The following is a 109,678-nucleotide window of genomic DNA, read 5'->3' on the forward strand; positions in this document are numbered from 1 at the left end:
CAAGCCATGATCATTCAGGGGCGGGGCCACAAAGTGGGAACGTGGGCGGGGCTACAGGGCCAGCTGGCCTGGCGACATTGTGGTGGCGGCAGCAGCGGCAGCGGCCACCTTGTGCTTCTGGGGCTGGCAACGGCGGCGGCTACCCTGCTTGGCTGGAGAGGACGGGAGGGTCGGGCAGGCAAGAGGGGGTGACAGGGTGGGCGAGGGCAAGGCAAGGCACGGCCGCAGTCACGACGGCTCCGAGGCGTTGCTGCATATCAGCATAATATTTCAACCATGTTGTGGGTTCAAGCCCCACCTTAGGAAAAAATTCCTGCATTGCAGGGGGTTGGACTAGATGACCCTTGTGGTCCCTTCCGACTACAATTCTATGATTCCATTGATATATTACCATAGCATATGCATCATTCTGCTTTCTTGAATTGTCCTACTCCTAGGCATAGCAGCCAAATCCTAGAGGCCTAGGTGCCTCACCCCCCCCCCAATTACTGGTAAATACCGTATTTGAAAGAGTCAACCCCCCCCCCCCATTTTGATGGGCTTTCTATGTGGGGCTTATCTGCCCCCCCCCAGTATTTTATTAAGGATGGAAGAGGGAGGGAAGGAAGGAATAATAGAGAGAGGGATACCTCATATTTGTGGGTGCCTCTGGGTGATGCTGTGAAGCTGGAACTCTGCAGCAAGAGGATGGGAGGGTCGGGCAGGGGAGAGGGGGTGGCAGGGCAGGCGAGGGCGAGGCAAGACAGGGCCGCAGTCTCGATGGCTCCGAGGCGTTGCTGCATATCAGCATAATATTTCAACCATGTTGTGGGTTCAAGCCCCACATTGGGGAAAAATTCCTGCATTGCAGGGGGTTGGACTAGATGACCCTTGTGGTCCCTTCCGACTACAATTCCATGATTCTATTGATATATTACCATAGCATATGCATGATTCTGCTTTCTTGAATTGTCCTAGGCATAGCAGCCAACTCCTAGAGGCCTAGGTGCCTCCCCCCCCAAAAGAAATTACTGGTAAATACTGTATTTTAAAGAGTCCTCCCCCCCCCATGTTGATGGGCTTTCTATGTGGGGCTTATCTGCCCCCCCCCCAGTATTTTATTGAGGATGGAAGAGGGAGGAAAGGAAGAGAGAAATAGAGAGAGGGATAACTCACATTTGTGGGTGCCTCTGGGTGACGCTGTGATGCTAGAACTCTGCAGCAAGAGGAAGATACCGGTACACCTGTACAGGAGCCTTGTAAGCAGCTTTCTCTCTGCTTGATTTACAGCAGGCACGTCCAACAGGTAGATTGTGATCTACCAGTAGATCACTGGATGTCTGTGGTAGATCACTGCTAGATCACTGGCACCCCTAAAAAAAGCTCACCCAAATTTTTCCTCCTCCCTAAAAAAAGCTGAACTATGACCTGAAGCCCTAAACAAAAATGGGCCTCCCTCCCTCCTAAAAGAAGCTCAACAAGTTTGACCTAAACCCCCCAAAACAGGCCTTCCCTTCCTTAAAAAAACTCAACAGCTTTTACCTGAACCCCCCAAAAGGGGGTAGATCACTCCCAGTTTTTAACTCTGTGAGTAGATCAGAGTCTCTTGGGAGGTGGCCACCCCTGATTTACAGTATACAGATGCAGGAGGAGGGGCAGACTGGAACACCAATGCTTTTTATAAACATCACTGTGTCTATCAAAGCTACAGCCCCCCCCTTCTTATTCACTTCCTTTTAGCCTTGCAGGGCCACCTTAGTCAAATTGAATCCTCTGCACCCTCATTAAATCGCCAATAGAACTGTTAATGCGATCCCTGAATGCCCATTAACAACTCCCACTGAATAACAATAGGGTGAATAGGGTGGACCTTGCCTGAAGGGATATTCTGCTCCATTGTCTTAACTGCTTAAGTACTGGTAGCCACTTTGCTTTATTTATTTGATGTGTTTTTGTTACAGCTGTGTTCCCGCCCCCAGCAAGTGGAGAGCTGCTCTTGCTAAAGCAAAGCCCTTTCCACTTCAGTTTTTGGAGGGGCAAAGTATTGGTTATGGTCTGTAAAATACAATAATTTTTTGCTTCTAGGGGGGGGCAGCTGCCCCCTCCTGCCCCCCCTGTCTACACCCATGATAAGGAGCCTCCTTGCAAATTCTGCAGAGCAAACATCTCTGCCTGGGGAACCGCAAGCCTGTGTCTGACTTAGCTAGATTTTCCACCCACTCGTTTTTGAGATTTAGTAAATCATAGATTTGTTTTCTTCCTCTCTCAACCTGTGTTGTATAAGTGAAACACACATAGGCATTGGGATGGTTGCTGTAACTGCCTCTGGAGCTCACTTTTTCTTCTCTCTGCAGTTCTCATGGAAACGTATCAGCTGCAGGAGGAAATGAGAGAACCGCAAATGAAAGGAATTCCTAGGGCATTTCCATATGAAATTGTTACCTTCAAGCAAGCTATGCTTGCTGTTGTCTATAAAAAGAATCAACAAACAGGAAGCAGTTCCCTGAGCATTCCAAGCCCAGTTTTTGATCCACCAAGTAATAGGTATATTGAGCTTATCCTTTTCCTTTTAGTAAGAAGTGTGCATTTCAGTGCTTATTAGTAATGATGAGATATCTGTTAAGCCATCTTTGCCCTGTCCACCTCTTGTGCTTTCTCTCACTTTGGAGCGTAGGTAGGTGGCTTGAGTTGCTGCGCTTAATAACAACAACTGTTCTTTATGGAAGAATGTCTAAGGACTGTACTATCAACACATTAGGAGTCTGTCTTATACCAAATCAGACTACCTAGTTCAGTGTTGTTTACAGCAGAGGTAACCAATCTGGTGCCCTCCATATATTGTTGCCCTCTCAATACCCTGCTGCCTTCCTCTGCTTCCCCACAGCATCTGTTGCCTGAGGCAGCTGCCTCACTCTGTCTAATGGAGCCAGTCCTGAGTAAGTCCAGAGTTCAGTGAAGCTTACACTGCAGCAGGTGTGTCAAAGGTTTGCAACTTTCTCTCCTGGCTCCTTTATGTAGAGCTCCACATTGTCTGGCTTTCCTAATTGCTCTTCTTTTTGGCCTGTGTAAGTGAAAGCTCCACATTGTCCTAATTACCTAATGAATATTTCCGCTTACCTATATGGTTTCTAGAAATGCAGAAGAAACTGACTCATTCAGACATATTGACTAATGCTTCTTGGGTCAAGAGAGACTCAAAATAGGCAATTATTTCTCTCAGCATATGTTCCCAAGGAAGAGATTGTCGCCTCTCTTTCCATTTCTAGCTCCACGTTTTCCAATGTTTTATAGTAGGCAAGTATGTCACAGCATATGGTTGCTAAACCGAGCACACACCAGCCAACTTGCCGGCTCTATAAATGCATCCCTTTTTTTGTTCTGTGTGGGTAGTTGTGTAGCATGATTTCCCCCCCCCTAATGTGATGAAAATATACCTGATTCTGTTTGTTCATAAGGTAATGGCTATTTTGAATGCTTTCCTTATTTTAAACAATGGCAATCCTTGTCATCTTTAAAACATTTTCTGAAACTCACTTTAGGAAAGTGGGTGAGTAATTAAAGTTATCAATCTAAATCAGGCATCCCCAAACTTGACCCTCCAGATGTTTTGAGACTACAACTCCCAGCATCCCTAGCTAATAGGACCAGTGGCCAGGGATGATGGGAATTGTAGTACCAAAACATCTGGAGGGCCGAGTTTGGGGATGCCTGACTTAAACTTTACAAGTTGTAGCTGAAGTAAGGTTGCCAGGTCAGATCTTCTGAGTTCTGAGATTACACACTCCCACTGATATATCTTATACCTCAGGAGTGGAGAACTGGGTCTGGTGAAAGGGTCCCGCCAGGTGTTGCTGGACTTCAACTCCTTTCATAAGCTGGGGCTGATGGGAGTTCAGCGACATCTGGGGGGCCATAGTTCCCCCACCTGTGCTTTAAAATCTGGTTTTGTTTGTACAGTGGTTCTATCCGCAAAGGTTTGAGAAGATTTTGGCCATATTAATAGGCAGTGTTTTTTTAAAATATATATATTTATTGATTTTATAAAACTGAAAAAACATATAAAACACAAAAATACAGAAATACAAGAATACAAAGCATCACATAAAACAAAACAAAAAACAAAAAGAAAGAGCAAACCAGATTTATCATTCATTTGTCCTAACATTGTTGACTTCCTCATGTCCCTCCTAACTGCGTTTCATTGTATATCATCCTTAGTAATTTCTATATCATACTTCAAATCATCTTATTTTTACCTTAACTAACATATTTCACCTCTTTATTACTTCCTTAACAAACATTTCAGTTCATATTTAACAATTATATCTAAATCTTAAAAGCTGGCTTTGTTTGTACAGTGGTTCTATCCGCAAAGGTTTGAGAAGATCTTGGCCATATTAAAAGGCAGTGTTACTTCCCTAGTGTTGTGAAAGTTTCAGTGCTGGTTGGGTTCGTTGTGACTGTTCCTTGCTTGTTAAATGCTCTAAGAGCACCTGGCCATAGGAGTGCATCAACAGATCTCTAATTTCATGAGGGAGTTTGGGTTTCATTACCGGTATATGCAGTGTGTGTGTGTGTGTGTGTGTAAGAGAGAGAGAGAGAGAGAGAGAGAGAGAGAGAGAGAGAGAGAGAGAGAGAGAGATGGCACTGGCAGAAAGTGTAGGAGATCAAAAGTGTAATGCTGTTGTTTTTAATAATTTTTATTAATTTTCCATTAATAACATCAAATCATACTAAATCAAAACACAAATAATAAAGCCAATTATACATTCCAAATTAAATAATTTAAAAAGGACTTCCCATGTTCTGGCCAGAAGGAGAAAGTTTTTTATTCTTGTTTCTTCTCCTGTTAGATTCACAAAATTTTTAGGGGTATGTGTATCCCTCCGTACCCCCAGAAAAAAGCACTGGGTACATTTAAACAAGGCTTGGATCAACTCCCCAGATGTTCAGTGTCCAGTGGTTCAGTGCCTGGCACCCAGAAACTCATGACAAAGGGGAGTCTGGCACCCACAAACTCATAACATTTCACTTCCTTGCAGCCTAAGGAAAGCTGTTTATTGGTAGAACACAGTGGGAAGAAATGGAAAGAAATGGGGATGAAGAGGTCTAAGGGTGAAGTCTTGCTCCTGTCCATCAAAATACTGGACAGATTACTACAGGATGTTGAGAAGGGTTATTTTTAACTATTAAGTGAGAAACAGCCGCCATAGTCTAGGCCAGAAGTGTTTTCCCTTGGTGAACCCGTCATGTTGAAAAGTGTGCTTATCCTACTAATATATATATATATATATTAAAATGAATATTAAGGGGAGCCATGCCCCTTGTAAAGCAAGGTAGCTAATGGTGTCATGTCCTCCGTTGTGACACGTCCCCCTGCTGAGTGACTTGGCTGAGGACTTTGGGAAGAGCAACTATTTGAGAATAGTGATTCCAGGAGCTACCTAGTTGTGAGAAAGGAAAGATGCTTTCTGGCGCAATGAAGAGACTTTCTTCATCTAAAGTGTAAGTAAGATTCCTAATTCTTTCTGCAGTCTGCTTCTTTTGCTATCAAGATTTAGAAACATAGGGAACCATGTCATGGTTAGATTAGTTTTTAAAGATTGTCCTCAGGACAACCTCCCCCCTTAAATGCTTTGAGGGAAATGATTTGCCTTCTCCTCTGGTGTGTGAGGAGGAGGAGAATGGTTATGGTAATGAAGGAAAGGAAAGTGAAGGTGAAAACGATCTATGTGCGACCAAGAGACCAGGGGATGGATGCCTCCAGTGCTGATACAGGTGGTGAGTGTTGATCTTTGTTCATGAGGAACAGGGAGGCCAGAGAGAATCTGGCTCACTGGGGGGCGGGGGGCAGCTCCCTGATTCAAGAAGAGTTTGGGGATGGGATGGAAGAGAGAATAATGTAAGCCACCTGGAGATCTTTGCAGAAAAGATGGGTTAAATAAATGAAAAAGGTAAGAATCTCTTTTCCATGTAGTCCAGTATTGTCTGCTCTCCCAATTGGCAATGACCCTCCAGAGTTTCATAGGAACATAGGAATCTGCCTTATAGAACTGTCGGGTTGGAAGGGACCCTGAGAATCATCATCCAACCTCCTGCAATGCAGGAATATGCAGCTGTCCCATACAGGGATCGAACCTGCAGCCTTGGTATTACTAGCGGTACACTCTAACCAACTTATACTTAGACCAGGGGTCCCCAGACTACGGCCCCCAGGCCGGATGCGGCCCAATTGGCCTCCCAATCCGGCCCGCGACGACCGCCGCCGCCCGCTCTTACGGCGCGCGGCGCGGCGGCGATCTTCAAAATCGGGAAAAAATCGCCGAGAATCCTTTGTGCGCATGCGTATGGGCCTCTCCCGACTCAGAAGAGGTCATTTCCGGTGCACTTCCGGGTCGGGGGAGGCCCATACGCATGCGCACAAGCGATTTTCGGCGATTTTTTCCCCGACCGTGTGCGTGTGCGCATGCGCACGGGCGCGCACTCCCCCGCCCTCCGGCCCGCTGCGCGCGGTCGGCACGGCGGGCACCGGCCCGAAGCCCGGTAAGTCTGGGGACCCCTGACTTAGACCATTGGCCCAACTATCTCAATAAAGGCTATACTTACTGGCAGCACCTCTCGAGGATTTCAGATGGTTGTCTCTCCCAGCCCTACCTCAAGTTGCTGGGGGTAGAACCCGGGACCTTCCACTGGGTTGTGACCCTTGGTAATTCACATCACCTGCTACCTGATCATCTTGGGCATGGGTAGGCAAACTAAGGCCCAAGGGCCGGATCCGGCCCAATCACCTTCTCAATCCAGCCCGCGGACGGTCCAGGAATCAGCATGTTTTTACATGAGTAAAATGTGTGCTTTATTTAAAGTGCATAACTGGGTTATTTGTGGGGCATAGGAATTCGTTCATTATTTCCCCCAAAAAATATAGTCCAGCCCCCCCCCCACAAGATCTGAGGCACAGTGGACCAGCCCCCCTGCTGAAAAAGTTTGCTGACCCCTGATCTTGGGGATGGAAATGCTAGGGATTGAACCTTGGCTCATCCATGCTTTCAATAGGCTGACCACTGTGAGAACAGGATGCTGGACTAGATAGGACATAAACTTGATCCATCAGGGGTCTTCGTGTGTTCTTGTGTCACCATGAGCCATCGTGCCTCACCTGCTGTATAGCTGAGAGGATGGTGCCACCCCCTTCTGTCTTTTCACATGAGCAATGGGAGCGACTGACACATTTGCAGGATGTCATGGGGATTTTTCCACCATGAATGAACAGTAAGAAAGAACTAGGTGTCCCTCTTTTAAATGAAGTGCTTTTGCTTAAGGCTTCCCGTTACTTTGATGATATACAGTGTAATCCATAAGAATAAATCTGGGAAATCCTTCCACTCCCATTTGAGAGCCAGTAGAGAAAAATGCTGGTAAAATAGTGAGCTTTAAATGCACAGCTGTGTGCTAATAGACCTTGGGATTTTAAAATTGCTTATAGCTCCCATAGTCACTATATCTTGTTGCACATAAAGATAGGTTTAATTTATAGAGCTGAGATTTGCCTCTGTGAATCTTCTAGCACAGCTAGAAAACTCAAAAGTGATTTTTATATTATTATTAAGCAGTGGCCTTACTTAGAATTAAAGCACTATAAATATTTAAATGTGTGAATTATTAAGGCAGCCAGACTAGCCCAGTTTGCTGAGAATATTAAATGGGAAATGGGCAGATAAATCACTACCTGTAGTCCACGGCCAAATATAGCAAATGAACTGTTCCATCACTAGGAAAGAATGGTATGTTTTAAAATACAGTATTCTCTCTAAAGAGGGAGGGCTTAACCCCGACTGAATTCTTGCAATGGCATGCAAGGCAATAAAGCTCTTAGTATAAATGCAATGGTTAAAGTTGCAATCCTATAGAGATTGAACATTGAATTTACTTCTGAAGAGAAATTGGATTGCCTCTACATGTGCATAAATGTTCGTGCTTCCATGTGCACTTAAAAAGGGGGGCTCTTTCTCCCTTCTCGCTCCACTTGCCAATCACCCATTCCCCCCAGACTCAGTGGTTTAGATCACAGCACCACCTGTGTCCCTAAAACACCTGGTAGCGGTCATGTGTGTGTGCACTGTGTGTGAGGTACTGTGAAATATTTCAGGGCTCCACCTCCATAATCTGTTTCTTATGATGAAGATGAGGAGTGGAAGAAGTAGAAGTTTGAGTACAACAAGAAGCGAGGGACACTGAAGTATTCCCTGCATTTCTCCCAGTGCTCCCTCTTGCTCCTCCATAGCACGACAGAGGCCCCCTTTAGCCCCATCCACATCTAGCTGGCCCTTCCCCAGTTCCTCTCCACCTTTCCACTCTATCACTAAAGGCCTAAAAGTTCCTCCCTCTGTCACACCCACCTTTCTCCCTACCTCCCATCTTTCTCCCACCCCATTCCTGCATCCTTGAATAAGGTTGCAAAAAAGCACTCTGAAAATTGAGTTTGCTTACAGGATCTTCCTCCCCATTTCCCATGCATTATAATGGTTTGCTGTTGTTTCCTCTCTCCCCTTTCTGCATGTGTTTTTCTGTGTAAGTAATGTTTTAAAACTCAATACCAAAAAAACCCCAACCCTATACATAAAACAAGCAAATCCCAATGTACCCGTAATCTCCTTCTTTGGAGTCTCCTTCTTTGGAGGTCTTTAAGCGGGGGTTTGACAGCCATCTGTCAGGAATGCTTTGATGGTGTTTCTTGCTTGACAGGGGGTTGGACTGGATGGCCCTTGTGGTCTCTTCCAACTCTATGATTCTATGATTCTAATCTGAGTTTTTCTGATCTATGGCTGACTGTTGAATCCCATGGGGAACATACTTACATTTAGTCAGACCTTTGGGTTCATCTAGCTCCGTATTATCTAAACTGACAGCCTCCCCAGGTTTTCAGACTGGACTCTTTCCCTGCCCTACTTGGAGAAGCTGGGGATTGAACCTGGGACATTCTGCATGCAAAGCATGTCTCCTGCCACTGAGCCATGGCCCTTGCCTGAATTTTAGAATGCAAGGGATTTTCTTGACTGCTTTCTACAGCAGCTGTATCCACCGAGAGGAGCAGCATAGAGAGGCAGCAGCCACAGAAGCCTGGAGTAGAGAAGAGGAGAGGCTCACAAAAGAATGCATTCACACCTTTTCAGTAAAGCTTTCATCCTTCAGAAAAAGACCCCCTGGTTCCCCACCGGGCTCCATAGCTCTTTAACAATCCCTTCACAGCAAGGGTTTGCACAATTGTTAGGAGATGTGCCTCTTTCTCCAGAATATTTCTGAGCCCTTGTTAAATTCAAGCTGTTATCTGTGGCTGTTTGAATGCACTCTTCTGCTCACTTTCCATGGCAGGTTATGATCAGTTTTCATCTTCTTTTGAAAACAGATCACCTGATCTGTCACTTTCAGAGTTGCAAATGGGGAAAATTTGCATTGATTGATCCCATAAATGACAACCCCAGATGTGGACTCTCTTGATCAGATCAAGCTGTCATCAGGCTACAATAAAAATAATTTTAAAAATGTTTTAAAGCAGGCAGAACCCCTTTCAGAACTTGCAATGTTGTATTTGATGAGAGAAATTTACTACCTCAGACCTCACTGAGCGGGGTCACATGAGCATAATTATAAGAGAAATGCTACAGTTATTGCCTGAAGCAAACCAAGCTCAGTTGAGGACCTGACACTGCAGTGTTGCTCAGAGCCCAAACATATTGGGTATACAATATGGTGATATTGTCCTTAGTTCAGTGACTCTGTGCCATTCCAACCACGCTTGGGGACCTGGGCAGCAATGGGTCTAGGGCCCAAACCCCCAGATCCTGGGCATGCCTGGACATGGACAACCCCAGAGTTATGTATACAGTGCAAGAGGGTTGGCTGTAGTGAAAACAGCAGTCCAGAGACACCTGGTGTTCAGCAATCCCTGAAACCTAGTGGGCATGTCCCCATGATGGAGAAGCCCGCTACACACTTCTAGGACAGCCTGAGAGGGCTCTGAACAAGCCTGCCATCATGGATGCTTCCTGGCGAGGTTATAACTCCAGTATGGGACCCAGGTGGCGCTGTGGTTAAACCACTGAGCCTAGGGCTTGCTGATCAGAAGGTCGGCGGTTCGAATCCCTGCGACGGGATGAGCTCCCGTTGCTTGGTCCCAGCTCCTGCCAACCTAGCAGTTCGAAAGCACGTCAAAATGCAAGTAGATAAATAGGAACCGCTACAGCAGGAAGGTAAACGGCGTTTCCATGTGCTGCTCTGGTTCGCCAGAAGCGGCTTTGTCATGCTGGCCACATGACCTGGAAGCTATACGCCGGCTCCCTCGGCCAATAATGCGAGATGAGCGCGCAACCCCAGAGTCGGTCACAACTGGACCTAATGGTCAGGGGTCCCTTTACCTTTTATGTACCTGGCAACGGGAAGAGGGTGTCATCATTTGCCATCATGCCCCAGAGACTGTAGGATCTCCTATCAGGCTGGCGGTCCACAGTGCGCACCTCATGACCATAGTTTAGTAGTAGAACCACTGCTTCGCAGGCAGAAGGTTCTAGGTTCAATCTCCACCACTTCCAGATAGGCTTGGGGAAGGCTTCTGTCTGGAACTTTGGAAAGCCATTGCCAGTCAGTGTAGATTATATTGAGCTAGACTCTAGAGGCACCAGTGGTCTTACTGAGTATAAGGTAGCTGCCTATGCAAAATGTCTCTTGAACCTGCTGAGGAGATCCAGAGGAGGAGTGTAGATGCTGGGGAGAAGGTTTGAGCCAGTATGGCTTGGAAGTGCCATGAGAGCATCACTGTTCAACTTTGCAGAAATTGACTTGCCTATGGGAGCATAAGCCCAGGGCTCGTTATGGGGCACTGTCCATGACCCACCCACCCCCTGACTCCATGCTCAGGGACTTAGACTATTCGGGGGAGGAGAGGGTAGACATAATTTGGCATTGCTGGCTCCATCCCACAGTGGTGTTATGGCCAGTTGACGGGTGCCTCTTCACCCTTGCCTGAGATTCCATGACACCTGGAGCTGCATGGTCCATCTCTTCCCATCCTATCCCTGTCATCCTCAGAGTCTGTGCCACACAGACTCCCTTCCCCAGCAGCAACACCACATCTGGGTGGAGGCAGCTTGGAGGGAGAGGAGTCAAACGTGAAGGAAGAGGAGCTGTGCCAGCCCATGCCACCAACTCCAGCACCATTGCAGCAAACAGCCACCTGGGTGCTCATGCTTCAGCCTCCCCACCCCCATGTGTGTGAGAAAGGTACTGCCAAGCCTTTGCAGTCCACCTTCGACCCCTTAGTTGATGTAGTGTTGTGTGTTGCCCTCTAGGCATCTGGACTGTGATTCTGGCAAGATGGAAGTGCCCATGAGGGTTTGGGCTGCAGAGCCAACAGATTGGAGTGCTTCTCCTGTGTGTGAGAGACGTTGCCCACTGCTGTTGGGGGGGGGATAGGAGTGTTAGGGCAAGACAGTTCTGACAAGATCCAGCATTCACATCTTGCAAAGGGATTTGGAGAGAGTGGGGTATAAGAAATGGGAGACCATTGCAGTGGTTGTCCATATGTTCTCCCCTTCCCTTGCTTGTTTGGGGTGCGCTATCCTGGCACCCCCAGTAGTTGAAGTGGAGTTTGTTGTTATGGGCAGGCTTCACCCATTGAACCCTGTCAGTGGAAGTCCTGAGATTCTGATGGAAGTTTGGCAGTTTGCTTTTTAAAGAAAAGCATGAAAACATGGCACATACCATGCACTCATTTTTTTTCTGCTGAATTTGCCATTGACCGGAAGGAAGAGCTGTAAGGGGGCTAGTAGGGTGGCTTGTTAGCCCCCTTGGGTCATAATTAATAGAGGGATGCTTGGTGTAATTACCAGACTGCCAAATAATGAATGGACTTCGTTCTCTTTATTCATTTTATGAAACTAGATTTTACCTTTAAGTATTTCTTGGCTTTGCTTCATCGGCTTACAATGTATGATTTCAGCAACTAATGGACAGGGAATATTTTCAGTCCATAAAAATAATTAGCATCGTTTATAATGGAGCGATTTGTGCAACTACATCGTTTGCGCTGATCAGTGGAGAACAATAGCCATGTTCCACTGAGATGGGCTAAAACGCAATGGTTCAGAAGCAGGCACCGGGTGCTTCCATGACTGGCTAAATGGGCCTTTGGCCTGATCCAGCAGGGCTCTACTTACGTTCAGGCAGAGAAAAGATTTATCCTGCGAGCAACTCGGTCACAGGCTCTGGTCACTACCAGACAAGTATTAATAGCCAGGACTCAACTATTCCCAGCTTTTCTCTCTGCTCTATCCCAACTCTGCAACTGACCAAGCTCCCACTCAACAGTTTCCCTCACTGACAGGGTTGAGGGGCTTGCCTGGGGGTGGAGGGGTGTATCTGCTTTTTTGTCTTGTTTTGGAGTATGTGCGGGTATTTTGCCTGTTCGAGGGAAGGGTCTGAAAAAAGCCATATTTTCTTTTCTGAAATAGATATTCTGTGACACTCATAGGAGTTGCATAGATTTCCACATGTACCCTTGGGCCTGAAACATTTAGGGACCTCTGGTACACGTTACAGGTAGGTAGCTGTGTTGGTCTGATGCAGTCAAAACAAAATGAAAAAATCATTCCAGTAGCACCTTAGAGACCAACTAAGTTTGTCATAGGTATGAACTTTCGTGTGCATGCACACTTCTTCAGATATCTTCTTCAGATATCTTCAGATATCTGAAGAAGTGTGCATGCACACGAAAGTTCATACCTATGACAAACTTAGTTGGTCTCTAAGGTGCTACTGGAAGGATTTTTTTATTTTGTTTTGTCTGGTACACATGACGGTCTTATATGCAAAACTACAACTAGTAGAAACAGTAGTAACAATAAATACATGTAGTGGTCTAAATTTCCTAGTCCTGCCTTGCTTTAGTAATACCAGCTATGACTACATATTTTGCTTTGTGTGAGCTCAATACCTCTGCTGGTTATATGGCTGCCTCCACCTCACATTCAGCACTGTAAAGAGTTTATAGAAAGATGGATTGAGGCATACTGCAAGATCGGTATGTATGGGGTTTTTCAGAGTTAGGTAGGCAATATAGGCAAATCTCTGTTCCCAAGGAACTGACAGTCTCCAACAGGCAGCTGGGAAGCAACAGAAGGTAGAAAGGCAAAGGGGTGAAGGATGTGGGCAGATTTCTCTAACCCATAGTGGTGTGTCGAGACAATGGGAAGGAGTGCGGGGTCCATTCATTCTGCTCAGGGAGAATCAAACACCCCCAACCCGGGGAACTCTTTGGATAAATTCTTACGTCAAGGGTCACCCCCCCCCCCGGGTTTGTTCCATTTCCCTGAAATCATTACAAGCACTTCAATAAAGAGGATGTTGCTGTGGAACATTTATCATTTAGCATCTCTCGATGTGTTGTGAGTTTCTATCGGCTCATTAGATAAATCTGCAGTGGGATGAGACAAGGTGAGGAAACTTAATTGCTGAAATAGGGCTCATTTGACAGGGATGTCTCTGCGGTGGGGAGGGGGAGAGAGAGAGAGCGAAGGAGTGTGTGTGGGCGTGAGTGAATGCGGGCGCATTTGCCTGTGAGTGACGCTGGAGGAGGGAATATTATTTTACAGAGAGGAGCTGGAAATCCCTTAGCATCGAAGCCCTCAAATAAGAACGGTGGCTTTTCCCCCTGCAGGTTCAAGTCAGTTCTGCACTTAGTTACCCCGCCACCGCACCCACCTTTTACAGTCATGGAGGGCAGTGGGGACGATGATCTTCTTGCAGGCATCTTGTTGGGTCCGTGTGTATAATATGAGGTAGGGGATCCCTGTGCTCTGACGCGGGATAGGAGTCTTCAGTTGTCATAATGGGAGGGGGTGGAGGTGGGCATGGAAACGATCTTTCTCTGGGGGCGCTGGGCGCTGCAGAGAATCGTAAGATAAAACTGCTTTGACAGTGAAAAAAGGATTGAAGATGGAAGTGAGGCTCTCTCTTCTACCCATAGCAGGGAAGGGACATTATCCAGGTGGTCTTCTGGGAAGGAGCATATCAAGCTGCCTTCTACTGACTCAGACCATTGCACCCCACGAGCTCAGTATTGCCTACCCTGACTGGCAGCGGTTCTCCAGGAGCTGGGTTGGACACTGGGGCCTTCTGTATGCCATGCAGATGCTCTAGCACCGAGCCATGGTGTGCTAGGAGGAGCGAAGGGGCGTCGGGGGCGAGAGCGGGCTTGGCAGGCTAATGAGAGGAGTTTTGTCTGGGGGTGGCTTTGCGCGGTGGTAAGGAAGCGTTGTGGGCGGCTGCCAGCGGGGGAGAGAAAGTCTCGCTGTCTTCGGCAGCTTCTGGAGCAGGATCTTTCTGGCGATCCCAGGGACTCTCCGCCCCGATCCCCCGGGAGCCATCTCTGACGCAAACCCCTTTCCCCGCCTGGCTCCGGCGCCCCCTCCTCCTCTGTATTCCCCACCCTCCCTTAAATAGCGTGGAGCTGCGGCCAGGAGGCGAGCTGGTAGCCAAGCAGCTTCAGCTTTTGCAAGCAAGTCTGTCCGTCCTGCTTGCTTGCCTGCCTGTCGGCCGGCCGGCCATGGTACCTTCCGTGGCGCTGCTCAGTCTCCTCGGAGCCGCAGCTCTGGCAGGTGAGTGAGGGCGCTGGGGGCCGCGCGGGTTGGGTCAGCACCACGGAGAGCTGCGCGGGGTCCGATCAGCACTGTGGATAGCGGCACGGCTCGGATCAGCACCACGGAGAGCGACGCGGGCGCGGCAGACCGCAGGGGACAGTGGAGGGGAAGGCGGGACAGGGATGCGGAGCTCGGTGGTGCTTCTCTAACCCTCGCCCACCTACGGCTGAGTCAATGCACCATAGCCAAGAACCGGGTGGCAGGCACCTCGCCTGGGCAGGGGAAAGCCCCCTCTCAGTCTGCCAAGGGATCCATCCCCTGTATTTCGTGAGGCTTCCATTCATCCATCCACATACCCACCCCAATTCAGTTACGCACCTAAAAGAGAGGAATCGTGTGTTTGGCTTGAACGCAGATAGGGTGTATTCATTCAACAGCTTCCAGCTCCAGTTATGCTCACTTCAGGGAGCGAGAGCCAGTCTGCACTAGCATCTCTTCAAAGGCAACAACATCTCCTACAATGCATGGGAGACTGAACCAAAAGATGGGCTCCTTGCCCATGTCAGAAGTGCATTGGGTTTCAAGTGCGCATAACCTGAATCAGGGTCCCCATGAGAGCAGGAGGAGAAAAGCTCATTAAAAGGGAAATATATATAAACTAGACCTTCTCGGTGTGTGTTTTCTTCTCACCCACCCATGTGTGTAAGGGAAGGAGGAGCAAAGGAGTAATATATACATGCTCAGTATTTGTGTGTAGTTACCAAGGGCATGTATCAAATCCACTGTGGGTGAACAAGCACTCCCACATGCTGGTTGTTCATTCAGTTTTTTGCCTGAATGGAACCAGACAGCTGAAATTAAGCACGTTAAAATGCTGGAGACACATTTCTAAAAACAGGCATTTTATAGGTATAAAACTGAAAGATAAAGTGACAGCCAGGATTTTTCACACATTTCACACATGTCCATTTCTTAAAAGTATATATGCCACTTGACTGTAAAAAGACAAATGAAAGAAACATCAAAGCAGTTGCTTTGGTTTGTATTTCAGTGTCTCGCAAGATCAGGACGCAAAGATAATTGAAAATTCCATATCAATTTTATCAATTTTAATAACATACTGGATGTTTTAAGAAATCCTTGCTTTAAAACTTGCCTTATTAACATAAATGCTGTTGGGGTGAACTTGACTTGCCTGTAAAAGAGAACAATTTCATTGTGGAATGAGGCACCCACTGCTGAAGTTTTGTTGCTCTTTTCCTCCACTCTGGCAACTGGGGTGAGTCACTTACATGCGAGGGCTTTCCGAGTCTTGGAGCTGTAAGAAGGGTAGGACAAGCCCATTAATTCTCAAAACGTTTATTTCTGTCAAAAGCAATGTGTTGTGTTTTATGTGGGCATGTGGGTCTCTAATACTGCTCATGAAGAAAAACCTGAACACTCAACCAGTGGTTTTAAGTGCCATGGACCAGCTGATGTGTACTATTTTAAAAAGTGATAGCTATATATTATTGATTTCTATAAAATCAACTGCAATACTGCACTGCCATGATGGATAATTAAGGCTGCAATCCTAGGTGGATAATTAAGGCTGCAAGTTGCACGGAGACAATATAGTGCAGTTGTTAGAGACTAGGAACTGGGAGACTAGGGCCACCCAGCAATTCCTTCCTTTTACAGCACAGATGGGGAACCATTTTCAACTTTTCTGGGCAACCTTCTGAGGACCACATGCCTCTAATGGGCCAAAGACAAGAAATGGAAGAGGAATGAATGTGAATTTTACTTTTGTAGAGTAGTCTAGTTTCTACACGCACACTCCCACACCACTTCTACCCTCCTTCCAGGCAAGCAGGAAGCATTATCGCTGTTCAAGGAAGCATTCCAGAGAGGCAAAAGCAAGGTCAGTGGGGAGAGGCAGGTGGCTGGGGAGAATCCTGAGGTCCAGATAGAGAGGGCTGCATTTCATCCTTCAGACCTGAGGATCCCCATCCCTGTTTTACCGAAAAACACATTTTGAATGCTAAATATAGTAAACCAATTGAGTTATTTTGGGGGGTGGCATACATCCCATCCAGGGTTCAGTGGTGGGTGAAACAAAACCTACTGTCATTTTGCGTGTTGTCATAAATGCATGTATTAAAGCTCTTAAACCCCTTTGGCAGAAGGTTGTCTAAGACATTATTGCCCCAGCCAATCGCACGAACAGTTGCCCACATCGTTGGAGATTGTGCTCTCCAGTAGTGATCCATTTGGTGCAATTCAGCCTGTGCTGTTGTAATGGACGGGTGCTCCTTTTTGTGCAATATGGCTCTACAGCCAACTTGTGGTATAATACCTTATCCCAAATGGAACTCCTGTATCTAATTGAAACATGCCTTTGATGCTGTAACATCACAACAGACAACACAAACTATATTTAATGTTGCTTGCTTAATTTAGTCAGTGAGTGTTCCCTTCATTCAGGGCAGGCAAGTATTGCCTTTGTTTTGAAATAATAATAATAATAATAATAATAATAATAATAATAATAATACAATATGGCTTTATTATCTCAGTAACACTTTACCCATTCCCACTCCCCGCCCCCCATTTACTTGTTAATCTGCTGCTCTTGGGCTCCTTCTAGTTTCTTGATATAAAAATCCAAAATTCTAAGAGGGCCACGTGTTCCCCACCACTGTTTTCAATAAAAGGGTCAGTTTCCCCATTCCACCTTTTTTTGAGATGTGATTCTATCTCAGGAGTAACCTCCCCACCCTGGTCAGCTCATTCTAACAAAATGAATTTCAGCAGGGACAAATGTAAGGGTTTGCACTTAGGCAGGAAGTGTTGGGAGATTCATTCCCCGTGTGCAGTCATGGGTTTATTGTGTATCATATGACTGTATGTGTTTTCATTCCACAGAGTGGAAGTGACGTAGACAGGATGTTTGTCTTACATGTTCCTGAAGTGGAACTATTGTTCCTTTGTTTTTTCTCTCTGCTGGATGATGCTAGAGAGAGAGGGAGCCATGTTCCATGCTCCATGTCTGTTTATGTGTAAATAAACTAGCTTAGCCAGAATGCTGAGTTGCTGGGGTCTGTTACGCAACTGTGCAAGTATCTGCAGATGCTAAGAGTGTGTTGATGTACTCCTGCATCAATCACTGAAAGTCCGGGGGCTGAGGAAGGCTCGGAAGCTCCCGAATGATTGCCCAGGAAACAGGGAACATGCCAGTCGGGCATGTGTCTCTGTCAGGGGTCTCCTTGTGAGTAGGACCTTTTCCTGACAGGAAGAACCAGCTGCACAAATGGAGCACCTGGATTGCCAATAGTACATGTGAAAAGAATCTGGAGGTCTTAGTAGACCACAAGCTTAACATGAGTCAACAGTATAATGCAGCGACAACTTAGGCTAATGCTGTTCTAGGCAGCATCAACAGAAGTATCATGTCCTGATCAAGGGAAGTCATAGTCCCACTCTATTCTGCCTTGGTCAGGCCACACTTGGGAGTACTGTGTGAAGTTCTGGGTGTCACAGTTTAAGAAGGATATTGACAAGCTGGAACGTGCAAAGGAGGGTGACCAAGATGATCAAGGGTCTGGAAACCAAGCCTTATGAGGAACAGTTGAGGGAGCTGGGTGTGTTTAGCTGGGATAAGAGGAGACTGAGAGGAGATATGATAGCCATCTTCAAATATCTAAAGGGCTGTCATGTGGAGGATGGAGCAAGCTTGTTTTCTTCTGCTCCGGATGCTAGGAGCTGAACAAATGGCTTCAAGATACAAGAAAGGAGATTAAGACTCAACATCAGGAATAACTCTTTGACAGTAAGAGTTGTTTGACAGTGGAGCGGTCTCGGGAGGTTGTGGACTCTCCTTCCTTGGAGGTTTTTAAGCAGAGATTGGATAGCCATCTGCCATTGATGCTTTAGCTGTGATTCATGCATCACTGTGGGTTGGACTAGGGTCTCTTCCAACTGTATGATTCTATGATTCTTTGTGCTGACAAATTATTGTTATATGCAAAAGTATGAAGCATGCATGTCAAAGGCACAAATCCTTTTGCTTAAACAAGCTGCGTGTGTGTGTGTCTGTTTTTCTGAACATATGAAGCTGCCATACAGATTCAGACCACTGATGCATCTAGCCAAGTTTTTACTCTGACTGGCTCTCCAGTATATCAGACTGAGGGGCCACCCAGATCAGCATTTTGTTTTCAACAATAGCAAGCCAGATGCCTTGGGGTGTTCACACAATAGTGATGGCTATCTCTTCCCCCCACTTCTGAACATGTGGCACACATAGGAAAACTGCCACTGAACACTGATTTGGCTCTCATCCTTAATAGTGATTGGCAGACCTAAATTTTTAGCTCTTCTATAAAGCCTTCAAAACTGCTGTCAGTCACTGCATCTTCTGGTACATCATCCCACAAATCAGTCGTGTGATCTGTGATTAAGGCAGCAATCATAATCATGTCTACTCAGAAGTAAGTCTCATTGAGTTTAATGGGACTTGCTCCCATATATGTGGGGATGGCAGGCTAAACACTTAGCCTGTCCTAAACCCATGGCCTAGTCACAGTTGTTATGTTCAGTGCTTTTTTTTCTTTAAAAAAAGTGTTTAGGGGTACTCTCATTTTCCTACTCATATTGAAATACTACCCCTCAATGATGCCAAACTTAGATTCACAAAATGTTTGCGTACCCCTGCCCCCCCCCCCCCAGAAAAAAGCACTGGTTATATTCTATCTCAAGGGAACAAGAAGGGGAGAATGCTATTGCCCTCCTGCCCTTCCAGGATTCCTAGAGGCACCTGTTTGGCCACTGTGGAAAACAGGATGTCTGGCTTTATAGGCCTTTGGTACAACCCAGCAGGGCTCTTTCTAAGTTTTTACAGTCAATTAATCTCACGGGAATCCCAAGTTGTAAAATGTTGATAGAAGAGTGGAAGAATTGCTATCTATTTGCTGTCTCTAGACCACACATTACGATAAAAAGCTATTATCATTTTCCTTGCCTCAAGTCAGTTGCATTCCCACCCTAAACTAAAAAGTCCTGAACAATTCTGCTTTTCTAAAGGTCCCCCACCCCTTGGTCATTTTGGTTACATTTTTCTGTACCTTTCCCATCTCTTCGATCCCCAGTCTGAGAAGGGATGACCGGAACTGTACTTGGCATTCTGTGCAGCTGCACCATAGATTTATATGATGAATTGAACTAGAACTCTGTGGCATTCCATTTGATGCTGCTGGACTCCAACTCCCATCATCCCTGTGCATTGACCATTCCAGCTGGAACTGCTGGGAGCTGGAGTCCAGCAGCATCTAGAGAGCCACATAATCTCCCCAACCCTGATCTAGAAGGTGGAACTCAGAAATTCAGTGCTCTGCTCTGGCTCTGAAGAAGAGATTCAGAAGGTGCTGACAGCATCACCCAGGATAGAGAAGCAACATAAGGTAATGGCTGTTATGCAACTCCCACTACAGTTTTGATGCAGAGTTCATGTGAGGGGAGGAGTGTGGCTAGAATAAGCAGCCCTCCAGGAATACCATGCAGGCAGATGGTCCTCTTTGGTCCTCTGCCAGCTCACTGATGGCTGCTTTCAACATTTAAATTTATGTTAGGCAGAACTGGCGGTGCTGCAACTGGCTTAAGTACATTCTCTGTCTCCTTAGGCTAGGGAATCGGGAACATTTTTTTCAGTCTGAGGGCCACATGAATTTCTGAGTAACCTTCCAGGGGCCATGTGACAGCAGTGGATGCGGCCAGAGGCAAAAGTAGGCAGGGCAATGAATGAAAGATTTGTTGTAATATACAGTTACTGACTCACAATTGCAGGCATGAAAGAGTTAACCTGAGCCCAGAGCTCAGGTTGCAGGTGGGTGTGGCTTAGCAAGCGCTCAGCAGCCTCTGCTTCCCTCCCTTTCTCAATCTTCATGCTTCCTGGAGCAAGTGAAGAAGGAACCCTGTGCAGGGAAAGTGCCCACACAAATCCAGAGCTGATTATGAGAGCTGGTGTCCAGCAATATTTGGACATACTACTTTTCCTGATGTATACTCAAGGGATTAGCTCAGGCATCCCCACACTTTGGCCCTCCAGATGTTTGGACTACAATTCCCATCTTCCCTGAACACTGGTCCTGTTAGCTAGGCATCATGGGAGTTGTAGGCCAAAACATCTGGAGGGCCGCAGTTTGGGAATGCCTGGATTAGCTGAAGTATACAGTTAATTATGGCTGAAAGGGTGTATGCTGGTGCAGAGCTGTGCATGTTTTGGTCCAGACCATGAGTTCCTTGATTCACAAAACCAGAAAAAGGTCTCCCTGTATCTCCTTTAGGCTGCTGCTAGATGTAATAATTTAAGGTATGCAAAAATCTATCAAAGGGTAGCTGCATCTGTCACTAGTATAATGTGGTGATGGATGTTGGACATTTTGGGGGTTAAACTAATTATCCTCAATGAGAAATGCTGCAGAAATTGAATGTGGCCTAAAGTACTAAGGGGGTTATTTCATTGTTTTATTCAGTGAACTTCCCTTCTGCTCTGGCATAGCTGCTACTGCCTTCATTCGGTATTGGAGATCATATATCCTCATCACAGCATTATTGTTTAATAAGCACACTTGGTTTTGAGGAATTTGGAACTGTGGAATTATGAAAACAGGCAGTAAATTCACGTTGCATTTCCTGACTGAAAGTACATTTGGGGCCCTGGTGGCACCAAAGCTCAGTCTTGGCTAGCTCACTTTGAATTATGGCATCTAATAGGTTGAGCTTATTCTGCACCGGTGGGCGGTTGTTGCTGTTTTTGCACTAGTGTCGTGTTGGATGGATTGCTGCATACTCGAGTTATTCATTCATTATTAAAAACTGCGTTAGCAAAAACAGTTTGCTTCCAATGGTGCAGCAACAGAGGCCTGCGCTCTACTGGTTTTGGACTGTCTGCGTTTTGCAGAATAAGTCAGGCACATTCATGGAAGTGACCGGGGTCGGGGAATATTGTGAGTCGGATGATGGGGCATTTTCACAGAGACACAAAATGTGATCTAGCTGACTCATGGGGGCAGGCAAACACCTATTCCCATTGCTAGCACATGACTCGCTCTCGTGAATATATTCATTTTATTACTGCCATAACTCACACAGAAAGCAAGCATTTAAAAAATGATATCGCTGCTTAACGTTCATGCTTCCGTATCTTTTTATTATCATTTGAATCTAGGGAATGTAAAAAACAAAAACAAAAAAAGCCCCACTCACTTTGAGCAAGCTATATCCAAGAGCTAAACAAGTAATAGTTTTTAATGACGACGAAAGATCATGGGATTAAATTCATATTTCACACTGGATATAAATCTTTCCAGAAAGGGGCTGGGGAAGAGGCTGTAAACCATTTTCCCACCCATGTACAGTAAGAGAACCATACAAGGGGGCAGGGGAATCAAAATACCTAAAGAATGAAACAGAATGAGTAGCAAGCATAGGAAACCAATATGTGGAAGGATTTCATTCATTGGAAGTTTGTCCGGGCTTTTTTGCAGATTCCTTTTCAAAAGCACTCAGAGCAGCAGGCACAACAGAGGCCTGCTGTTCTGACTCTGCAAACAACTTGCAGACTGTAAAGGAGGGATAACCAATATGGTTCACCACCCTGATGTCTAGCATCCTAGTAAAGAGGTGTCTCCACTTCTCACTGACTTTCATCAAGGATAAAGAAAGAAATGGGGACTGGGAATCTGAATGAAGAGTTAAACCAGGGAAGTACTGCAAGCAACAAGACCCTGCATTTGGAAGTGACTTGTTCAGCATTCCTGGTATGTGCTCCAGTGGTTGACATTATATATTCAGGGTACCAGGAAAGACTGGACAATTATGTTATTATTGAAGAACGAAGGCTGTAATATACAAAGCACATAGTTAGGATTCCAGGAGTCAAGCATCACACAAAACACCATTTTTAATTCTGGTGCAAAGGTTGGAATCGGCGAGTGAAACAAAGACAATGGGTTAGTGTTGAACTATGTTGGGGCTCATGCAGACTTGCCCTGGCCCCACCACTTTCCCTTGGAAAAACCCAATCTCAAAATGCTGAATCGGAGCAAACACCAATTGGGTTTTCTCCAGATTGATGTTTGCTCCAATTTATTGGTAAAGAGTGGGTTTTCCAGGGGAAAGAGGTGGTGCAAGGGCAAAACTGCTTGAAGCTATGCCTAGGAAGCATGGGACAAGCAGAAAACTGCCCAAACACATGCTTTCTAGGTGCAGGACAAGTGCAAGTGTGGGATCCACTGAAATCGAGTTAGTCATGCCTTAAATCCCATTGATTTCAATGGGAACTAAGTGCAACCAATTTAGTCTGTTCTGCTTATGGGTGCCATGATTTAGAAGGTTTGGCAACCACTTTCTAAGGGAAGATACATTTGCTGGTCTGGAGACAAATGTCTTGCAATGCAGCAATTATCTGTTGAAATCAAACCAATTTTTGCTGCAGTTTATAATGTTGGTTTGTTTTCACTTGTCACAATGTGCCATTGGGGTTCCCATGTTTCTGACATTGGAAATGTTTTTATTCAAAGGTGTTCATTCAGCACCGGTGGAAAAAGATGATCATGTTGAAGAAATGGTGAGTAGGAAAACGCTTTATTACACTAAAATATCTTTTTAAAAGATAATTTTTATTAAATTTTCCAAATCAACAAAAAGCAACACACACAAAAAAACTAATTACAATTTATCTTAAATTTCCCCGTCAATCTTTCGCTCCGCTGAGCTGTGACTTCCTTCCCTCCCATCATTTGGCTTTATTTCTCACTCTTGTCTCGCTGTTCCTTTTTATAAATATAGATAAGTTCATTTATTTCAGTCCTGCAAGTGTCTTTAAACTTCTACAGTTCTTCTCCATATAATCAATAAATTTACTCCATTCCCTCTGGGCTGCTACCAAAAGAAATATGAAATAAAATAATCTATTAAACATTAAAAACCTCCCTAAACTGGGCTGCCTTCAGACATCTTCTAAAAATCTGGTACTGGTAGCTGTTTTTCTCTTTGACATCTAATCGGAGGGCGTCCCACAGGGCAGGCGCCACCACCGAGAAGGCTCTCTGCCTTGTTTCCTTGCAACTTGGCTTCTCGCAACGAGGGAACCGCCAGAAGGCCCTCGGCACTGGACCTCAGTGTCCGGGCAGAACGATGGGGGTGGAGGCGCTCCTTCAGGTATACTGGACCGAGGCCATTTAGGGCTTTAAAGGTCAGCACCAACACTTTGAACAGTGCTCGGAAACGTACACGTTCCACTTTAAGGGCCTAAGAGTATTAAACACTGGGTGGAGGAGTGGGTAAGAATATGTCATGCAAATGTTGTCTTCTATCCCGAAAATGCCTCTGGCCCACAATGATGTTTGGCAGCGTTCCATCTGGAATTAGGGAAAAGCTTTGGCTTAATAGTTCTTTAATGCTATGCCAAGCAGATCATCCAATTACATCTGATTCAGGGGTGGATATGTATTGTATGGTACAGGCTGCCCTCCTGAGCACACTTACTTGGGAGTAAGCCTGTTGGAGCTCAGTGAGATTTTTCTTCTGAGTAAATATTCATAGAAGTGCATGGGTCAACAATTCCATCTGCATTAGAAGACAAAAGATTAATGACATCAAATACCACTTCAAATGACTGTTTGTTTTCAAATTAGTGTAATGGCCTGGGCACAGAGTACATCAATCTTGTACCCACTACGTTTAAAGGAAGCACCCTTTCTCACTCTGGAATATTTGGATCTCCTCTTCCTTTAAGGTGACAAATGAATATGCTTCTTGTTTAGTTGGGTGTTTATTTATAGAGCATTCTCTCTCCCTCTCTCTCTCAAAAAAAAAATCAACAGCAAACCTGTAAATTAGGCTTCTGTGTGCTTTATTTTTTAAAAAAATTATGTGTCTTAATTCACTTTTGCATTTTTTAAAAAACAAACACTTGTATTCCGATCCTATTCTGACTGTCTTGAAGGTCTCAGTTGGAGTAGAGTATTTTTTTAAAAACGGATAATCAAACATATTGATCTCCCTTTCCTGTCTTGGCTCTAGGTGACGCGGTGCATTGTTGAAGTCCTTTTGAACGGTTTGTCGAAAGCTAATGTTCCACCTATCAATCCACTGTGCAAAGAACTTCTGAAGAAAAGTAAGTGCTCAGGTCTTAAGGGAATCCGACCCAACTCAACTATTCCCATTTCTACACTAAGAAAATAATATGGTAGATGATACAATTTCACAAGCAAAGCTATCATGACTGCCCAAGAAACCATTAATATTAAAGTGGCCCTTAATCAAGTGTGGCAAACTTGCCGTGAGTATGGGAAACTCAAGGAAGATTTAAGACAGGGGTTGGCAAACTAAGGTCCGCGGGCCTGATCAGGCCCAGTTGCCCTCTGGTTCCGGTCCACGAACAGTTCTGCAATTGCCGCTTTTATCAGTGTGACTGCTATTTTTTCCTATTTTTTTCGGGTGCCATTTTTTGGTGATTCCCCCCCCCCTCACCGTGGCGGCCTTGAACTACTTGGAAGAAAAGGTGGCATAAACATGTAATACATAAAGTCATGCCGTACTTATGTATTGCTTACCTGCTGCCTTGTGTGACATCTTCAGGAGAAGAAAAGGCTAAGGCACGGGTAGGCAAACTAAGTCCTGGGGGCCGGATCCAGCCCAATTGCCTTCTAAATCCAGCCTGCGGATGGTCCGGGAATCAGCATGTTTTTACATGAGTAGAATGTGTCCTTTTATTTAAAATGCTTCTCTGGGTTATTTGTGGGGCCTGCCTGGTGTTTTCACATGAGCAGAATGTGTGCTTTTATTTAAAATGCATCTTTGGAGCAAATGATTTCCCCCAAAGAATCTCGGGAGCCGCAGTTTGTTAAGGGTGCTGGGAATTATAGCTCTGTGAGGGGGTAAACTACAGTTCCCAAGATTATGCTGCGGGTGTCACATGCTTTAAATGTGTAGTATATATTCAACCTATGCCTGTCACTAAAATAGTGTGAACTCTTGTGCATGAATGATGCTGTTTTGCCAACATGAGGAATAGCATTCCGGCCTGAATTGGGAGAATCGCTGATCCTCTTTTTTCTGGTCCTCAGTCTTCCGGATGAGCTGTAAGAAGTGAACAGGAATGGGAGGCAGGCAGGGATGGAAAACAGGGCAGGCAGAGAGTGCAAATATGATGGCATCCTCCTAAAGAATCCACAACTTGTTTTGTTTTGTTTTTAGCCAATCGACAAAAGCAAGGAGAAGAAAATATAGGCAAAGATGCAGAACGTGAGCTGAGGCATTTATCAGAATCAGAGGAGTTAGAGAAGCCACCAGAAGGAACTGTGAGAAGAGAAGAAGAACAGAATGAAGAAGAATTGAAAAGACAGGCAGAAGGAAGTGAGAAGTGGCATCCTGAGGAGAAAATCCACAGGGGAAATGTCAACCCACAAGTCATCTCCCAAGGGAGCCCTTATTCTTTTGATGAAGCCCAGAAGGAAGAAAAAAAGGATGATGCCGAGAAAAGAACTGAGGAAGAAGGTAGCTATAAAAGAAATCACCAGAGTGAAGAAGAAAGCAATGAGAAAAAACACAGCGAGGAGCTGGAGCGTGAGCTTCCAGACAAAAACTCTCCTCCTACAGCAGGAAGGGTGATTGAGGGTGACCTCAAACGTTCTGGAGGCCAAAGGTACTTGGAGGAAAACACGCATAGTCAAGAAGAGGGGAATCCAGAAAGCAAGGAAGAGGAAGATGCTGAGGAAGAAGAAGAGGAGAGCACCGAAAAATATCACCACAGCTTTCATCAAGAATACGAAGACTCTTCTGAGAGGAGAGAACCTGATGCAGAGAAGCGAGGCCGCAGACCAAGACATTATCACAGGAAATCAAGGCTGGGCAACTCCTCTGAATACAAGAGGCATCATAATGGTGAGAAGAGGGACTCGCCCGAAGAGTCTAGTGAGGAAGAAAGCGAATTCTGGGATAAAAGGAGCCACTACCCCAGACATTATTATGAGGCAGGGCACCATTTTGAGGAGAAGAGAAACTCTGACGAGGTGCATGGCTCTGAGGAGATGGGGGGAAAGAGCATGGACATGAGGCACCGCAGCCGGGAAAATGAAGAGAAACAGCACCACTACGAGAGAAGACTCCATGATGAACCACAAAATGAGTTGAGGCGCCACTATGAGGAAAAGACTCTTCACAGCAAGGCGAGTGAGGAAGATATAGGCAAGCAACATAGCTATGGCATCCGGGATGAGAAACGGCACCAACACGACAAAGAACGGCAGCGCTTGGAATGGGAGGAGCTGTCAAAACCACAAAACCTAGAAAAGGGAGATGAGGAGCAGAGGTTTTATGGTCCAGAAGAAAGGCACAACCCCAGTGAGGGAGAGCCAGAGAAGAGGCGCCACAGCGAGGGTGGGAGGCATGAGGGCAACAAAAGGGCCCTCCTGATGGAGGAGGGCTATCCAAGAAGCCACTACCTTGTGGAAACTGTGAAAAGAGCTGCGCCTCCACACATCCCTTACTACCAGCAGCTCAGGTGGAAGGGCAGACACGCTGAAAAGAAGGACAGCATCACCGATCCGTTTCTGGAGAGTGAAGAAGAAGAAGAAGAGGAGGAGCCCAGGTTCTTTCCCGAGTATAACGATTATGACTCGCCATGGGAGAAGAAGCAGCTGATGGATGGCGTGAGCCGCAAGCATAACAGCAACGACCCCAGATTTGAGGTGAAAAGGCAATACAACCGGATGGATGAACTTGCCCATCTTCTGAGCAACCGGAAGAAATCTGCAGAGTTCCCAGAGTTATACAGCTCCAAGGAAGACGTGAAAAGGGGGCACGTCGTGAGAAGCAGCAAGGGCAAACTCAGTCAGCGGCCTCTCACGCTGGAAGAGGTATTGCTTTATGATTTTGTATGAAATGCTCGTTTTGGTTTGGGGGTGGGGGGGGGAAGAGGCGAACTTTAATTTCAGCAACATGACTAGAGCAAAAGCTTATCACTGCCATCATTTCCAAAGCCTTATAGTGGTGGCCTGATAGCGAGATCAGCAAGTCCTATCCATGGGGTTGTGCCCCACATCGGGCAAAAGATTCCTGCATTTCAGGGGGTTGGACTTAGAGGAGTCTTGTGTTCCCCTCCAACTCTATGATTCTGTGATTCCCTAATCTAAACGACCTCTACATTTCGCAGTAGAGGTTTTCACTACAGAACCAGGCAAATTTTATTATGCACATTTGTTTTGAAACTGCTGATTCTAATTATGTTTTGTTAAATTTTATGGTGACTTGTTTTTAGAGTTTGATTTTATCAGTATTTTTTAATGAGTATTTAATATTATGTAAACAGCTTATAGGTTTTTGTGGATTAAGTGGTACAGTGGTATCTCTGGTTAAGAGCTTAATTCGTTCTGGAGGTCCATTCTTAACCTGAAACTGTTCTTAACCTGAGGTACCGCTTTAGCCACGCGATTTCTGTTCTCATCTTGAAGCAAAGTTCTTAACCTGAGGTACTATTTCTGGGTTAGCAGAATCTGTAACCTGAAGCATCTGTAACCCGAGGTACCACTGTATATCTATCTATCTTGTTGATACTTGTTTCCCATACACCAGGCATTCCAACAGGTAGATCGTGATCTACTGGTAGATCACTGGATTTCTGCAGTAGATCACTGGTAAATCATTGGCTCCCCACAAAACTCAACAACTTTGACCTGCACCCCCCCAATGGGCCTTCCTCCTTCCTAAAAAAGATCACTGCCAGTTTTTAACTCTGTGAGTAGACCGCAGTCTCTTGGAAGTTGGCCACCCCTGCCATACACCTTACAATGCAATCCTATATATTTTCACTACAAACTAAGTCCCATTTGGAATGGAACTTACTCCCAGGTAAGTGGACATAGGATTGCAACTTCAATTATAGTTTTTCCTTAGTTGCCCTTGGGAACTTCTCCTAAGGTGCTAACTGTATCCTGCTGTGCTATAATTGGCTCTACTGTAATCTGAATCTAGGCCAACCTATTGCGGGTAGGGTGCATATTTTGGGTTCCTGCCAGCTACATGATCTTAGGATTCACTCAGGAGTAATGAAGATTTATATGTAGTGCATGATATCCAATCCCTTTTTTTCTGAGAGCAACCGGATATTTAAACAGAAGCACATTTCTTAATAAACTCTAGATTTTCAGAGAGCTGTTAATTCAGAACTGGGACTCTCATTTTAGTATATGGGGCAGAATACTTTGCGTTTTGCGATGTTTGCCCTTGCAGAACTGACCACAGAGCCTTCTGCAAGGCTGCAAATATTTCTCATGAGTGGCACATTCCGACTCTCGGTACTTCATGATACAGCACAGTATGCTTCTCTGAAATTACCGACCGAGGGACTGTAAGGGCAGTGACAGAGTCACAGCACCAAAATGGCTATCCTGAGAAAACCCACAAGCTAAATTACTTGACCTAATTGGTGGGAAGGTGCCAGGCATTCCTGAAATGTAATATGTTGTTGCAGATTTGAAATGAGCATGATCAGTTGCAAATGAACTCTGATGATTGGGCAAAACAAACAAACAAACAAACAAACAAACAAACAAACACCAATACCTTGGTACCCCAATGTAACAGGCTGGTCCTTAGGTTTAATGTAGCTCCACATCTGTGTGGAGGACAAACTCACAAACATGAACTTGCATAGACATTGTGGTGTCCTACATTGCATTCCTATGGTGGTCTTCATGGGAAGAAGTTAGCTTTGATGCCTGGGAGCAACCAGCGTGCTCATTGGAGAGTGAATATGAGAGAGAGAGCTGGACTGGAGATTCCAAAAAAGGTCTGGGATCTAGCTGGTCACCAGTAACACCTCCACAAATGAGAGAATCCCTTGGAGGATGTTCTCTGCCACCATTAATCCACATAAGATGAAATATGGGAAGAGCTGCTCCTTCAGGAACCCTCGATCCAGGCAATTTGAGGCTTTAAAGATCAGAATCAGCACTTCAGATAGCCCAGAAACAAACTTCGTAGCGGATGCAGATGTTGATGAATGGGAGTAATCAGATCTTGGCAGCCAGTGTCTGACCCAAACCTATTAGTGTTGTTTTTTATTAGAGAACGTTTGATTACAAATCAAGGTTCGTGCAGTGAAGCAGCATATACAATTCCTGTGGAAATTGCATGCAAAGAAAGTTTTAGTATGTATCTGTAGGAAGTATATCATAAGGCATGGAAGTCCTTCATGGACAAGGTAGGTGGCAGATCGAAGTCAACATCTGACTAATGGATATTGGGACAGGAAGATCAGGACAGAGCTGGTCTGGACTGTGGTAGTTCCCAAGCACTTTTCAAAGGCAGATGCATGTAAACACATTATAGTTCAATGGGATGTATCATTGTGGAACGCCCTCCCTTCAGATGTCAAGGAGATAAAGAACTACATAACCTTTAGAAGACATCTGAAGGCAGCCCTGTACCAGGAAGTTTAAATGTTTGATGTTTTACTATGTCTTACATATGTTGTAAGCTGCCCAGAGTGGCTGCGGAAACCCAGCCGGATGGGTAGGGTCTAAATATTATTATTATTATTATTATTATTATTATTATTATTATTATTATTATTATTACCCAATAAATAATGCAGTTCTTAGCAGCCCCTTGAAGATCCAGTAGCAAAGTTGGGTTCAGGAGGACTCAGGTTGCAGGCCTGCTGTTTCAGGGGGAACACAACTCAATCCAGAACAGGCCAAACACCACCTCCTAGGTCAGAGAAAGAAAACCCCTACAGCCATTGGATGGATGGAGTCCAATTCCCAAATGGAATTCAACATCTAGCAGGTCACACCTTTCCCATCCCTAAACCACTGAGCCCCTTGGGCTTGCCAATCGGGAGGTTGGCAGTTCGAATCCGTGCAACGGGGTGAGCTCCTATTGCTCTGTCCCAGCTTCTACCAACCTAGTAGTTCGAAAGCACACCAGTGCAAGTAGATAAATAGGTACCGCTGTGGTGGGAAGGTAAATGGTGCTTTCATGCGCTCTGGCTTCTGTTATGGTGTTCTGTTGCTCCAGTAGTGCTTTAGTTCTGCTGGCCACATGACCTGGAAAGCTGTCTGTGGACAAACGCCAGCTCCCTTGGCCTGAAAAGCGGGATGAGCGCCGCAACCCCATAGTTGCCTTTGACTGCACTTAACTGTACAAAGTTCCTTTACCTTGACCTTTACTTATAGCAACTGGACCCTACCATTTATATTTCTGTTTTCTCTGGGCTGAGTTTGTTTGCTATTCTTCCTCCAACCCATAACCACCTTCAGCTGTATGTAGAGACGCACAGTCCTCCTCCTGCCATGTCACAAGGACCCGAAAAGCTGAGATACAATGACACCCAACTCTGCACAGCCCCTCCTGGTGGCTCCATGCAGCTGTTGAATAGCAGAGGCTGGATCCTAACTATCCTGAGGGAAAACTCCTATGGGGCAGCATAAAGGTAAAGGGTAAAGGGACCCCTGACCGTTAGGTCCAGTCATGGACAACTCGGGTTGCGATGCTCATCTTGCTTTACTGGCCGAGGGAGCCGGCGTACAGCTTCTGGGTCATGTGGCCAGCATGACTAAGCCGCTTCTGGCAAACCAGTCACATGGAAACACCGTTTACCTTCCCGCTGGAGTGGTACCTATTTATCTACTTGCACTTTGACGTGCTTTCGAACTGCTAGGTTGGCAGGAGCTGGAACAGAGCAACGGGAGCTCACTCTGTCGTGGGGATTCGAACCGCCAACCTTCTGATCGGCAAGCCCTAGGCTCTGTGGTTTAGACCACAGCGCCACCCGTGTCCCATATAGGGCAGCATAGCTGTCCCCAATCACCACCATCTCTTCAGCTTCCCTGACAGGTAGGAACAGAACCACTTCAGGCAGTGCCATCAGGCCCGTTCTGCAACAAGAAAGGGTGCTATTGAAGGCAGCTGAGAGATCCTGGAAAAAATAACGGTGTCACACTGCGAGTAAATAAATATGTGCAAACGAGCCATGGCCGGGTGTAGTTTTCTTCCACCTTGAGGGGTGACAACACGCCTTTGATGTAAGTGATGATTGCTAAAGAACGAAGGAATATTTGTACCACGATCCGGTGTTCCTAATAAAGAGTAATCTAAACCTGTGATATCTTGGCCTACAAGGATTTGCATTGTTTCCATTCTTCACAGGAAAAGGAACTGGAAAATCTGGCTGCTATGGATTTGGAGTTGCAGAAGATAGCAGAGAAGTTCAACAGTAACAGGAGGGGATGAATCTGGCCTGGCCTAATGTGGGTATGGTAAAGTGCGGCTTTGTTTAACAGTACACTATATTTACTGGTAAAGTCACTGCCACAAGTGTTACTCTCCTTTCCTTCCTAATAAAGAAGTAAATGCAGTTTACTGCCCACTAGTTACCTAAGTGATGGTTTGCACAGGCCCAAGTATCTTTATTCCAAATACGCTAGGAAGACCAGCATGAATTTTCAGCATCTAGACCTGTGTGCAAGGCAGACGTTTTAAAATGCGTGTGGAAATAATTGTGTGTGTGTGTTCTTCAGAACTATGTTGTCTCTTAGTTTGAAACAATAAAAAGTATGTTGTTCACATTATCGCATGCTTGCCTTCTCTGTTAGTCTCATAATGATTTGCAAAGTGTTGCATCGATCAGGGGGATGGGGGGGGGGGGGGCAGCAACACTTAAAACAACCAAGTCTGAAGTTCAGCCATTATTGCCCAACGTATGTTAAGTCACACCAGCAAACAGTGATGCCACAGTCACCCCCCACACCATACATTTAAAGTACATTTAACACAGAGGGCTTTTCCCAAGGAATTCTGGAAACTGTAGCTAAGGACACTGGGGATTGTACCTCTGTGAGGTGCAAACTACAGTTTCCAGGATTCTTTGGGGAAAATCATGTGCTTCATAGGCAGGCTTCCTCAAACTCGGCCCTCCAGATGTTTTGGCCTACAATTCCCATCATCCCTGACCACTGGTCCTGTTAGCTAGGGATCATGGGAGTTGTAGGCCAAAACATCTGGAGGGCCGCCGTTTGGGGATGCCTGTTCATAGGTATGTTGTGGATGTGACCTCAGAGTAAGGCTCTTTGGGTGATGGCACCCATATTACAATGGGGCAATGGCAAATACTCATCCCTTGGAACCCTTTTTTGAGCCTGTTGAATCTCAAACTGGGTCTGTTTTTGAAGCACAAACATACCCAAAGGAAGCATGGTGTTGACATAACCCTGAAGGAGCGTCTCCACCCCCATCGTTCTGCCCAGACACTGAGGTCCAGCTCTGAGGGCCTTCTGGTGGTCCCCTCGCTGCGAGAAGCAAAGTTACAGGGAACCAGGCAGAGGGCCTTCTCAGTAGTGGTGCCCTCCATCAGATGCCAAGGAGATAACCATGCAACTTTTAGAAGACATCTGAAGGCAGCCCTCTATAGGCTTTTAATGTTTGATGTTTTCTTACTGCCAAGAGTGCCTGGGGCAACCCACCCAGATGGATTGGGAATAATAATAATAATAATAATAATAATAATAATAATAATAATAATAAAATAAAAAATAAAATAGGTTCTGTTTTGGTGCTTATCATTCTAAATTCTTTATTGTACATCAATTAAACAAAATAAAATTCCCTTTATCATTCTAAATTATGCAAGTATTGCTAAGAATCTTACCCCCCTCCCCCAATATATATAAACACTATGCTTATATATATGGGCCGTTTTCATTCTTTCTCAGCATACACTTTTCAGAATCGTGGCCAATAAGTCCGGTGTAAATATTTGTAATGTGGCTTTGGCTGTGCAATTTTCTGGTTTGGGTCAAATTTTGAGGGATGCCTACTGCATAACGCCAACAGTCTGGAGGCGCTCTAGCGTGGCACGGAATTGGATGTGGATATGGAAGCATATATTTCTTTAAAATACTCTGAAAATGGAGAGGAGAGTGAAAAAGACAAAAAAGCAGGCAGGTCCACAAGTGATTTCTGACAGTTCACAAAAGGATGCCCAGATGTTTCCCACAGCTGTCGACACGTTTATCAGCAGGCTTGCCACCATCCTGACTCCATGACTGCCACCTACTGTACATCAGGAATGCTGCTCCACTTAAGACTCATTCTGTGTTCTGAGCAGCAGTCAAGTGGTCAGTTGTATTCCGACAAGATCTGGAGGGCCTTATGCTACCCCATTTCTGGCATGCACATTGCGTAATGGGGCTCAGGAGCCAACCTTCGTCAAGCGTGATTTGCTTTGTGTAACTGGGCTATACAACATCTTGCTTGCTACATACCATGCCTAACTGGGGTCTGTGCGGAAAGCCAGGACGCTATGCACAATGGAAATATACCATCAAGGAGAAGGGGATTCGCTGTGGAAAATGGCGCCATTTCACACACTACCTGGCTTCACGCGAAGCAAGTTTTTCACTTTGGCCGCTGAGCGGATACGGAGAGCTGTCATATTCCTTTAAGTATCAATTCATTGAGTTGGCAAAGTACTGGATGAGAGGCTCCTCCAAAATAGGTACAGCTGGCTAAACATGTTTCCACCTTACCTATGTTTTCATGCTCAGAAGAAAAACAACACATTCTTGCGTAGGAAAAAAACCCTTAGAATTTATTGAAATGCAGGTTTACAGATCATAGACTCTACATAACAATATACAGTTATCACACGTTAAAAAGGCAAAGAGGGAAACCAGCTTTCATTTATTTTAAACGTTACTTAGTAAGTGAAAATGAACTATTGAGTTGTTTCCAAGCAAGCTCTACTCAGAGGAGAACCATTGAAATTAACAGACCTCAGTTAGCCATGCCCATTAATTTCAATGGGTTTACTCAGTGTATGACTAACACTGGATAGGTAAAAATGGTAAAAACCCACTGTTATTCTAAAATGCATGAACATGATGATCCTTAGTTCTTGTATCCAAAACAGATATAAAAAATAAAATTTTCTAGCTTCAATCCTGTTTCACCCATCCGTAATGAAACTGCATGATTTTGTTATATCCATTTCACTTATTAGTAATGACAACTTGATTTCAAGGGCTTGAAATGAAAAAAATAAATTATGGATTTTTAACCAACAGCATAATATGCCGTGAGATTACAAATGAGGTGGTGGTATAAATAATAGATTCAAATTCAAACAAAACTTTGAAGGAGAACAAGACTAGAGTTTCGGTCAATTTTTGCATCAGCTCAGCAAGAGCGATTCTTCTATCCTGAAGTCTTTCACTGTGTGAACATTGTAATACATTTTTTTAAAGCTATGGCACTATCCGTGTACGAGTTGGATAGGATTCGAATGCGGTCCCTTCTCTGGATAACCTTTCTGCAACAGCTGGCAAATGCAAGACAAAGTATATTTCTCTGTGCTCTTAAGCACAGGTAGTGATGGAACACGAGGTGCCCTAAGAAAAACAAGTGTTTCTTCAAGTGTCAACGCTGCTCTTGAAGTTTACGTTTTTTAGATGTCGGCTCTTCATCTGTCTGTTCTGAGCAGTCCCCAGATTTTATATTCTCATTTATAACAGTGATGCCTGTCAGAAGGTACCCACCGGCACCACTCATCATCAATTTGGGGTGACTCCGATCTGGCAAGACCTTTACAAAGAGCAAGAAATGGCATGCAGTCATGATTACAGGGAATAGTTTTAAGTAGCCGCACGGTTTATTTTTTTCTGCAAGGTTTAAGTTCTAACTGAATTCAGATGGATATTTATACTATCTCAGGCATGTCCAACAGGTCAATTGTGATCTACCAGTTGGTCTCGAAGGTGCTCTAGGTTGATTGCGAAGGTGTTCTCCCCCCCCCAAAAAAGCTCAACAACTGTGGGTCCTCCATCCCCCCCCAAAAAAACTCAACAACTCTTGGGAATGACAATGGGTAGATCACTGACAGTTTTATTATACTGGGAATAGATCACAGTCTCTGGGGAGTTGCATGTGCCTGTACTATATCACCTACAAAGAAACAGATCTGCCACAGTATTCCCACCACAACACTTACGTTTCCCAAAATGGTCAGTGCCATGCGTAATGCTAGTTCATGCGTAATGCTAAGCCGTGGTTTAGTGCTACTCAGAAGAGTCTCAGTGAGCACTGCCTTGTGTTTACGCCACTTCAAAATATCTCAGCGTAGCGTTGTGTGGTAATCAGGAACTCTAGTTTAAAATCAAATAGCGGCCATTCTTTAAACAAGTTAGCTTGGGAAGCTGCGTCATTTAACCACTGCTTATTTTTAAACTAGGATCCCTGGTTTGCATACTATGAAATATTTTGCCCATTTCTTGAAAGTGAAAGTAAACACAGCCAAAGTTCTTATCTATTGTGCTCTTGGTCCCACACTGTAAAACTCAGAGATGCCAGTGACCATCTGATATTTATTTAGCAGAAAACTGTTGACTTAAGCAGGGATTTGTGTTTCTGCTCATACTCCCAATTACTCAAGAACTGAAGGAAGCCTTGCATTATCATGGCTACTTAGGCTAAAACAAACACTGAATTTTTGAGAGTGGTGCTAAGATAAACATTAGAATGCTTTATTTCTCTATTTCACCCATTTGGGGGCTGAGATTTTCCACCATACATATATATGTGCAATTCTTACCTGATAATTTCGTAACCACGTTTCAGAGACTTTCAGATTAATGACACCCCCCTTTTCTCTCAGTTTCGTGTAGCATTCCAGTAACGGCTAAGAGAAGAAAAACTGGTTAAACGAACTTGCTGAAAACTCAGAGGGATAATAAAAATAAAAGGTATTGGATTCACCTCTTTATATTGGCAGTAGACAACAAAAGGCCTTGAGGGAGCAACAAATTCTAATAAGGAGAGTAATAAAGGCGCTGGATGAAATCGACTGGCAACAATCAAACTGCAACAGAAAGTTGTACACAGGTTAGATCAAAAGATTGTTCATATTTGCTTGGGCAAACCAAGCGGAAATAAGGAAAGGCAATCTCTGGCAAAGCATATTGTCCCTTTATTAATGTTGTTGTAGATGCAGGCTTTAGTGCCATGTTGAGTCAATATATTTCACTTTCAGGAGCATTTTGCCTACATGTGGAAATCTGCAAGTCACTCATACAGCCTGGAAGGAGCCGATAAAACTCAGGTACTTAGGTCTACTTCACTAAATTTTCAGAGTTGCATTTTTACAGTAATAAAATGTAGCAATTTTTAAAAAATGTTTTACAAAGGAACATTTCTCCCCAAGCAAAACACATTTAATGCTCTGGTCCGGAGATCTCAAATATAAATTCTGTGAGTCAATATTTAATGACAGCCTTCAATAAATCATCCCATTTCATCCCCATTTTCCATAATTTTCAGCAAACATTAGCAATAATTATGCTGGAACAGAAGAGGAGCAAAATAATTTAGAAATGGGTTGTTTTAAAGTCATTTATGCATACATGATTTAGGTAGAACTGAATTAAAGGAAAATAAAAAAATTCCTTCAGTAGCACCTTAAAGACCAACTAAGTTTTTATTTTGGTATGAGCTTTCGTGTGCATGCACACTTCTTCAGATACAGTGAAATGGAAGTTTCCAGGCACTTATGTAGAGAAGGGGTGGGGAGGGGTGGGGATGGGGAGGGGGGATCACTCAGAAGGGTGGTGGAAATGGGTGATTGACTGACTGATAGCTGTTGATGACCGCAAACGACTGCAAATGGTTTTGCATGAAAAAGCAAGGGTTGAGATGGCTGAAGATCGCTTATCATGTATAATGAGATAAGAACCCGATATCTCTGTTCAAACCAGGTCCCTCCATGGTTTTGAGCTTGGTGATAAGTTGCAATTCAGCAACTTCTCTTTCCAGTCTATTTCTGAAATTCTTTTGTAGTAAGACAGCTACTTTGAGATCTTGTATAGAATGTCCTGGGAGATTGAAGTGTTCTCCTACTGGTTTTTCTGTCTTCTGGTTCCTGATGTCAGATTTATGTCCATTTATCCTTTGGCGTAGGGTTTGGCCTGTTTGTCCAATATAGAGAGCTGAAGGGCACTGTTGGCATTTGATGGCATACACAATGTTAGAGGATGAGCAATTAAATAGTCCTGAGATGGTATGTTGGATGTTGTTGGGGCCAGTAATGGTGTTGTCTGGGTGTATGTGGCAGCAAAGTTGGCATCTGGGTTTATTGCAGGCTCTGGTACCAGTGTCCATGTTAAGTCTGGTGGTTGTATTATTGTGGGTGAGGAGTTGTTTAAGATTGGGTGGCTGTCTGTAGGCAATGAAAGGTCTTCCTCCCAGAGCTTGAGAAAGGGAGCGGTCATTGTCCAGGAGAGGCTGTAGATCTCTGATGATGCGTTGTACTGTTTTAGCTTGGGAGCTGTATGTGATGACTAGTGGTGTTCTGTTATTTTCTTTTTTGGGTCTGTCTTGCAGCAGGTTCTCTCTAGGTATCTGTCTGGCTCTGTTGATCTGTTGTTTAACTTCATCAGGTGGATATTTTAGTTCTAAAAAGGTTTGCTGTAGATCTCTTAGGTGAGATTCTCTGTCTGTAGAGTTGGAACAGATGCGGTTGTAACGTAAGGCCTGGCTGTATACGATGGATTGTTTGGTATGTTTGGGATGGTAGCTAGAAGCATGTAGATATGTTTGTCGGTCAGTTGGTTTTCTGTATAAGGTGGTGTCTATACGTCCATCCTGTATTTTTATAGTAGTGTCCAAAAAATGTATTTCTTGCATAGATTGGTTCATTGTTAGGTTGATGGTGGGGTGAAAGTCATTGAATGTCTGGTGGAAGGTTTCCAGGGTCTGTTGTCCATGTGTCCAGATAATAAAAATATCGTCAATGTATCGCAGGTACAGGAGAGGTTTGAGTGGGTAGGAGTTAAGGAAACGTTGTTCTAAATCTGCCATGAAGATGTTGGCATACTGTGGGGCCATGCGGGTGCCCATGGCTGTGCCGCTGATCTGGAGGAACAGGTCATCACCAAATTTGAAGTGGTTGTGGGTAAGGACAAAGTGGCAGAGTTTGGTAGCAAAGTCCGCTGTGGTTTTATCTGAAATGGTGTTCCTTATGGCTTGTAAACCATCATTGTGTGGGATGTTGGTATATAGAGATTCCACATCCATAGTGGCTAGTATAGTATTGTTAGGAAGATTGTTCAAATATTGTATTTTCCTCAGAAAATCTGTGGTGTCACGTACGTAGCTGGGAGCACTGATAGCATATGGTTTCAGAACAGAGTCCATATAGCCGGAAACACCCACTGTAATGGTGCCAATACCTGAGATGATGGGGCGTCCTGGGTTTCCTGGTTTGTGTATTTTGGGTAGAAGATAGAAAGTTCCTGGCCGAGGTTCCGCTGGTGTGTTTGTGAGGATCTGTTCTTGGATGTGTAGGGGTAGCTCCTTAATAATCTTGTTCAGTTCTTTTTTGTATGCTTGTGTGGGGTCTGAGTCCAATTTCATGTAAAAGGCAGTATTGGAAAGTTGTCTGTGGGCCTCTTGGATGTAATCAGTTTTGTTCATGATGACGACAGCTCCACCCTTGTCTGCCTCTTTAATTATAATGTCTGGGTTGTTCCTGAGATTTTCTATGGCTCTCCTTTCAGCATGGTTTAGATTTTGTTGTAAGCGATGGTGTTTTCTGGTCACATCCGTTTGGATTCTGTGGCGGAAGCATTCGATGTACAGATCTAGTGTGGTATTGCGTCCATCAGGAGGGGTCCATGTGGAGTCCCTTTTTGTGTAACTTCTTTTCGGTGGTAGTTGGTGGTCAATGTTCTGTTCATTGATGCGTTTGGAGGGTGATGGTTGTTCCCCAGTAAGTTGAGAGGTGTTGTGTTGTGGGGATGTAGTTTGTTCTACTTTGTCTTGTTCTTGTGTGTGATGAAAATACTCCTTCAGGCGTAAACGGCGGAAAAATGCTTCCAGGTCCCCGCAGAACTGAATCATGTGTTGGGATTTGGCAGGGCAGAATGATAGTCCCCGTGAAAGGACGGATTCCTCAGCTGGGCTGAGTGTTTGCTGTGAAAGATTGACAATGTTGTTGATCTTGTTTTGATTGGTGGCCTGTAGGTTGGAAAGGTTGCAGAGTTTTTTATTTTTCTGGTTCTTCAGTAACTCCAGTTGAGAGTGGTAAATGGTTTGTTTTTCCTTGTGGAACTTCTGCCAGGCCGGGTGATTCCTGATGGAGTTCTCCAGTGCAGAGAGTTCCTCCTTTATTAACTTCTGTTTGGAATACAGAACGCCGATAAGATGTTTCAGCAGTTTCTTAGATAAAGTGTGGCATAGTTTTCTGGCATATTCTGTGGGATAAGTTGATTGAAGAGGGTTCTTAATTCTAAGACCCTTAGGTACAATGTCCAGGTTTTTGCATTTAGATAGAAAGAGGATGTCAGTTTGTACCTGGGCAAGTTTCTTGGTGAGGTTGATGGACTTCCATTTCATGCGGCTCAATGTGGTGCCTTCCATAGTTCTGGTTACAGGTAGGTAGCCGTGTTGGTCTGGATCGAAGTAAAATAAAAAAATTCCTTCAGTAGCACCTTAAAGACCAACTAAGTTTTTATTTTGGTATGAGCTTTCGTGTGCATGCACACTTCTTCAGATACAGTGAAATGGAAGTTTCCAGGCACTTATGTAGAGAAGGGGTGGGGAGGGGTGGGGATGGGGAGGGGGGATCACTCAGAAGGGTGGTGGAAATGGGTGATTGACTGACTGATAGCTGTTGATGACCGCAAACGACTGCAAATGGTTTTGCATGAAAAAGCAAGGGTTGAGATGGCTGAAGATCGCTTATCATGTATAATGAGATAAGAACCCGATATCTCTGTTCAAACCAGGTCCCTCCATGGTTTTGAGCTTGGTGATAAGTTGCAATTCAGCAACTTCTCTTTCCAGTCTATTTCTGGAACACCATTTCAGATAAAACCACAGCGGACTTTGCTACCAAACTCTGCCACTTTGTCCTTACCCACAACCACTTCAAATTTGGTGATGACCTGTTCCTCCAGATCAGCGGCACAGTCATGGGCACCCGCATGGCCCCACAGTATGCCAACATCTTCATGGCAGATTTAGAACAACGTTTCCTTAACTCCTACCCACTCAAACCTCTCCTGTACCTGCGATACATTGACGATATTTTTATTATCTGGACACATGGACAACAGACCCTGGAAACCTTCCACCAGACATTCAATGACTTTCACCCCACCATCAACCTAACAATGAACCAATCTATGCAAGAAATACATTTTTTGGACACTACTATAAAAATACAGGATGGACGTATAGACACCACCTTATACAGAAAACCAACTGACCGACAAACATATCTACATGCTTCTAGCTACCATCCCAAACATACCAAACAATCCATCGTATACAGCCAGGCCTTACGTTACAACCGCATCTGTTCCAACTCTACAGACAGAGAATCTCACCTAAGAGATCTACAGCAAACCTTTTTAGAACTAAAATATCCACCTGATGAAGTTAAACAACAGATCAACAGAGCCAGACAGATACCTAGAGAGAACCTGCTGCAAGACAGACCCAAAAAAGAAAATAACAGAACACCACTAGTCATCACATACAGCTCCCAAGCTAAAACAGTACAACGCATCATCAGAGATCTACAGCCTCTCCTGGACAATGACCGCTCCCTTTCTCAAGCTCTGGGAGGAAGACCTTTCATTGCCTACAGACAGCCACCCAATCTTAAACAACTCCTCACCCACAATAATACAACCACCAGACTTAACATGGACACTGGTACCAGAGCCTGCAATAAACCCAGATGCCAACTTTGCTGCCACATACACCCAGACAACACCATTACTGGCCCCAACAACATCCAACATACCATCTCAGGACTATTTAATTGCTCATCCTCTAACATTGTGTATGCCATCAAATGCCAACAGTGCCCTTCAGCTCTCTATATTGGACAAACAGGCCAAACCCTACGCCAAAGGATAAATGGACATAAATCTGACATCAGGAACCAGAAGACAGAAAAACCAGTAGGAGAACACTTCAATCTCCCAGGACATTCTATACAAGATCTCAAAGTAGCTGTCTTACTACAAAAGAATTTCAGAAATAGACTGGAAAGAGAAGTTGCTGAATTGCAACTTATCACCAAGCTCAAAACCATGGAGGGACCTGGTTTGAACAGAGATATCGGGTTCTTATCTCATTATACATGATAAGCGATCTTCAGCCATCTCAACCCTTGCTTTTTCATGCAAAACCATTTGCAGTCGTTTGCGGTCATCAACAGCTATCAGTCAGTCAATCACCCATTTCCACCACCCTTCTGAGTGATCCCCCCTCCCCATCCCCACCCCTCCCCACCCCTTCTCTACATAAGTGCCTGGAAACTTCCATTTCACTGTATCTGAAGAAGTGTGCATGCACACGAAAGCTCATACCAAAATAAAAACTTAGTTGGTCTTTAAGGTGCTACTGAAGGAATTTTTTTATTTTACTTCGATCCAGACCAACACGGCTACCTACCTGTAACCTGAATTAAAGGAAATGAGAAATATCTCCTTTATATTTCCCAAATGAGAAATATCTCTTTTTACTCTGTTCTCTTCTCATCTTTGATCCTCATTATGCCCATTCTACGTTATGGTTTGTTTTGGCAACCTGAATCATATTTGATAGGAAAGAGTTGGTGAGGGAAGAATTGAGGAAAGAATTCAAAATGTTGTAAGAAGCTGCTGGGCTGGCACAATACCACGTGAAGTTCAAAGAGCAAGATGGACAATGCTAGGACCAAAACCCAACTTACCACTGTGAACAACGAATATTCAGCCCATGCTTGGTATTGTAAGGAAAGACCCATTAGGCTTTGTTGGGTACTTGCACCCATTTAACTCGGGGAACAAAGTAAGGCCCTTAATTTTCCAGGAATATTTAGCGTTATGTGATCAAACTCACCCATCAGCATTTTTCTCTTTCAATAAACCTGCAGCTTCTATCAACTTTTTCTGCCTCTCCTCTTGCTTCTTTTGTTTGTCATGTGTCTGGGAAGAAAAAAAATAAACAGCCGACAACCAACCTGTTGGATGCTTTGACCTTTAATGCCTACGTTCTTTAAATTTAAAGGGTTATTCAAACTAGAAGTGCGGTGGGAAGTAAGATATGCACCACTGTTTTCCTCTGGGGGCACTCTCAGTGGACCATCACATGTAGACATCTTGCCTCTAAGCTCAAAATAATTTATATTAGGAGTGTGAAACTGAAGCACTTTCCAAAAGCTTCACAAGCCGCAAAGTGCATTAGGAGCACTTTGGAAAGATGTTCCCCACACTCTAATCCTAACATCTGTTGAGCTAGTACAGAAAGGCTTAAACTCTTTGTTTGACGTACTCTACAACTGACTTCACACCATAAAATCCACTGATAAGAGTTGGAAGGGACTCCACAGGTCACCTAAAATATCACATTATTCTGGTGCAGGTAAACATGCATGGTGATTCTGAATAACTAGCAAGTGTAAATAAATTCAAAGGCACTGCAAAAAGAGTTTCGAGTTCTATCAAAAGACCCTGATGGCTGACATCAGTCTCAAATGAAGAGAGCATAGGACAGTGGTACCTTGGTTCTCGAAATGCTCAGCTAATGAACAAAACGGCTCCTGAACGTTGAAAACCCGGAAGTAGGTGTTCCGGTTTTCGAACGTTTTTCGGAAGCCGATTGTCTGACGCGGCTTCCGCTGGAGTGCAGAAAGCTGCTGCAGCCAATCGGAAGCTGCGTCTTGGTTTTCGAACCGTTTTGGGAGTCAAACGGACTTTCGGAACGGATTAAGTTCGAGAATCAAGGTTCCACTGTAACTATTCCACTAGTCACCGAAGCTATAGGGTGCCTCTGAGAAATGTTTTAACCTTTCAAGTGACTGTAAATCACTCTGGAAGTTGCAAAACTCATGGGTGGGACATCAAATCTTTCAAATAAATGAAAGACGAACACCACTTGGATCAATTCCAAAATGGCAACATTTCCTTGATGACAGTGCCTAAAAGTTAAGTCAGTAGATTCTTACTGTTCCCTTTGCTTTACTGTCTTCCAATGCATCGCTCTCCGTTGGAATGTCCATTATTTCTTGTTCTTCAGGCTGACTGTCTTCCGCAGCTATCTCAGTACCGCATTCTGTGTCTGCTTCTTGGACGGAAACTGGTTTGTCATCCAGCGAGCCATTGCTTTCTTCGGCCACTGCCGTAGTCTCTTCGGACTCTAAAGGCAGTTTCTTTAAAGAAAACGTACCGGAGAGGAGACTGTCCACTTTGCTGAGAGGGAAATCGTAAAGTGTTTGGAAGAAGGATCCTGGAAACCCAAAGCAGCTTGTGGCTGCTCTAACAGGTCCTCCTCCTGGGTACATCTGAATAATGGATCCATAACCTGCAAGCATGGACCAGAGTCATTACAACAAACATGGAGCCTCACACCACTGCACTGCGACAGGCTACATACCCATGCATGCTTATCAGAAAATGACTTGCACAAATATAAACACCAGCATGAGCAACACTTCACAGAAGTTTCACATCACATCAATTCAAACAATTGCTACTCAAGGCAGGGGCATTCAGTTTTGCACATTCAGTTTTAAATCAAGTATTGAAGGACGTGATGAGAACCCAAGCAACTTTGGGGTAATTACGCCAAAGGAAGGTTAGATTCCGGATAGGTGCATCAAACTGCTGCCTGCTCCACTCTGTCATGTGGCAAACCTGCTTTGAAGCTGAACTGAATTCCAAAAGCAGTTTGACAAGAGGCACCAGACGTGACCAGGAAAAGACATTATTTTTATTTTAAATTTAAAAGCCACTGAACAGGCCCAAGCAGGCACATCTAAAGCAGCTCATTAGATACTGATTAAATATTCACCAGAGACCAACCCCCCTTGCAGTAAATAACAAGAGATAATGAAAAAACAGAAGTTCTAAAATTTCCCCTCGGCTGCTTACGCCAAAGAGGTTGTCAAGACAAAATAAAATGGCAGATGGTGGGGAGGAGAGAGACCCGATGGTTTCAAGAAGCAGGGGAGAAACAAGAAAGCTCTAGCTTATGATTTATTCAGTTGTTAAGGGTAGAATACAAATAATTCAGTCCTTCCTCCATGATGGGAGTTGCTCACTCTGGCTCCTCCCCCTCCCCTCTCTCCCAAAAGCATCTGACCCTATGGTGGCCCCCATGGTCAAATGCCTCTGTGTCGTGTTCTGGGGGGGCGGTGGATCATCTATGCTGTCTAATGAAGTGTCCGCTGGCTGCTCTGTCTCCCCCAACACTTCTCCTAACTCTGCATAACTTGGCTGTTAGCCTGTCTCTGATTTGTTATCTCCCCCATAGTTTGGCTGTAATTCAACATGGCCTCCCTCTTCCCTGTCAGCTACAGGAGAAGGGGCAGGCGACCTCCACCTCTCTCTCCCTCCTCTTCATTCCAGTCCCTGACACTTATTCGTAAGAGTGATTTTTGAGCATGAACTCCTTAGACCTAAAGAAGATATAAGACTCATGTTTTCAAAAAAAGGTCAAATAAATATGTTACCACAGAAGCAGGACTATGGAAGAAGAAGAAGAAGAAGAAGAAGAAGAAGAAGAAGAAGAAGAAGAAGAAGAAGAAGAAGAAGAAGAAGAAGAAGAAGAAGAAGAAGAAGAAGAAGAAGAAGAAGAAGAAGAAGAAGAAGAAGAAGAAGAAGAAGAAGAAGAAGAAGAAGAAGAAAAGAGTTTGGATTTGATATCCTGCTTTATCACTACCCGGAGTCTCAAAGCAGCTAACATTCTCCTTTCCCTTCCTCCCCCCACAACAAACACTCTGTGAGGTGGGTGGGGCTGAGAGGCTTCAGAGAAGTGTGAGTAGCCCAAGGTCACCCAGCAGCTGCATGTGGAGGAGCGGAGACGCGAATCCGGTTCCCCAGATTACGAGTCCACCACTCTTAACCACACCACCACACTGGAATGTGTTCCACATTCCCATTTAAAAAAAACCCCACGACCACGAACTTCTGCATACTGCAGCCTGCTATTCTTACCTCCCATTCGCTCCATTATAGCACCTAGAACCAATCCAGCGCAGGTTTCCATTACAATCATCTTATTGCCAGCACGGACGTTTCCCCAAGTCAGCATCTGGGCTAAAGTATCGTATCGCAGATAGCTGAGAAAGGAAAAACAAAGTCCACTTTATTATCAGCACATGACAACGACAACAACAACAATTTTATTATTTGTATGCCCCCCCCCATCTGACTGGGTTGTCCCAGCCACTCTGGACGGCTCCCAGCAGAATATTAAAAACACGATAAAACCAAAACCTCGAAGTTGTTATCAATCCATGATTCTGCTCAGCTCCTTTATGTTAGAAATACAAAAAGCTAGAGAAGGAATTGGCAAGTTAAGGATACGGTGACTAAATGTTATAGGAAAATATACAGGACTGTAGAGCAGGATTGGGCAGGGTGAGGACCCACCCACTCAGTGTTACGTGGTTGCCAACAGGGCAATACAGTACTTGATTATAGTAGCCAACTAATATATAGATTAGCAAATGTAAGACTTATTTTAAATCACTGATGGAAATCAATCCTCTCAAGAAGTTAAGATCAAGTCACCCTGCTCCATGCAGGGGCTAATGGACTCACAGGCTCACAACACGAAGTTGGTCAAAACTGCTTTTTTGGTCCATCCAATGCTAGGATTCAGACACCCACTAACATGCCACAAATATTACTGTCTTAGGTGCTGGCTGAAGCAATAAGGAACACAAATCAAGCTATACACAACGCAAATAACTGCTATTCTATGTCGTCAGTGTTTGGACAAACCTTGGTTTCCGCTCATGGTTTGTCTGGAGAGAGTAAACTATGAGACCAGACTCAGATGATACACTAAGCCAAATCCCACCTTATTAAAAACACGACAAAACAAAAATTTTGAAGTTGTTATTTATCCATGATTCCGTTCTTGACTTAGCTCCTTTATGTTAGGAATGCAAAAAGCTAGAAGTCAGAGCGAAATGACCGGGGAAGAGCTCTTCTCCAGGAGCACCTAAGTTTGCTTGTTTGTGCTAAGCTATGGTTTGGCTTGGTGTTAAGTGTAAACTGAGCCATAGTCAACATAGCAAATCTCCTACATCAGCTTTTAAGTTCTACCCTTGTAGAACCTTCTACAAAAGAAAAGAAAAAGAAAAAGAAAAAAAAGATATGTTGATACTCAGATTCAGAATGTATAATATTTAACATGCATTCACAAAACATTATAGGTTGTGTTCTTTCAGGTGAAGGCTCTCAAGTTTAATACACCAGGTTTCCCATATGACAGAAATAAATTGAGCCTTACTTTATTTTTCCTGGTTCCCTTCCATAGTACATTGTTGACAGAATACGTGTTGATGGCTTTACGATTGTAATAACCGCCTCATATCTGAAAGCAAAGCACAGCAATCGTGTTTTAAACTTAAAGCACAGATAATTTGTGAGCCACAATATACCGCTCCTGCTTTCTAATTTGAAACTTACTTTTTCTTCTTTTTCTTGATGTATTTATGTTGGGCAAATTCCGTCTTGTCTCTGAACGTGGTGCTGTTCTCTATCAATTGTTGAACTATTTCCTTTAAGAGAGAGGTATGTCAGCATTGCCTCCCTACATTATACTTACTTGAAAAAGAGAAAGAAAGTTTTCACATTTAAACCAGAGTTTAAACCACATTTAAACCAGAGTGGGACCCAGGTGGCGCTGTGGTTAAACCACTGAGCCTAGGGCTTGCTGATCAGAAGGTCAGCGGTTCGAATCCCTGTGACGGGGTGAGCTCCCGTTGCTTGGTCCCAGCTCCTGCCAACCTAGCAGTTCGAAAGCACGTCAAAATGCAAGTAGATAAATAGGAACCGCTACAGCAGGAAGGTAAACGGCGTTTCCATGTGCTGCTCTGGTTTGCCAGAAGCGGCTTTGTCATGCTGGCCACATGACCTGGAAGCTATACGCCGGCTCCCTCGGCCAATAATGCGAGATGAGCGCGCAACCCCAGAGTCGGTCACGACTGGACCTAATGGTCAGGGGTCCCTTTACCTTTACCTTTACACAAGCAATGTCTAATGAAAGTAAGCACTTTTGGTTGAAAAGCGGTTTTCGGTAGCATATACTTAACCTCCTGGGGGAGGAAGAGAAGAAATGCGCTTGGCAAACACGCTGCCACAAAACAAACAATCCAGGGACTTCACTCTTCCTGAGGATCACAGCAGGCAAGATTACTTATGTGCCAACCATGCACCCCAAGGAGAGAAGCAGATCCACTGGATTTTTCGATGATGGAATGAAAGGTCTTTTCATTTCACATCAGGGCCACATGGCCCTGCATCCAGCCAAGAGCCAGCTGGGAAGGAAAAGATCACTATGTGAGACCTACAGTTGCCAACCAGGGAAGACAATATCATGTCAAGTCAGCAGCCTATGTTCCTAATGGGGTTGCCTCTGAAGACGGATCAGAAACTTCAGCTGGTGCAGAATTCAGCAGCCAGGCTGCTCATTGAGGCAACATAGTTTGAGCACATAACTATGGTTGCCATATGTCTGGAACTTTCAGGACATAGCTGGTATTACTTTCAAAAAACAAAACAAAAACTTTTGCCCAAAAAAAAGTTCAACAAGTTTTGTGTCCGGATTTTCACTCTTTGAAATACGGCAACCCTAATATAACACCAATCCAAGCCCAACTGAACTGGCTGCCAATCAGCTTCCAGGGCCAATACTGGAATTTACCTATAAAGCTTTAAACGGCTCAGGCCTGCAATACCTCGAGGACCGCCTCTCTTCGTATAAACCGACCGTCATCTGAGGCCCCTCCTCCTGCCCAAGAGGTCTGGATGGTGGCAAAATGAGAATGGGCTTTTTCTGCAGTGGCCTCCTTTTCGTGGAGTGCTCTCCCCAGGGAGGCTCACCTGGGCCTTCATTTCATACCTTCAGGTGCCAGACAAAAAAAATCCCTCTTCTTCCAGGCCTTTGTTTAACTAGCCAATCTATGGGCTTTTAAACTAGGGAGGGGGGGTCTTGTTTTTGTTTGTTACTATGGTGTTTTTTGTGTTTTTATATTGTAAAGTACCCAGTGATCTTTAGGTGAAGGGCAGTATAGAAATGTTAATAGTAAAGTAATAGTAATGGCACAGAGGTGCACTGATGGGAGAGGGATCGTGCCAATGCTGTTTTTACATTAGAATGCATCTTCTTTAGAAATATGGTTTTCAAACGTGTGTCTTTAAAGGTGGGGAAGCAATGTTGTGTATGTGGGAAAAGGCAGAAGAAGTTACTTTTAGATTCCAGCCTTGTGGCACAACTCTACATGGCTTCCGTCAACCTCAGAATGCATCAGATAAAGCAAACTGTCTAGCATTGTATCTCACAGTCAGAAGAGTGTGCTGGATAGAATCACAATTGTTAGTTACCTGTCCTTTAATGCCTTTATCCTTCAAAGCCTTTATATCATCATGAGTCAGTTTTTGAGACTTTCCGTCATCAACTATATTACGATTATCTGCACCCGCTTCTTTCGTTTCTGAAAACCAAAGCACATATAAAATTGTGAAATAGCAGTGGCGAAAGGTGCAGAATAGTCTTATTAGAGCTATTTTTAAAGCCATAAAAGCTGGGGTTCCAAAACTGTCAGCCACAGTTTCCCAGTTCGGACAAAACAGGAAACTATGGTTAGTTAAGAGCAGGGGTTCCCAAATTAAGGCCCGGGGGCCAAATGCGGCCCAATCACCTTCTAAATCCGGCCCGCGGACGGTCCGGGAATAAGCATGTTTTTACATGAGTAGAATGTGTATCTGGGTTATTTGTGGGGCATAGGAATTCGTTCATTTTTTTCTTTTCCAAAATATAGTCCACCCCCCCCACAAGGTCTGAGGGACAGTAGACCGGCCCCCTACTGAAAAAGTTTGCTGACCCCTGGTTAAGAGTCTTCCTGCTTTGATTCTTCACATCATAAAGGGAAAAGATTCAGGTTCAATATATCTTGGCTTATTAAGATGAATTATTCCCACTGGAATAAGGTCATTCAGTTCTCCAAGTCAGAGCCTGTGACTTGGGAAATGCTGGGCCACTGTGTTGCAGACATTACCTCCAGACAGTTCCCAATCTTTTATCAGACAACTAATTTATTTCCTCCTGACTATTTCCAGCTTGAAGTGTAGCTGGACTGATGCCTCCCCCTCACTTTTGCCAAACAGCAGAGCTGAATCAATGCTGACTCTATACTATACAAATATTAAAAAGAAAACAAAATAGCCCTCTCAGATAACCTCTGCCCTCACCCTGCAAAGGCTACACTTTGGTCAGATGTGCCAAATTATTACGCAGAACTGCACATACCATTTTTATGCCACAAAACTATTTGCTGGTTTTCTCTTACCTGTGGCAGCCTCTTGCACCCTGTTCTTTGGCTGAAGGGCCCCACCGCTGGTCACTTCAAATGTTGTTCCATAGATATGCCCAATAGCATTATCCAGACAGAACCACTGTTTTTCAAATACGATTTTTCTAAGAGGAAAGTTAGAAGTAAAGCAACCTGAACGTTGTGGGATATGAACTTCCAAAAGCAATCAAAAACTAAGTAGATGTGAAATGCAACACATTCAAGTCCAGGTTAAAATGTAAGCAGACAGTAATAGTGTGAATAGCTTCTTGTGGGCATCTGGAAGTATTTCCTGAACTATGCAAGATTAGCAGTTTCGACATGCATCCACGGGAGCAAAACAGTTAATTTAGTTTCATTTTCTAGTCTCTCTATTAGCAGTTGGTTAAGCCTGGGAAGGAACCAGAAGAAGCCTGCAAACCTCAAACAGCCTCAGTTCTGCCTCTGACTTCCAATACTAATACTGTACTGGTTCATATTGCAGAGCTGTCATATACCACAGCCCCTTCATGGATCAATGCCTTGTCGTGGCGAAGGGGCTTGAATAACTCAGAGAAGCTATGAGCTATGCCATGCAGGGCCACCCAAGTTGGACAGGTCATAGTGGAGAGTTTTGACTAAACGTGATCCACCTGGAGAAGGAACTGGCAAGCCACTCCAGTATCCCTGCCAAGAAAACTCCATGGACAAAGACAACAGGCATATAAAAGTTATGACGCTGGAAGATGAGCCCCTCAGGTCGGAAGGCGTCCAACATGCTACTGAGGAAGAGCGGAGGACAAGTACAAGTAGATTCAGAGCTGATGAAGCGGCTGGGCCAAAGCCGAAAGGACACTCAGTTGCGGATATGCCTGGAAGCGAAAGGAAAGTCCGATGCTGTAAAGAAAAATATTGCATAGGAACCTGGAATGTAAGAACCATGAGTGGAGGTAAGCTGGATGTGGTCAAAAATGAGATGACAAGAATAAATATCGACATCCTGGGCATCAGTGAACTAAAATGGAAGGGAATGGGCGAATTCAGTTCGGGTGACTATCATATCTACTACTGTGGGCAAGAATCCTGTAGCAGAAATGGAGTGGCCCTCATAGTCAACAAAAGAGTGGCAAAAGCTGTAATGGGATGCAATCTCAAAAATGACAGAATGATCTCGATACGAATCCAAGGCAGACCTTTTAACATCACAGTAATCCAAGTTTATGCACCAACTACCGGTGCTGAAGAAAGTGAAATTGACCAATTCTATGAAGACCTACAACAACTTCTAGAAATGACACCAAAGAAGGATGTTCTTCTCATTACAGGGGATTGGAATGCTAAAGTAGGGAATCAAGAGATAAAAGGAACAACTGGCAAGTTTGGCCTTGGAGTTCAAAATGAAGCAGGGCAAAGGCTAATAGAGTTCTGTCAAGAGAACAAGCTGGTCATCACAAACACTCTCTTCCAACAACACAAGAGACGACTCTACACATGGATATCACCAAATGGGCAGCATCGAAATCAGATTGATTATATTCTCTGCAGCCAAAGATGGAGAAGCTCTATACAGTCAGCAAAAACAAGACCTGGAGCTGACTGTAACTCAGATCATCAGCTTCTTATAGCAAAATTCCAGCTTAAACTGAAGAAAGTAGGAAAAACCACTGGGCCAGTAAGATACAATCTGAATCAAATCCCTTATGAATACACAGTGGAAGTGAGGAACAGGTTTAAGGATTTAGATTTGGTGGACAGAGTGCCTGAAGAACTATGGATGGAGGCTCGTAACATTATACAGGAGGCAGCAACGAAAACCATCCCAAGGAAAAGGAAATGCAAGAAAGCAAAATGGCTATCCAACGAGGCCTTACAAATAGCGGAGGAGAGGAGGCAAGCAAAATGCAAGGGAGATAGGGAAAGATACAGGAAACTGAATGCAGATTTCCAAAAAACAGCAAGGAGAGACAAGAGGGTCTTCTTAAATGAGCAATGCAAAGAAATAGAGGAAAACAATAGAATGGGGAAAACCAGAGATCTGTTCAAGAAAATTGGAGATATGAAAGGAACATTTCGTACAAAGATTACCATAATCAAGGACAAAAGTGGTAAGGACCTAACAGAAGCAGAAGACATCAAGAAGAGGTGGCAAGAATACACAGAGGAATTATACCAGAAAGATATGGAGGTCTCATACACCCCAGGTAGTGTGGTTGCTGACCTTGAGCCAGACATCTTGGAGAGTGAAGTCAAATGGGCCTTAGAAAGCATTGCTAATAACAAGGCCAGTGGAAGTGATGATATTCCAGCTGAACTATTTAAAATTTTAAAAGATGATGCTGTTAAGGTGCTACACCCAATATGCCAGCAAGTTTGGAAAACTCAGCAATGGCCAGAGGATTGGAGAAGATCAGTCTACATCCCAATTCCAAAGAAGGGCAGTGCCAAAGAATGCTCCAACTACCGCACAATTGCGCTCATTTCACACGCTAGCAAGGTTATGCTTAAAATTCTACAAGGCAGGCTTAGGCAGTATGTGGACCGAGAACTCCCAGAAGTGCAAGCTGGATTTCGAAAGGGCAGAGGAACCAGAGACCAAATAGCAAACATGCGCTGGATTATGGAGAAAGCTAGAGAGTTCCAGAAAAACGTCTACTTCTGCTTCATTGACTATGCAAAAGCCTTTGACTGTGTCGACCACAGCAAACTATGGCAAGTTCTTAAAGAAATGGGAGTGCCTGATCACCTCATCTGTCTCCTGAGAAATCTCTATGTGGGACAAGAAGCTACAGTTAGAACTGGATATGGAACAACTGATTGGTTCAAAATTGGGAAAGGAGTACGACAAGGTTGTATATTGTCTCCCTGCTTATTTAACTTATATGCAGAATTCATCATGCGAAAGGCTGGACTAGATGAATCCCAAGCCGGAATTAAGATTGCCGGAAGAAATATCAACAACCTCAGATATGCAGATGACACAACCTTGATGGCAGAAAGCGAGGAGGAATTAAAGAACCTTTTAATGAGGGTGAAAGAGGAGAGCGCAAAATATGGTCTGAAGCTCAACATCAAAAAAACCAAGATCATGGCCACTGGTCCCATCACCTCCTGGCAAATAGAAGGGGAAGAAATGGAGGCAGTGAGAGATTTTACTTTCTTGGGCTCCTTGATCACTGCAGATGGTGACAGCAGTCACGAAATTAAAAGACGCCTGCTTCTTGGGAGAAAAGCAATGACAAACCTAGACAGCATCTTAAAAAGCAGAGACATCACTTTGCCGACAAAGGTCCGTATAGTTAAAGCTATGGTTTTCCCAGTAGTGATGTATGGAAGTGAGAGCTGGACCATAAAGAAGGCTGATCGCCGAAGAATTGATGCTTTTGAATTATGGTGCTGGAGGAGACTCTTGAGAGTCCCATGGACTGCAAGAAGATCAAACCTATCCATTCTTAAGGAAATCAGCCCTGAGTGCTCCCTAGAAGGACAGATCGTGAAGCTGAGGCTCCAATACTTTGGCCACCTCATGAGAAGAGAAGAATCCTTGGAAAAGACCCTGATGTTGGGAAAGATTGAGGGCACTAGGAGAAGGGGACGACAGAGGACAAGATGGTTGGACAGTGTTCTCGAAGCTACGAACATGAGTTTGACCAAACTGCGGGAGGCAGTGCAAGACAGGAGTGCCTGGCGTGCTATGGTCCATGGGGTCACGAAGAGTCGGACACGACTAAACGACTAAACAACAACAACATATACCACAGATGACTTCCACTACTAGTAGAAACAACTTGTACAACTAAGAATAAAGCTTGTATTGGTATTGGCACTTTTTCAAAGAAGAGTTTCTCTTTTTAGAAATATCACTTTTCTCACAAGAACAGTTACACTAGAATCCTGGTTTTCTCTTTCGCCCAAGATGTGGAATGCAAATTTGCCCTGTTTACCCTCCCTTCCACTGCCTGTGTCAATTTTTAAATTGTAAGATCCTTGGGGCAGGAACCAGTCTTGTTTGCTCATTACTCTGCAAAACAGTACGCACACTTCTAAATTCCAGAGTGGCTTGCCATGTCTGTTAAACCAGGGGTGGCCAACTTCAAAGAGACTGCGATCTACTCAGAGTTAAAAACTGGGAGTGATCTACCCCCCTTTTTTTGGGGGGGGTTTCAGGTCAAAGTTGTTGTGCTTTTTTTAGGAAGGAGGAAGGCCCATGTTGGGGGGGGGGTTCATGTAAAAGTTGTTGGAAGGAAAGCCCTGTTTTTGGTGGTTCGGTTCATTTTAGGGGTGCAGGGCAAAGATGTTGAATTTTTTTAGGGGAGCCAAAGTTTTTTAGCGTCTTTGGGGGGAGCCACTGATCTACCGGTGATCTACCACAGACGTCCAGTGATCTACCGGTAGATCACGATCTACCTGTTGGACATGCCTGTGTTAAACCATTGCAGCAAAAACAAATAAAATTTGCTTAGAGGCCTGATTGACAACCAAGCGATAGATATAAAAATTGTTTTTAAAAAAGATGTTACAGTGTGCCTTGAAGCAGCAATGTTACATTTGTAAATCTGTTGGGTTACATATGCAAGTCCACTGTCTCCAATCCAGGTCAATTTGTTCTAATGCACAATGACTCTTTAATACAGTTAATATTAACCATTATGAGTATAAGATGCATAATAGGGGCAATCCTGTCTTGGTGCAAAGGGTGATGAGAAAGCAAACTCCCCTGCAGCAAGCAGCTCTCACTATTTTAAGAGGCTGCGAGTAACAGTATCCCTCCAGCAGGCCCACCTTAAGATCAGTAGCAGAGTCCCTTGGTAAAGTACACTGAAATTTGCCTATTTGCTTATGAATGTTGCTGTTCGCACCCACCAATTCATTTCTGTGGTGCAACGGATTAGTATGCTTGGTTGTTAACCAGAAGGCTGGTGGTTTGAGCCCACCCAGGGACAGCTGTGGGCACTAGGATTCCTGCATCAAAGGTTGGCCTAGATGACCCTTGGGGTGTCTTCCAACACTACAATTCTATGATCTATTATCTCCATAAGGCATGCATGTCCAAAGTCAGTTTCGGGGGCCTAATCTGGCCCGCCGGTTGATTAAATCTGGCCCCCGTGGCAGTATTTGTGCTGGGGTAAAATCCTAAAAACAACTTCAATCCCCAAAAAAGCTCAACAACTTTGGGCTAAAATTGTAGGAAAAGCTCAACAACTTCAATCCTAAAAAACTTTGGTCTGCCCCCACGGCCCTTCACTTCATCAAATCTGGCCTTCTTTGAAAAAAGTTTGGACACCACTGCTTATTCTACGGTAACTAATGGCAGATGGTGACATGCACCACCATCAGGAAATGAGCACATGAATAAAACATGGGCTGATGTTATTAGGTAGGCCCCACAATACTGCTGCCAGAAAAGATACAAAGGGGGGGGAGGCGGGTTTGCTTTAGGGGTCCCTCTTCTCTGTTGCATGGCCTGTGGCTGCTAGCTAGAGTGGGACTCTTAACTTCAGGGTTGTGAGTTCATGCCGCAGGTTGGGCAAAAGATTCCTGTGTGGCAGGGGTTGGACTAGATGACCCCCGGTGGTCCCTCCCCAAAGACTCCTGCATGCAAGGGGTTGGCCTAGATGACCCTCGGGACCCCTCTCAAGGAACTCTTGCATGGCAGGGGGCTGGCCTACATGACCCCCGATGATCCCTCCAAAAGACTCCTGCGTGCCAGGGGGTTGGCCTAGAAGATGACCCATGGGACCCCTCCCAAGGAACTCCTGCATGGCAGGGGGTTGGCCTAGATAACCCCCGATGGTCCCTCCAAAAGACTCCTGCGTGGCAGGGTGTTGGTCTAGATGACTATCGGGACTCCTCCCAAGGAGCTCCTGCATGGCAGGGGGCTGGCCTAGATGACACCTGGGTGCCCCTCAACCCCCCCCCCCCGATCCCGCGATTTATCAGCCTCCAGAGGTGCCACAAGGCTCCCTTTCGCCGCCCCCGCCTCCCCACGTGTTTCGAGCGAGCGAGGGTCGCGGGGGTGGGGTTTGGTTAGCCAATAAGCGAGCGGGGCTTCCGGTGGGTGCGCGTCATAAAGCCCCGCGTGCCCCGTCGCCCTCACCTCCGCCTGGCTACGGCCACCGCCTTGAAGACCTCGTCGCGCTTGAGGACGGCGAAGTCCCCTTCGCGGATCACGCCGGGGGAAGCCGGGTCCGGACTCCCCTCCATCGCCACACACGCGCACAAGCCACGCCCCCTGCCAGCCTGCCTGCCTTCCGCCCAAAACCGGCCAAGGCGCCGGAACGGAAGCGGCACCGCCCTCCTCGCCCCGCTTCCCTGTTTCCTTCCTATGGGGAAGCAGCGCCTCTCCGAAACGGGGGCAGGAAAGATGGCCAATTGGCAGAGCTGCTCCTCTCGCAAACCCCGGGCTGGGGTTTCAAAGGCGAGATGGAAGCGCGGAGCCTGAGCTCCCTGAAAATCTGCAATAACAGCAGTTCTTTCCATAGCAATGGGCATCACGTGTATTTTATGCAGTGAAAATGGAATAGGATGGAATGAGGGCGCGGAGAGGGTGTGCCTGAACGGCGCTTTGCTCTTTTACTTTTTAGCTGCTCTTTTGTTAATGTTGCTCTACAGAATGTAAATGCCTGTACTGATTTGCTGACCGTGTGACAATTTTGCCTATGTGTGTGTTTTTCCCCAGTCGCTGTTTCGATCAAGGCGTTCTATAGACGGCGGTGGTTTGGTCGATGATTTGTTAATTATCTTATATTATGAACGCTACATTCGCGATGTTATTGGTAAGCCGCCTCGAGGAAAAGCAGCGCAGTGATGCAATAAATCAAATCCAAAGGTTCCCTCTAGCCTCGCTCCAAGCCCTCGTCGCCTCCTCTGCAGAAGAGCAGCGGGGGAGAAAGTGAGAAAAAGCCATCTCTATAACTGCACCACAGATAGGGGGGGTCGTGCAATTGTTTGGAGAAGGAGCTTCCAGGCTCGATTACTATGATTTCATTATTATTATTATTTATTTATTATATTTTGGGGGATGTCTTCTCATCTGGGGCGACAGTAAGAATGCAAGGAGTCGAAAGTAAACGTTTTCGCAATACGTATGTCCTAAATCGAGCCAAGAAACCCTGTTTTCTAAAAGGTTGCACCCATGGCATGCGGTACACGGGGCACGCACACATTTTAAAAATGTCCCGTCAACGCCAGTGCAACTCATTTCTTGCAAACCGTGCAATTTGGGTTTTATTTTTATTTTTTAAGCGAAATAAAACGAACCACACCAAATAGGAATAGGACTTAAGAAAAGAGCGGCAAGTCCCCTATCTCTTTGCTTCTGCAGTCCCCCCCCCTTCCCCTCGCCCCACTTTCCAGGGAGGTGAGAAGAGGCGGGAAATGCTGCTGCCCAAACGCAGCTCGGCTACGGCCTTGGATCTCCCTTCGTCGTTTCCTATGGGGCAAAGGCGTCTGGAATCAAGTTGCGCGCTGGTCTAGCGGCTGCCCCTGCCCGGGGAACCGGGAGCCCAGCCTTTGCCTCGGTTTCCCTTCCCTTCCCCACCAAGCAAAAGTCACCCTAGCCTCCCTATCTCCTCCCAGACAAAAAGAAAGGGAGACTGAAGCGCGGGCGCACCAGCTGTCTCCCTCTGCTCTCCCTTTTGTTGACACCTTTAGGGAAAAGGAGGAGGTTCCCATGGCAACCGGGCAGCCTGCGGGCGCGCGCCTTTCATGGGCTTTCTGAAAGCCCGGCGCATTAGATGACGTAGAAACGAGCGCGCCTTTCATTGGCCTCCTGACGGCCTGGCGACGAAGATGACACGTCAATCGCGCGCCAAAATTCGAAAAGCGGAAGCTGCCTGAGGAAGAACGAGTGGACAGGCCGGAAAGGGGTTTGGTGAGCAGCTGCTGCTTTCAGCTCTCGGGTTGCCCCACAACAGGTGGCAGGTGGGTGTTGGCAGTTTACGTATAAGCTAAGCAAGCTATAGCTTAGGGCCCCACTCTCTTGGTCCGCCCCTCCCCCCAATTCACTATTAATATACTTCTTAATTGTATTTCAGTTCAACAATTACTTTGATAAAATTACATATTTTGTTATGTGCAAATGGCTTCAGATACCTATTAGGTCCAGAAATTACCATATAGCATATACTGTATATTGAACACAAAAAACAGCTACAATTTGTTGTTCGCAAAGGACAACTGGACATATAAAGGGACCCATTATCTTCATTAGCTTAGGGCCTCATCCATAGCTGTCAAGTTTTCCCTTTTCTCGCGAGGAAGCCTATTCAGCATAAGGGAATTTCCCTTTAAAAAAGGGAGAACTTGACAGCTAGGCTTAAATCCGGCCCTGGGTGTGGGTGCTGGTAATAAAAACGAGGCATATCTCCCTGACATGCTAGTTTTCTATGGGAAGAGATGATTGTTGTTGTTATTGGTTAAAGGGGGTTGGACTAGATGACCCTGGCGGTACCTTTCAACTCTATGATTCTATGAACATGTAGTACTTGTACTGTAGTCTGAATGGGTGTAGGCCATATTATAGGCTGGCTATGCTCCTTGAGAACTGCATAATGTCTAACTCTGGCTCAAATGAGAGCATTTGTGGCTCAGGGATGCAAGGTATCGTATCCAGTGCACAGTACTGCTGTTATCTGTGGAATCTTTTTTTAAAAAAAGATTTTGCTGATAAGTATTATCATTATTTTAAAACAAATGTATAGGCTGCTTCACAGCTTAATGCCTTCAAAGCAATGCTCAACACAGAAACAGGCTAAAATGCAGATTCTTTAAAACAATAATCATATCAATAAACTTTAAAATAAAGCCATTTTTTCAGATATATAATTGTTCTGTAGGTCGCACCTTCTTAAACGAAAATGTCTTCAATAGGTAGTGGTGCCCTTGAATATTGTAATTAATGTATGTTGGTTCAAAGAAAATTTCCTTATATTCAATGGGACTTACTCTGACATTTGCATAGGATTGAAACCTAAGTGTCTTCTCTACTCACTGTGCATTGAATCATTGGATTTCCATGCTAGCTCACTCCCAAGTGTTTTACCTACAAGAAGTGGTCATCATTTCATTTCATATATGGATCACTTGCAAGGTGTAATGTTACTTGCCACACATGAATTAAAAGCAACGTCCTTTGGTTTAACTCTGGTTTCAGGTCCCTTAAGAGTGCTGAGATGAGCAATGAACCCAGAGGAAAAGGTTCTGGGCGAGGAGGTGGTGGCTTTCAGAGATGGCGAGGAAGAGGAGCATGGCAAGGGAGAGGAAAAGGACGTGGACAGAGAGGAGAAGGGAAAAGTGCTGGGAAGTCAGAGTCTGGTATGTTAATTCCACAATGTGATTTGCTTTTGTATTGTTATTTTTTAAAGGAAGGTGTTTGTTGTTGGAAGGATAGCATGAAGAAAATGTGTCCTATAATGCAAAGCCTGGAGCTTGGGTTTGCCATATCATGGTCTTAAGATGGAGGGAAGTTTTAAAATCTGAACCCCTTGCAAATGTTGCCTCTGTGTACTGTATGAGCAACTGTTATCTTTTAAAAAATAACTTTTGTTCTAAACTGTATTTTATTTATTATTTTGAATTTATAAATTTATAGCCTATCCTGCCTTCCTAAGGGGAGCCCAGTGAGCCTTTAAACAATAAAATTGCATAAAACATTATGAAATATTACAGGCAGAGCCAGTTTCTTATTCCACAGGGTATGCTAGAAAAGAAGGCATAAATGCCATATGTGGTAAATATGACCCTGTGGACAGGACTGGCACATTTGTTATGATTGTTCTTGCTTTGTGTATTTGCCTTTTGCGGATCTTTTTATATTGCTATATATTTGAATATTTAATACAAATGATATTATATACGGTAATATATTGCAGACATCAGTTAAAAGCAGCATATGTAGGCAGATATATCTCTGAAAAATTGAGAACTGAAAATTGACTAATATCACTAACATTCTTGGGAAATGCCTTTCAGCTGTGCCTCAGTTCATTCAGATGACTCTGGATCAGATTCCTACTTATAGAGGGTGGAAACTATATTTCTCTGAAGGTAAGCTTTTTCTGTAGATATATACAGAACTGACTTGATGGCTTGAGAATAGAATAACATTTTGGCTTGTATTTAATTCTCCTCTTTAACTCAATGCCTGATGAAGCCAAATCCTTGATACTGTATGTTATAAAATACATACTTACGCAAAAAGGACAATTTGAAGTTAATGAGCTTACTAGTACATATTTGCTAGTAGTTTATCATCTTGTCACTTTATATGTAAAGCACTATGAATATTTATGGTGCTATATAAATAAATGGTTTATGTGAGCTGTGTTCAGTAAGTCAATATGCAAACAACTCTTTTTTATATGGTGGTTCCAGTGTGACCAGATATTTTGCATTTCCCTCATAAATGCTGCTCGCTCAACAGCTTCCTTGTCATCTAACCTAAGCCTATGTTTGTGTACTATGAAGTAAATCCAGAAGAGTTCAGTGGGAATTGCTCCTAAGGTCAGCAGAATCCTGTGCAGACTTAGGCATGCCAAAAACCATTGATTGCCTAGCACTGCACAAGATCAGGATGTAAGTGTGTTTGTTGTTGTTTAGTCGTTTAGTCGTGTCCGACTCTTCGTGACCCCATGGACCATAGCACGCCAGGCACTCCTGTCTTGCACTGCCTCCCGCAGTTTGGTCAAACTCATGTTTGTAGCTTCGAGAACACTGTCCAACCATCTTGTCCTCTGACGTCCCCTTCTCCTAGTGCCCTCAATCTTTCCCAACATCAGGGTCTTTTCCAAGGATTCTTCTCTTCTCATGAGGTGGCCAAAGTATTGGCGCCTCAGCTTCAGGATCTGTCCTTCCAGGGAGCACTCAGGGCTGATTTCCTTAAGAATGGATAGGTTTGATCTTCTTGCAGTCCATGGGACTCTCAAGAGTCTCCTCCAGCACCATAATTCAAAAGCATCAATTCTTCGGCGATCAGCCTTCTTTATGGTCCAGCTCTCACTTCCATACATCACTACTGGGAAAACCATAGCTTTAACTATACGGACCTTTGTCGGCAAGGTGGTGTCTCTGCTTTTTAAGATGCTCTCTAGGTTTGTCATTACTTTTCTCCCAAGAAGCAGGCGTCTTTTAATTTCGTGACTGCTGTCACCATCTGCAGTGATCAAGGAGCCCAAGAAGGTAAAATCTTTCACTGCCCCCATTTCTTCCCCTTCTATTTGCCAGGAGGTGATGGGACCAGTGGCCATGATCTTGGTTTTTTTGATGTTGAGCTTCAGACCATATTTTGCGCTCTCCTCTAAGTGTGTTTAAGGTTATAATTTTAGTAGATTTTAATGTCCATAGAACTAGAGTTGGCCATAAGCTTCAGAAAGAATGAGCTGGCTTGTGCATAGTTTTTTTAGGATGGGATTTGAGGAAATGTAATTTCTAATAAAGAAATTGTGTTTTTGAATTCTAAGCAAGATGTTTAAAGGCTGCACCAAAAATGTTAAATAACTAATGAAAATTGTCCAATTCAGCATATGATGACAACTCCCCTTTTGTTCAGAAGATTGAAGCATTTGAGAAGTTTTTTGTGTCTCGAATAGAGCTTTATGATAAGGTAAGTCTTCATAATGTGATCACTTTCTCATTCCTTATCTCTTCTCCCTAGCTTCCACTACCCTATGATCTGTAATAATGATAATGATAATTTATTATTTATATCCTGCCCATCTGGCTGGGTTTCCCCAGCCACTCTGGGCGGCTCCCAATAGAATATTAAAAACACAATAAATACATCAAACATTAAAAACTTCCCTAAACAGCTGCCATCAGATGTTTTCTAAAAGTTAGGTAATTGTTTCTTTCCTTGACATCTGATGGGAGGGTGTTCCACAGGAAGGGTGCCACTACTGAGAAGGCCCTCTGCCTAGTTCCCTGTAACCTCACTTGTCACAATGAGGGAACTGCCAGAAAGCCCTTGGCGCTGGACCTCAGTGTCCGGGCTGAATGATGGGAATGGAGACGCCCCTTCAGGTATACTGGGCCAAGGCCTTTTAGGGCTTCAAAGGTCAGCACCAGCACTTTGAATTGTGCTCGGAAATGTACTGGGAGTCAACGTAGGTCTTTCAGGACTAGCGTTATATGGTCCCAGCGGCTGTTCCCAGTCATCAGTCTAGCTGCCGCATTCTGGATTAGTTGTAGTTTCTGGGTCACCTTCAAAGGTAGCCCCACGTAGAGCGCATTGCAGTAGTCCAGGCATCCCCAAACTGCGGCCCTCCAGATGTTTTGGCCTATAACTCCCATGATCCTTAGCTAAGAGGACCAGTGGTCAGGGATGATGGGAATTGTAGTCCAAAACATCTGGAGAGCCGAAGTTGGGGGATGCCTGCAGTAGTCCAAGCTTGTAAATGATACCTTTTTTTGGATACCTTTCCCTACTGAGGCTTCCATCAGAACCACAAGTAGTAATATTTTCCATGGTGATGACTTTCCTAGAAAGGCTTAACAAGTTATGCAGTGGCCTTTAGAAGATATGTAAAACCCTGTATTGTCAGATGTGGAGGTTGTGGTCTGTTTGGATCCTTGCTGCTGACCGAGTCCTTACTAAGTTTTACAGTGTTCAAATGTATATTTTTAGGATGCATTTATGATTTTATTATGTGTCTTGAAGGCCTTGGTGGGCATAAAGCGAGGCTTCTATTATTATTAATGTGCGTGCAATCAATTAGCAAACTTAATAGCAATCAATACAATTTCAGGAGCGGATCCGAAAGGATCTTTATGTGCTAAACCTCTCGCTCTCACACACCTCACTCTTATCCCGTGTTGCCAGTCTTTCTGAAAACAATTCAGACAAGTCTTTGAAAATACTGTGACAAATTCACACAGTTCTCTTTTATAGGATGAAATAGAAAGAAAAGGAAGTATTCTTGTGGATTATAAAGAGCTGGCACATGATAAAGAATTAATGGAATCAATGCCTGATATTGCTTCTGAATTAAGAGATATGCCACAAAAGATATTGGACTGCATGGGCCTAGCCATACATCAGGTGAGCAGTAAAATTTTGAATGTTAGATCATTCACAGACCTGTATGCATATACTTTTTGGTGGGAGGAAGAGGCGTAAAGTGTCATTTAAGTTTTTTTTTTTTTAAAAAAAAACAAGTGTATGTGAAAGGAAGAGAAACCTATATTTCTAAATTTCTCATAGAACTAGCCAGGGAACTTCCCTCTGCATGACTGTCTTTTATATTTTGATAACCAAATGAGCCAGCAGAAAGAAACTTATTTTTTTTGTGGCTGTGCTGGAGTGTTTTCATAAACAGCTAATGAGTGTTCGATTTTCTAACTTGGCTGCTTGTTTGAAATATGAAGCTTATGAAATCAAAAGACACTTCACCTTTTGGTTTCAGGGATCTGAAGTCTATTTTTTGTGTTATAACTTTGATTTTATGCATGTTTGGCATAAAATGACTTAGGACCACAATACCGCGAGGACCACCTCTCTCCATATAAGCCAACCTGGACCCTTTGTTTATAGTCTGAGGCCCTGTTTGTAGAATGCTCTCCCCAAGGAGGTTCAACTGGTGCCTTCCTTATCTTTAGGTGCCAGGCAGAAATGTTCCTCATCAGCCAAGCCTTTGGATGATTAATATTCTACAGCCTTTTAAATGTGTTTGTGGGAGGGAGGTTATTATTTTGTTGTTTCTCTTTCAGCTATTTATTTGTGCTTTCATCTTGTGGTTTTTATATTGAGAATCACCCCGAGATCTTTGTAAATAAATAAAATAAATAAGCAAGCAATCCTCTTACTTGGATTAAACAAAACTACTCTCAGAGCCAGTATTATGCCTAATAAAAGGATCAGAAAATGATTTTTAAGAAAGGGGGGGTTAAAATGACAATTAAGAATGCAGAGTTTTGATTCTTGAAACCTTTGTGAATTTTTTGTACAGGTTGGAAAATACTGTTCAGTGTTACCAACATCTTTATATGATGGTCGAGGCTTCCTGAGTATTTTTTTTTTTAATGTTATAGGTGCTAAGCAAAGATCTTGAAAAACATGCAGCACAACTTCAGGAACAAGAAGGGCTGTCCATTGATGAAGAACCCATAATTAATGTACCATATATTCATGCAAGGTAGCTATTGCTTAAAAAAGAACAAGTTTTCTTAAGAGGCTCAAACTCCACATGCTCCATGTTATTTGCAAAGCAATGCATTTCTCAGATATTGGAAAATTAGTCTTAAGTTCCATTGAAATCAGTGGCACAAATTATGTTGAATAGCCAGTTGATTCTAACCCACCCCACTGCCAGACTGAGATTTTCAGTCTGATCCTATGGATGTTTTCCCTGAAGAAAATCCCTTTGTGTTAAGTGGTAGTTAGTTCCAAGTACAGGTGTGCATAGTAGCGCTGTAGCTTTTAACATGATTAACTTTCTCTGACAGTCATCTAATTTTCTATATTGTTTTATTTTAGGGTGTACAACTATGACCCACTTACTCAGCTTAGGAATATTCGAGCTAATTGCTATGGGAAATTTGTTGCATTGCGTGGGACTGTGGTTCGTGTCAGTAACATTAGGCCTACCTGCACCAAGATGGCATTTATATGCAGTGCCTGTGGAAATACTCAGAGTTTCCCTTTACCTGATGGCAAATATACTCTTCCTACAAAGGTAATGAACACTTTAAAACCATTTTTTTTAGTCACCGTTTATTATTAGACTGCTGGGACATTAAAACATCAGGCAATAAAGGGAAATGGGTTAACCCTCGGGAGAAACTAGGCTGAATTGCTGAAAATGAACCTGTCCTGTCTTCTGGTTTACTGCCAGTTTATATACATGGTTCATAAATTAAGCTAAAGCATTATTTATCTTCAGAGCATTGTTTGCCAAAGAAGGATTTATGCAAGCAGAAGCCTCTGAGAATTAGTGTGGATGAGCTTTCTGCTCCTCCAAAACAAATGGGATAACGTGAAGTATTATAGTTTCCAGGGTGGCAGCCATGTTAAGTTTGTTGCAGCAAAAATGATGAATCTTGTGCCACTTTTAAGGTTAATAAAAATATTATGGCATAGGTTTTTGTAGAGCAGATGAAGTGCAACTGATGAAGTGGACTCTGGTCCGCCAAAGTTTATTCCATAATAAATTTGTTAGTCTATAAAGTGCCACAAGATTTTTTTATATAAGTACTTTAATATAAACTTTTTTTGTGCTAAACTTGAACATGCATTTTTTAGTGTCCTTTGCCCGAATGTCATGGACGATCATTCACTGCCGACAGAAGTTCTCCTTATACAGTTACTGTGGACTGGCAGTCTATTAAGTAAGTATTTCCCTGCTTCTGCCCTCTGCAGCCTCTGAACTATGCCCTTCTGCAAACTGTTCTAAATCTATACTGTCCTCCTGTTCTCGGGAAGGTTCAGGAGAAAGGGAGGGGCACCATTCGTCTTTAGTCCAGCCCCTGACCAATATCACAAATACAAAAGTATTATAACATAATTCTAGGATTCAAGAGCTCATGTCCGACGATCAGCGAGAAGCAGGAAGAATTCCTCGAACAATAGAATGTGAACTGGCACAGGATCTTGTAGACAGCTGTGTTCCGGGAGATGTGATTACCGTCACAGGCATTGTCAAAGTGTCAAACACTGAGGAAGGTACACTATAACTGGTCATAGCTTTTGTATGTTGACGTTTGTGGCAAGTTTTCTCTGTTTTTGGCAGGGTGAGGGGAAGCGACAAAAGTAATCCAACTACCTGACAATGGTATCTACGTGCGTGAATCTAGTCTAATAAGAAATTATCTTAGGGAGAGCTGCAATAGTGTAGTGCAGTGGGTCTCAACCTCTGCAAAGTAATTTTTTGAACATAATGTGGGGTAGCCCCTAATAAGCAAAGAATTTTAGGTGTACTAGAAATCAGACTAGGGCTGAGCAATATATGGTTTTCAACATCGTGATATATCAGCACCTAAACATTGCAATACAGTGGGACCTCGGTTTAAGAACAGTCCTGTTTACGAATGATTCGGTTTACAAACCGCAAAACCAGAAGTAGTGTCCCGGTTTGCGAACTTTACTTCGGTCTAAGAATGGAATCCGAACGGTGGAAAGGGACCAGCGGTGGGAGGCCTCATTACGGAAAGCGCGCCTCGGTTTAAGAACGGCTTTGGTTTAAGAACGGACTTCTGCAACGGATTTAGTTTGTAAACCGAGGTAGCACTGTAATCGGATATAGCACAATGTCTGAAATTGGGAGATCAGGCGTGGGGATGAGGGAAGGAGCAGCTGCGGAGATGGGATGGGTGAGAGAAGGAGAGGAAGCAGAGTCACCTCCACCACATGATTTTAGTGGGAAGAGATGGGGGGTGCACCAAGCCACTGTCTGTGGGGGCAGCCAGCAAAGATCCACATCCACCGTTGCTGCTACTACTTTCCTGCTGTCTGATAAAAGCTGCTCTGCGGTGCCTTGAAGTGACGGGCGATCAGCTGCCCTCGTCTCCCTCAGCGTGAGGGATGGCAGCTTAGAACAGCAGCATTATCGCTGAGATCATTGTGTGATATCGGCGGTGCCTTGAAACCGGCTGCCCTCCTCTCCCTCATGTGAGGAGAGATATATTGCTGCATATTGTCGGGTCAAGATCATTATCGTGGTGTGATTTCAAAACCGATTTTGGTCAGTATATTGAAAGTGTTATAGTTCTTGTATATATCCTGTATTCAGGAATTATCACCCTGTGTTTGACACTAAATTCCCCCCCCCCCCCCCGGTAATATCCTCATATAGAAAGAATAATGTGACTGTTGCTGTAATATTTTAACAGGAGCATCTAGAAATAAAAATGATAAATGTGTCTTCCTGTTATACATCGAAGCAAACTCTATCAGCAACACTAAAGGACAGAAAGTCAAGGACTATGAACATGGAATAAACCACCAAGCGTGCATGGAGTTTTCACTTAAAGATCTTTATGCTGTCCGGGAAATACAAGCAGAAGAGAATCTGTTTAAGCTCATTGTCAAGTATGTCACTTCTTGCATGTCATTGTGAATATTAGTCTTTGCATACTATCTTGTTTCAAAAATCCTAGATGATCCACTCATGACGCCCTCTCCTCTTCAGTTTTTCACTTCCAGACCCCTTAGTTCATTTAATGTAAGGAAAGAAGGAAGTGTGTGCGTGAATCTGTTTTTCTACAGAAGAATCTCCTTTTAAAATAATCCTTGAAACGCACAACATGGTCTAAGCCTTGTTCTGTGCTCCATTCTACTTATCCGGGACTAGATGGCTTACTGCTAAGTTTAGGACATGAAGCAAATTGTACAGGATTTTTCTTTTGGGGGGGCTATTAGAAGAGGAATCTTAAATGCTCATTCTATGCTCCATAATAATAATAATAATAATAATAATAATAATAATAATAATAATAATAATAATTTATTATTTATACCCCGCCCATCTGGCCGGGTTCCCCCAGCCACTCTGGGCGGCTTCCAACAAAATATTAAAATACAGAAATCCATCAGACATTAAAAGCTTCCCTAAACAGGGCTGCCTTGAGATGCCTTCTAAAGGTCTGGTAGTTGTTTGACCTCTAGTGGGAGGGCATTCCACAGGGTGGGTGCCACTACCGAGAAGGCCCTCTGCCTGGTTCCCTGTAACTTGGCTTCTCGTAGCGAGGGAACCGCCAGAAGGCCCTCGGAGCTGGACCTCAGTGTCCGGGCAGAACGATGGGGGAGGAGACGCTCCTTCAGATATACTGGACCGAGGCCATCCATGGAGTCTAGGACACTGTTCTGAGCTATCTGATGCTTTGGTAGGGCGATAGTGAGTGCAGGTACCGTTTGTGTTACTAGTACACATTGATAAATATCCATAAATACACTTTCCAATGTTAAAACAGTTCTGATATTAACTTATCTTGATCTCAGTAGAAGAGAGATAGTGATTGAACTCAATGGGTGGTGTCAACGAAGTTTTACCCAGAGTAGACTCATTTAAAATAATGATTATGTACATGTCTAAGTTAAGTCCACTAATTTCAGAAGGTCTCCTCTGAGTAAAAGTTAGTTAATTCCACCCAATGGGTCTTAAAAGTGCTGAACTTTGGCAGGATCATGCCCATTGTATTGTTAAGAACTTAGGTTTTGACACTTGCATAGGAGTACCGGTAGTAGTTGTCAGACTTGGTAAGAAAACCCAAGCATCCTTTCTGTTTCTGTAATTGCTATCAAGCTATTACCAGGGCTGTGTGCATTTCATAATTCTGTGTAAGGAAATAGATATGATCATTGAGATCTAAAAATCTCAGCATTCTTTAAAAAAATTTTTTTGTTACCAGCTGTTACAGATGCAGGAAGGAATTTGAAAATGTGCAGGCAATGCTTGTTAATTAGAAGCTGGGTTAGGGTGGCACTGTGGTCCAAACCACTAACCTTCTTGAGCTCGCCGATCAGAAGGTCAGCGGTTCGAATCCCCGCGACGGGGTGAGCTTGTGTTGCTCGGTCCCAGCTCCTGCCAACCTAGCAGTTCAAAAGCATGCCAGTGCAAGTAGATAAATAGGCACCGCTGCAGCAGGAAGGTTAATGGCATTTCCGTGTGCTCTGGTTTCCATCACGGTGTTCTGTTGCATCAGAAGCAGTTTAGTCCTGCTGGCCACGTGACCCGGAAAGTTGTCTGTGGACAAATGCCGGCTCTCTTGGCCTGAAAGCGAGATGAACGCCACAACTCCATAGTCTCTTTCGACTGGACTTAACCATCCAGGGGTCCTTTATCTTTTACCTTTACCTACCTTTTGTGCACGAATAAATGTGGTTGATTCATTACCTTGTTATTATAGACCTCTGGTAAGGGAACCTAATATGCAGGAACAGGAGAGTAAAAGCAAGTTAAGAAACCCCAGTCTGGTCCAAGGTGCAAAGGACATAATTCTCATGAACATGGTGAGCAGTGTGTTGGCGTGCCAGGCAGTGTCTCCTTGTTATTCAGGTGAACAGCACATGTGGGCTGGTACATTCTCTCTCCTTCAGCATCAGCATGATATCACAATGGCCTGTGTCTCTGCTTCCGGTTGGACACATCCGTGTGAGAACACAGTGGCCAGTCTGTGAAATAGGCAGCATCAGCATGAGATCACAGTGGCCAGTTTTTCTCCCTCAGGTGGCTAGCATGGGCCACAGTGGGCAGCCTCTGTCCTTCAGGCAGGGAGCATCATCTTGTGGGGAGAGGCATTCGTTCGTCTTCGTTCCTCTTCCACTCAGGCAGGCAGTAGCATGTGGGCAGAATATTTATTTCCCTTGTGGAAGGTGCCAAAAGCAGGTACATGTCAGCATAATCTCTTTCTCAGTGAGGTGGGCTTAGTTGGGAGCAGATGGTGGACCCTGTATGTTGTTCTCTTAGTGAGGTGGACAGCGGACGTATGAGTGTAGTGGCCATCTCACCGAAATGGGCAGCAGCATGTGAACAGAGAAGCAGCAGGCAAGGCAAAGAGCAGGCAAGTAGGCAATCCATCTATTACAGGGCCTCTCTACTTACAGGAAGTGGACGGGGGTGGCACTGTGGTCTAAACCCCCGAGCCTCTTGTGCTTGCTGATCGTAAGGTTGGCAGTTCAAGTCCGTGTGAAGGGGCGAGCTCCCATTGCTTTGTCCCAGCTCCTGCCAACCTAGCAGTTCGAAAGCACACCAGTGCAAGTAGATAAATAGGTACCACTGCGGCGGGAAGGTAAACAGTGTTTCTGTGTCCTCTGGCTTCTGTCACGGTGTTGCATTGTGCCAGAAGCAGTTTAGTCATGCTGGCCACATGACCCGGAAAGCTGTCTGTGGACAAACGCCGGCTCCCTTGGCCTGAAAGCGAGATGAGTGCTGCAACCCCATAGTCGCCTTTGACTGGACCTAACTGTCCAGGGCTCCTTTACCTTTTCATTAGAAGCCAAAGCAGGGGCGTATGACTAGTAACTCAGTGCCCTACATAGCACCTTGCCCCTCTCCATGACTGCTAGGAGCAGAATAAACCGTGAACTGTGCATGCAGATTTGCTTAAATAGCACCATGTATGTAGAATTCAGTTTATGCTATGAAATCTATATTCTTTTAGCAAAACACTTGTGGGGGGGTTTATTGACGCAGAACATGCACTACCCTGGGTACTTGTTTTAAATTATGTGTTAATTTGGTTTTTCTCTTCCTTCTAGTTCTCTTTGTCCTACTATCTACGGTCATGAGGTAAGTTCATCCCAATGGAAAAATTCCGATGGCTGTTCTAAATGCTCTCCGGAAAACGTCCCCCATCCCCCCTATAACCTAGTTTTTGTCAACTGGTTGGAAATCCAGAATGTGTAACTTGGAATATGAGATTGGGGTGTTCTTCGCTCTTTTGTCCCTTGTAGGATTCAGTCAGTTATGTTAGCATTAAAAAAAGATAAATCCCATATTTTCTCATATGGCCTAGGCCTGTTCTGAAACCCTCTGACAAATTGTACATTGGCTGCCTTTTCATTTTTAAAAATGTACCGGTATGTTTTCATTTTTCAGTTGTTATGCTGCAGTGTTTGTAATTATTTTTATAGGAGTTTCTTGTTTCTATCTTCAATAAATAGATTTCTTGTGAGTTTAAAACAATGAAACCATCAATCTTTTTATTGCCTTGTTTCTGATACACGCAAGTCCTGCTTTTTGAACACCATTTATTCCCAGGAAATAGTTTGTTAGGCGGGTTTTCACATAATGAGCTGACAGTTTCCATTATTTCTAATGGGGACATTTCTAGTCTGTGTTTCTAGTCTAGTCTCCCTCCTTTCCTCCATAGTTTCTGCCCAGAACTGCTTAAGCCAACCAACAAAAGACAAAGGAAGAACTGACTTGTCTGATCTCTCCTCCTCCCTGATTTGTTTGATTTCCTTCCCTCCCTCCATGGTTTCTGCCCAAAATGTCTGCTGCCAACCAGTAAAACTCAAAACAATTAAGGAAGTGGACAAACTCCGGCTATTCAGGTACCTGAATCAGCCATTTGTGTAGCAAGGTTTGGGTATAATTCTTTGTGTTCAGATAAATGAGCATTTCAGCCATTGTGCCTGCCCCTCTTCAGGCTGGGATTCTCAAGCTCCTATGAGGTATGAACAGACCACATGTGGACTATGTGCCGCTGCCTTGAGCTAATCCATTCCAATGTATCATGCTTCCATTTAACAGATTGTGAAAGCTGGCTTGGTGTTGGCATTGTTTGGAGGCTGTCAAAAGTATATGGATGATAAAAATCGGATTCCTATTCGAGGAGACCCTCATCTTCTGGTGGTTGGAGATCCAGGACTGGGGAAGAGTCAGATGTTGCAAGTATATATTATTTCAAGTGTATATATATATATATATATATATATATATATATATATTCATTTATTAATGAATAGTGCTTTTTTGTTGTTGTTTTTTCTTACCGACATCCAAAGTGTTTTTTAAAAGTGTACTTTAGCGCCAGCTATATCAATCTGAATGCAGGGAAAAGACGTATATTCTTCAATGGGGATGTTGTTCTTTTTAGTACAAGTAAATGCATAGTATGCAAAACTAGCCTTTACCATTCGTTTCTTAGGCTGTATGCAATATTGCACCTCGTGGTGTGTATGTGTGTGGCAACGCGACGACTGCGGCTGGTCTGACTGTAACTCTGTCCAGAGACAGTTCTTCTGGAGATTTTTCTTTGGAAGCTGGTGCCCTTGTGCTTGGAGATCAAGGTACTATAGAAGTAATCCTCTCTGTGGCTGGAAATTTTGAGCTGATGCATAATCTCTTCAGCTGGTAGCTGATATGGTACATTACCTTGTTAGTTCTAGAAATCTTTAAAAAAACAACGGTGGCTGTAGGCTTCAAAGCACATTTTCACATTGACTTTGGTATTACAACACAGAAGGCTATAACTAGTCCATTCTCCATTTGTGATCTTGTAGGAAGTTAGTTTTTGCTTTACCCCCTTTTCTGTCTGGGTATTTGATAATTTACTGGAAGATGATCCAGCTCACAAGGTGGGCAGAATATTTACAGTACCATGGTGGATGGATGAATTAGGGCGGCCAGTTGCAAATGAGGATAGGTCTTTACACACACACCTTTTTAATCCCCCCTGTTTTATGATTTAAAATACTCATTTTACATCCTGAAGATATCAGTGACTTCCTTTCTTCTCTTTCCATGGTTCATTTTACATACCATAAATCCTTGAATATTTTACAAAAACTGTACCATTCAATATTATATTCCATTATTACATCCATCAAAACATATTTACACCTTTGGATTCATCTTAATGCTGCCAACATTTCCAGCTATATGCAATTATTTCCCATATATTCAATAAACGTTTTCCAATCTGCTTTAAATGTACAGTCATACCTCGGTTTAAGTACACCTCGGTTTGAGTACTTTCAGTTTAAGTACTCGCGGACCTGTCTGGAACGGATTAATCCACTTTCCATTACTTTCAATGGGAAAGTTCGCTTCAAGTTAAGTACGCTTCAGGTTAAGTACGGACTTCCGGAACCAATTACACTCATACCTCGGGTTAAGTACGCTTCAGGTTGAGTACTCCGTGGACCCGCCTGGAACAGATTAATCCACTTTCCATTACTTTCAATGGGAAAGTTCGCTTCAGGTTAAGTACAGACTTCCGGAACCAATTGTGTTTGTAAACCGAGGTACCACTGTATGTTCTTCTTGTTCTCTTATTCTATATGTTAGGTCTACAAGCGTATATTCCATCAGTTTAAATTGTGTATATTCCATCAGTTTAAATTGTGTATATTCCATCAGTTTAAATTGCCATTGTTCTTTATTTGGGACCTCACTCGTTTTCCATTTTGGGGCTAACAAAACACGGGCTGCAGTAGTGGCATACATAAATAACCTTTTTTGACACCTGGGAATTTCAGTCCTAATTATCCCCAACAGAAAGGACTTTGGTTTTTTGGGGGAAGGTACTTTTAAACATTTTTTTCCTCAATTCATTACGGATCATTTCCCAGTACTCCTTTACCCTTCTACAAGGCCCCTACATATGAAATAATGTTCCCCCCACCTCTTTGCATCTCCAGGTCTTCTCCACTTTCTAGCTTGTCATGCAGGCAGGAACCTTTTCCTCTTCTGCATCGGACCACTCTAGTTTGCATCTAGTCCCCCTTCTTTTCAAGTAGATGATCACTACTGGCTTTACTTCTGGCACTGATAATCTGATGGGTGGGTTGGCATGAGTAACTGTATGTGCACAGCCCACTTCAGTGCATGCGGACCTTGACAAAGCCAAATGCTAAAGTTTGCCAGAACCTATTGCCACGCTTTTTTAAAAACACACACATTCAAATATAGATTGCATAGCTCCAGTTGTTGAAAGTGCTGGTTCAAACAGGTTTTTGGCGCATCATCTTCACTCTCTGCTGCCTTTCATTTACCAAGTTTATGAGAGTAAACTTTTTTTGTCAATTTGTTCTTCAGGTATCTGTGGAATAGATGAGTTTGATAAGATGGGTAACCAGCACCAGGCCTTGCTAGAAGCTATGGAACAGCAAAGCATCAGCCTCGCCAAGGCTGGTATTGTTTGCAGTTTGCCAGCGAGGACGTCAATAATAGCGGCTGCAAATCCAGTTGGGGGACACTACAACAAGGCCAAAACAGTATCTGAGAATTTAAAGTAAGTACTTCTAAAATGCATGCATCAGAAAGAAAGAAGGGGGGATTTTTTTTCATTTTAAAAATGACTTTTAAGTCTGCACCACTGATTTTGTCAGAAAGGTGACCTTTCTCGAGGGGATTACTTATTTCTCCTTTTAAATGTTCAATGTGAATACTCTCCACACCCCCCTTTTTTGTTGAATGTTGTACAATTCTGAACAAGAAGGAAACAAATTACCGTACTATTCCATGTATAACACACCCCCATATAAGACACCCCCTATTTGTGGGGACTAAAAATTAAGAAAATGGGGGGAGATTGCCCAGAGTGTTGAGCTTTTTTGGGGGGGGGTTGCTGCCGAAAATCACTCACCTCACAACAATACAAACACAACACGTAGGCTAATAGTTACTAGAAAATATATAATAGAATAATGATATTTGTTATTCTGTTATATATTTTCTACTAACTATTAGCCTACATGTTGTGTTTGTACAGTATTGTTGTGATTGAAAATCACTTACCTGCCTTGCCAACGCTAACACTCACGTGTGTCGCAACTGCCTCCTAACGTCTGTCCCCTTGCTGGCAGAAACAGCCTATTGCCCGCCCAATTGCCGCAGCAACACCCAATCAACACCACCCCTTGCCGCAGACACCAATAACACGCTACATACCATCTCTGGCTCGCGGCATCAACCAATCCCACGTCCCCCCTAGGCACTACCCATGTATAAGACGATCCTCTATTTTAAACATATTTTTTCAGTAGAAACACCTAGACTTATACATGGAAAAGTATGGCATGTTCAAATTGATGTAAACTTGTATATAGAATTTCTTCCGCTCAAGAGACCTCAAATTATTTTGAATTCCTCACACTAACTATGTTTTCAGGTATGCTATGCTATAGATAGAGTGTACCCAGGGGTATATGTGTGTGTTTAAGCACATGCATTGTACTTGTGGGTTTTTCTTTCCGTGTAGAATGGGGAGCGCTTTATTGTCGCGCTTTGACTTGGTGTTCATACTGCTGGATATACCGAATGAAGATCATGACTACTTGCTTTCCGAACACGTGATGGCAATGCGAGCAGGAAAGCAGACAGGATGCAGCAGTGCAGTAGTGCTTCGCGCGAGCTCTCAGAATTCGAACATATCGGTCCTTGAAGCCGTTTCAGACAAACCGTTGTCGGAAAGATTAAAGGTAGTACATACTGCTCAGATTTCCTGGCCCAAAACCACCCTATCTCTCTAGGCAATGATCAGAGGCTGCCATGAAATGAATTTTAGGAGCTCGCTTGTTCAATTTTTCTCCTGTTTTAAGTATCTAGAGTGCTACTGTATCCAAAGGGGTTTTTTCACATCCAAGACTATATTTTGTTGTAATAAAAAGGAAGGCGAAGTTTGAGGCAGGAAATGCTTCCTGAAACTGGGCACCACAGGGATATGCCAGATTTAGATATAATTTTTATTATGAGGATTTTTGTAATCCACTTTTTGAGAGACTCTTTGTCAGGGACCGTGCTGAGGAGGGCTGCACTGAGGAGAAGTGGTGGGGGCCCCCTCCCCCTGATCCTGATCAGGATCCTGAATCTTCCCAGGAGCAGTGGGACAGTATAAATTTGGAACAGTGGTTTGCAGAGGGACATAGTTCAGAAGGCAGAAGTTGGGAAGAACTGGGTGGTGAACAGCTAGGAGAAGAAGAACTGGGAGAGAGAGTTAACAGATTCATCAGCCTAAGGTCAAGGAGAGCAGATAAAGTGGCAGTACAGAAAGCACAGTGGTTGTGAGATCAGGTTGCCAGACGCAGAAGTGATGTGGATTACTAGGGGGGAAGTGGGTGGAACCCTTAATGGGGAGCACCTCCATCCCTAGGAATGGATTCATTCTTCTCTCGCTGTGATCATTAAAATTTCTAACTGGTAAGAGACTCCTTTCACTTTGTTCTGCTTATCTACTGCCAAAGGGCAGTGTGTGTTGGGGGGGGGGAGCCGAGTCCCTGAAGCCTGACACCCTTGGGGAATATAAAGCAGGATATAAGTATTCAAAAGGATATAAGTATTCAAGTGCCCTGTGTGGTGGTCTGCTTGTGTACGGGGGCTTTTCAGCTCCCCGCTTCCCAACAACTGCCCTTCTCGCCAACTCCCAATTCCTCTGATGATATCCCATGAAGTACCGTACAAAGATATGCCAGTGGATGGAAGTCTATTCCCTTTCCCTGCTTGCACAAAAACACTTTCCACTTACACCCAGGATGGGAAGCTGGTTCTCAGCCATTGCGTTTGCTGTATAGCATTTCAGCGTTCAAAGCATTTTTACATGTGTTACAGCCATTCTCACAATCTTCCCTGTGTTGTGATTATCTGTGAGGCAGAGTGACTTACATGAGGTGAGAGACTTCAGCCTGGGTCTCCCAAGTTTCTGACTCTTACCTGTGGGAGCCACAGTGGTTCAGATCTGATGGCACTGTCCACTTCTGCAGCAGGGTGGAATGCTGCAATACCTAAAGCGTGTTTTCAATCGTCAGGTCATTCCGGGAGAAAATTTTGATCCAATTCCGCACCAGCTGTTGAGGAAGTATGTTGGCTATGCCCGTCAGTATGTGCACCCCACGCTATCTCCAGAGGCCGCTCAGGTCCTCCAGGAATTCTACCTTCAGCTCCGACAGCAAAGCCAAAGAGCAGACAGCACACCTATCACCACACGGCAGTTGGAGTCGCTGATACGTCTTACCGAGGTTTCCTTTCCTTTTATATTTCTTGCCGCTTGGATTTCTTGTAATAGGAAAGTTTTGACAAGTGACAGATGGCTCAAATTCTCGTGATTTTAATGTGAGCGGTGGGAGACAGCACAAATATTTTCTTTAAAAAAAACCTAATTTAAATAAATAGACGTAATTCCATCAACCTGGTAAGACTGGATTTGGATCAAATCTGAGTTGCCAGATTCTTGAGAAAACCCGCGCCATCTTTTTTTTTTTGAATGCTTCTACCCTCTTTTTTTGTAAATAAAATTGAGGATACTAAAAGTTAACAAAGTGGGCTCAGCCGTGTTCGCTCTCTTCCGTTTTTGAATGGCTCCCTTGTAACTTCAGCCTCAAAGTAGAGATACTCCTTAAAATTTAATGCCAGAAAAGATCTTGCAAACATAGAGATATTCCACTGGATATCTCACTTTTTAAATACGATTCTGCTGGTGCAACCCGGATTATCTGTTCTTTCAGTATCTTGGGGCTGATTCAACTTTACTTCTCTCTCCCCAATCCATTACATTGATGCTCTAAGCAGTGATGTGCTCTTTTTAATCATTTCTTCAGCACAAGCATTTCAGCTTGCTAAATGGAACAATCCCTATTCTTCCTCTCTAATTTTAAACTATATGAAACTGCCTTAAACTGGGTCACACCATTGAATCTTCTAGCCCAGCATTACTTATTCCATCTGTCAGTGGTTCTTCAAGGTCTTGGCACAGGGACATTTCCCAGGTTAGTTGCTTGATGTCCTTTAAGTAGAGATACCAGCGATTAAACCTGGGGCCCTGTGTGTACGAAGCATGTGTTCTCAGCCAGCACTGTTGGAGTTCTGTTCTGTTCTGTTCTTTCCTAAATGCCACAAAATTCAGCAGCTTTGCTGAACTATATCCACATTCAAACTGAAAAATGTAGTGAGTATTTGTCTGTATTTTTCAGATGCTGGTGCAAACTCCTTTCACGTAGCTTTTCTGATCTGAATAAATTAGGGAGGTGACAAGGTTGGTTATTGCAAAGGGTTATTGCTGACTAAATCCCACTTGCAGTACCCGTTGAAGTCAATGGACTTAAGTTAATCAGGCCCCTTTATTTCAGCAGGTCTACTCTCAAGTATGACCTGGATAAAACCCATAATATTAATTTTAATTATTATTTGTTTGTTTGTTTGTTTAAGGCACGTTCAAGGTTAGAATTAAAAGAAAAGGCCACCAAAGAAGATGCTGAAGATGTCATAGAAATAATGAAATACAGGTAGTATGCATCAGAATAAAACCCAATTTACAGCAAACCAAAGGTCTGTGGGACTCTCATGCACACCTGGTGGTGCTTTTATTTATTTCAGTGATATGTACACATTTTCCTGCGGGGAGGGGGGGGGATCCTCACCTGGGCTGTCCCTCCACTCACTGTACTAGTCAGGAATATGCAAATTGAACTGCTCAAATTCAGCGGCTCCAATGTTCACAATAGGCCCAATGCCACATTCCCCATTGGGTACAGGGAGTTGTTTACTACACTAGAATGGAAGGAGAAGCCATGGATGATGGCAGGTGGGGGAGAGAGCTCTAATTGATCGATCCACTGGTGATTCCCTCCATTGCCTGCAACAACAGCTTCAAGCTTGCTTTTATGGTTAACTCTTCCAAAGGCACTTCTCTGCCTAGTTTTACGCCTTCATTGTTTGTTGATGTTTCTGTGTGTTTCCTCTTCAAGCATGTTAGGAACTTACTCCGATGAGTTTGGGAAGTTGGATTTTGATCGTTCGCAACACGGTTCCGGAATGAGCAACAGGTCGCAAGCAAAGAGGTTTGTTTCTGCCCTTCATCGTATTGCAGAAAGAACCTACAACAGCCTTTTTGAGGTTCAACAGCTGCGGCAGATTGCAAAGGAGGTAAATGTAAAAGTAAGTAAAAATAAAATTGTGTATTTTGAAAGGATTAAGTTTGGTATTGGAATTATCAGTTGGAAAAACAAGTTCCAATCCCAGCATCTGTACTTTCATGGTTCATAATCATATTGCTCCAGCTTTGATCGCTCAACTTTGCCTACGTATTTAGAAATTGTATTTGAGATTGGTTTCCCTGCTATAATATATCATGTAACATCAGCACCACAAACTTTGTTGTTACTGAAACTTGCCTTTCTTCTTGAACAGCCTGACATTTGTGAACCATCTTGAAATGTGTTGCAATTTCTGCAAATTTTACTTTTTCTGCAGTATTTTGCTCTATGAACACTGACAATTGTATAGATAACTTAGGACATTCAAAAAAATTTAAAAATAAATTCCTTCCAGTTGGACCTTGGAGACCAACTAAGTTTGTTATTGTCATGAGCTTTCGTGTGCATGCTACAGGAACGAATTTTTTTATTTTGTTTCGACTATGGCAGACCAACACGGCTACCTACCTGTAATTAGGACAGTCAGAGAGAGTTGTGCCCTGCTGCACTTTAACTGGACGGGCTTGTATTAGCTTAGGTGAATTTTTGATCCCTTCACCCTTTCACATAGTAGATACTTGTGTCACAAATTGTTTTTGAAATTCCCTTCCTGATGAAAAATATTTAAATACTGTAGTTTAAATATCCACTTCTTGTGAGGAAAGAGGCTTATAGCATAGTGTGTATGTAGTGTTTTGTCTGTTCAGATAATAAACTGTGTGTGATTCTTTCAGGTAGCTGACTTTGAAAACTTCATTGGATCTTTAAATGATCAGGGTTATTTCTTGAAAAAAGGTCCAAGATTGTATCAGCTTCAAACTATGTGAAGGAATTCAGCAACCAAACTAACTGATTGTTGGAAGAGGATCAGTAGAAGACAACACGATACTCTGTTATGGCTACCAAGGCTTAAATGGAAGACCTTTTTAAAAATCTGTAAGAATTTTTTGAAAATCTTCAAAAGGCACTGCAAGAAAGAATATTAATTCAACATGTTTAATTTCAGCTACAATGATTTAAAATGCTTAGCAGATTCTCATGTTGCATTCTGCAGTAAGCACACTGGCTGTATGCAGACAAGCAGAAACATACAAGTTTCTTTTGTGTTCACAAAAGGCTTCCTTTGCTTTCAGTTTGTGTGGTGGTTTTCAGAGGTGAGGTGTGCTGCTGGTCTGGTTGCTGTTAGATCTTGCATACCCCACACATTCACTGTTTTGCGTGTCGGTTGAAAAGGCTTCCTTTTAAAGTTTTTATCTCAGTTCGAACTGTAGCTCACTGATTCAAACGTGACAGCAAACAGTGGTAACCAATAAACAGGAGATGGACATAGGAGCCATATATGAGAAGGGAGTATGAAATTGTGTAACTCATTCATGATTCTTGTATGAGTGATTGCCTTTTAAAATGTTCATTTTGAAAACTTTGGCACACTAGTATTAAATGTTGATATTTTGTTTAAATGCAACAAATAATGTGCTCCGTAATTATATTGGGTTGCATCCAGCCAAGGTATGCTTGGGGTAGATTCATTGGATTTAAAGTTAGTCATGTTCATTCATTTCAATGGTTCTATTCTAAGTGTAGCTAATATTGGATGCAACCCATAATATTTAGCATGGTTTTTTAAAAGGGACAGAAAGTGTGTCAAGTGAAGGAAATGTGATTTTGAAATAGTTCTACCGGTATATTGTATTGAAATTATCCTTGGCTGATAGCCAGTTTCATAGGCAGGTTTTGAAGATTGTTAGACCACTTACAATCAACCATAGGCTTGGGAACACTGGAGAAATTTCCAGCACAGGGCACTAATACTGTTTTAGAATGTTAGTATTTTTCCATTACATTTGTATAGAAGAGAAAGGTATCAGCTATGACTTACACCCATGAATGTATTGAATTTGCTTATGGGTAGAATGTGAATACTTTGTGCCGTTCCCCATGCTGTGCCTACCTGTTGTTGGTTAGGTGGAAGAGGAGGGTTGGGTCTTGCATGATCGTTTGGGAATAATAGACCATTGCTGTTCAAGTGATTCACAGCCTGAACTAAGGCAGCTCACAACAACAGCATTGCCACCATACAAATATACAGTAAAAAGTTTAGGGGTGCATAGTTGGGTTAAAGCTGCAGCCCTTGTCTTCAAAGGTTTAAGATGACTCATGTAGACAGTCTTGTAGCCTTTGAATTGATCAGGTTCTGTTGCTGCGTCTATAAAAATACAGTACCTTAAATTCAGAAAAAAACCAAGCTGCCGACATTTTAAAATTACGGACAGAGTCAACACCCCCCTCCTCAGCCTGCTGTTACATCCATCTATTTATTTGTGTGCAATAAAGCTATTCTGTTTTGTTTTAACCATTCGTTTATTGGTTTCTGTGAATAAAGTCATTTTTAAAAAGAAAACACTGTTATAATTTTTTGTTCAATGGTTTGAGTGCAATAAAGCTATTTAAAAACAGCAACCACCACTTACTGCTTTGATTAAATAGTCATTTATTGCTTTGCATGCCACAAAGCTATTTTTTATCATGACTTTCATTTTAGGTGTTAAGCTGTGGATACCTAAAAAACAACCCACCAGCTGCCTTTGGCGACCGGAAGCTTCAGGAAAAGCGTCAAAACAGTACGCGGCGAGCGCGCTCCCCCGCACAGGCTACGTCCTGACGTTCTCCCACGTGCTGAGGCGTTCCATCTCCTAAGCAACGTCGGGCCCGCCCCTTTTTTAAACAAGAGCCGCAGGTAGGGAGCTTCGCCATAAAGCGCGGCGCTGTCGCGAAAGGCCCGTAAAGCGCCGCTCTGAGGCGAAAGGCCCGACACGGCCTAAGTTGAATGGAGGGCGAGGAGGAGGCGGCGGCCGGCGGTGGGGGCAGCAGGGGAGGAGGAGCCGCCGCTGCCGCCCCTCAGCGCCGTCGTCGTCCTCTGAGCGGGCGGAGAGGCCTCTCGGGCGAGCCATGTTGCCCGCGGCCTGGCTGGCCAAGGGCGGCGCCTGGCGGTTCCTGAGGGGAGCCAACCCCGCCGGGGCGCGCCGAGAACTCCTCTCCCGGGCGCCGCTTGCCGCCGCCGCCTCCCCTCGCTACTTGCTGCGCCCGACGGGCTCCCGGCAACAGCTGCTAGCCTGGGCTCGGCCCGGGAGCTCCGCCCGACGCGAGCGGGCCAGCTGTGGGGTCGGAGGGCCCCCGGGGAACTCGGAGCGCGGCGCCGCCGGGAAAGCGAGGCATCCCCGCGGATACGCCGAACTGGTAAGGGGAGAAGCGCGCCGAGAAACGGAACCCACCTACCCACCCACCCCTCGCTTCCGGCTTCCCACGCCGAAGCAGGCAGCCTGGGCCTGGGCTTCGCGGCCACTCGAGGCCCCGGATGCGGCCCTCGTGGACCATAGCGCCTCCACAGCAACAGGGTCAAGGGGGCGGTCCCGGGAAACACACAAAAAACCACCACCACCACCACAAACCAAATTTCCGGTTTGAATGTCTGAAGTGTGCATGCACACGAAAGCTCATATACCTATGACAAACTTTGTTGGTCTCTAAGGTGCTACTGGAAGGATTTTTTATTTTTATTTTGACTGTGTCAGACCAACACGGCTACCTACCTGTAGCAAATTTCCGGTCTTTGGCAAACCCGAGGAAGGTTTCGCCCTGGTTTTAGAGGGTTTTTTTTGTTTTGTTTTCCTCCTTCCCTTCAATATGTGAAAGAGCATTTAATTTAGCGCGCGTCCTCCACCTGCGATGGGCAGCGCGTGGATCGAATGGTTCAGTTGCGATGGTTAGAAGACTAGGAGAGCCCATATTTTTTTTTACATTGGGGGAAACTAGCCTGTCGGACTCATGGAGGGTCTGGGCTGGACTAATTCTGCAGGAATGTTCTTCAGTATTAAGAGTTGCTACCTTTATATGGACTCCTCCTTGACCTGCTAATTGTCTGTGGCCTGGGAAGGTTTTTTTTTTTAATAGGTCCAGAATATCGGATACAGCAGACCCTCCCAATTGTCCCTATTTTCCAGGGACGGCCCTGATTTAGAGAAGCCGTCCCGGTTTCTGATTTGATCCCGAAATTTTCCACTTTTCCTTAGGATGTCCCTATTTTCGTTGGAGAAATGTTGGAGGGTATGGAGTTATCCAACCCCCTGAGCTGTCTGAAGGCAATCATGTATAGGGAAGTGGGTTTTTAAAAATGTTTTATTATGCTTTTATATATGTTGGCAACCCAGTAAGATGTGTGGGGTAGAAATCTGGGGTGGGACGTCCCTATTTTCATCAGATAAATGTTGGAGGATATGTAAACACACAGACTTGTATACAGGCTGCCTGCTTCAGTAAGAGCTTGGCTTCCCTTTCTCTCGTGTACCAGTCTCGCTGTAGTGATGAGTGAAAACGTCTTTCCCACTGGCCTTAGAGAAACTCCTTCCCCTTACTATTTTGGGCACACTCCAGGATCTCCTCTTTGGCAAATTCTAATGATGTTCTGCAGGTCCTGAACCTGTTTCCACCTGTGCTTGAAATGACTTCCTTTGTAGGTCTGCCAGATTGCCTGATGGAGACTGACATTGGCGGTGCCAAGTGCTCGCTTTGCAATCTGGTGCAGATCAAACTACTCCATAATCATGTCAGATTCCAACCCCATGTGATTAAGAACTCATGCAGTTAAGTTTGGAAAGTTTTATGCTTGGCTTTCCGTATACATATAAGCTTATACCTGCTTGTGGAGATGAAAGAAAGAAGCAGCTGCTTTAGTGAAAAAATGCATTTTGAGATCTTAAAAATGGCTATTGCGACCTTCTTTATTTCCCCATTTCAGATATTCAGAAATTATATTACATATTATGGATATAGGCCATTCATGTTTATTGGAAGACTTAGTCATGTGCAGGACCTTGTTTCCATATGGAGAATTGAAACATATCAGTGGAGTGAAGTAGAAAAGTTACTGCATGGCTGCAATTACAGGTTGACCAGTGACATAATGATGTGTAAACATCAACCCAGCAGTTTATTTACAAGCTGCTATGCACATAGGTGGTTGCAGATGCCTGTTTCAAATGTACATGGAATCCTAGAGTTGGAAGGGACCCCAAAGGTAATTTAGCCCAATCCCCTGCAATTCAGGAATCACAGCTATAGAATCCCTGACAAGGTGGCCATCTAGCCTTTGTTTAAAAATCTCCAGTGAAGGAGAGTACATTAATGACCATTGTGTTTAAGTAGTAGCTTGAACATAACAAGACATCATAGATAACTACAGAAAACTTCCTTCCAGCCTGCTATTTTCAGTGGAGCCAATTTATACATTGAGTTATGAATAAGAAAGAAAGCAATGTGTGAATTGGCTCTGAATTGAATTGTCATTCTTTACATGGGGATTTGCTTATTTGAAAATATTTTTATGTCCAAAAATCACTTCAGAATCTAAACTGGGAAGACTTTCTCTAGGGCAGGCACGGCCAACAGGTAGATCTGGATCTACCGGTAGATCCCCAGGAAGTTTCTGGTAGATCACGGGTAGATTGTTGGTTCCTTTGTGATCGCCAGCATAAAAGAAAATAAAGAGCTCTCCCCCTTAAAAAAAACCTCAAGAACTCTTGTCTCTCCTCCACAAAAAAGCTCAATAACCGTGAGCAATTGCAGGGAGAGCTCCTTCCCTCTTTCCGATACTGTACTGAGCTTACCAGTATGTGTGTGACTGTGTTAGTGCATTGCACAGAATGGTTTGTGCGGCGTACATTTTTGTGAGTGCTTTTATGCAATTCTCTCCCAAGAAATCTCTAAAAGTTTCTGTTGTCCCCCGTAAGAAAAGTATTTGGGCAGTGCTCCCCCCAAAAGGTTACCAAATCTGGTCACCCCCTTTCCTTCTGCCTAAAAAAAGCTCAACAACTTTGAGCCGAACCCCAAAAAATGGGGGTAGATCACCGCCAGATTTTAATTCTGAAAGTACATCACAGTCTCTTGGGAGTTGGCCACCCCCGCTCTAGGGCATTATTTTCACATGTGCCCCTTATAGTACAGTCCTAGCCATGTCTGCCTATAAGTAAGTCCTATTGTTGCAGTGCAGCTTACTTCCAGGTAAGCAGGGTTAGGACTGCAGTCTTGGCCATCTGAATGTTTTTTCCTGGTTTTTTTTTGGTATTGTTTATGTCAGGGGGAGGGACCCAGGTGGCGCTGTGGGTTAAACCACAGAGTCTAGGGCTTGCTGATCAGAAGGTCGGCGGTTCGAATCCCTGCGACGGGGTGAGCTCCCGTTGCTTGGTCCCAGCTCCTGCCCACCTAGCAATTCGAAAGCACATCAAAGCGCAAGTAGATAAATAGGGACCGCTCCGCCGGGAAGGTAAACGGCATTTCCGTGCACTGCTCTGGTTCGCCAGAAGCAGCTTTGTCATGCTGGCCACATGACCCAGAAGCGGACAAACGGCAGCTCCCTCGGCCTATAGAGCGAGATGAGCGCCGCAACCCCAGAGTCGGACACGACTGGACCTGATGGTCAGGGGCCCCTTTACCTTTACCTTTATGTCAGGGGTAGGCAACCTCAGGCCCATATGCCGGATGTGGCCCAATCGCCTTCTCAATCTGGCCCAAGAATGGTCCGGGGATCAGTGTTTTTTTATATGAGTAGAATGTGTCCTTTTCTTTAAAATGCATCACTGGGTTATTTGTATGGCCTGCCTAGTGTTTTTACATGAGTAGAATGTGTGCTTTTATTTAAAATGGGTTATTTGTGGGGCATTGGAATTCGTTCATACACACACACCCCATATAGTCTGGCACACCACATGGTCTGAGGGACGGTGGACCACGGCTGAAAAAGATTGCTGACCCCTGCTTTATGTGTAGCCTTTCCTCGTCTACTTTTCATTCTGAAGGCTAAAAACAATACCTAAGGAGATTGAGTTCAGGTAATGTGTATTTGATTTTGAATAAGCCTACTTCCTTTTTTTTGTTCTTTCCAGTATGAAAACCCTTGGACAATTCCTAATTTACTCTCAATGGCAAGGATTGGTCTGGCACCGGTTTTGGGCTACTTGATTGTTGAAGAAAATTTCAATATTGCACTGGGTGTATTTACTCTGGCTGGAATAACAGATTTGGTAAGTTTTAGCATACCATTTTGAAACGTTTTACAGAAGAAATGAGAACGTCTTTCAGTTTAGTTTTTGTACATCTTTTTTATTTTATAGGAATAATATGATTCAATAGGTAAAGAGAGAATTTTCTGTTCTTTTCATTTGCAGCCTAAGATAAGAGACTGGCTATGTTGAAACCTGCTTTTTACAATTTTCTTGACTGTGTGCTTCTAATCTCTAAAAAAAAAAATTAAGCATGACTTTAACAAACAATTTCCCTGAGAATAAATGCTTGTGTCATTGTACTTGGCCATTATTGTATGCAAGAGGTGCTTCTATTCAGGATGCCAGCCAGCTCTGCCCTTTTTTCTGATTGCTGTAAGGACTTTAAGGAGGACATTTCAATCTCTTGCTCCTCCTCCCCAACCCCTGGTTTATGTTTTTCCTTTTCCAACCAATACTAAATATTTCATAGCTACTGAGTATTCTCAGTCCAACATATTTGTTATTTCTGCAAGCCTCGGGTACCTCCTGTTGCGCTAATAGTCTCCTATTGTTTCTCAGTAGCCCCATTTTGATTCCATTCCTGCCAGCCCTCACCACTCAAATCCTGCCCCCACCCCCGGTCCACAGATTCATGGGTTCAGACAGATGTCTGAACATGCCTGTACTAATCTTCTTTCCAAACTAAGGAGACTTTCAAAAGCAATTTGTGATATGGCATGCTGCCATGCTCAGGTGTCTGCTGTTCAAAGGGTTGAGGGGAGTCAGAAATCTCACTTGGCATGTCTTAAGCCCATGGGCACTCCTGAATAAGCTCTTTCAATTCTGGCCAAGGTTGATAGGTTAATAGTAGCATTAAATGAGTTACTTTGTCTTAGCTCTCTGTTCAACTTGCGTTTTCAGTTGGATGGCTTTATTGCACGAAACTGGGCCAATCAAAAATCTGCTTTGGGAAGTGCCCTGGACCCTCTGGCTGATAAAGTTCTCATCAGCGTCCTGTACATTAGCCTGACTTGTGCAAATCTTATTCCAGGTAAGCAGGTGGATATTGTTGTTGAATGGCTTAAATAGTTAACCACTTTAATTGTATAGGGCAATATCCAAAAAAACTCATTCTGTCAGTACAAGGGTAGCCACTTGCGCAACAGAATTTCCCCCTTCCTATGTGTGAGACCCTTGCCCTCCCCAAGTCTGCTCCAGGGAGTTGGGGGAACCCCTGAACAATTTGGAGGGAATTACATTGCACAAGCTGATGGAGCAAGGTATCTGGAGACCACACATACGGTAGCTTCCCAGCTTGCCCTCACAATATAGTATCCAGACAGTGTGATGACACGGTTCACATTAATCATCCACCTGCAGAGCAGTGTATTAAGACTTACATTGAAAAGTAAGTATAGTTAATACATGTCCTTCCTTGAAGTCACTTACTGAATTCATATTTGTAGAGAGGTGGCTTTAAATGATAATTGGTACTCCTTCATGAATTCTGTTGCATTTGTTTGCTTCCGAGATTTCTGTCCTACCTTTCTAGGATGCGAGTTAGAAATATTTAAACAACAAAAAGATAAACAGTTAAAAGCACTGGCAAACACACATTTTATCTATAAGTTTTATTAAATTTTCTGTTTTACATTTTAGAATAGTCATTTACACAACCTTAAAATATCAGTGACTTCCCTTCTTCTCTTTCCATGGTTCATTTTGCATAGCATAAATCCCTGCATATTTTATATAAACTAAACCATTCAGTATTCCATTATTACATCCATCAAAACTTATTTACATTGTTGAATTTACATTGTTGCCAATGTTTTCAAGTGTACACAATCCCCCCCTTATATTCAATAAACATTTTCCAATCTTCTTTAAATGAATATTCTTCTTGTTCTCTTATTCTATATGTTAAGACTGCAAGCTGTGCATATTCCATCAGTTTAAGTTGCCATTCTTCTTTACTTGGGACCTCGCTCAGTTTCCATTTTTGGGCTAACGAAACATGGGCCGCAGTAGTGGCATACATAAATAACTATATAAATAAAGTTATTTATGTATGCAAACATACGTTTTAAAACAGTATCCTTAAAAAAAGCCCGTAAAAAGCCTCCATTAACTTAATGTATCTGAATGAGAAGTTGATTGCTGTGTAGATGTTAACCACTGGGTTTTAGTACTAGTCAAGACATTATGTAAGGAAAATGCATGTTTTTTTAATGGGTTTATTTAAAAAATAATTGACTTTTATCCACTTTAAAGTTGTACTTTTATAGCAGCCAGTGCATATTAAACAATGAGTTGGTATCTGAAGAAGTGTGCATGCACACGAAAGCTCATACCAAAATATAAACTTAGTTGGTCTTTAAGGTGCTACTGAAGGAATTTTTTTATTTTGCTTCGACTCAGACCAACACGGCTACCTACCTGTAATGAGTTTTGTATTCCTTACCTGACCTCAATATACTGTGTTCTAAATGTGTGGTATTCAATAGGTGGATAGCAAACTAAATGCGCTAAATTTAGACTAAATAAAAGAAAGCAAATTATTTTAAAAAATTATTTTATGTGCTGATGGGTCTTTGGATGCTATACAGTGGTACCTCGGCTTACAAACACTTCGGGTTACGAACTCTGCTAACCCGGAAGTAGTTGCTCCGGGTTGCGAACTTTGCCCCAGGATGAGAACGGAAATCGCGTGGCGGCAGCAGGAGGCCCCTTTAGTGAAAGTGTGCCTTAGGTTAAGAATGGTTTCGGGTTAAGAACGGACCTCCAGAACAAATTAAGTTTGTAACCCGAAGTACCACTGTACATTTTTATATATTAGGATTTGAATTGCCTTTCTGCATGTTAATGTTAACAAATATCTTGATTTTCTCCCCCAGTTCCTCTTACATCTATGATCATTTTAAGGGACATTGCATTAATTGCTGCTGTTTTTTACGTGCGATACAGAACTCTTCCTCCACCAGTAAGTATGCAGGTGTTTGTTTTGACTTTTTAAATCATAGTCACACCTTATTTGTACCAAGGGGGGTGGGTGGGATATAAATGGTAAAATTACTATTTAAAGTATTATATTATTAAATATGAAGATGGAAAATGATTGTGTTTCCTTTCTAAATGCTTTAGTTGGTTCTTACCAGCTCACATGCTTATTAGACTTTTCTCCTCAATAGTATTACAAATCAAACTTTCTGTCTTCCACAGAGAACACTTAGTAGATATTTCAATCCATGTTATGCCACTGCTCAGTTAAAGCCAACATTTATCAGCAAGGTAAGAGCAACTGTACATCTTGCTATTCATTCGATACCTATTCTATGTCACCATGCAGCACTGTTGGGTATGGACGTTAAGTCGATGACAAGCATGAGCCATATGAGCTGGCTGTATCATGGCTTCCACATTGCTGCAGGAGTGGGAAGCACACAAAAATGTGAATGGAGAGTCACAAATAAGCGACAGCTAGACTACAAGTATATTTTTGTACTATTCTCTACCCTCAACAAGCCCAAGTGAAAGTATGAGAGAGGACTTGGGTGGGGGCTCCCAAGTTCTGATCTGGCAGTGTGGGTTTGCTTCCTCTAAATTCTGACATCCCTTGTAAAGGGACCAGTATGGGATCCCTTTAGGGGATATCTGTGCTGCCTCAACTGCTCACTAGTGAAAAATGTTTTTTTAAAAGTTAATATTTTTTTAAAAAAAGTTTATTTAAGCCTTCAGTTTGCAGAATCCTGTTCTTTATGAGAAGTTAATTTCAGCCGGGGTTTACTTTCTGGCCTGGTTCAAACATAACAATAAACCATGTTACTTGTGCGAGTCATAGTTGGTGAACTCCTTTTACAATGAGATAAGGGGGTCTGAATGCTTCCGTTTTAAATCATATGAAGTTTTCTGTTAATGTCTGAACTTTGGAAACTCTGGTTCATTCATACCACAGTTTAAGCGACTGCAGTTTCCTGAGTTTGAACAGGAAATTGTCGCTTTTTAAAAACTGAATTGGGCCCCTAATGTTCATGGTGTCAGAGAAAAACTGCAGGAATTATTTCTCACATTCTGTGTTTTATTTTTCAAATGTTTAGCTTTTAATTTACAAATTTTCATTACTGCTTAAAGTCTAGCACTTTAAGTTCCCGTTGATTTCAGGGTGGAAAGGAACATTAATGTGTGACTCCAGTTTTCATGTTATCTCTCGCCAGATGAACACGGCAGTACAGCTCATCTTAGTGGCAGCTTCTTTAGCAGCTCCAGTTTTCAATTATGTGGATAGTATGTATCTTCAGACCTTATGGTATGTAGACCTGATACAGTAATTGCTACGATACAACTGATTTGTGGGAGAACAGGCAATTCTGAAAGATGGGATCCTGAGCAGTTTTGGACATCACTGATTTGTATGGTTGCTGAAATCACACTAGTGGCTGCAAGCAACCAAGTTAAAGCAATTGCAGCTCAATTCTGGGCATTTTAAACGTTGAGATAAGCATGTGCATAGAGATTGCAGCCCTACTAACATGGGATTATATTCCTATAGGCAAAGTTACTACTTATGCTGAGTTGGTATGTGGTCAATAAATTTAGGACTAAAATTATATCTAGGCAAGCAGCACTACCTTGGCTCCTCATGCAGTATGAGGTAAAATAATACTGGCCTAAAGATTCCCTCATTGCAGGGGTTGGTCTAGCGCCGGCATCCCCAAACTGTGGCCCTCCAGATGTTTTGGCCTACAACTCCCATGATCCCTAGCTAACAGGACCAGTGGTCAGGGAGGTGGGAATTATAGTCCAAAACATCTGGAGGGCCACAGTTTGGGGATGCCTGGTCTAGAGGGAAGAGTTTAAAGTGGGGTAACAAGATGATATGTGTGAATCAAATTAGAAGTACAGTGGTGCCTCGCACAACGAAAAACTCGCAAGACGAAAGAGTTTTGCGTTGTGCGAGGCATTCGCAAGACAAGGTTTTCTATGACCGCAGGAAGCTGACAGCTGATCTTCCTTTGCCAGGGGGGACGGAGCCGAAGCGTGGCGGAGCAGTGGCTGCCCCTGCCTGTCTTCCCCTTGGCTTGGGGAAGACAGGCAGGGGCAAGCAGCGCCCGCCACGCTTTGGCTCTGTCCCCTGGAGCCAGTACCCCGGAGCCCATAGGAACGCATTAAGTTTCAATGCATTCCTATGGGAAACCGCAACTCGCAAGACGAATTTTTCGTAGGAAGAATTGAGTCCTGGAATGAATTAAATTCGTCTTGCGAGGCACCACTGCATTATGATGGAGAGGCCCCTGGACTGTACAGTGGTGCCTCGCTAGACGAAATTAATTCATTCCAGGACTCAATTCGTCCTACGAAACTTTCGTCTAGCGAGGCACCATTTCCCATAGGAATGCATTGAAACTTAATCAATGCGTTCCTATGGGCTCCGGGGGAACTGGTGGCGGCGGCAGCGCTTGCTCTCTTGGCTCGGGGAAGGCAGGCAGGCGCTTCCCCGAGCCAAGAGAGCAAGCGCCGCTGCTGCCAACGACAGAGCCGGATCGGACGAAGCTTCGTCGGATCCGGCCCTCTCGGGAGGGGTGGGGGAAAGGCGAAGGAACGATCCTGCGCCTTTCCCCCATCGCCGCCAAGCCAGTGCCAGAGCCGAAGTGCGGCGCTGTGGCCGGTGGCTTTTCGCAGTTTGCCCCCCCCCCCTGGCTCGGGGAAGGAAATGGCGAAAAGCCCCCGGCCACAGCGCCGCACTTCGGCTCCGGGGGGGGGGGGCGGGGAGCGGAGGATCCTCCGCTTTCCCACACACAAACTGCCTTTCCCGCACCGCCACCAAGCCCCATGCCGGCTTTTCGTGGAGAGAAACAGCGGTGGGGGAAGACCTCCTCCCGCCGCCACCGCCTCCTGCCTGCCTCACCCGACACGGAACGCAACTTCGGAGACGTCTGAAGTTGCGCTCTGTGCCGGTGGTGTGGGGGAACACCTTCTCCCGCCGCCGCCTCCCCCGACACAGAGCGTAACTTCGGCAAAGGCAAGTGGGGGACACCTAGCTCGCCCACTTGCCTTCGCTGAGAAAGCGCCACCTCGGCGAAGGCAAGTGGGCGAACACCTAGTTCCTCCCCCGCTAGTTCCTCTTTGTGTTCCGCTGGTCTCTGCCAGGGCAGAGACCAGCGGAACACAAAGGGGAACCAGCTGCAGCGGGGAAAGAAGGCAAAGGAAGATCAGCTGAGAGGCACTGAGCGCCTCTCAGCTGATCTTCCGTTGCCTTCTTTCCTTGCTACAGCTGGTTCCCCTTTCGCTAGATGAATGCCCTGATTTTCTGATCGGAGGTTTTTATGGCCACGCTCGCAAGACGAAGCGGTGGCCATAGAAAACCTCGTCGTATAGCAAGACAACCTCCGATCAGAAAATCCTTTCGTTAAGTGGAATTTTCGTCTAGCAGGGCATTCGTCTAGCGAGGCACCACTGTATACTTAACCCTGCAATGCACTAGGTCTCTGGTTCAGTCCTCTTCAGCTCTTCGGTAAGTAGACTGTGAAAGACCTCTCTACAAGAGCTGCAGCCAGTGAAAGTAGACACTCACCTGTGGGTTGGTGGTCTAGCTTATAAGGAAGATTCAGATGTGCATATTTTGGCTTAACTAGATTTTTGTTTGGGCTCCCAGACAGCTCAGTGTTAAAAATCAGCTTCAGCTGCTGTAGGAGAAATTTGTTCTATTCATGACAAGTCGAACTGCCCTTGCCCATACATCCTTCTTCACTAGCGAGCTATGGTACTTTTTTTCTCCATGTGTTTCCTTGGGAGCTAATATGATTGTTTCCTTCCTAAAGGTGCATCACAGCTTTCACAACAACAGCATCTGCTTACAGTTACTATCATTATGGCCGAAAGACAGTTCAGGTACTAAACAGCAAATGAAGGCTCTGAGTGAGTTGCTTACTTCCTGCTCAGTTTGGACTATAGATAACGAACACTTTTTGATAGCTTTGTCTCAGTGGAAACCATGGCTTCACATTGAAGCTAATCAGAAGTTAAAATGAAGTTTTGATCATGTAAATATGCAGAATTTTCAATGTACTTTTTCAATTTGTTACAAATAAAATATAATTTTCTACCTTAATGCACAAACACTTGCAGAGATTATCACCTGATGGTTGTTGATCATTGCTTTTCTGAAGTTTTCACTTATTGGGGGGGGGGGTTTAGCTATGCTACACTCCTTGATGCATCTGAATTCAACACATTACAGCTCATTTCATTGTTTTTAGGATGTGGGGCAATCTGTTGAGACAACATGTTAATGTAGCAAAGCAAACGGAAGCCTACATCTTTACTCTTTTGAAAGTCACAGTCCTTGGGTATAAGTCTTCCTGATTAGCTTCCCTACACTGTTGATAAAAATGTTTAAACTAAAACCATGAACTACCCTACTTAATAGTCTAATGTTTAGGAAAGAGCAGCCTTTGTTATTCAACCACATAGTAAATTATGATGTGCACTAACCTTGCAACTCTTGTATAAATGCTGCTGACTAAGCAGGGCAACCCTGAAACTTTGGGCAAGATATAAATGGTCTCTTACCAAATTAAACATCATGATTAAATGTGTTGAAAAAAGGTCGTGTAGCACAGTAGATAAGAAACTGGATTACTAAAATTGATGTATGAAGTAGTAGATGGAGCTGCTAATATTGCCAGAACAGATGCTCCTCTTGTTACCTGTATGGTACAAGAGTTTGGTTGCCCATATTCAACAAAACACAATAAAATAAAGGTAGTGAAGTTAAAACTAAGAAAGGACTTACAGTGTGGTTAGCTTATAGGATGTTGAAAAGTCCACTGATGGAAAAAACATGAAGGGATTAGGATACAAAGCTCAAGTTCAGGGTTTTGTTAAAAACCTAGGCTTTTAATGGGAGTTAATGTTAAAATTCTGGGCAATGTCACAGGTAATCTCTAGGACTTCTCTAGCACAAGCAATTCTGCATTAGTGGTCAGTATGAAATGAATATGCTAGTTTTTTAAAATAGAATAGTAGGAGGCAGTTCTTAAATTTCCTGTTTAAAACATCAGACATGGAAGATAAATGATGGCCTGTCAGAGCACAGTCCATCTATATAGGCATGTAGTCTTTTGCATATGGTGAGCAAGATGACCTGTAAAATGGTTTTATAAACTGAAAATGAACTTTTGCATGTTGGATTATGCTGCTATCTCACCAGAAGTGAATTTATTGTGGAATCAAAGGCTTGATGGACTATAAAAACAAAACATTTGATATATTTTAACTTGTATAAAGAAGGTATATTGAAAAGATACTTGATAGTTTATGTAACCTCAGAATGCTGCAGTCCAATTGTGTTGCAGTGTAAGAAGTTATCAAGACAAAATAGAGCATGATGTACTGTAGAAGCACTCAGGTACATGCTTTCAACTGGACAAGAATAGATATCACATGTCTCAATGTTTTAAAGAGAACTGAAAAATGATGTGAAGCCTTGTCCATAGTCAGTGCCTCTGCACTTTTAAAATATTTTTTTCTATGACTCTACTATTGGTGTCAAATTGTGCTGCTAATTGTTATCCAACTCCTTTGGTAGGAATAATGTGAAGATGGATTGGCTTTCTAATGTGGCTTCTACACAAGTATTCTAGTATTTTTATCTCACTGTTAGATTAATCTAGCTGCTGCTACCGGTAGTATTGGCTTAGCTTGATCTCTCTTCACTATTGTGTGCATCTGCTTCCAGCCTGACCACTTATTTGTTACTGCAGATCACAATATCATAAATACATAACAGGCTGTTCCAAATAAATAGAGGATGGTGCTAGGAACAACAACCTTGCAAAAAGGCTTTTAAACTCATGTAAAGCAGATACAGTCATACATCGGTTTAAGTACGCTTCGGTTTGAGTACTTTCAGTTTTAAGTACTCCGCGGACCTGTCTGGAACAGATTAATCCACTTTCCATTACTTTCAGTGGGAAAGTTCACTTCAGGTTAAGTACAGACTTAACCAATTGTGTACTTAAACTGAGGTACCACTGTATAGCGATGAAAAATTGCACGCACAATATTTTGTTATGAAACGATGTAGGATTGAAATTCATACATGGCATTGTGCAAGGGACACAATGGGCAGGATTCCACTAATGAGTCACGTTAAAGAAGGTGGCAGCAGCATCTGACAGAAGGCTCATGGCCAACAATGGAGGAAGTGGGAGGTACAGTACTTTGGCTGATTCTCTCACCTACTGCCCACAATCTTTTAGGGAGCTGCAGGGAGAAGGAATAATGGGGGTGGAATCCCTCCCTGCAAATTTAGATTCAACCCTTCATTTTTCCAAAACTAACAATGTTCAAAAAATCTTAATGAATACTTTAGTTTTTAAAAGACACTTTCAAAAGCAAAGAAATACTTTTCTGTTGCCTACTTCTCCTATTTATTTACTTATGCAAACAATTTAAATTGTGGAAAGAAGCTCACAGAGAAGGAAAGGTATTTTAAACTGTTTTCTTCCCTTTTGCTGTACAAAAAGGCAAATGCCATCAAATAGATTCATTTTTTTTGCCAATCCTGTCTACCTTTATTTTAAGGAGTAATCAAAAGCAGGGTTTTTATATGAGACAAGGTGTGTGTTATAATGCTCAATGTGGGGTCCTTTACACTTTTTGCAGAGACACACTGACAACAAGATGGTAGCAATAAGAAAAAATCCACTCGTTGCACACAAAGTGGCAAAGATAGATTTGTAGCTGGACTTTGTTTTAAAGGAACCGCATGGAGCACTGGGCTCATTCCAATCTGCAGTCTGGCTCAATCCTGCCTTGTTTGAAGCCATTATGCATACTTGGTAAGTTGAGCCAGGCAGGAGATTGTACAGTGTGTATCGCCTAGCTGTGGCATAAATTTCTCCAGATACAGTGAAATTCTTGCTGTCCTGAGGGCGGTAAGCAAGCTGGTAGAATCTTACTGCTGAATATGGGGCACACCAGCAGACCTCTGCTGAAGTGTCCCTAATTTCAGATATCTCGCGGAGCCTCGGAGGATCTGGGATGGTGAATTCATCAGAGATCCCCGGGCACAGGCAAAGAGACGACAACTGGAGATCAAAGCAAGGCTTTTGGAGGTGTCTGCATGGATCGTAATCACAAGGCCCAAGACCCTGCGTCACGAATTCCTCCTCCTGCTTATCATAGTCATAATAATCGCCGTAAGATTTTGGACTGTTACGAGTGGTTGCAAGATTCAGAAGAGGGACTGCCTTGGTGGGGCTTTGCAGCGGTGGCGTAGACTGAGCTGACCTTACCGTATTGTGTGGGATCAACACAGAAGAATCTGCCGGTGTTTCTTCAGCTGTAGGACTGAGCGGAGCGAAGTGGGACCATGTTTCGTCCATGTGGCCAATAGAATCATCCACTGCTGTGGTGTCCTGTTTCCTTTGATTCATTTCAGTCCTGCTCACTAGGGCTGGATCAGAAGAGAGTTCCCCCAGAGTTCTTGAGGAAGCTGCTGTGTGAAGAGCTGCTGTGGTGGGTGGGCTGTCTGTAGATCTGTCAAATGTTTTATCTTTGTAGGCAAGAATGTCTGCTTTGGTTGGAGCAGTCAAATGAGGGCACTGAGGAGAAGAAGGGCTGCTGGGCCATTCTTGCGGAAATGTACTGGAGTCTGGAAGGGTGTCTGTGGTGAAGCTGGGAGACGTACCATAAAGCTTGACTTGAGTGAAGTTGGAAATTCTTTGCCTTTGGCACTCAGCGTAGAACTTGGACAGCAGCATAGGTCCAGATGAAAATGCTTCTTTGGCCTCTGGGTAGCACATAGTTTCTGATGCCCTAATATATGGGAAACAAGTAAGAACAGTCGTCATTAGGAAGTGGAATGAAATCAGTATTGTCCTCAACGTAATATCACTCAGAGAGGCAGCGGCATTTAGGATTCCGGCAGAAGGGTTCAACTTGGTCACTGAAGTCAATGCTAAGGACCCCATTCTATAAAAGAGCCCACAGAGCAGTCGGGACCCCACTGCTCCACATTGTTCCTATGCTATTGCTACCGTACAATATCACAGTTAATGTCTGAAATACACGCCATAGTTCCTAGAAAAAGCATGTGGGATGGGGAAGTGGGAATGCTGACTTCTTCATTTTGATTTATTCAAATGCTAGTCCAAGACAGTTACTAAAACAAAACAAAAAATGGAAATAAATAAACCAATCCAAACTTAAGTTCAGATTCAGATTTTAAATTTTTCAGCGGTTGCCAAGTGTTTGTTTCTGACGATGACCATTAGCACTGACCCAATGGCTCTATATTACTGATATCTGTGTCTTGTTGTTGATGTTGCTTTAGTCTTCTTGTACTGAATTTGTTTTAGTGGAGTGGTAGTGGGTTGTTTTTTTTTTAAGTTTGACTCTTGTAATCTGCTTGGAGATTACTTGTTAATGGCAATGTGTGTGTGTGTGTGTGTGCATGCATGCATGAGTGTTTCAGTCCATTATCCCAGGTTGGCCAGCCACAGGCTGACAACTCAGTTTAGAACTGTAACAATTGTGATAATTCTAGAATCCTAGAACTGGTAATCCTCTCATCAACAAATATTCCAGTCACTGTGCATCTTTCTGGTGCATAAGCCTTAGCCTGCATGCCATTTTCTTGAAAGATATAGTGAAACTGATAAAGACATGTGAGCACGTATCCTCGAGCTGATGCTCTTAAATGTGTGTGAGGGGGAACTATGTGCGCTAGCCCCACAAAAACTGAAATGAGGCTATATTAGAGAGATTTTTTTTTTAAAAAAAATTAAACCAGCATTTCCCCAACCTGCTAGCCTCCAGATGTTGTGGACTCCAGCATAGCCAATGTTGGTTAGGGATGATGATAAGTGTTTCCCAAAACATATGGAGGACAATAGATTTGGGAAGGCAATTTTCATTCATCTGTAGTACTTATTGCTATTATATGCTTGGTCTTATCTTTGCCGCCACTACAGTTAGACATTTCTTTTATATTAAGAGGAAAGATATGAGAGCAGGAGTTTACAAGCAGCATCCTGCTCTGAGCAGAGGAACTTCAGGCAATTCTGCACTGAATACAGCACCACAGACTGCTAACAAAGTACCTTGAACCAGCTTCTAAATCAGGCATCCCCAAACTGCGTCCCTCCAGATGTTTTGGCCTACAACTCCCATGATCCCTAGCTAACAGGACCAGTGGTCAGGGATGATGGAAATTGTAGTCCAAAACATCTGGAGGACCGAAGTTTGGGGATGCCTGTTCTAAATTGCTCCTTACCTCTGTAGAACTATTCTGTCTGGCTTGGAGAGCAGCCAGGAAACAGCACAACTACACACCAAAGGGTTGCCATAGAGGTTGATTATTAAGGTTTCTGGTGAGCTGAGATTCCATGGACTGAAAGAGCTCAAATTGCAGCTGGAATAAGAGAAAAAAGGTCAATCAACGTATGGACTATTGTTTTAACAGCTAATTCTCTCTATCAAATTGCATGCAGTTTCTGCCTTCTCCAGAGGAAAGTGTTTTTTTAAAAATTTTTAAAAATTTTTATAATCCATTTGTATTCCACCTTCCCTTCCAGAAACACCCAAGACAGCTAACAATGTATTAGATCAAACACACATCAGGCCTGGCCCACCCATGAGGCAAGGTGTTACCTCAGGTGCCAAAGTATTGGACCAGCACACGCACACTCACATGTATGCACACACAAACAGAGACAGATCAGTTCAAAGACCTGCGTAGGAATGCACGTTGAAATGGAGAAATAGAAAATCTAAAATGTCTGACAATGTATAAACCCTAAATCATTCTGACAGAAACATACCAACATTTGGTTTTCATTCAGGATGCAGAGTTCAGTCTTGCCCCTTACCCAGAAAATACAAACCAGCTTAAAACCAGATCAATAAATAACAGAACAAACAAGTTTTTACGGGTGGCTTTCCAATGTCCCCAAACAAAGTCATGTGCTAAGAGTCAGAAGAAAGGTGGTCATGCCTGCTTCCCTGCATCTGTGTTCGTTTTTGTAAGAGGCATTTTAAACACGTTAACATTAGCTAGGGGAGGGGGGAATGGGACCACAGTGGCCAAAAATCAATATTCTTATTTTTAGACCATTTTTGTCCTAAGGTCTTTTTGTTTTCAAATAGCAAACTGTGCCTGGGCCCTTAAATTTACATCACTGGATTACATTTTGCTTTTCATTTGACGGGACAAAAAAGATCCCCATAATTGGTTTTCTTTGAATACTTTTTGGCTCCAGAAACATTTTGCATACAGAAGGAAAACTGAATAGTAAATGACTACTTTATAGGTCTACATCAGTTTAAATTCTGTAATGAAAAGTGCTGTGTGTGTGTGTGTGTGTGTGTGTGAGAGAGAGAGAGAGAGAGAGAGAGAGAGAGAGAGAGAGAGAGAGAGAGAGAGAGAGATTTTACCCCCTAAAGTCTGGGTAATGGTTTAATTCTTGCATCCTAGCCAGCAATTTTGTCACCTTCAAGTGTCCTATGAAGCCTCCCACCATTACAGAATCAGTCCATTTGATGTCGTAATAATTTATCAGATTTATCAGACCACAGTCCTACAACTGAATCCAAGTCCTAACAATGGTCACCTGTGGGAGGCCTGGTGTCAGGGAAATCCTCAGAGATAGGAAAACTTACTTTTGGAATATGAGGAGAGCCATGTGAGGCATGTGGGTGAAAGACTCTGTTTCCACCACACTGAGGGCATGGGAATCTCGGCAGTCCAATAATCTCAGTTTAGGAAGATGCAGGAAGGTGTTGGCATCAAGCCTTCTCAGCCTGCTCATTTTGGTTAAATAAAGGAATGAGAGCCTGGGCAGATCTTTGATCCAGTCCTGATTCACTGAGGGTCAAGCAGAAGACAAACAAACATATTACAGAGGAAACTTGATTTGAGATGGGACTGACCCAGCCACCATACAAGCAACATTCATGACATCTTAAAGACAACTTGTTTTGCTCCTGACAAATATTGGTGAGTGTGCAACTATTCTCTAGTGGCTGAGTTGAAGAGAAGCAAGAATTACCGTATTATTCGCTCCATAAGACACACTTTTTCCCTCCTAAGGACTGAATTTGTATTTTAATTTTAAATACCGGTATGTGATTTATTCATAGATATACTTTGGGATGGCATTCAGGTTTTGCCTTAGAAATTTTGGTGAACGCACAAATACACACCTTCAATAAAATTTTATAAATGTTCTGAAGCGGAAAACAGTCGAGCTATTCCCTCATTCATTTTGCACTTTTATCGCCAGACTTTAAACGTGCATACAAATTATGTGTTTCCAGTTCAAATTTAGTTCTAGTGTTACACCCCTCTTCGGAATTATCCCCACCACCACATTGGCAAAACAATTGAAATCCTTACAGCCACTGTCTCCTCTTTCCCCCGCACCCTAAGTGTTTGGTGCTTGATGCTTTCCTTTTAAGTTTCGGTACTTACATCTCTCCAGATAGGTTGCGCTCAGGTCCAGCACATGGATATCACTTTCTGCCTTTTCGGTGGCGTCCCCAGGCAGGAAGATTGTCGCAAAGGCAGATTCCTTAATCCCCTCTTTCCCATCCTTCCCCAGCCAAGTAGAAGACAGGTTCAGGAAATGCAGCTGGGGATAGCAGGAGAAAGCCAATGGCTGGATTTCAACAATGGGGTTTCCAGCTAGAGAAAACCACGTGAGGTTTTGCAGAGCAGGTGCACTACATGCGGGCACGGCTGATAGCAAATTGAAGCTCAGGTCCAGGATCTGGAGGCGGCTGAAGTTCCTGGCATCCCATGTCACTTGCTGGATCTTATTCTGCTTTAGGATGAGGACTTGCAACATTGGCAAATCCTGGCTGTTGAATTCAGGCAAGAGGTTGGCACTCAGATCCAAATGCTCCAGAAGCTCAGGCAGGCAGGCAGGGAAAGAAGTCAGGCTCTGATTTCTGAGGCGCAAGGAGCTCCATGGCTTGACACGCAGATCCCCGCAGGACAGGCTACTGAGGTTGACATTTTCCTCCCAGATGTGCTGCTTCACCAACTGGAAAAGGGCTTTCGCATCTCCAGGAGCTGGAGATCCCGTTTCCTTCGTTGGCCTGGTTGGCACACCCTGTACAAGGACTAACAGGCAGGCAAGGAAGCAGAACATGGTATCCGCTCCCTCAAGAAGATGGGAAGCCTGTTTTCAGAAAGAGAAGGAAAGCCGTGATGTTGAGTGCTGCCAAATATTACCGGTAACTTCATGCAAGTCCACAAAAGCGTATGGCGTATTATATGCAGTGAACAAGACTACCATGGCTGCCCAGTTGGAAACTGCCAAATATCCATGTTCACAAAAGAATCTCTCCATTATCCTAATAATAATAATAATAATAATAATAATAATAATAATAATAATAATCCATATATCACAAGAAGCTGAACTGACAGGAGAACAGGCAAGTGTGTTGGGAACTCGCCTGGGTGCAGTTTTCAGGTTCACTGGGCTGGCTGCAGGCAACTCATTTGGTAATTCCAAATAATGAGTCCTACCTCAAAGGATTGATGTGAAGTTAAGGATTTGGTCAGGCATAGGCAAACTCGGCCCTCCAGATGTTTTGGCCTACAATCCCCATCATCCCTGACCACTGGTCCTGTTAGCTAGGGATCATGGGAGTTGTAGTCCCAAAACATCTGGAGGGCCGAGTTTTCCTATGCTTGGATTTGGGTAAACACTGCTTTGGGGGACAGTGAGAGTAGTAGACTGCAAGGCCTAAGGCTGCAAACATTCATATTGGCCTCCTGAGCCCTGGCTGCTGGGCATAACCATGCAAGTGTTCTTTCGTGGCACTGCTGGGTGAGGGCCATAGACAACAGTGGCACGAAGGTAGGCCGTGTCCCCTGGCATCAGTTTGCATCGCAGACCACCGCAACCCTAAATATGGGTGTAGTCAGGGGGTGCAGGGAATGGCAACTCTCACCCCCCCCAATCAAATCAATAAATAGAAATACTTAACTGACCAACTGCGTGGCAGATAACTCAGTTCTGCCCCCCCCATAAAGCCTGCCCCCGCCAAAAATAAATCCTGGCTACATCCATTGCCCTACAGGTCTGGTGTTTTTTCCTATCACATTGTAACCCTAAGAAAAACGCACACCTCTTTTACCTAGATGCATCATTTTTTACTTACTCTTTGCTTGGAAGGTATCCGGGAGCTCAGTTCTCACTTGTTTACTCAAAGAGGGGGTGCCTTCTGGTCTTTTAAAAGCTGAGGCGCAGAAGCCCCCCGTCGAAGCCTTGCAGTGGGAGAAGAAACGGCCCATGCAGAACTCCTCCCTTTAATGTGAACATAAAGAGGAGCTCATTTGTGTCGGAAGACGCTGGTATAGTGGCTAAGCCCAATTACCCCTGCTTGCCATCTTGCCCTCTATTGCAAAACACTTAACTTGGTTTCTCTGTGCTGAACTGGCTCCTGTTCATTTGGGGGGGGGCAACACCCAACCTCCCAAGAGCAAATCCATCTCCCTTTTGCCCTTTTAGGATCAGCAAGCACTTACCCGCCAAGGTGCTTCTCAGGCAGATTGCTCCGTGTCAAGGCTCCCCGAGTTTCCCAGCACTTGCTTTATACATTCCGATGATTCAGAGCTCAAGCATGAACCGCTGTCTGCTCCCTTGTTCCTGTCCTCTCTCACCAGATCCACTGATTCAAAGTCAGGCCTCTTAGGCCAGTTTGCCCCTTCTTAGGGAAGGGGCTGTTCCTTTTTTTTTTACTACACCACACCTATCCCCATCCCTTTATGGAAGGTGGGCAGGTTTATTTCCCAAGCTACACGAATGGACTGTCAGCTCCTCCCTGCATAGCTTTTGGGGGGGAGGGAGGCTGGGGTGATGCTGGTGGGCTGAAAAACATCTTTATTGCAAGAGGAGAGGAATTTTTTTTGTGCAAAGGTGAAAGGTCAATGGAGAGTGCCAGACTGCTGATAAGTAGGCCAATGTCTTCTCCCTCCCTCTCTAGAAATAGGCAATTTTGACTCCTCTGTAAGTATAAAGGGCAAACTACACCTTATATCTATTTAAGGAGCTCCACCATTTATTTATTTTTAAAAGAAGTGGACTTGGGAATATACGGTTTCTAATGGAGGAAGAGGAGAAGGAGGAGGGGTTGGGATAAAGGGCTGCTTGACCCTCAACCACTTCACTGCTCAGAATTGCTCACCACAAATTCTGGATTTTGAATGGGGCACATTTGGAATGGAAAAAACCAGCAAGTGGTACAGCCTCACCTGGGACTTTTCCACTTGGAATGGTCCCCTCCCCAAAGGAGCTTTTCATGTCATTTTACCTGCTCCCTTTCACCATGGTGTCCCAGATGTGCCTTTGGGAAGGGTAAATATTCTGGGGAGGGGTGGCAGCAGAGAGCAATTCTGAGAAGGGAAGTGGTTGAGCGTCAAGCACCCCTGTGAGCTCATTTACATGCCATTTGTAGGTTTATTAATTGTTCCCATATCCCACACTCCCTCCTGCTAGAGCCCGGGGCAGCTACCAACAATCTTAATATGCAAACAAATAATATACAACATTAATTAAAACAGACCAATGGCAACCTTTAAAACACAAGGCAGCAGATAATAAGCTCTTACCTGTTAAAATGTCTGCAGCTAATGACCAAAGGCATGGAGGGGGGGAACTCAATTTCGGTTCGGAGCGAATTCCATAGTCTGGGGGCAGCCACTGAGAAGGTCCTTCCTTGTGCCATTGTCCTACAGGATTCTCCACTGATGGTACCAAGAACAGGGCCTCTCTGGCCCATGCTTTAATGTCTTCAATAGTCCTTGAAAACTGCAGGTTATATATGACTTTGAATTGAGCCTAGGCAGCCAGTTCTCTGAGCTCTAAGAAACAGTGTAATGGGATCTCTATTTGCTATCAATAGAGACGTGGGTAGTGCTGTGGTCTGAACCACTGAGCCTCTTGGGCTTGCCGATCAGAAGGTCAGTGGTTTGAATCCACGCGACGGTGTCGAGCTCCCATTGTTCTGTCCCAGCTCCTGCCAATCTAGCAGTTCAAAAGCATGCCAGTGCAAGTAGATAAATGGGTACCGCTGCGGCGGGAAGGTAAATGGCGTTTCAGTGCGCTCTGGTTTCCACCACGGTGCTCTATTGCGCCAGAAGCTGTTTAGTCATGCTGGCCACATGACCCAGAAAGCTGTCTGTGGACAAACACTGGCTCCCTCGGCCTGAATGCAACCCCATAGTCACCTTTGACTGGACTTAACCGTCCAGGGGTCCTTTATCTTTTTACCTATTTGATATCCCACGTAGCAACCTGGCAGTGGCATTCTATGCTAGCTGCAGCCTCCGGACTATCTTGGAGGGCAGCCCCATGTGGCAGCCATTACAGTAGTCCAGCTGAGAGTGTAGATCACGGTTTCCAGGCTCTCCCAGTCCACAGATGGCTGTAGCTGGGGAACCAACCAGAGTTGGGGATAAACACTCCTCTTCACTGAAGCCACTTGGGTCGCCAGTCACCGCACAGAATCGGGGTACGTCCTGTTAGCTACGTATGTGCTCCTGCACGGGGAGTGCAATGCCTCCAGAACAGACTGTCTCCCTAATTCCCAGACCCTCCTATCAACAGCACCATGCTCTTATCAGGATTCAGCTTCATTTTTTAAAAACCTTATCCAGCTCATCAATGCCTCCAGACACTGGCCCAGTATTGGCACAGCCTCTATAGGCATAAGCAAAATCTCCCAGAGCATTCTGTAAACCCACTGGAATTTTTAATCTCCAAGTCTGGGCCACCCTTTGGCCTGTGCATCTCATCTCTCTTCTGCCTCCCACCAGAGACTATGTCATGAAAATGCACACCCTTTGTGAGGTCATGATCTGATCATAAGGGTGATCTGCATCCCCCATCCTCAGGCTGCTTGTTTCCATGACAGCGTAATACAACAAATCCAACATAGTACCTGTCACATGTGTCCTACATGTGTGGTAGCCCTACACACAGGCTTACCCTAGCTTAGCAACTGAGTAACTAACGCTACCGTAGTAGGGTCCTATGAGTGTCAGTCATCCCAAGGGCCCTGCTCTGGAGTGGTCTCCTAAACTACATCTTACTGTTAAGACGTGAAGTTGTGAAGAAATGTGGATCCAACATTGAAAGCTGTAACATTAAAAGCCCTGAGCAGATTGGGATACTTGTACTCATGCCAACCTGCCCATTTAGTGAAATCAGTGTTGGAAGACTTATTTAGGTGTCCACATGTGAAGATGATTAAGTTGGTGGGCACCCTTAACAGAGCCTTTTCATTGGCTCGGCAACAATGGAACTCCATCGCTTTGTAGGCTCTATTGTAGAGCGGATTGTTAGCAGCATAAATGCCCCCAAACCCAACCCTTTTGGACGTCTGTTCTACAAGAAACCTGCCAAATAATGAAACGGGTACAAGAAGCAGCTCCAGAACTAGCCCTAGTAAACATCTGCCAAGACAACAACGCACACTCGCCTTACAAAGAACTCATAAGACACCTACTCTCAGCAGTGAGGAGCACCATAATTAAACACCGGAGGGACCTGCCACTGCTACCAAACTGTATGGGAAACGGCCCTACTAGAAAAGTTAAGCAACAAATTGAAACTAGTACAGGGACAAACAAAAGAAGGTGCCTTAACACTGGTATGGCTCCCCCCCTTTTTTTACATATATAGCCCAGCAAGGCAGCAACATAAACCCCCCAACAGCATACCAATTGATGCGGCAAACTTGACCCAACCACCCTCCACCCTCTCTCGCATACAAACAAAACTCATTGCAACCAACCATGCTTGGTCCGCCAAAACAGACAGACAGACAAATAAAGAACCTATGCCTACACTAAGCAAAATAATGGAAAACCATTACCCCCTTTCTTCCCCACCTCTCTCCCCAGTTCAATGCCCCCCAACCTCACAATGTCTATAGCAGCCTATAGAAAGGACTCTATGAACTGAGAACAAAGATGTTGTATGTACCCTTGCTGTTCTAGGAAAATCCAACAACAACAACAACAACAACAATAATAATAATAATAAACAATGGCATCACACTCCAAATCCCTGGGAGGCAGCTCCCAGCGGTTTCATATAGCTATTAAATAGGTTAGTTTTGACAGAGTGAAACATAGACTACAAAATCACAATTAGCCACCCTCCCCGAGTCACTTTTCTTTAAATGAAGAAAGAACAAGCCAGTGTCAATGCTTAATTATTGTTGTGCAAATTAGCAGTTTGCTGCTCAGTTTAAGGTGAGTGAGTGAAAAACAGCAGGCATCATTGTCCAAGGAAAACCATGCACACCATACAACTACCATACCATAGCAATTAAAGGGATGCTTTTCAAAGGGCCTCGAGAATGCATGCTGGGCTTATCTTAGCACTTGTCACTTAGCATCAAGGGAGGCTTGAGATCTACCAGGCTTCACAGAAACGTAAGACAGATTTCTTAATGGGACTGTCTGGAGCCCTTTTGGGTTCTGCCTCCTTTGTTACAAACAGATCAGCGTGTACTTTTAGAAAACCCCTTTCAAGCGAAGGAGCATCATCGGGTATTGCCCAATGCTGTTCAACTCTGGTGAATACTGAAAGGTAATTTCTCCCGCAGCAACAATTCTGGAAAAACAAAGCCCAGGCAGAAGTAGGGCAAAAAGAGGCATACCTCAGATTACGGACACATTTGGTCAACCTGTCAGACACGACAGAAGACATTAGGTCAATACAGTTAGATGCTTCAGAATGCCCAACTGTCTGATTTAATATATATTTATTTATACAGTGGTACCTCAGGTTATAAAAGGGACCCAGGTGGTGCTGTGGGCTAAACCACTGAGCCTAGGGCTTGCTGATCAGAAGGTCGGCGGTTCGAATCCCTGTGACGGGGTGAGCTCCCGTTGCTTGGTCCCGGCTCCTGCCAACCTAGCAGTTCGAAAGCACATCAAAATGCAAGTAGATAAATAGGAACCGCTATAGCGGGAAGGTAAACGGTGTTTCTGTGTGCTGCTCTGGTTTGCCAGAAGTGGCTTTGTCATGCTGGCCACATGACCTGGAAGCTATATGCCGGCTCCCTTGGCCAATAATGCGAGATGAGCGCGCAACCCCAGAGTCGGTCACGACTGGACCTAATGGTCAGGGGTCCCTTTACTTTACCTTTACCTCAGGTTACAGACTCTGTTAACCCAGAAATAGTACCTAGGGTTAAGAACTTTGCTTCAGGATGAGAACAGAAATTGCGCAGCGGCGGCAGCGAGAGGCCCCATTAGCTAAAGTGGCATTTCAGGTTAAGAACAATTTCAGGTTAAGAACGGACCTCCAGAACAAATTAAGTTCTTAACCCGAGGTACCACTGTATTTATAAAACACATATCCTAAGCGCTCAAGTTTCAGCACTACTCAGAGGTCCTTATGACAATCCAGTCATCTTAAAATAAACAAGTATTATTTCATTTCCAAAATAAAACAAACAAACAACAAAAATCAAAAAGTTACACCATATAAATACTAACAGAAGGTGAAGATGCATTTAACATATTTCTCCTCTGTAGGTATCTAGGTATCCAATATGTACTGGCAACTTGGAGATTTTGTTCTACTTCTTCGTAATATTACAATTTCTACTTTAGGCTCTTTCCCACAATCTGTGGAAAGCCTTTTATACGTGTCCCTGATTTGTATACGAGATAAAACCACACCACACGCTATAAAAATTAGTTCTTTTAGTTTTGCCTTTAGCTAATTTACATTGGTACGTCATTTTTTTTCCTGCCATGGCTATTTGCCAGCAGTTTGTGGTATTAGGAAGTCAATACAGAAAGCTCTTGCCGTTTTCCAGTGTCTGCGAGCACAAATACTGTTAGTTCCTTAGATGTCGCTTTGACGAGGTTGACTGGTTTTATTATCCCGCTAATGCATACGGAGAGCGGAAGCTGAGAGCTCAGAGTTTACCTAGGGCTATCTAAAGCGTTAATGGCTAAACTGGGATTTGAACTAGGGACATCTGCCTCATATCTCATGATCTTAACAGCACCACTTCTGTAAGTGAAACACATTCCTGATTTCACAGGTTAAAAGCAGGAAAAACAACCTGAAAGAAAAAGCAAGCGAGAGTGTGCATGCCCATCTCAAGCTTATCGTTTCATTCCTCAGGAAATAACATAAACTGCCAAGATATTAAAGAAGAAAAATGGAAGGCGGAAGTCAGCAATAAATCACCTGTGTTTGGGGTGACCCTGATACCTGTGACATTTCAAATTTTGATCCAGAATTTAGAGAACAAATCTTATAACAAAGTTAGATTGAAAGTTACATAAAGTGATCTCTTGATTTCTGGAGAAGGTTCAATAGGTACAATAGATAATTCACTTGTTGTTGTTGTTTAGTCGTTTAGTCGTGTCCGACTCTTCGTGACCCCATGGATCATAGCACGCCAGGCACTCCTGTCTTCCACTGCCTCCCGCAGTTTGGTCAAACTCATGTTCGTAGCTTCAAGAACACTGTCCAACCATCTCGTCCTCTGTCGCCCCCTTCTCCTAGTGCCCTCAATCTTTCCCAACATCAGGGTCTTTTCTCTTCTCATGAGGTGGCCAAAGTATTGGAGCCTCAGCTTCATGATCTGTCCTTCCAGTGAGCACTCAGGGCTGATTTCCTTAAGAATGGATAGGTTTGATCTTCTTGCAGTCCATGGGACTCTCAAGAGTCTCCTCCAGCACCATAATTCAAAAGCATCAATTCTTTGGCGATCAGCCTTCTTTATGGTCCATATTAATTCACTTAATATGTCCCAATTTGCGCAAGCATTTCTGCTTAGGCAATGGGATTTTGCTCCCTCCTGCCTGTGTCCTGGTCCCGTCCCACATCTGCTCCTGAGAAAGGTTAGGGGAACAGATTTAGGGGGCACAGAGTGGGAGAACATTTCACTGCATAAGCGCAGAAATCTTCACACTAACCAAACATTCACAAAGCGCTACATTAGATACAACCCATTATCATTTATTTTTTAAAAGTCATTGTAAAACATCTGCTGCACTATAAGCTAGTGGTTTCATCATCTAAAGTGCCTTTAAGAAGTGCTCTCATTCTTTGATCCCACCACACAGCTACTCTTGAAACCCCTTAACAAGTTGCTGAAGTCATATTGGCCACTTGGTGCCCTAGTTACCACTGCTGGGAAGTGCAAAACAGGTCCAGGTTCTCAGGCTGTGAAGCACTGAGCATATGATGAGCATTCTCTCATCCATTTTAGCATGCAAGCTACCTCACTGAATGAGAGCGATTATTCCCTAAATGTACACAGGATCACTTTCTTGGAATCATTCTCCCATTAACTACTGGATAAAAATGGGCGAAATTGATTCGCTCAAAGAGATTTAAAAACCCAGATCTCCTAACACACAGCCAGTAGACTACACAGATGTGTGTTTGCTTCAGAAGCAGGATAGAATCATGTTGCACTGTGTATATTATAACAGCACCTTGAAAGCTACAACCAGCGCAAGTCCTCCTCCTTCTCCTCTCCACCTCTAAAAGGATGAATCAACGCTGGCTCCAAATCATCCAGGCTGGAATGTGAAGACTGAAAGCTGAATTCCTTATTGACACTGGAAGATAAACAGACCAGAGCAGTCCCAAGAGGAGATGGTACCAGGCTCCAGAGATGAGCTCCTCCTCTAGCAAATAGAGAATGATAAGAACTGAAATATTCAGCGAAGGCTGAGGATTATTATTATTATTATTTTTTGCACTCCATAAAAATAGCATGACATATTCAATTCAGGCTGAATCAGACCCCTGCATACAACTGATTGTAACGAAGGAAAATAAAATATACCTCAAAGAGAAAGAACATACTGTTTTCTTCTCTGCCCCACATTCTGACACCAAAAATCAAGGCGATTTCTACAGAGGACCAAAAGATCTGTTATGCTTTCATTAGTCTGGCATTAACTCCATAGAATATAGTTAATGTAGCAGGAAACGTTACATGAGATGGTGCTTCAATCCGCCCCCCACCCCCCAAATTTGAACTGAAGGAAACCACCGCCATGAAAAGCACACTAGAATGTGCCCTCTGGAAAGCAGACGGTATGTTAAAGCGTGCAGTGTAGCACCCTTGGCAGGACGCGGGTGATGCTGTGGTCTAAACCACTGAGCCTCTTGGGCTTGCCGATCAGAAGGTCGGCGGTTTGAATCCCCGCGACGGGGTGAGCTCCCATTGCCAGCAGCGTAGCTAGCTGCCTGGCCGCCCAGGGTGGCAAACCTGAAGGCACCCCGCCGGGGGGTGGGGTGTC

The 109,678-nt window shown here is 44.0% G+C and overlaps 5 protein-coding genes across 9 annotated transcripts; 3 read left to right on the forward strand and 2 right to left on the reverse strand.

Moving 5' to 3' along the window:
* The first annotated feature begins 14,264 nt into the window (after window positions 1-14,264).
* Window positions 14,265-32,212, forward strand: CHGB (chromogranin B). Its single transcript, XM_035110127.2, has 5 exons — window positions 14,265-14,627; window positions 23,171-23,217; window positions 24,675-24,768; window positions 25,851-27,511; window positions 31,806-32,212. Exons 1-5 carry the CDS (start codon window positions 14,576-14,578, stop codon window positions 31,887-31,889), a joined length of 1,938 nt encoding a protein of 645 aa, XP_034966018.2. The 5' UTR covers window positions 14,265-14,575; the 3' UTR covers window positions 31,890-32,212.
* A 1,955-nt stretch (window positions 32,213-34,167) lies between these two features.
* Window positions 34,168-56,235, reverse strand: TRMT6 (tRNA methyltransferase 6 non-catalytic subunit). Its single transcript, XM_035110126.2, has 11 exons — window positions 56,081-56,235; window positions 50,005-50,132; window positions 49,040-49,149; window positions 47,123-47,214; window positions 46,944-47,027; window positions 45,638-45,762; window positions 43,648-44,003; window positions 42,543-42,628; window positions 36,408-36,510; window positions 36,244-36,330; window positions 34,168-35,237 (listed from the first exon to the last, which is right to left on the reverse strand). The coding sequence occupies exons 1-11, from the start codon at window positions 56,185-56,187 to the stop codon at window positions 35,073-35,075; spliced, it is 1,443 nt and encodes a 480-aa protein (XP_034966017.2). The 5' UTR covers window positions 56,188-56,235; the 3' UTR covers window positions 34,168-35,072.
* A 1,558-nt stretch (window positions 56,236-57,793) lies between these two features.
* Window positions 57,794-80,899, forward strand: MCM8 (minichromosome maintenance 8 homologous recombination repair factor). 3 transcript variants are annotated; one of them, XM_060272404.1, is made up of 19 exons: window positions 57,794-57,906; window positions 59,138-59,298; window positions 59,956-60,030; window positions 61,503-61,585; window positions 62,870-63,019; window positions 64,009-64,112; window positions 64,454-64,652; window positions 65,219-65,304; window positions 65,487-65,638; window positions 66,805-67,003; window positions 70,172-70,202; window positions 71,169-71,309; window positions 71,566-71,707; window positions 73,458-73,653; window positions 74,623-74,842; window positions 76,166-76,375; window positions 77,562-77,638; window positions 78,101-78,290; window positions 79,063-80,899. In XM_060272404.1, the coding sequence occupies exons 2-19, from the start codon at window positions 59,157-59,159 to the stop codon at window positions 79,153-79,155; spliced, it is 2,490 nt and encodes an 829-aa protein (XP_060128387.1). In that variant the 5' UTR covers window positions 57,794-57,906; window positions 59,138-59,156; the 3' UTR covers window positions 79,156-80,899. The 3 variants fall into 3 exon arrangements, with proteins under 3 accessions (XP_060128387.1, XP_060128385.1, XP_060128386.1); XM_060272402.1 differs by lacking the exon at window positions 79,063-80,899 and having other exon boundaries at window positions 78,101-78,650; XM_060272403.1 differs by lacking the exon at window positions 79,063-80,899 and having other exon boundaries at window positions 57,794-57,856; window positions 78,101-78,650.
* A 152-nt stretch (window positions 80,900-81,051) lies between these two features.
* Window positions 81,052-92,473, forward strand: CRLS1 (cardiolipin synthase 1). The gene is made up of 7 exons (XM_035110125.2): window positions 81,052-81,565; window positions 85,267-85,404; window positions 86,287-86,416; window positions 88,263-88,348; window positions 88,588-88,656; window positions 89,580-89,671; window positions 92,184-92,473. The coding sequence occupies exons 1-7, from the start codon at window positions 81,278-81,280 to the stop codon at window positions 92,269-92,271; spliced, it is 891 nt and encodes a 296-aa protein (XP_034966016.2). The 5' UTR covers window positions 81,052-81,277; the 3' UTR covers window positions 92,272-92,473.
* Window positions 92,474-92,546: 73 nt separating this feature from the next.
* Window positions 92,547-103,029, reverse strand: LRRN4 (leucine rich repeat neuronal 4). 3 transcript variants are annotated; one of them, XM_035110123.2, is made up of 6 exons: window positions 101,912-103,029; window positions 101,545-101,690; window positions 99,842-100,553; window positions 99,031-99,235; window positions 97,646-97,783; window positions 92,547-96,186 (listed from the first exon to the last, which is right to left on the reverse strand). In XM_035110123.2, exons 3-6 carry the CDS (start codon window positions 100,521-100,523, stop codon window positions 94,941-94,943), a joined length of 2,271 nt encoding a protein of 756 aa, XP_034966014.2. In that variant the 5' UTR covers window positions 100,524-100,553; window positions 101,545-101,690; window positions 101,912-103,029; the 3' UTR covers window positions 92,547-94,940. The 3 variants fall into 3 exon arrangements, with proteins under 3 accessions (XP_034966014.2, XP_060128388.1, XP_034966015.2); XM_060272405.1 differs by lacking the exon at window positions 101,545-101,690; XM_035110124.2 differs by lacking the exon at window positions 101,912-103,029 and having other exon boundaries at window positions 101,545-101,903.
* Window positions 103,030-109,678: the final 6,649 nt, after the last annotated feature.

The sequence above is a fragment of the Zootoca vivipara genome, chromosome 3 (genome assembly GCF_963506605.1).
Source record: "Zootoca vivipara chromosome 3, rZooViv1.1, whole genome shotgun sequence".
NCBI classification, from domain to species: domain Eukaryota; kingdom Metazoa; phylum Chordata; class Lepidosauria; order Squamata; family Lacertidae; genus Zootoca; species Zootoca vivipara.

Bases quoted from the DNA above. Each gene is read 5' to 3' on its own strand.
- CHGB (XM_035110127.2), top strand. From the start codon at position 14,576: ATGGTACCTTCCGTGGCGCTGCTCAGTCTCCTCGGAGCCGCAGCTCTG. The intron at 14,628-23,170 runs GTGAGTGAGGGC...TTTTATTCAAAG, and splicing joins CGGAGCCGCAGCTCTGGCAG to GTGTTCATTCAGCACCGGTG. The intron at 24,769-25,850 runs GTAAGTGCTCAG...TTTTGTTTTTAG, and splicing joins CAAAGAACTTCTGAAGAAAA to CCAATCGACAAAAGCAAGGA.
- TRMT6 (XM_035110126.2), bottom strand. From the start codon at position 56,187: ATGGAGGGGAGTCCGGACCCGGCTTCCCCCGGCGTGATCCGCGAAGGG. The intron at 50,133-56,080 runs GTGAGGGCGACG...CTTTCCTCTTAG, and splicing joins GTGGCCGTAGCCAGGCGGAG to AAAAATCGTATTTGAAAAAC. The intron at 44,004-45,637 runs GTAAGAATAGCA...CCATGCTTGCAG, and splicing joins TATAATGGAGCGAATGGGAG to GTTATGGATCCATTATTCAG.
- MCM8 (XM_060272402.1), top strand. From the start codon at position 59,157: ATGAGCAATGAACCCAGAGGAAAAGGTTCTGGGCGAGGAGGTGGTGGC. The intron at 73,654-74,622 runs GTAAGTACTTCT...CTTTCCGTGTAG, and splicing joins ACAGTATCTGAGAATTTAAA to AATGGGGAGCGCTTTATTGT. The intron at 76,376-77,561 runs GTTTCCTTTCCT...TGTTTGTTTAAG, and splicing joins CGCTGATACGTCTTACCGAG to GCACGTTCAAGGTTAGAATT.
- CRLS1 (XM_035110125.2), top strand. From the start codon at position 81,278: ATGTTGCCCGCGGCCTGGCTGGCCAAGGGCGGCGCCTGGCGGTTCCTG. The intron at 88,349-88,587 runs GTAAGTATGCAG...TGTCTTCCACAG, and splicing joins ACAGAACTCTTCCTCCACCA to AGAACACTTAGTAGATATTT. The intron at 88,657-89,579 runs GTAAGAGCAACT...ATCTCTCGCCAG, and splicing joins AGCCAACATTTATCAGCAAG to ATGAACACGGCAGTACAGCT.
- LRRN4 (XM_060272405.1), bottom strand. From the start codon at position 100,523: ATGTTCTGCTTCCTTGCCTGCCTGTTAGTCCTTGTACAGGGTGTGCCA. The intron at 99,236-99,841 runs GTAAGTACCGAA...CTTGACCCTCAG, and splicing joins CGCAACCTATCTGGAGAGAT to TGAATCAGGACTGGATCAAA. The intron at 96,187-97,645 runs GTAAGGAGCAAT...CCCATATATTAG, and splicing joins GACAGAATAGTTCTACAGAG to GGCATCAGAAACTATGTGCT.